General features: G+C 38.4%; 2 long non-coding RNA genes across 6 annotated transcripts; one reads left to right on the top strand and one right to left on the bottom strand.

Annotated features, from left to right (window-relative positions):
* Positions 1-25,483: 25,483 nt before the first annotated feature.
* LOC105466524 (uncharacterized) lies at positions 25,484-92,527 on the bottom strand. Of its 4 annotated transcripts, none has more exons than XR_011620700.1 (3): positions 92,263-92,527; positions 90,019-90,252; positions 25,484-26,106 (listed from the first exon to the last, which is right to left on the bottom strand). It is a non-coding gene; the product is annotated as an uncharacterized lncRNA (long non-coding RNA). The 4 variants fall into 4 exon arrangements; XR_978230.2 differs by lacking the exon at positions 25,484-26,106 and adding an exon at positions 74,239-74,939; XR_011620699.1 differs by lacking the exon at positions 25,484-26,106 and adding an exon at positions 78,975-79,307.
* Positions 92,528-92,625: 98 nt separating this feature from the next.
* On the top strand, positions 92,626-125,835 carry LOC105466523 (uncharacterized). Of its 2 annotated transcripts, XR_011620702.1 has the most exons (6): positions 92,630-93,125; positions 93,604-94,179; positions 94,833-94,963; positions 99,563-99,653; positions 113,160-113,280; positions 125,400-125,835. It is a non-coding gene; the product is annotated as an uncharacterized lncRNA (long non-coding RNA). The 2 variants fall into 2 exon arrangements; XR_011620701.1 differs by having other exon boundaries at positions 92,626-94,179.
* Positions 125,836-144,179: the final 18,344 nt, after the last annotated feature.

Raw genomic sequence — 144,179 nt, 5'->3', positions numbered from 1 at the left:
TGGACCCAGATCCATCAAAGGATAAGATCCATCAACATCCTACTCTTATTTCCATGATTTGAGGAGGCTGAAAATTCCATTCACTTCTATTGGGCACAATGGTGAGTGCAGCTGTGAAGCAGAGTCAGTGGCACTTCCCCTTTTGGACGTTAGCTGTGAATTCCTCTGAATTGTGTGGGCTGTTCCTGATATAACTCAGCCACTGCATGGGGGTAAGCACAGGGTCACCTGCTGGAGCTCTGGTCATTCCTGAGGCCGCATGTCTGTCATCCCTCCTTGGCTCTGTTCCCACAGATGACATCTCAGTAAAGAAAGAATTTAGTGAGCAATTAATAATTGAAGTTTGAAATTCCTTAGAGAAAAATCTATTAACCAAAGAAATTTTTATAATTAATGAGAGGAGCAGGGACCCTTCTTGGAAATACGGATGGAAATAAAGTATGGAAATAAAATAAAATCTTGAGTTCCTTCGAAGGAAAGTCCAGGCACCTAGGTAGCCCTAGAAGTAAATGAGCAACTTGATTGGCAAGGTTATTTTATTTAACAGTAAAATTATTTGTTTTATTATTTAACAGTTTGTTTAACGATACTTAACATTAACATTTAACAATATTCAACAATAAAATTGGCTTAAAGCAATAGCCAGGAAGGTAAAGTCAAAGGATATCTGGTTCACTATAGGAGCTAAAGAGAACATCTGAACATACATTTGAGTTATTTTTAAGAAACCCAAATCCCCACCAAATGGATCTGCTGGCACAGACACGCCACATAAGGGGGAACTGAGGAGTGAACTCTCACCACTGTTCTTCATTCTAAATTTCTTCCTGAGTGGCCTGCAGGAAGTCACACCTGTGAGCCAGCGCTAACATTCTTTTCTATGGATCACAAATATTTAGACAAAGCTTTGCCTTCTTAACCAACTGCAAATCAGAAAAGATTTGAATCTGCCGATGACCCATGGGCCTCCACTTTGAGATGTCCGGCCTGTTTAGGTGACATCAATGTATATCCTTCATGTACTGAGCGATGACGTTGCTTGTAACCTCTGCCTCCCTGCCTTTAAAGCCCTTAGCTGCAAGCAACTGGGGAGTTGGAGTCAGGAATGAGCGGCCCACATCTCCCTGCCTGGAACCCTGTAATAAACACCTCACTTTCTCTCGCTGCAATCTCCATGTCAGTGTTTGCTTTTGCTGGGTCTAGTGGGCAGACTCACGATCGGTTCAGTAACATTAACAGTAGATATTTTTATGTACTTTATTTTTGGAAATGAGTCTCAAAGTTGGCCACCAATATCAAAGTCCTCAACATCAAGACTAAATGTCAGGGTTGATCGTATATTTATGCTTACCTTAATATGCAGTCTTTTAGGCGTGTAAACTTCCAAAACACAAAGAAAATGCATAACGACTATGACAATCCTAACATCATGAGCTAACATTTTGATGAATTACCGTGCTCCCCACATTTCATATGTATAACATAATTCACAAATTACATTTGTAAATTAATCCTATGAATAGTCTTATGAGGGAGATACTATTTATTCCTTTTTTACAAATGAGGAACTAAGGCACGGAGAGATTAAATAACAGAAATTATCTCTTCAATCTCCATAATTTTTTAAAAATTAACTTTTTTCTCTGTCCACATAGAGCATCTTCTCTCAGCAATTTACAGGACTGATATTTAGGTTCTCAAAAGATGGCTGCATCTGGAATTCTTAAACACATGTGAAATATTTTAATATCAACCTGGACTGCATTCTCATATGTATTATCTCATATGTATGTTTCTTCCCCTAATTGTAAGACATGTGGAAGCCATCCCTATTATGGGAGATGTCAGTATCACAGAAATAAATCTGATGTCTACTTTCCTGACCAGGTTGTGACTTTCAAAACACAGGGTTTGATTTGTACATCTTTTTATTCCCAATGACTACCAAGGTACTTTGTATACAGTGGGTGCTTAATAGATATTAAGTAAATACAAAACATCAGTGACACTGAGAAGGATATTAGTCTCTCTGATTCAATTTCTTGATATACAAGAGGGAAGAAGGATAATATGACATCAGAAAATACACAAAAATAGCAGTGAAGAACAAACAGATTAAAAATACAAAATATGCTCAGGGAACTCTCTATCTCTCTCTATATATGTATATAATTTTACATTTGCATATAGATGAATGTAGAATTCTACATAAATTTGATTTCTATAAATACTGCAGTAAGTACTTATTTCTTTACCTAAAATGGCCACTCAGTACAAGTCCTCTTAATTCCAGGTGTGGCTGAACCATACTACACCCAATAGATACCTTGGTTTTAACACATAAAGTCAAATATGACTTCTTCCATGCTAGTCAGGCGTAAGTCGACTTTATCAACAACGTAGACACGTGATGAATCAATTTGCCCTACTCACTGGCTTCGACTGCAAAACCAGTATGAGGGTGTGGATTATCTCAAGCTGAACAAGCCTGCCAAATGTGGGCCATGCCAATGGTCCGATTCACTAATGAGTGCTGTGCTACAACTTCCTGGCTAGTGATTTTAATAACTATACAAATACACAGAAGCAACCAATCTTCCTATGTGAAAGTAGTTCTTAAAATTGCAATGACCACAACGAAAGGCTCCAACCTAAAAAGGTGAAATTTAGTGGCTCCAAACAAACACAACTCAGGTCTGTCAAACCATTTTCCAGTCACTGTTTCTCTTGCATTCTACTCACTTTAAATTAGCACAAGTGAGTTTCTTTTCTCCCAGAGCTTCGTTTCATAAAGGAACACCTCTTCCTCCTTATAAATAACCTCTAACCATCTGAACTGTCACGGGCCGTTTGACTCTTAGTCTCTGGACTCGTAAACCCCTGGAAAGTATGTGCTCTACTGCAAACCCTGAGAGGCACATTGGCCCTGATTATAATGTAGACACGTCAATGGTGTCTTCGACCTGTACACACTCTGCTCTGCCTTTGGTATCACAGTTTCCCAGTCACTCAGATTCCTGATGTTGAAACTGTGATCCCTTTGTTTTCCATCCATAGCACCGATCTCTTCAAAGCAAAGGATCCCGATATCCAAAAGAACATGATCCTCCCCAGACACTCTGCTGAACTTCTGAAACTTATGTCTACCCTTCCACTCCTCTGTTGCAATTGGAGTCTTGCTGGTCACTTTATGCAGCTGCTTCTGTGTAACAGATTCTGGAAATTAACCTCAATGTGAATATTAATTAAATGTCCACTAATTTACCTGTCTGTCCTTCCATGAAAAGGTTACTTTGTTTCAGCCATACCTGACAATACGTGTTTACACGTTGCCAATACTAGAACATTTGTTGCTTGACCTGATTTTTAAATTCAAATGTTTAAGGTTCTTGTAAAAATTAAATGAGATAACTTGTAAATTAATGCAAGCTTGGGAGATAGCTGCTATTCATTATATTGGTTTTCCGTCTTTCATTTTTTTTTTTCTGGATTCTAGGTGTCTTCTTAGAATACTGAGATTAGATATTCTGTCTGCTTGAAATAATCAGAATGGTGAAGTCCCTATCATTACACGTTTTAAAAACACATATATTGAATAGCAATTTTTGTGGTAGGACTGTAGGAATATAAACAGATTTATGATATGTGTTTTTCTCCCTGCATGATGAAAAGTCATTAAGCGAGGAACAGAACCACAATATAAAGTCATATCTTCTCAGTGCTCTGTGGGTTCCTCTGAGTTCCTCCAACATGCTAGCTACACTTCACTTGCTGCCTATAAAGCTTTTCTCCCAGAGAGTCATATGAATAATTTTGTCATCTCCTTCCTATACTTGCACAGATGTTGCATCCTTAGACATTTTCTGACCATGTCTTGGCATCCCACATCCTGATACCCTATGCCCTAGTCACCTACTCTAGCAGTTCCCATTGCTCCCTTCCCCTCCACTTTTCTCCACTGCACTTATTAGCTTCCAATATACAGTATTCCTCCAGTGTACTAAATGTTTGTTTCTCCCTACCATAGTGGAAGGGTCTTGAAGGCAGAATTTTTATTTATTTGTTTATTTTTTTGCCATATTTCCAGGGTCTAAAACAGCCCTGGCACTAAGAGATACTCAGCCAAGATTTACCGAATGAATTAAAGAATGAAGTGCCAGAAACTAGAAACAATAAGAGATCATGACAAAGACCTCATTTCCAGTTGAGGAGATCAGAAAGTCCTCCGCTGTCAATTGCATTTGAGTTGATCATTTTTAAACATGAATAATTATAATAGTAGAAAATTTCTGAGGGAGTCTCAGACACCTATTTAGATGCAGATGACGTTATCACACACTCAACCTCTTGCCATCAGAACAGACTCCCGCCCTATGCAGGTCTAGAGAATGGTGAGTAAGGCCCAAGCCGGTGGTTTGCATAGGGAGAGTTATCAAAAACTCGAAGCTTCTTGTGGAAGACCTAAAACCCCTCCAATAGGCATATAGACTGGACCCTAAAGGCTATGAGGAGTCACACCCTTGAGATTGTGAAAAAAATATTGTGCAAAAATTTAGATCTTGTAAAACGACTAAGCACACCCTTAAAAAATGTTAAAGGGTCACTGAAAACTTAGAGCTCAGTTGCAGACTTGGTCGTAGATGCTGTTAAAACAAAAGCTAAATATGGCCTAAGAAGGACTCCTTTTTTTTTTTTTTTTTTTTTTTTTTGAGATGGAGTCTCGCTCTGTCACCCAGGCTGGAGTGCAGTGGCCGGATCTTGGCTCACTGCAAGCTCCTCCTCCCAGGTTTACGCCATTCTCAGAAGGACTCCGTATTTCTATATTGAGTCCTTGTGGATGAACGGTAACCTAGCTTAAACGTCAGACAAGATTAAAAGCTAACTTAGGAATATGTGCCTGTAACATTAACTAAGTGTTGGCCAATCCCAGAGGCCATATTTCAACCACTCATAGACAGCTAAGTGTTCAAACTGTGTTCAAATAAGGCCAACCTGTAACCAATCCAGCTGTTTCTGTACCTCACTGCCAATTTCTATACATCGTTTCCCTTTTTTGTCTATAAATCTTCTTTTATCACATGGCTGTGCTTGAGTCTCTCCGAATGTTCTATGATTCTGGGGGTTCCCCAATTCGTGAATTATTCATTGCTCAATTAAACACCTTTAAATTTAATTCTGCTGAAGTTTTTCTTTTATCACATGGTGTCAGAAGCGGGATCCGAAGTAGAGCTTCTAGCCACCCTCAGAGCACTGAGTGAACACGCAAGGTCCCTGCAGAGCCCACTTGTGTCCATTGATCTCTAGGAGTAGCTGGGGATCACGGGTAACTTCCCTCTCAGATATCAGAGCTCCACTGATTGGAGTAGCTGGGGATCGTGGGTAAGCTCCCTCTCAGATATCAGAGCTCCACTGATTGGTGTTTTGAGCTCTCTGAGTTTCTTTGAGCAAATTTTTGATCCAAACTAAGTTTGGAGGTCATGACAGAAACTGGACTGGGTCCAGGATGGGATTTAATCCGTGAATTAACTGGCTTGGATCCACTTAGAGGCCTCTTACATCTGACCGGGTCAGAAAAGAACTGGTAGTAAGCAACAATATTGCAGGAGTTATAAAATTTGGCTTTCGAAACTTCACAGGGATTTTTGTGTTTTACCCCTTTGTTTCATTTTTCTTGTGCACCTAGATAGGAAAACAACATTGTCTAAGTTAATCAAGAGTATGGCCTGAGAGTAAAGGCCATAATTTCAGGTAAAAATGGAATTCTTAATTTCTGGAAAACTGAGTTCCTTCCAGCTTATACATTAGGCCCAGGAGGCAGCAAAGTCTTACAGAAATGGCAAAGTCTTACTAAAAATAACTTACAGTGGAATGTTCCAAATGAACAACAACACACTGAAGGGCATTACAAAATATATGTATATATTTTCTTCTGTGTCATGGCTTGGCCTCCAGGGTTATGGAACAGTGAGCTGGGTCACTAGGGCCAATCAGGGAAGGGGAAGCCAGAAGCCTGGCATGCTGGCAAAAGGGTAGGAATTTCTTACCAGTCAGACCTCTGGCCCCTTTCTCCCTCTCTATCTGTGCAAACCAGTTCAATGAATGGTAAAAATCATTATTTATCTCCTCTGTACAGTTTTGCTTAATGCAAAATAAAATTCTGAGACTAGTCTTAAGCTGTAGTGAATCTGGTATATTTTGTGCTACGAATTCATTTTTCTGTGTCAAGGGGTACTTTGAGATAAAACATGGGCTTAGGACCCCATAAGCTCCTGCTCAAGACAGCCCAGGAAGCTGTTCAGTAATACAATTTGCTGCAGGTCCCTGAAATATACAAATAACTGGATGAGGTCTCCATCTTGTTTTATGTCCTTGGGAGCTTGACCTTGTAGCCAAGTGGCAGTACTTTCTCTTGGTCTCCACCTTCCAGGGAAAAGGAATTTAAAGTTCATGTCACAGCTAGCTCTAAAAATTATCCTGAATAGTTAAAAGCCTTTATAAGGTCAAAATTAACTACTCTAGACTGCTTCTGGCAAGGGCAGTGGAGGCTCAGTAACTCTTTCATTTTGGCAGTCTGGGTTAGATTCCCAACTTAGAAAATGAATGCTTTCTGGTTTGACATCTATGTGACTTGTCAATTTTCTTCTCCTCCATGGACTGTCTTAAATTTTCCTTTCTCTAAGCCTTTGGGAGGTTACCTTTGGTAAAGTTCAAAAGCCAGAAATATCAGACATTAGGCCTGACTAAAGTCAGGTAATAAAAAATGTTTAAAGGACTTTATTAAAAGTGCTATGGTTGGCTGGGCATGGTGGCTCAAGCCTGTAATCCCAGCACTTTGGGAGGCCGAGACGGGCGAATCACGAGGTCAGGAGATCAAGACCATCCTGGCTAACACGGTGAAACCCAGTCTCTACTAAAAATGCAAAAAATTAGCCGGGTGAGGTGGCGGCGCCTGTAGTCCCAGCTACTCGGGAGGCTGAGGCAGGAGAATGGTGTAAACCCGGGAGGCGGAGCTTGCAGTGAGCTGAGATCTGGCCACTGCACTCCAGCCTGGACGACAGAGCCAGACTCCGTCTCAAAAAAAAAAAAAAAAAAAGGTGCTATGGTTAAAAGTCAGTTTAATTAAAAGAGAATATTCAAGCTCTAACAGCCTGGACTCTTTGGGATAAACAGGAGGCACTAGAGACCCATTCCTGGGCCTGTTCTTCCAAGGACTCCACCCTAAAGCCAATAACCAACTAAGAAACTTAACTGGCAAATAAAAATATCATATAACAGCTGTAGTAGTCTTCTTCTGTCTGTCTGTATAGTTATATATATATGTTGTGTGTGTAATGTTTATATAAAAAGCTCAAATTAATTGGCTTAAACAAAAATAAGTGCTTAAATAAAATATTTTCAAAGAAAAATAAAAACTGTAATGCCTTTTAGTTCACATAACTTTAGTAATCTTTGGGAAATAAAAACAGCTTTAAAAATTATTGGCAAAATAAAAACATTTGGTCTAAATTATGCATATCAGATATTAGGTTTGCTAAATGCTTTAAGCTCATAAACTGCTTTGACTTTTGAAAATTGTTCAATTTATTTTGGAGACATTAAATTCCAAATAAGGCCTGGGGATATGTGGAATTAGCCATGCTTCCTAGCTATGCAAAGAAGGCATTAAAGAAAAGAGATTTTATATAAGAAAGGATCATGCATGATAAATTCTTCTCCTAATGTAAAATGACTGGTTGTTTAAAAAGAAGGATGTTTAGGGCAAGTCAAAAAGTCCAAGCATGTTGTAAGTGGTATGTATAAGTCATAAAAGGATTCATAAAAAGGGAATTTGTACAAAAAATGTAGAACAATTCAAAGGTTGTTATGCCTCCTAAATTCTTCATAAAATATCACTAGGACTCTTAACTGCACAACTTGTCTACTTTACAGTTAGGTAGGCTTTGAACAGTGGAGTGAGGTGCTGGAAAGAGTCAGACCTTATTTGTATCTCTGTCTGGGTCCTAGACTCCACATCTAGTACATAATTAAAATGCTGGTTTTTCACCAAAAGTAAAAGTTGCTAAGGGTTAACAGCACAACATGTATTTAAAACTACTGAAAAAACAGTTTTCCCTGCAAGGTGTGTAAAGAGGTAAAATGTGTTTTTGGTAAAACATTATTAAAAGTCATAGGAATGTAATTTTTTTTTTTTGCCTAAGTTTAGATGGTTAAATAATTGTTTTAAGTAAGATACAAAAAAAACTAAAGGTTTAAACGAGTTGTGGAAGGTTTGTAAAAGTTAACTTTGTTAAAAATTCTATGTGTAAAACTACTGACTAAGTTTAAAGGGGAATTATTCAGTTTTTCCATGAATTGTATATCAAAATAAGAGCACAACATGCCTTTTTGAGAGCACTAATCTTCTCTTTAACAAAAACTGTAAAGGGTTATAAAAGGTTTATAAAATTCTTACCTTTTTATAATTTAATTCGTACAAACTAAATATATTTGTCTATAAGGTTGTATTAAGAATTGGGTTTGACATCAATAATACACTAATGCAACTGTGACATTTGGGTTCTTTGGTATAAAAATCATGGGAAGCATTGTCAAAAATAATGCTTAATCTTCAGGTTACATTTTAGTAAATAATATTAATATATGTTCCAAAATTATAGGGAATTTCTAAAATACTAATATGTCTGAGTATATGCTATCAATCATAATTAAAGTTGTTAAGTTTTTGTAGACCACTGAGATAACCAAATTTCCTTGTCAATTGTGTTTTCAAGTATCACTGTCTAAAGTCATTTCTGCAGTTAATTGCTTAATGCTGACGCAGTTTCTGAAAACTTCACAAACAGGCAAAATCCTAGAATATGGTGTCTTTTAAGAGGTTCAAAAAAGGATGGAAAGGACCCTGAAAGGCACTCTTAAACACAGGTTTCTAATAACTTTAAAATCATATCATGAGTAGGAATTCTCCATGAATTCCCCATTTCTTCAAGAATTAGACTGGGTAAAAATTCCTGAAACTTTAATAAAAAGACTGAGTGGTTTATAAAACTGCTAACCCAAGTAGAACAAAAATTAATTAAACACCAATAAAATACTTTGCCAGATTATCATGCCAAACTAGCCAATACTAATAGTGTTTAGATGTACAATTTGAATGAACTCCTGTTCTAAGTCAAATTACCTATGATAATCCCTTAGTTATCAGTGCTATGCACCTAAATTGGAGAAACAACTGGTATTCAAAAGGAGCTAAGTTCATTGTTAAGGATAGACTCATGGAGAACCAGGATGGCTGCCTTGTCCTTGCCAAGTCCTTAAAGCTTTTGTTACTAAAGGTTCTGCATCCCATGACTCACCATGGAAAAGGAAAAATTATCCAAATTAAGTATACTGATGTGGTGACTTTTCTATGGTTTAGAATAAAAGAGGCAATAATTAAAAATTAATATATCCCTTATAATAAATTCTATAGCAGATTCTACTTTAAAGACTATCATTACACAACAGGCTTTAAATTCTCTTGTAAAAGTTGTGCTAAATAATAGAATTAGCTAAACAGAAAAGTACCTGTGCAGCTGCCGACACTTGTGGCCTATGAAGAAATACATCAAATGTAAATTATAAAAATTTAAGTGTAGGGGATTAATAAAAAACAACAACAACAAAAAACACTTGGCCGGGTGCAGTAGCTCATGCTTGTAATCCCAGCACTTTGGGAGGCCGACACAGGTGGATCACCTGAAGTCAGGAGTTCAAGATCAGCCTGACCAATATGGTGAAACCCTGCCTTTACTTTAAAAAAAAAAAAAAAAAATTAGCCAGGCATGGTGGCAGGTGCCTGTAGTCCCAGCTACTCGGGAGGCTGAGACAGGAGAATGGCTTGAACCTGGAAGATGGAGGTTGCTGTGAGCCGAGATCACACCACTGCACTCCAGCCTAGGCAACAGAGCAAGACTCGGTCTCAAAAAAAATAAAAATAAAAAAGACAAAAAACAAAAAAAAACCCCACTTAGTCAAGCAAGTAGACTCTTCATCTAGCTCATTCTTTAATCTATTTAATTTTAGGTGGCTTGGTTTTGGGGGACCCTGGGTAAGGAGCATATTTCAAACTCTTGATATTATCCTCCCAGTAGTCATAATAATAGTCTCTCTGGTGCTCTGTATTCTCTCAAAAGTTTTCAATGTTTGCATGCAGCCATCTCTGGAACGCCAAGTGGTCTGTCTTCAACTGGAATGACAAGAGCTGAAAGAGATGTGAGACCATGAGGACACTGCAACCTGTGAATGACGTGCTGAGACCAGAAACCCAAAATGATGGTAGCTGAGAATGACGCTGAGGCCCTAAGTTTTGGTCTCACTCTCACCTACGTGAGAACCTGGCCAAAGAGGGGGAATTTTTTTTAAACAAAATTATGGGAGGCCTTTATTTTGAACTGAGCTCATGCACTAGGCCTTTATTTTGAACTGAGCTCATTCACAAACCAAACCAAACTAAAATGGAGTCACTTGTGCTAAATGTGACGTAATCACACTAAGACTTTAAGGAAACACCTAGATCCTCGAACAGACTAGGTTTTGTTTTTCTCCTGTAAACAGAACATTCCAGTATAAATAGCTACTCTCCACTCAGTCCTTGTTCCCTCCTTGCAAAACCCACTGTTCCACTGTTGCCCAGTGGGTTTTAAGACCACATAAGTACATTTACAATGGTAATAGTGACATCAACGACTAAGGTTTTGGTCAGTCTCTCAAAATTGACAGAATGACCAAAAGGAGGGGAATTGATAAAGCAAACTAAATATGGCCTAAGAAAGACATCGTACTTCGATATTTGAGTCCTTGTGGATGAACTGTAACCTAGCTTAACAGTCAGACAAGATTGAAAATCTAACTTAGGAGTATGTGCCTGTAACATTAGCTGAGTCTTGGCCAATCACAGCTGCCATACTTCAACCACTCATAGACTGCTAAGTGTTCAAACTGTGTTCAAATAAGGCAGGTGCCTATGTGTAACCAATCCGGCTGTTTCTGTACCTCACTGCCAATTTCTATGCGTCATTTCCCTTTTGTTTGTCTATAAATCTTCTTCCACCATGTGGCTGTGCTGGAGTCTCCATGAATCACAGAGGCTGCCTGATTTGCAAATTCCTCATTGCTCAATTAAACTCCTTGACATTTAATTTGGCTGAAGTTTTTCTTTTATCAATGTGAATGAAATATATCAAAAGAAACAAAACTAGATTTATAACAAGTAACATTCTTAGGGTGAGAAAAAGTCTTGGTGCCTAGAAAACCTAATTATTATTATTACTAAACGTATTATATACATATATGTTTAATATATATTATATACATTATACACATATATGTTTAATGGTATGTTTATATATGCTATACTTTATAAAATATATTATATATGTTAATATATGTTTAATATATGTATATATTTACATCAGCCTATATGTGTACATGTGTATATATGTATATAATCAGCATATATGTGTATATATGTATATATGTATATACACCAGCCTATATGTGTATATATGTACATATGTATATACACCAGCCTATATGTGTATATATATGTATATACACCAGCCTATATGTGTATATATATGTGTATACACCAGCCTATATGTGTATATATATGTGTATACACCAGCCTAAATGTGTATATATGTATATATGTATATACATCAGCCTATATGTATATATGCATATAGGCTGGTATAGTGATTTTTCCCAGGGTGCTTCTTAATAAACAACATGAAATCACATTCAACCTTTTTTTCCCAACCTTTTGCGTCATGACAAGTATTGATGTGGCTTCTGTTCCATTTGTTTCTCCTATTGATGGTAGGGGGGAAACACATTAGCTACAAATTGTGGTTAATAATAAACAGGACATTTTCAGAAAAACATCAGTACATTTCAGTTCTAATGAAAAATTATATTTATGTATAGTCAATAGTAAGGAAACATGATCTAATAAATCAAAACCAGGATCCAGGAAAAGAAAAGGGAGCTTCAGTAAGGATCCTTAAACTGTGAGTTATCCTTGCCAGAGTTAAGTAGGTCAGACCTTGTTCCATAATCCATCAGTACGTACATCGCAATTGTTTCTAAAACCCAAGGGGGAACCTTCAAAAATTGTATGGCCTTGGTGAAAAATCTCCACACGATGGCTCAGATGATCCACATATCTGGCTCTTCCCCAGGGGACAGCCTTCATTTTAGCATCTGTAATGGATTTTCAAGGACACATTTTATACATTGAAACTGAGTTTCTGAGAATCTGGGAATTCCTTTCAGTGATTAAAGGACATGTCACTTTACCAGATTGTAAAATATTTGCATTTGGATATCAATGGTAGAAGAAATGAACTGTGAGTTTTTTGGTTAAAAAAATGTATAGTAATATTTTTGGAAAAGTCCACTATCAGCCTCTTGGGAAAAACTGTTACAGTAATAAAACAAATGGGGGAGAAAAAGCTAAGTTGTGCAAAGCTCAAAGAAACTTCCAGATCCCAGGTATTTCTGAATCAGTTCCATTGCGCTTTGTATGATTCTGAATAGAATGACAACTACAGGAGGTCAATGTGAACTAAAGCCCTACAGGAAAGTTCGGACTGCCTTCAGCATTGCCTGTGTTCACAATTCCAGTGATGCATTGATAATAACAATGAGTGTGATGCAAAGTACCTGATATCTGCTATCAGCTAATGACAGAAAAGAGATAGAAAGTGAGACATAATAAAAACAAGAGCTTACCTACTCAAATAAAATCCTAGGAGTTCCTCTGTTATAGACCATACACAAGGAAGCCCTGGTTTTGACATTTGGGAGAAAGACATGATAAAATATTCAAAACATTATTAATACTGTTGACAGAAGCATTTGGCTCATATTTACTTGAATCTTATTTACTTTCAAACTGGGTCTTAAGAGTGACTTTGTCTAAAGTGCTTTCTGTGCAAGGGTAATGCCATTTGCACCTCTTGCTCAGAGCACATTCCCCTAAGATAAACTTTTTAGGACAGTTGAAACTCTTGGAAAGAGTATCAAGTCTTCACAATCTTCCAGGAAAACTCAGTAATAAGAAAAGTTAATGTTTGGTATTGTAAAAGTGTTGATTATCAATATTATTATATGACACTGTCTTCTTAATCAGATCCACAGGTTCTCCAGATATACCCTGAAGCACAATGCAAAGTACTAAATAATGATGAGTTATAGAACTCTGGCCCTTGGGCCACTAGATAATTAATGTCCCCTTTTTTATCAGCAAAGGAAGGAACAGAAACCATCCATACATATCCTCCTCATTATTTAGTAAAAATGCAAATTCTTTTTCATATGTGGACATACATCTCTAGTAAGATAATGAAACCATTGCTAGAAGTGCAAACATGTCAACCTGTCAAGTTTGGATCCAAATTTATTAGAGGAGGGATAAGATTGAGAAACCAGAACTGGATATCCATCCTGAAAACCACAGAAGCATTTATTGGAACAAAATGCAAACAGACATTTAAAGTCCCTACAGAGTAGCAGAAGCCAAATATTTTATCACACTCTCTATCTGAGCCAGATATTTTACAAACCACCTAATGATCAACATACCACATCCATCCTAAGTGAGCAAGTCACAAGGCTGTGATGTAAATGTATGCTCTTAAGAGTTTCGCTCTTCCATCAGATCCCTGGATACAAGGAGAGGTTACTGAAGGCAGGATCCTGGTTAAACCCCACACTGTGTCATCTGTATGATGGACCAACAATTATGAGAACATGTAATGATGCCAATTTTCCTTTACAGACCCCAAGGTGGTTCTGCACTATTGAAACGTCACACCCTTTCATGATAAACTTGCTGTACATCTTTGATGAATAGAGTCAGGCTTTTTTAGGAGTAAATAAATCACATTTTCCTTATGTGCCATTTCAGTTACATTGCAAAATTTGTGTAATATTTTTAAAAAGATAGTTTTAGAAATAGCAATTAAGATGGCTGTTTTCCTCTCACAAATATGAATATTGATCGAGCAACTATCACATTTAATTTTTATCAAGTGTTCCTATCTTTGTGGCCCTTTAAGAAAGATCCTGACTTATTGTTAATAGTTCACTTGTTTTTAATGGTTTCTAGACCTCATCAAATGTATACATTGCCTGGCAGAAGTTTTCCACTTATTCACTCGTGCAGTTTTTTTCTTTAGTTGTATTTCTCAAATGATGCTCTGTGTTTAATATTTACTTTTGTATAGGTATGTGAAGTGTTTTCCGAGATTAAAACAGAATGAAAATGAACAAAGACTGCATTGGAACTATTTCATCCCGAAATTTATTTTTAAAATAATGGAATAAAATTTTCTCTTAGTATGAATTATGCATCTGTTTTTAATAAATGGCATTTAATAAATGACATATAATTAATAGTAATAACATATTATTTGCTATTAATAAACTGTGAGCCATACCTGAGAATAATGGAGCCATGTAAGGGGCCACCTGCGTGAACCACAGGACTCCCTGTGCCAGGCCAAAGGCCCTGTTGCCAGCTCCCAGCTGCACCGATGCGCGTCATTCAGTTGACCTTCTCACACATGTGTACCCTTTCCCTCAATTTCAGCCAGTAGCTGTGACAGCATTGTTTATCGCACAGTAAGCATTTCTACAAAACTTGTTACCCCATAGTTCTTAGGCTGAATAAAAATCATTTTAAAACAAGGAAACCAGAATATCGCGTTACCCAAATTGTTTTTGAAAGATAAAAGAGAAAGGTGATACCCAAAAGTGAAAAACACCAATTATAGGCATCTTTTTCTAAAATTTAGGTGTAAGGTCATTTCCCAAAAAGAAAATTGTTGGGATTTAGATTATTCTAATCCAATGTACTTGGCAAGTGTAAAATATGTAATTTCTATGCTTCTTTTTTCAAACCATATACCTGTGCAAAATCACATTTTTGTATTATATTGAAGTGAAAAACATTGTATAGCTACAAACTTGATTTTATTCTGCTTTTGAAGATCCAAAAAAGTGGCATGAATTTTGATATTCAACATATATATGCTATAAAGATCTCAAAACACAGTTTTAATTTCATCATGGTTTCTGTAAGTCCTATTTCATAAGAATAATATAACATGAAAGATGTTTCATTGTTCTCCTCATGCAAATTTTTAATGAACGTACAATGAAATCTATTTGTTCTTCTGGCATAGACTTAGAAAGGTAAATATGTTGGGAGATGACGGAATTAATTCTTCATCCACATTCCGCTGTGGATTCTGAACTGACTAAAAATAGATAGGAGAGTAGAACCGATTAAAACAGACACAACCTGTGCAGTCACACACGGAGTGTCTGCACAGGAGCCAGAGAGGATTAAAACACAGCATCCGTTTGAGTAATAAAAGTTCTGGATATGAGGACGACTCGGTCCTGAAGCAAAAATGGGCTGTCTTCATCTTCTGTTCTAACCTGCACCTTCTGACTGAACTTACTTCAGAGAGCTTGAAGAAGAAAATGAACTGGGAAAGTGTGGAGAAAAGAAAGACTTTTTTTTTCTTTTTTCTTTTTCTTTTTCTTTTTTTTTTTTTTTTTTTTTTTTTTTTAGATAAAGTCTGGCTCTGTTGCCCAGGCTGGAGTGCAGTGGCATAATCTTGGCTCACTGCAACCTCTACCTCCCAGGTTCAAGTGATTCTCCTGCCTCAGCCTCCATAGTGGCTGGGATTACAGGCACGTGCCACCGCGCCTGGCTAATTTTTTGTATTTTTAGTAGAGATGGGGTTTCACCATGTTGGCCAGGCTGGTCTTGAACTCCTGACCTCCGGTAATCTCCCACTTCGGCCTCCCAAACTGCTAGGATTACAGGCGTGAGCCACTGCGCTAGGCCAGACTTTATTTTCTTAGCCTCTTTTATGGAGGCAGATGTACCTAGTGTAGTCTGAGGTAGGAACTCAGGAAAGGGAGGAATGGAATTTTGAAAATTTCTGGTAGTAACTTTATTACAAATGACATAATAAAAACTGTTATAGCTCTTTTTGTAATCAGTTCATCAGAGGAACGGTAGAGTATAAAGATACCACATTCTAGATGCAGACTGAACCTACATCCTGGTCCTGCTACTTATTGTGACAAAACTTCCTCATCCATAAAACAGGGATAAAGATACTGTTGCTGTCACATCTAGAAAGCTCTCAATTGTAAGACACAGTTTTAAATACCACTGAAAAGGAAAACCACAGACAATCACAATATGACACACAAAGCTCTCTTGAGAGTATGAATTTCTATTCTGTGTGCCTATTGAAAAAATTAATTATACATAGATCTTTTTAATCATATACCACTCCCATGTGAATATAAAAAAATTAAGCAAGATGAATTGGTTTAGATATTTCTAAGACTTCTTTATATGCAGATTTCAACTCTTCTAAATCAGCTCTTGATTCAGGTTTGGCAGTGTCTAGCCTCTTCCTTACAGAATTACCCATCGTGCTATGAACAGTGTTGGGAGAACAGCATTTCTTAGTAGAAACACACGAACCCACTGAAAGGCACTGGTGCTGGGCTGCCACGCTGGCTGCATAGACCCAGCCCACATTTGACACTGCGCTAGGGATGCTGCTGAGCAGGCCTGCCTCTCCACTGCTCCTGCTACCAACAGCTCTGCCACTCCTAGGGGTGAAAACTAACTTCAAGAGTGTCCCTGGGATGTCCTTCCTAGTTCACCACATCTGTTCTGCCCATTTGGAGGCTGACGATTTTTATATCTTCACACGTGCAGGTGATAAATACGTCTCAAGGCCAAGCACCGTGGCTCATGCCTATAATCCCAACACTTTGGGAGTCTGAGGCCGGAGGGTTGCTTGAGGTCAGGAGTTCAAAGCAAGAATGGGCAACATAGTAAGTTTCTGAGTCTATAAAGACAGACTTAGCTAGGCAAGGTGATATGCACTTGCAGTTCCAGCTATTCTAGAGGCTGGAGTGAGAGGGTTGCTTGAGCTCGGGAATTCAACACTGCGGTGAGCTATGATGGCATCATTGCACTCCGGCCTGGACGACACAGCAAGACCCTGTCTCTAAACAAAACTATAAATGAAAATAAGTACTATCTCAGTTTGAGGAAAATGGTGGGTAGGAGGCAGGGTTAACTTGCAGCTCCCGCTTGGATGGACAGAGCAGCATGTGGAGACTCACATCGAAAACGTTTGCTCCAAGAACTACCACACAAACATGTCAGGAAAGCCGAGAGAATCTGCAGAGCCTCTGAAGGAAGCAGCTTGCCTTCGCGGGCTCTGTGAGGCCACCACAAAACTGTGAGCGCCCCAAGTGTGAGCGGGGAACGTCCACCCTGAACACACATCCTCACTGAGGAACCTGAAGGTCCAGATCACGAAAAAAAGGATCAGACCTTACCTGGAGCTGAGATGAATTTAGAGACCCAAGCAAAATATAGGGGTAGAGGAAGCAGCGGGCAGAGCCCGTGGACACTCTCGGTCCCCAGGAAAGCCATTCTGACTTTGTCTCACAGGGATCTTTGGGGAGGGCTGCTAGTGGAGTTGGGGAAAGACCACAGGGAGAAGGAAGCTCCCAGCTAAACTTTGTGACAATTTTGAGCAACTTGAAGTTTCCTGGACAGAATCTGGGGATGAGGGAGCTAGGAGTGCAGATCCCAGCACAGAAGCTGTGGCAGGCGGGGAGGCTGGAAACACGGAAGCCCTGCTTGCTTTCTCAGGGAAGGGATGGCAGCCTGGGACAAGCTCTTAGTCCTGCTCACCAGCTGCCTGGAAACAAACTCAGTGCTGTTGGCGGGGCATGGTGGGAATGAGACTGGCCTCGCAGGCTTCATGGAAGCTAGGTGAGGTTTGTCACTGGCAGCTTACCCCACTTCCCTGGTGACCTGTACAAAGCAGCAGAGGCAACCATGATCCCCCTAGGAACATAACTCCACTGGCCTGAGAACCATACCCCCAACTCCCACAGCAGGCACAACAAGCACTGCCAAGGGAGAGTCTGACTCAGACATGTCTACCCGTACCCCCCAGCTGATGGTCTTTCTCTTCCCACCCTGGTAGCTGGAGACAAGAGAAACAACATAATCTCTTGGGAGCTGTATGGCCCTGCCCACCACCTGAAAAACCTGAATACGTATCCAGACAAGCCTAGGGCAAGCTGGTATCCTCCCCCTACTACTGCGGCTGATGCTCTCTTGAAAGTGCGTGTTCCTAGTCAGAGGCCAGCCAACAAAAAACCAGCACACTAGATAAAACTACAACCAACGGCCCTCACAGAGTCCGCTTAGCTTCCTTGCTACCTCTACTGGAGCAGGTGCTGGTATCCACGGCTGAGAGACCTGAAGACAGTTCACATCACAGAAGTCTTTGCAGACAACCTCCAGAACCAGCCTGGAGCCTGGCAGCTCTGTTGGGTAGTTAAACCCGGAAGATAAATAATCACTGCAGTTGGGCTCTCAGGAAGCCCCATCCCTAGGGCTCCGTATCAAGAGCACACCCTGGGGGACAAAAGAATCTGATCAGCTGCCCTTGAGCCCCAGATATTCCCTCTGACACAGTCTACCCAAATAAGACGAAACCAGAAAAACAATTCTGGTAACATGACAAAACAAGATTCTTGAACTCCTCCATTACATCACACCAGCAATGGATCCAAACTAAGATAAAATCTCTGAATTGCAAGGAAAAGAATTCAGAAGGTCGATTATTAAACTAATCAAGGAGGCACCAGAGAAAGGTAAAGTCCAGCTTCAAGAAATGAAAAAAAATGAGACAAGATATGAATGGAAATATCTCCAGTGAAATAGATAGCATAAATAAAAAAAAAAATCCCAACTTCTATAAATGAAGAACACACTTAGAGAAATGCAAAATGCATTGTAAATTCTTGAACAAGTAGAAGAAAGAACTTCAGAGCTTGAAGACAAGGTTTTCGAGTTAACCCAATCTGAAAAAGATAAATAAAAAAAAAATGAACAAAAAATATTTTTAAAAATAAATAAATAAAAATCCAAGAAGTTTGGGATTATGTTAAACAACTAAACTTAAAAATAATTGGTGTTCCCAAGGAAGAAGAGAAATCTACAGGTTTGGAAAACACATTTGAGGGAATAATTGAGGAAAACCTCTCAGCCTTGCTAGAGATGTAGACATCCAAATCCAAGAAACTCAAAGAACACCTAGGAAATTCATCACAAAAAGATCATCATCTAGGTACATCGTCATCAGGTTATCTGAAGTCAAGATGAAGGAAAGAATCTTAAGAGCTGTGAGGCAAAAGCATCAGGTATCTTATAAAGGAAAACCTATCAGATTAACAGCAGATTTCTCAGGAGAAACCCTACAAGCTAGTAGGATTTGGGGCCTATCTTCAGCCTCCTTAAACAAAACAATTACCAGCCAAGAGTTTTGTATCTAGTGAAACTAAACTTTGTGAATAAAAAAAAGATAGTCTTTTTCAGACAAACAAATGCTGAGAGAATTTGCCACTAATAAGCCAGCACTACAAGAACTGCTAAAAGGAGCTCTAAATCTTGAAACAAATTCTCACAATACATCAAAATAGAACCTCCCTAAAGCATAAATCTAAAAGGACCTATAAAACAGCAATACAATGAAAAATAAGCATGATATTGAGACAACAACTAGCACAATTAATAGAACAGTATGTCACATCTCAATACTAATGTTTAAAGTAAATGGCCTAAATGCTCCACTTAAAAATGCTCCACTTAAAAAAAAAAAAAAAAAGAATTGCAGAATGGATAAGAATTCACCAACCAAATATCTGCTGTATTCAAGAGAGTCAACTAACACATAAGGACTCACATAAACTTAAGGTATATGGGTAGAAAAAGATATTCCATGTAAACAGACACCAAAAGCAAGCAGGAATAGCTATTCTTTTATCAGACAAAACACACTTTAAAGCAACAGCACTTCAAAAGACAAAAAGGGACATTATATAATGATAAAAAGCCTTGTCCAACAGGAAAATATCACAATCCTAAATATATACGCACCTTACACTGGAGTTTCCAAATTTATAAAACAATTACCACTACACCTAAGAAATGGGACAAACAGCAACACAGTAATAGTTGGGGACTTCAGTACTCCACTGACAGCACTAGACAGGTCATCAAGACAGAAAGTCAACAAAGAAACAATGGACTTAAACTATACTCTAGAACAAATGGACTTAACAGATGTTTAGAGAACATTCTACTCAACAACTGCAGAATATACACTGTATTCATCCATTTTCCAAGACAAACCACATAATAGGCCACAAAACAAGTCTCAGTAAATTTAAGAAAATCAAAATTACTCTCTCAGACCACAGTGGAATAAAATTGGAAATCAACTCCAAAAGGAACCATCAAAACCATGTAAATACATAGAAATTAAGTAATCTGCTCCCAAAAGGTCATTGAGTCAACAATGAAATCAAGATGAAAATTAAACATTTCTTTCGACTGAATGATAATAATGATAACAACCTATCAAAACCTCTGGGATACAGAAAAAGGAGTGCTAAGAGGAAAGTTCATAACATTAAAAGCCTTCATCAAAGAGCCCAAAAGAGCACAAATAGACAATCATAGGTCACACCTCAAGAAACTAGAGAAATAAGAATGAACCAAATCAGAACCCAGCAGAAGAAAAAAATAACAAAGATCAGAGCAGAACTAAAGAAAATTAAAACAAACAAACAAAAAATACAAAAGATAAATGAAATGAAAGGCTGATTCTTTGAAAAGATGAACAAAATTGATAGACCATTGGTGAGATTAACCAAGAAAAAAAGAAAGAAGATCCACATAAGCTCAATTAGAAAGAAAATGGGAGATATTACAAACAATGCTGCAGAAATCATTTAAGGCTGTATGATAATTTAAGTCTACTATGAACACTTTTATGCATACAAATGAGAAAACCTAGAGAAGAAGGAAAAATTCCTGGAAATATACAACTCTCCTAGATTAATCAGCAAGGAATAGAAACTCTGAACAGACCAATAACAAGCAGTGAGATTAAAATGGTAATAAAAAAAATTACGAAGGAAAAGAAAGTCCAGGACCAGATGGATTTACAGTTGAATTCTCTCAGGCATTCATAGAAGAGTTTGTACCAATCCTATTGACACTATTCCAAAAGATTGAAAAGGAGGGAATCCTCCCTAAATCATTCTATGAAACCAGTATCACCCTAATACCAAAACCATGAAGGACATAACAAAAAAGAGAACTAGAGACAAATATCCCTAATGAACAGAGATGCAAAAACCCTCAACCAAATGCTAGCTAAGTGAATCCAACAGCATATCAAAAAGATTATCCACCATGATCATGTGGGTTTCATATGAGGGATTCTGGGATGGTTTAATATACAAAAGTCAATAAATGTGATACATCATATAAACAGAATTAAAAATAAAAATCAAATTATCATCTCAATGGATAAAAAAAAGCATTTGACAAAATCCAGCATCCTTTATGATTAAAACCCTCAGCAAAATTGGCATAGAAAGGACATACCTTAAGAAAATAAAATCCATCTATGACAAACACACAGGCAATATTATACTGAATGGTGAAAAGTTGAATGCATTCCCCTGAGAACTGGAACAAGACAAGGATGCCCACTTTCACAACTTCTATTCAACACAGTACTGAAAGTCCTAGCCAGAGCAATCAGACAAGAGAAGGAAATAAAGGGCATCCAAATTAGTAAAGACAAAGTCAAACTGTTACTGGGTTGCTGTTCACTGATAAAATGATTGTATATCTAGAAAACCCCAAACATTCCTCTTAAAAGCTCCTAGAACTGACAAATGAATTCAGAAAAGTTTTGAGATATAAAATTAAGGTACACAAATCAGAAGCACTGTTATATACCAACAGTAATCAAGCTGAAAATCAAATCAAGAACACAACTCCTTTTACAATAGCTGCAAAAAATAAAAATAAAAATGGAGAAATATACTTAACCAAGAAGGTGATAGACCTCTACAAGAAAAACTACAAAACACTAGTGAAAGAAATCACAGATGACACAAACAAATGGAAACACATCCCACGCTCATGGATGGGTAGAATCAATGTTGTGAAAATGACCATACTGCCAAAAGCAATCTACAAATTCAATGCAATTTCCATCAAAATACAACCATCATTCTTCACAGAACTAGAAAAACAATCCTAAAATTAATGTGGAAGGAAGAAAGAGCCTGCATAGTGAAAGCAAGACTAAGCAAAAAGAGCAAATCTGGAGGCATCACACTACCTGACTTCAAACAGTACTATAAAGCCATAATCAGCAAAAAGCATGGTACTGGTATAAAAGTAGACACATAGACCAATGTAACAGAACAGAAAAACCTGAAATAAAGCCAAATACAACAACTGATCTTTGACAAAGCAAACAAAAACATAGAGTAGGAAAAGGACATGTTTGTCAACAAATGGTACTGGGAAAATTGGCAGCCACATGTAGAATGAAACTGGATCCTCATCTCTCACCTTATACAAATATCAACTCAACATGGATTAAAGACCTAAATCTAAGATGTGAAACCATAAAAATTTGAGAAGCTAACATTGGAAAACCTGTCTAAACATTGGCATGGGCAAAGACTTCATGACCAAAACCCCAAAAGCAAATGCAACAAAAACAAGGAAGAATAAATGGCACTTAAACTAAAAAGCTTCTGCACAGCAAAATAAATAATCAACAGAGTAAACAACCCACAAAGTGGGAGAAAATATTTGCCAACTGTACTTCTGATAAAGGACTAATATCCCATCAAAAAGTGGGCTAAGGACATGAACAGGCAATTCTCAAAAGAGGCTGTACAATTGGCTAGCAAACATATACAAAATGCTCGACATCTCGGCCAGGCACGGTGGCTCATACCTGTAATCCTAGCACTTTGGGAGGCTGAGGCGGGCAGATCATGAGGTCAGGAGATCAAAACCAGCCTGGCCAATACGGTGAAATCCCATCTCTAATAAAAATACAAAAAATTAGCCAGGCATGGTCGTGGGCACCTGTAGTCCCAGCTACTCAGGAGGCTGAGGCAGGAGAACGGCATGAACCTGGGAGACAGAGCTTGCAGTGAGCTGAGATCACACCACTGCCCTCCAGGCTGGGCGACAGAGCAAGACCCCATCAAAAACAAAAACAAAAACAAACAAACAAAAAAGCTCAACATCTCTAATTATCAGGGAAATACAAATCAAAACCACAATGAGATACCACCTGTCTTCTGCAAGAATGGCCTTAATCAAAAAATAAAAAAGTAATAAATGTTGGTGTGGACGTGGTGAAAGGGGAACACTTCTACACTGCTGCTGGGACTGTAAACTAGTACAACCACTATGGAAAACAGTATGGAGATTCCTTCAAGAACTAATTGTAGATCTGCCATTTGTTCCAGCAATCCCACTATTGGGTATGTACCCAGAGGAAATAAGTCATTATACAAAGAAGGTACTTGTACACAGAAGTTTATAGCAGCGGAATTCACAATTGCAAAAATACAGAACCAGTCCAAATGCCCTTCAGTCAACAACTGGATAAAGAAAATGTGATATATATATATATATATATATATATATATATATAAAAAATGGAATACTACTCAGCCATAAAAAGAAACAAAATAATGGCATTCGCAGCAACCTTAATGGAACTGGAGACCATTATTCTGAGTGAAGTAACTCAGGAATGGGAATCGAAACATCAAATGTTCTCACTCATAAGTGGGAGCTAAGCTATGAGGACACAAAGGCATAATAATAATACAATGGACTTTGAGGACTTGAGGGAAATGGTCAGGGGTGGTGAGGGATAAAGAACTACACACTGGGTGCAGTGTACACTGCTCGGGTGATGGATGCACCAAAATCTCAGAAATCACCACTAAAGAACTTATCCGTGTAACCAAACAGCACCTGTTCCCCCAATACCTATTGAAATAACATAATAATAATAATAATAAAAAACAAAAGCAAACAAACAAATACTATCTCAGTTTCTGCCTTATGGATAGGGATTGTCAGAAGTCATCTATTTTAGAACATATTCTAATTTTAGAACTGTGAAAATATGAAAAACTAAGCATCATAGAACTGAAAGAAAATGGTAGGGTTGCTATATAGATTTACGTGAGTTAAACCATCCAAATACCTCAGCACAGTGGCTGGCCCAGTGTCATCACACACCAACTGTGATCAGTTACTCTTACTTACAGCTAGTCTAGCACAGGCTCATGAGCTCCAGTTGGTTATTTAATTTACAGAAATTCTACTCCACAACCCTTTTGTATTTTTGACTCCTTAACATGAAGTTAAATGCCTTTAAAAAAAAAAAGTTAAATGCTTAATAAATCTCTCCAGTGATTTCTATTTTGTTGATTAAACCAGCAGTTCTTTGAAAAATAAGTCTAGGGAGCATCAGCATCAGTGTTCTAACAAGCCCCACTGAAGGTGCCCATAGAATTATTATGGTACTCACAAGAGTGTGGATTTTATAAAGACAGACTTACCCAGTCTTGCCCTAATGCAATCTACAGACAAACCTGTGGAAAAATGAAACAGATTTACTCTACAGTAATGCTTAGCCATTCATAATTTTCTGGAACTGAGGTCTGAGAACCTGTTTCTCAGTAGTTCAGTCACTTCGTTTTTCTTTTTTATTTTATTTTATTTTTTTTTTTTTAAGACAGAATCTTGCTCTGTCACCCAGGCTGGACTGCAGTGGTGTGGTCTCCACTCACTGCAACCTCCACCTCCCGGGTCCAAGTGATTCTCCTGCCTCAGCGTCCTGAATAGCTGGGACTACAAGTGCCCACCACCACGCCCGGCTAATTTTTCTTTTTTTAGTAGAAACGGGGTTTCACCATGTTGGCCAGGCTGGTCTCAAACTCCTGACCTCATGATCCACCCGCCTCGGCCTCCCTAAGTGCTGGAATTACAAGTGTGAGCCACCGCGCCTAGCCACTTTGTTTTCCACATACTGAGAAGAGACGATGCATTCCCATCAGACATCGTCCACACCCAACAGCAGAAAGGACAGCCTTCAGGCTGGTGGCTGAAGTTCACTTCTACTTATAACAGCATTTTAAACAACATAAGCTTATGCTTTCATAAAACTAGAAGAATATACCTGAAGATAGATTTCTGAAGTTTGATTTCACTTCCTAAATTCACCTTCCATTGACAATCCAATGCATTGAAATCCACATCGCTGCAACCATGAAGGAGCACTGCCACCTGTAGGCACAGACTGGACTACAGCAACAGCTCCAAGCCTAAAGCAGACGAGTGTCCAGAATTTAAATTAGAAATATTTTGTTAAAACAGTGTCTTAGCAAAGGGAAATAGCTTATAACGGAACAATCTTTTAGAGGCAAACCTTTTATCTGTTGCTTTACTCTCTTATTAAATCATTTATTCAAAAGATGCGAGATGAATGAGGTATGTTTATTTATATGTAATATGCTGAAGTTTCGAAACACTGATTTCCCACAGGGGTGGAAACATGTAGAAATAATCCGTGTGGCTTCCTGGTTTGTTTTCTAAGAGCAGTGCATTAAAATGTAAAAGTAACTGTGTTCGTACAATAAACATGAGTCTTCTTTCTCTCCTAACATAGCAAAGAAAGGAAAAAGGTGTTGTTGCTAAAAGAAAATACACAAAGTAAGAATTCAATACTAACCCTCTACTAAAGTATTTCCTTATTTATCAAAAAGAAATTGTTCCCATGTATTTCTCACAGATGCATGTTTTCAGCAGATCAGCCAGATGTCCAAACAAGAAATACCATCCTGTGAAAAAGCCTGTGCCTGTGGTATTTCTGATGCCCCAATATCAAAAAGTGGCTTTGGCCTGATTCCTCTTTCCTATGAACTCAAGTCATATTTCCAGATAAAAGAAATTCAGTTACGTTTGGAAGCAAGAAGAAATGCCTGGAATTTATCCCCCCAGTCCACACTGCAGCATTCTTTGGTCTTACTCCAGGTATTCAGTTCCACTTTCCTGCTCTTGGACCCTGTTGATCCGGGAAGAGGGTGGGCCTAGAACGAAAAAAAAAAAAGGTTTGGTAAAAACTGAGTGGCTGGAAGAGCCGAGGCATACGTGACCTCTTAGAACAATAGAAATGATTTCTTCAATAATTGTTTTGATAACAGGGTGGCATGTCCATGCATTCAGCTCAGTGAAGTTTTCCCTGATAGCCTGTTTTCAATTGATTAGAATTTTTCTTCATGATACACATTCTGCCCTTTCCTTTCTCAGTATCACTCACAGAGCTAAAGGATATCCATGTCTCGAATTTTAAAAGCATGAACCAAGAGTTCTAAAATGATAAACTATGTGTTGGTGCAGCAAATGTATGGCTAGGCTCAAAAAACCCTATGAATGAATTAAATTTCTAACAATGCCTGCTGTTTATTAGAAGCTTTACACCAAGGATAATTAGTGTTTCTGTAAATAAATGATAGAAAGGAAGGTTACTAATTATATTTTTCAGAAAGAGAATCAAGGTTGCACGATCAAGGCTATTTGTGGCATTTGACTCCACGTCGGCTTTGAGGGCAGATACGAGGTAAATCTAGGCATGATCGCTGTTCATGATCAGTGAGTCCCTGGGAGAAAAGACGATCTGGGAGGGAAAGCAACCAAGAGATGGTTAAGATAGCATGAGCTTCTTTTTTTTTTTTTTTTTTTTTACTTTTTTTGAGACGGAGTCTCGCTCTGTGGCCCAGGCTGGAGTGAGCGGCGCCATCTTGGCTCCCTGCAAGCTCCGCCCCCGGGTTCCCGCCATTCTCCTGCCTCCGCCTCCCGAGGAGCTGGGACCACAGGCGCCGCCACCTCGCCCGGCTCATTTTTTGTATTTTTAGTAGAGACGGGGTTTCACCGTGTTAGCCAGGATGGTCTGATCTCCTGATCTCCTGATCCGCCCGCCTCGGCCTCCCGAAGTGCTGGGATTACAGGCGTGAGCCCCCGCGCCCTGCCAATAGCGTGAGTTTCTTAACTACATTTAGACACTGATGTTTCCAATTCATATTTCTTCTGGAAATCCTATGGTTGTGAACCCATGGATCATATTATGTTTTCTTTCCAATTTGTATTTTTTAAATTTAACTTTTATTTTAAGGTCAGGAGTACATGCAGAGGTTGGTTTCATAGGCAAACTTGTGTCGTGGGGTTTGTTGTACAGGTTATTTCAGCACTCAGGTATTAAGCCTCGTACCCATTAGTTATTTTTCCTGATCCTCTCCCTCCCCACCCTCCACCCTCTGACAGGCTCCAGTATGCCTTGTTTGTCTCCTTGGGTCCATGAGTTCTCACCATTGAGTTTCCACTTATAATTGAGAATATGCAGTATTTAGTTTTCTGTTCCTTCGTTAGTTTGCTGAGGACAATGGCCTCCAGCTCCATCCATGTTCCTGCAAAGGAGATGATCTCATTTTTTTTTTTATGGCTTTGTAGTATTCCAAGGTGTATATGTACCACATTTATTTTATCGATTCTACCATTGATGAATATTTAGGTTGATTCCATGTCCTTGCTATTGTGAATAGTGTTACAATGAACATATGTGTGCATGTGTCTTTATGATAGAATGATGTGTATTCCTTTGGGTATTTACCCAGTAATGGGATTGCTAGGTCAAATGTTAGTTCTCTTTTTAAGTCTTTGAGGAATCACCTTTATCTTCCACAATGGTTAAACTAATTTATACTCCTATCAACAGTGTATAAGCATTCCTTTTTCTCCACAACCTCACCAGCATCTGTTATATTTGACTTTTTAATAATAGTGTATTAGTCTGTTCTTTCACTGCTATGAAGATCTAGGTAAGACTGGGTAATTTATGAGGAAAAGACATTTAATTGGCTTATGGTTCCACCAGCTGCACAGGAAGCCTGGCTGGGGAGGCCTCAGGAAACTTACCATCATGGTGGAAGTTGAAGGGGAAGCAGGCACACCTTTACCTGGTGGAGCTGGAGAGAGAAAGAGTGAAGGGGGAAGTGATACAAACAACCAGATCTCATGAGAACTCACTCACTGTGGTGAGAACATCGAGGGGGAAGTCTACTCCCATGATCCAATCTGCTCCCGCCAGGCCCCTCCCCCAACACTGAGGGTTACAACTTGACATGAGATTTAGGTGGGGACACAGAGCCAAACCATATCAAATAGCCATTCTGATTGGTGTTAAATGGTGTCTCATTGTGGTTTTCATTTGCATGACTCTCATGATTGGTAAAGTTGAGCTTCTTTTCATATGTTTTTTGGCCATATATATGCCTCCTTTTGAAAAGTGTCAGTTCCTGTCCTTTGCTCACTTTTTAATGGGGTTCCGGAGGGTATTTTTTTTGTAAATTTGTGTAAGTTCCTTATAGATGCTGGATATTAGGCTTTTATCAGAGGCATACTTTATGAAAATTTTCTTCCATTCCGTAGGGTGTCTGCTCACTATGTTTATAGTCTCCTTTGTTGTGCAGAAGCTCTCAAGTTTAAATAAATCTCACTTGTCAATTTCTGCTTTTGTTGCAATTGCTTTTAGTGTCTTCATCATGAAATCTTTGCCCATTCCTAGTCCAAAATGGTATTGCCTAGGTTGTCTCCCAGTGTTTTTATACTTTTGGGTTTTATTTTTAAATCTTTCATCCATCTTATTTTTTGCATATGGTATAAGGCAGGGATCCAGTTTCATTCTTTTGCATATGGATACCCAGTTATCCCAGCATGATTTATTGAATAGGGAATTTTTCTTCCATTGCTGGTTTCTGTCGGCTTTGTTGAAGATCATAGTTGTAGGTGTACAGCCTTCTTTCTGGGTTCTCTATCATATTATTTCAAAACATTCTTGATTCTCTCTTTTCTACCCACAGCAGGACACAAGAAATAGAAACTTCCTGATAAGAAGAAGGAAATAATTATCCTTTATGTCATTTTTCATATTTCCTCCTTGAATCAAAATTTGCTCCCCAAGTACTCAAGATTGCTTAAGACAGAGAATTTGTACTAATTTATTGATAAAGTACTGTACAAACTATCAGAAGAGAAACATTTTTGAGTATCTATTATGTGCAACTATTTTATGAGAACTGTCACTCCTTCTTAATGAATTAGGACACAGATTATTATGCAGACTCGGTAGCTTGATCATGATCAGTCACCTGGTATGTGAAAAGCAGGGATCTGAGTCCAAGTTTGGCATGCCCTTTGCATTCATTATATTTCACTTACAAGTGGAGAGCCAGAGTTGGGCTGCAGAAACTGTAAACCTATAAGATCCACTGATTTAATCAACTGCTAGTTTCTGTTCTACCATTACTTAAACTTCATTGGACAATCTACAGTCAGACTTGCACTTGGATATGGAAAGATTTTATCTACCTTAGGGAGATACACAATATATACCTACTGCATAAAATTATAAAAATAAAATTATTTTCAAGGCCTTTGAACTTGAAAATAAATCAAAGGCATCAGGGGTAAGAGTTATCTCTAGTACACTGATAGTTCAAATCAGTGCACAGTCTATATGGTAAAATTAAAAATATAGAGGGTATAATTGCCTAAAGATTAGTACATATCCCTTTCATTTAAATATTGCTAAACAAGTCAAATTGCCTTTTATTTAATCAATGAACCAAAATGATTTGAAATAGCAATATCATAAAGCTTTGCTGAGCTAGTGTTAAATCCGTTTTTTTCCAAAGCAATGAAGCATACACACTTGGCTTTTGGTAATACATAATAAGCAGCCAAATTTGAGCATCATGCCTGGACTTGTATGAGCAACCTCAAACCACACTTGCATAGAATGTCATAGTTAGAAGAAGTGGTGCAGGCAACACATGTTTCAAAATACACAAGACATTAAAAGGAGCTGCGATCCCCACACACGAGCCAGCCTGACCCATAACATTGGCTTTGATTTTGTAGGTGGGAGAGAGAAAGTAAGTGGGGCAGGATTTTGGTGGTGTTGTTTACCAAAACAATTAGACTTCGCAAGACTAGTATATTTAAATTGATTTTAGAATATTAGAAAAAGCAGAAGAAAGCAAACAATTTCTGAAAGTATAATCATCATAAATGTAGTTTTCATAATAACACAAATGTGATGGTATTGGACAAAGTATTAAATATTAACATGCAACCACCTCATTGTTAGCAATTTAATTCAGTTCATTTGGCAACAAAACTACCTTGAGTATATGTTCAATAATGGTGCAGAAATGAAGTGACTGCCATTTTTAGAAATGAAAATGTTTGTGCAACCCTAATCTTTGCTCTGAACTGTAAACTATAATAATGGAAACACCAAACTTCCAGAGTCCCAGCATGTGCAACACTTCCAGCCTCAGCATAAAGCAGGTCTATAGTGGAGGCTGATATACATTTGCTGACCTATTACATAAGGAGCAACAGGTAACAGAATGTATGCTGTGCTTTTCAAAAGCATGGTGTAAAATCCCAAATATGAATCATTTATAAAGAGTATCAAAACGAGAACTGCAAAGGAGCAGTTGATGCTTGAATCATATTTGAACAACCGTATTTCTAAGTAACATGTAATTCAACTCCTGTCATTCTCAGAATTAATAGCCCAGATTCTTAATTCTTAGTGAGGTTGACAAATTATTCTTTCTTATGGCACCAGTCACACTTGATCATAAGTAGCATCTCTACCCATAACTCTCCTTCCATCAAATTGAGCCTAAGTTTATTTGTCTAACACAAAACGCCAAAAGGTCTACAATGTGCAATGAATCAATGTTCTTCATTAATAAGCAAAATGTTTCATGGGTGGAAAATGATTCTCCAGCTTCCAAATGGCTTTAAACAAATACAAAGCCATGGTTGCTAAGCTACTATTTTACTTCCAGGGTAAATGTCTGCTGTCTAATCTTTTAGAAGTAGCAGTAAGTTGTTTTCAAGTCATTGAGCCCAAAGGCATTGAAATGTCAAAGATTATATATATATACACACACACACATATATATGTATATATATAATATTTCCTGGCATCATCACACCTATTTTTTTAAACCTTCTTAACTTAAGGACCTACAAAGAAAGTAATATCATACTACCATTGAATTCATAAGCAGTCTTTGGGGGAACAGGGTCTCTGAATATTCTGTCTGTAGGTTCTGCTAAGTATACTAAGCAACATAAATTAAAGTCGATTCTATTATTTAGAATGTGCTATTAAGAGGGGAATGGAAGTCTCAAAAGATGTCACAGTAAGACCACAGAGGACAGGGTTCATTAACTGCTTCATCTTGGACTGGTCACTTCACCTTTTATATTGTAAGGTGACCATCTACCAAATTGACATAATGGTACTAATTTCACTGTAAAGACGAAGTAAGATTATTTGTGTAAAATGCAAGGCTTAGTGCCCAGCACATGGGAGATGCTCAGTAGACACTATTTATTATGTCCTGTCCCCACTGGACACATCCACAGTCAAGTAGGAATTGATAAGGGAAGAAGGAAAAGGGCCTTAAAACTCCTTTTCTGTCTAAATGTACAGTGGACAGTTCAAGACAAAGAAATGACTAATTTGTTTATAAGCCTAAAGGAGAGAATCAAGCAATGGTGGATTTCACATCTGATACTATAGTAAGTAGATAAATATGATATAAATCCTTATGTTCTTTATGAGGTCAAGTTTTCAATATGGTGTGACTACCTCAAATTCTTAGCCCTAGCCCTAGCCCTAGCCCAATTCACTGCTTCTTTCATGACTCAGATGCCTCAGCACAGGCAGAGAGGACATAAAATGCTAAATTTTACCTCTTTGATTTAAAGCACCTCTTATTTTAATCATGGCAGAGGTCAGTCTTCATTGATGGAATTTCAATGGTGCAGACTAAGTAGACAGGCTAGGTCACTGCACAATCTGCAAAGCTTGAGGTATTCATGTCCCTGTGGAACCAGAGCCTGAGGCCTCATCAGCTAGACTTCCTGAAAATAAAAAGCAAAAAAAAAAAAAAGGACTTTGATGGGTCCTCAGGGTAGCTTGAAAATCAAGGTATTTCTGGAATAACTGCCTAATCCATAGCCTGCCTCAAGGTGAGCAGCTCTCAGTCTTCCCTTCTTTCAGTTTGATGTCCTAGGAATATTGAATTCTCTGACCCTACAGAAGGCTTCATGAAAATCAAAGATTAAACAATGATCAGAATAGTATCATTTATAAATGTTCATTATTGCAACTTTATTTGAAAATTGATGATTCATTTATGTACATTATTAACACTAACTTTCTACTAATACACTTAAAATAAGTAGAAAAAAAAATCTCTTGACTTCCAGATAACAGAGTTCCCTATACCCAACTATTATAGTACTAACATAAAAGAAACAAAAATGAAAAAAATTTTAAAAACCAATCCTTTAAGAACAAGAAACACTGTGGCCCAAGTCATTTATTTATATTTTGTTGGACAAGAGTGATCACTCAATTCTTTATATTTATAGTCCCACGTGAGAATATGGTCAATTTATTTTACATAAAATATTTTTCAGATAGTAGCTCTTACCAATGAAATAAAACATCTCAAAGCATGATGTAAGCAAAGTCTAAAGATCCTTTATGAAGGAGGATCAGTCTCTGCAAAGTAAATCCATGCTCTGTCTTCCTTCACTGGAACGAACTACACTCCCCCAAATACTACATGTGGCTTCATAAGGATGCAGGATTATGTTAAAAGATATTTTTTTTTGGTCTATGCAATAAACAGCTTCTCTTTTGAAACTACTAAAGAATAAAATTCGGTAATATCACCAGCTTAAAATTATATAAATATCTATCTACTATCTATCTATCTACTATCTATCTATCTATCTATCTATCTATCTATCATCTAGCTAGCTAGCTACACACACACACACATACACACACACACAATGCCATTTATTTTGACAGTATATTTGGAAAAAAAAAGTTGAAAACAAGACAATTACAGGGTTGTATAGGTAATTGTGGAAATGTGTTTTGAAGTCCTTACTGAATATCTCTCTTAAAACGTCGGACTTCCCACTTGGATTGAAATGCTATCAAGATTTGTGTTAATGGTTGTATCTCTCAATTAATTCCCAAGATTTACCTCACAATAGTAGTGCATAACCCTGGCACAGTTCTGTGGCTGCTGACTTTATGAAGGGTGGTAAAACATTCTCAGCCCTCCAATCTGTCGGGCACAGCACAAAGCTGGAGACGATTGTGGAAAATGGAGTCTTGACAGTATCTTCCTCTTGCAGGCCTCAGATTGCTCAGGGCCTGCAATCATCCTACACTTGATTCAACTGGACCAACTCTCAACATGCACAGAATGTAATTTCAGTTCTTAAGTGCTTTCCTGTGACAACAATAAGATCAAGAAGAAAACTAATGAGACCTTTCTTTTTTCTTTTTTGACTGAATTTAAAGGCATTACATGGATACCTTTGAGGAATGGAAATGGAAATGAGATCAGCTCCAGCCCTTAAGACATCATCTGGGCTGTATTTCTATATCAGTGTCTCAACTCTGCCTTGGAGAAAAGTGCATCAATTTCAATGCCTGGCCCACTTAGGCCGTTTCTGACAAGACCACAAATATTACAGTCATGGCTTCAGCTTTAATGTTATTTGTGCTGTGGATCACTGAACTCAGACAGGTGCCCAGCTACTCATTTTATAGGCTAGTGAACATGGCATAGGCAGCTCTAACTTCAGCACTCTAAGAACTGGGACAGAGCTCCAGATAGCATCACTAATCACTGCATCACCCAAACCAATGTTAGAGTCTGAATTTTTAATGGAACATTCAGCTACAGCTTCTAGTTGAATGCCAACACATTTCAAACATTTTCTAGAAGACTAAAGTTACCACTATGCTATATAATATAAAAATTAAATATAAAAAATAATATATTTATTTTCTTTGCTATCTGCATTACACATATGCAAACATATATATGCAAGTTCAATAATTCAAGGGCAGGCAAGAACCATTAACAATGCAACAGAAGGGCTGATGGTCACTGAATTAGTCCGTGAAGTCCATGCAGGAGACTCAACCATGTCGTCAGGATTCCCTCCTTCAAGCTGCATTAGTGTGCTTCTCAGTAGCAATAAAGCACTGGTAATTTCACAGAGTATACAGTTTTAAAGGTTGTGATCAATCACCCTGCTAAGAAAACTTTGCAATTATATGTCCAATAAATGATCAGATGTGTGTATTATAAATGGAAAGATTTCACCTATTCTTTTCTATTCTATTCTATCCTATTCATAAGCTGACTACTGTGTTCGTGATGTTTACGTGTAAAGGCAGGTGGGTACCCACAGCTTACAGGTGTATTTCTCAACACTGTTAGAATGTACAAACTCCAGGCTGGGCGTGGTGGCTCACGCCTGTAATTCCCAGCACTTTGGGAGGCCGAGGTGTGTGGATCATGAGGTCAGGAGTTCGAGACCATCCTGGCCAATATGGTGAAACCCTGTCTCTACTAAAAATACAAAAATTAGCCGGGCGTGCTGTTGTGCGCCTGTAATCCCAGCTACTCGGGAGGCTGCAGCAGCAGAATTGCTTGAACCGGGAGGCAGAGGTTGCAGTGAGCCAAGATCACACCACTGCACTCCAGCCTAAGCAACAGAGCGAGTCTTTGAAAAAAAAATGTACAAACTGCAGTACTCCAGCTATCTGTTATTTTGACTACAAAATGTAACCCTATATAGCAGAGTCCATCACACACATTGCTTTACTGAACTTCCTCAAGATTTATAAGATAAGCAGAGGTCGACGTCTTTATTTTACAATAAGGAAAATGGTAAGAATCTAAATTATTCCCTCTTATTTAATACTCGTAAGTAATGTCAACACTTGAAATTCCTCCTTCTCTTCCAGTTCTAGAGCTTTCTCTATGACATTATTCTGCATCGCAGCCCAAGATGTTAATCCAATGGTCTTTTGATTGTGTATGACAGAAATTTAACGCTGAAAAACATGGGGGAAAATATACTGGTTTATTGATTCACAAAATTGCATAGTCCCGGAGTATATCTGGCTTCTGGCACAGTCAGATCCAGGTGCTCAAACAATCTATTGAGTTTTTTCTCTCACTCCATTTTGGGAACTATCGATATTTCAGCATTATATTTAAGCATGATATTTAAGTGTTATATTTAAGTGTTATAGTTAAGCGTTATATTTCAGTGTGATATTTCAGCGCTATATTTCAGCATTATGTTTCAACATTATATTTAAGCCTTATATTTAAGCGTGATATTTCAGTGTGCTATTTCAGCATTAGGTTTAAGCGTTACATTTAAGCACTATATTTAAGCATGATATTTCAGCGTGATATTTCAGCGTGATATTTCAGTGTTATATTTCAGCATTATATTTCAGCATTATAATTAAATATTATATTTCAGTGTGATATTTAAGCATTATATTTCAGTGTTATATTTCAGCGTTATATTTCAATGTTATATTTAAGCATGATATTTCAGTGTGATATTTAACCATTATATTTCAGCGTTATATTTCAGCATTATATTTCAGCATTATATTTAAGTGTGATATTTAGCCATTATATTTCAGTGTTATAATTCAACATTATATTTCAGCGTTATATTTAAGCATGATATTTCAGTGATATTTCAGTGTGATATTTCAGCATTATATTTCAGTGTGATATTTCAGCATTATATTTAAGCATTATGTTTAAGCATGATATTTAAGCATTATATTTCAGCGTTATATTCAAGTGTTATATTTAAGCATGATATTTCAGCATTATATTTAAGCGTGATATTTCAGCATGATATTTCAGCGTGATATTTCAGCGTTATATTTAAGAATGATATTTAAGCGTTATATTTCAGTGTTATATTACAGTGTTATATTTAAGTTTTATATGTAAGCATTATATTTGAGCAGCCCCACATTTGGTGAAAAAGTTGGCTGCCAACCTGTCCTTCAGGTTTGTGATACCAAAGGAAAAGGCTACCTCTTATATATTTTGGATGTGTGTTCCTTCCAAATCCCCAATGTTAGAGATGGGGCTGCTGGGAAGTGTTTGGGTTATGGGGGTGGATTCTTCATAAATGGTTTGTTGTCATCCCCTTGGTGATGAGTGAGTTTTCACACTATTTGTTTACACAAGAGCTGCCCCCCCACACCCCCTGTCTTGCCATGTGACACGCCTGCTCCCTCTTTGCCTTCCGCCATGATTGGAAGCTCCCTGTGGTCTCACAAGAAGTAGATGGCAGAACCACACTTCCTGTACAGTGTGCAGCACCATGAACCAAGTAAACCTCTTTTCATTATAAATTACCCAGTCTCAGATATCCCTTTATAGCAATACAAAACAAACTAGTACAGCCTCTGATACCCCAAATCTAAATATCTCATCTTTGAGAACTATCACCTGCATTTGAACCATAGGCTCTTTTCTGATGTAAACACAGTGGTGAGAAAGTCAGGGCTCTGTTTCACCCACCTGAGTTTTATGTCAACTCCCCAGTGTATGGGAAGAGATGGCATGCAGTGTCACCTTACCTAAGCCATATGAGGTATATTTCCCTTGAAAAAAAATGTTCTGCTATTTTAAGAAGTGGAGACGTTATACCCACCAGCACCTCTCCACACACAATTGTGCACCACAGTCTCTCCAAATCCACCATTTTACTGCTGATTCCTCCTTTCTTTTAAACACTTAACATTTTTACTTTTAAAATGTATGCTTTACCCCAAACCTCAGTGTCATGCAATATACCATGGAAGAAACCTGCATATGTACCTCCCGAATCTAAAATACAAGTTGAAATTGAAAAATAAAAAGTATACTTAAGTCAATATGTAGATATTTTCTAGTCATTTCCTGAAGTAATAATAGCTACCACTTATTGAGTATTTGCTGTGTTCCAGTCACTGCCCTGATACGTTCGTTACATTGATTGACCATTTTAATATGAAAATAATGTAATGTGGCAGGTGTTTTCAGACTCATTTTACAATTTTAAAATCTATATTTAGAGATTAAGAAATTATCTCGAGGCCAGTCTGCCAGCGAATAGCAGAGCCAGGATTCTGGCAGTCCTACTCCAGAATTCACACTCTTCACACCACACAACACATCCAGTGGGAGACCCTGGGGAAGGTCTTACACATGGTAGGCGATTACTCTCTCTCTCGCTGCGTGTGCGTGTTTTACTCCTGGTAGTAAATGAGAAGTGTGAAGCCACCAGGTTCCGCTCCTTTGCTGCTGGGCTTGAAGTAACTCTGAATGAAGACGGTATCACAGACATCAACATTTTAAAGTGCTCAACTTTTTTTAAATTCCTGGTGGCAGCAGGGAAATGGGCAAGCAGGTTTTAGGAGACATTAGCCCCATTCCAAGGTAAATACACCTTAAAATATAGAAAAGTCCAAATCTGAATAGGTCAGCCTGCTAACAATAGCCGTTTTCTCTTTTACTGTGAAATAGTTTGAGGATTTTTTGCTTTGTATACAAGTCAAAAAATGTCATGTAAAAAATACTTTAAAAAATTTTTGCTGCTATCATAATGAATTTGTAATCCAGAAACTAAAAGGAGAGCAAATGGCATTTATCATAAATAAAACATATGCAGGGCTAATTAGAAATAATTATGGAGGGAAAATTCTATGTTAGGGACTTCAATTTCTTGACATAAAAATTTAAGATAGAAAATTAAATAGACATTGTATAATTATAATGCTAAACCATAACCAAAACAGCTTAGTATTTTTAACATGAATGCTTGTTGAATCTGATCAGCTTATTTTCATCTTATTCAAAATCCTGGAATTGCTTTTGTTAACAATAGTTTATAAAGATGTATTTGTATGCACTACTTCTCATTAAATATCTGTCAAAAAGGAAGAATGTGAATGTCTGGGAGATAGGGGAACGGATCAGCCCAGCCTTGTGCTACTAATTTGGCCACAAGCCCTGAGCTGTGATTTGGTATGCCAGACAGTCAGCAATCTTCTGGGCATCTATTATTTTGTCGTTAAAAAAATTCCGATTATTTTACTTGGCAATCTTTTGTTTGCCTGCTTCCAACCCCTGGTACAAATAAAACTTGAGTTTCTAGTGTCCCCTTGGGAGACTAAGAATGAGACACATTATCTTGTTCCAGTGGTGGCACGAGGCACACTCTTCCCTGCACTGACAAAATCCACAATAGTGACTGTAATTTTATAATTTTTTCTTGGGATGCATATAAAATACAGGTAGCAAGGTCATTTTACCTTGAAATGCATTCTGAATGTGTTTATTGAATGTTTTCTAGTTTCCTTATTCTTGTCACCATTTTTAAACATCTTATTAATTCCAAAGTTATTTTTTCTTTCTTTTTTTAATTATCAAAATATTTTAAGGTACTCCTGCCCACTTTGGCAGGACCCAGGGAAACAGCCTCCTAAGCAGTGTTTCTGTTTCTGGCACATATCCTGGAAGTAATTTTATTGGTTCTTTTTTTTAATTGAGCTAATCTAGCCCCAGTACCTGCATTATCAGCAAGTGTTTATAAGCATATATTATGTACGAAGAATCACATAGTGCTAAAACTTGGCAGAGTTCCTGGTATGAACATGTATTTTCCAGGTACATGTATTACCATCCCCTGGCTGAGTGTCTACCAGTTTAAAGGTAAGAGCTCTATCTCCCCAAACCCCTTTCTTCTCTGAAGAGCCCTGAATTATTATACATGTTCTCTGCAGGATCATAATGGTTTTCCTCTTCCCATATTTATGTTGTTCTTCCTGGGACTTACCCATAACCTGATGGGATTCCCTTCCATCAAGCTAATACACACTTCAGGTGGTAGTTGTAGTTCCTGTTGTGGCGTGGTTACAACACCCTTTCACTTACCATACACATTATCTCCATCCCTGAAATTGACACACAATAGCTACTAGTTTTATTCTAGCTTCTTCTACACACACACGCACACACATACACACACACACACACACATTTGCATTGGTGAGAAGGCAAAAACAACTTCACGCCATTGACACCCCACCAGTATTACCCAAACAAACCTGCATATCCTGATTTATTGTCTCCATAAAGATTTTCTCCTCTCTGAAAGTTACTGGAGATGAAGAGGTAAGCAGCACTTATCCACTGCCTCTGGATGTGGTAAAGGGTTTAATGCTAAGTATTGGTTATCATCTCTGATATATTTCATCAGTGTGGCTCACATAAGGTGTACCAGGATATCATGAAAATAGACTGTCTAATACCCTATCCTAAACAAAACTTCAATTGAACCTTCTAAAATTCCCTCTACATACAAATAATTAAATATACAGCCCCTTTCTTCAAAGAGTTTTATGGTTAAGAGGGAGCAGGACAGGCAATTTTTCTCAAGGAATGGCGTCTTCATACGAACAAGTCCTATAATTCAATACTGTGCACAAAAGGATTGCAGGAACTACTGAGTCAGTGGTTAAGTTTAAATATTCATTATTATGTCTACTCTGTCATTATAAAGGAAAATCTACCAATAACCAGAAAGCCTGAAGAATATGAGAGCTTTGAATCCCATGTCTGTCTAAGAGCATAGGAGAAACATTTAAGTGGACATTGGTACATGGATGAAGGAATACAATATTATGATTCAGTCACTTTAAAAATTACTGTGTGATATGGTTTGGCTGTGTCCCCACCCAAATCTCATCTTGAATTGTAGCTTCCATAATTCCCACATGTTTTGGGAGGGGCACAGTGGGAGACAATTGAATCATGGGGGCAGTTCCCCCACACTATTCTCGTGGTAGTGAGTAAGTCTCATGAGATCTGATGGTTGTATAAGGGGAAACCCCTTTAGCTTGCTTCTCATTCTTTCTTACATGCCGCCATGTAAGATGCCCCTTGCCCTTCCACCATGATTGTGAGGCCTCGCCAGCCATGTGGAACTGTGAGTCCATTAAACCTCTTTCCTTCCTAAATTTCCCAGACTCAGATATGTCTTTATTAGCAGCATGAGGACAGACTAATACACTGGTTTTTTAAATGTTTTATTACAATGAACTTTCATTCATTGAATCTATGATTTTCCTCACTTTTATGCCGATAATACCGAGTTTATAAGTTTTAATGATTTTTTTTACATCTGATATTTAGCCTGCCTGGGCATAGTGAACACACTTCCCGGTTGGCCTGGGAAAGTCCTTGTTTACTAGATGAATCACATGCATCACATTGTCACCCTATTCATAGATATCTCAGCTTGGATTCATTCCATCTTACCCTGAGGCAGAACCTGAGATAAGGGTTTGCTGGCGTGTAGTTTATTGTGGGAAGTAAGCCACAGGAGCAAGTGATAGTGAAATAGGAAGAGTGAACTGGACAAGGAGAAAAGGCAATTTAAGGATGACTGCTAAGCTGGATAATTCTAGTTACCTGGGGCAACTAGAGTCCTTCCCTCTGGCAGAACTCCAAAGAGACCATATAACCTGTGTTTCATTATTGTTTGTCTGAGACATAGAAGAATGGCATTGTTTAACCACTAATTTAGTTTCCCATTAGACAAGGATTTCCAGAAAGGTTTTTAATTCCCCCTCCTCTGAGGTCTGTGCATGCATGAGAAGGTCTGAGCAGTCCTACAAGAGTCCTGTACAGTGGCATTAGCAAGCATTAGCTTCCTAGTGCAGTTGAGACAAGGTGCTGTGAGGCTAATGTGTGCATGTGGTTGGTGCAGCAGATCTGGAACAAAACTTTAGACCAAGCGTGTGTGAGACAAAAGATAGAAGATGTCTAAGCACAATTCCTCTCTGGCGCCACTTAGATATACTAATATCCTAGATTAATTACAATCTCTCAGAGATGGTCAGCCCCAAACTCCACAAATTATTCAAAATCAGAGGCTTGTAGTAAGATAGTCTCTGCCGCTGCTGGTGGTCTCAAGATCGTGACTGATATTCACTCCCTCCATCTTTGAACGCGCCTTCTGATGCTGCTCCACACTCAGCAGTGGGTCTAGATTACTTGCCTGATAGGTGACTCTGACCATCATCCACAAAGTAGCAAAGCTCTTATTTGCTTTATCCTTGCTGAGCCAAAGTGGCGCCAGTTGCCCGCGTATGGTTATTAGTGGAAATAGTTCACTAAGTACCAAGAAATAGTCCCGTGAATCCCCTGATATTAGACCTATTCTTGTTACTCTCCTTGCATAGTAGCAAAACTTGGTTTTCAGGGTAATCAGAGTTTAATAACGCCTCCAATATGGCAACTCATTTCTTCTCCCACTGGCCACTACCACAGGAAGACTGAAATGACAAGGTGGTAGTTCAGTTTCGGGATCAGTGACACATTTATTCTGTCCCCTGATTCAAGGTGCATGCTCTGGAAACCAGACCCCTTATTCCAGCAGCACTTACGTTTGCTGGAAGAAAAGCACGCATTCCACAAGTGGGTCATTGCAATGATGGTGAATGGGGCCAAACCTCCATGCATGGCTTGGTTTCCAGACCCAAGCATTTCCGTAGGGACACTGCTTCAGATAATGAATATTGATTCACTGCATAGACCTCATTTCTAAGGTAGCACCCCAGCCCACAGGGTGTTGTCTGTGAGCGGTCACTGTAGGCGAGGGTTCCATAGGCCAGGTGAGTGTTCTATTAGACCGGCTGCTCAGAGTGGTGTGGTCAATGGAAAGACCAACAGACCATGGTCATGCCACACCTGCTTAATTATAAAGGAGGTTCCTTCTTTGAGGAGATTTATGTAGGACTCTACTTCAAGCAGCCTTTCTGTAAGCCCTCGGAGGGTGGTGCTGACCAGCAGGCAGTGAGGACAGTCAGTGCTGGAGAGGATGAGCTGTCGTCACCCTCGGAGGGCTGGAGGGCTCTGAGGGAGTCACCTGCATGATTAGTCTCCATCTCTGACGCAGTGGCGTCTCTGTTCGTGTCCCTTCTACCAAACGAGACAGTTATGGAAAGCATCAGGCTCTCCTACACCATGCAGGCCACGCTCTCTCTCCCGTCTCCCTGCAGGGTGGATGCTTTCTGATGGGCAATTTAACGACACTTAACAATGCCCTTTCTGAATGGATTTTTGTCGGAAAAGAAAAGATGCTCGTTATTTTTGTTCTGTCCTCTAAGTCCATTTGCACGCCTCTACCTTAGACCCCCTGACCCCAGTCTTTCTGGATGGCTCCTTCCTGACCAACCCACTCACCGCTGACCAGCTCTCCACCTGCTCACTCCAGCCTCTCCTCCTGCTGCACCACGTCCGTGCCGGGGTGCTCTGTGAGGCCCGGCTCCCAGGGATGATTCCCACTCACCACTGCCTTCAGGGCTGCTGCGGACAGAGCTGGAGCACACAGCTGTCTGTTTTTTTGGTAACATGCATCTGTTGGCCCCATGTGTAAGCAAAGCTCAAGTGTCTTCCTTTCTGTTAACTGGTCGTAAGACCCATCCACCAAGGCATAGATAGGTGCCTGGAGGAATCCCTCAGCGAAATGAATGGAAGAATCCCCACAGTGAAATGAATGGAGGAATCCCTTCAGCGAAATGAATGGAGGAATCCCCACAGTGAAATGAATGGAGGAATCCCTTCAGCGAAATGAATGGAGGAATCCCCACAGTGAAATGAATGGAGGAATCCCCTCAGTGAAATGAATGGAGGAATCTCCTCAGTGAAATGAATGGAGGAATCGCCTCAGAGAAATGAATGGAGGAATCTCCTCAACGAAATGAATGGAAGAATCCCCTCAGCGAAATGAATGGAGGAATCCCCACAGCGAAATGAATGGAGGAATTCCCTCAGTGAAATGAATGGAGGAATCTCCTCAGTGAAATGAATGGAGGAATCCCCACAGCGAAATGAATGGAGGAATTCCCACAGCGAAATGAATGGAGGAATCTCCTCAGCGAAATTAATGGAGGAATCTCCTCAGCGAAATAAAGAATGGAGGAATCTCCTCAGCAAAATGAATGGAGGAATCGCCTCAGCGAAATGAATGGAAGAATCCCCTCAGCGAAATGAATGGAGGAATCTCCTCAGCGAAATGAATGGAGGAATCTCCTCAGCGAAATGAAGAATGGAGGAATCTCCTCAGCAAAATGAATGGAGAATCACCACAGCGAAATGAATGGAGGAATCCCCTCAGTGAAATGAATGGAGGCATCTCCTCAGCGAAATGAATGGAGGAATCTCCTCAGCGAAATGAATGGAGGAATCTCCTCAGCGAAATGAATGGAGGAATCTCCTCAGCGAAATGAATGGAGGAATCCCCTCAACGAAATGAATGGAAGAATCCCCTCAGCGAAATGAATGGAGGAATTCCCTCAGTGAAATGAATGGAGGAATCTTCTCAGCGAAATTAATGGAGGAATCTCCTCAGCGAAATGAATGGAGGAATCTCCTCAGCGAAATGAATGGAGGAATCCCCTCAGCGAAATGAATGGACGAATCCCCACAGCGAAATGAATGGAGGAATTCCCTCAGTGAAATGAATGGAGGAATCTTCTCAGCGAAATTAATGGAGGAATCTCCTCAGCGAAATAAAGAATGGAGGAATCTCCTCAGCAAAATGAATGAAGGAATCGCCTCAGCGAAATGAATGGAAGAATCCCCTCAGCGAAATGAATGGAGGAATCCCCTCAGATAAATGAATGGAGGAATCCCCTCAGTGAAATGAATGGAGGAATCCCCTCAGCGAAATGAATGGAGGAATCTCCTCAGCTAAATGAATGGAGGAATCTCCTCAGCGAAATAAAGAATGGAGGAATCTCCTCAGCAAAATGAATGGAGGAATCCCCTCAGCGAAATGAATGGAAGAATCCCCTCAGCGAAATGAATGCAGGAATCCCCTCAGAGAAATGAATGGAGGAATCCCCTCAGCGAAATGAATGGAGGAATCTCCTCAGCTAAATGAATGGAGGAATCTCCTCAGCGAAATAAAGAATGGAGGAATCTCCTCAGCAAAATGAATGGAGGAATCCCCTCAGCGAAATGAATGGAAGAATCCCCTCAGCGAAATGAATGCAGGAATCCCCTCAGAGAAATGAATGGAGGAATCCCCTCAGAGAAATGAATGGAGGAATCTCCTCAGCGAAATGAATGGAGGAATCCTCTCAGCGAAATGAATGGAGGAATCTCCTCAGCGAAATGAATGGAGGAATCTCCTCAGCGAAATGAAGAATGGAGGAATCTCCTCAGCAAAATGAATGGAGGAATCTCCTCAGCAAAATGAATGGAGGAATCGCCTCAGAGAAATGAATGGAGGAATCGCCTCAGAGAAATGAATGGAGGAATCTCCTCAGCGAAATGAATGGAGGAATCTCCTCAGTGAAATGAATGGAGGAATCTCCTCAGTGAAATGAATGGAGGAATCCCCTCAGCGAAATGAAATGAGACACTAGAAAAAAATAATATTCTTGCCAGAAAAGGGAAATAATGGGGGAATTTGAGGATCACAGCCTCTGCTCTTCTGGGAAGAAAGAAATGCCCTCTGCTGAAATGTTTCTCACCCGTCTTACTGTAAGTGTTTATTGTCAATATTGTCACAGGCTGTGAGAAAGCAATTAACATGCAGGATCCCTGAGTGGACCCGGATGAGGAGAAAAACGTATGAAAGATAATCTGAGGTCAATTGGGTCAACTTAAATGTGGACAATATTATTATAGTAATGTTAACTTCTGGAGTGTAGGCTGTTAATGTGGTAAGAACGGATATTGTACAGGCTCTTCAGAGATACACGCTGATGTAAGGGGAAACATCTCTGTCCGCAACTTTAAAATGGTTCAGCAAAACAAAGTTTACACACCTGCACGTGTGTGTGTTTGTGTGTAGGGAGAGGGAGAGCAAAAATTTAAAAAACATTACCAACTGGTGAATCCTCATGAAGGTTTTATATTTATATACCTTTCAGATTATTATTCTTTCCATTTTTCTCTTGATTTAAATTTTTTTAAATAGCAAACTGAAAAACAATGTAGAAAATATAAAAAACTTGGATAAAGATATCAAAAGCGTCTCATTAAATATTAAATTCCACACAACAAAAAGAGAATTCATGAATTATAAAATGCATTTGAAGAAATTGTCCAAAATTCACCAGAGATAAGTAATATGAACAAGAGATTATAAGGTATATCTCTTTCACTTATCATATTAATTGGTTTTATATTGCTATGGTTTTATTGTCATATCTTAACTGCATTCATATATATCTATTGTGGAAGTAAAAGACAAATAAAATGCAATATCTTTACATGTATAAGATTTTTATCTACTTCCCCCTAAGTACTACAGAATTGTGTATCAAGTAGCATTCTAAACAAATAAGGTATAATTAATTAATTACATTTATTAAGGATAACATTAGTTAAATAATTTCTTATGGCACATTAATCCTGAGATATTTTGAATCAGTCACTGCCGCACTTTGGAAAGAAAGTCTATACCGTAGTAATTGTTAACACTTTGGAGGCTGACAAATGCTGGCTTAGAGTAATTATGATTTCTGAAAGCAGACAAGGAGAAAGGAGGAAAACAAGATTTATCCTAATAGTGATTAGAATTATTTTAAGTAAAATGTTTTGAAAATTCTTACAATACCTTGCTAGTCTAAGTAAGAAATGTCAGTTAATAGATGTGATATATTTTACCCACAGCTCTGCCTTTAAACAGCATACCCTTAGTTCATAGATTCCATGTACCAATAGCTAAACGAAAAACGGTTTGGCCTCAATTGAATGAGCTAGCTACTTAAATAATCCTGGAATATTCTGATTTCTATTCTCATTTTAAAATGAGTGTGCTGAAGCCTAAAAAAAAATAGGTGAAATATCTTAAAGTTTCCTCCCTTATGCGCTAACATTTCTGGTTAAATGTTTTATTTAAGAATTAAGTTTTTGTTTATTTTCATTGTTGTCAATCTTCTCAGTTGCATAACAGAAAGGTTTGCACATTGCTCGTGGCTATGACACATTTCTAAATGTCAATCAGACGATATCAAATGAGCATTGCACATCTATTTCTGTCCAAAATGCTCTCGTCATTGGGAAGATACAGTATGAAGCTGTTAGTTTTGTTATTCTTCTCAAAAAATGCCAAAATCAGAGGAAAAACCCTCGAGAATGCATTAGAGTTATTTTATGTGATGTGATTTTTGTTGTTGCCTTAACAATTTCCCTGATCTTCGCTGTAACTTTCTCCCTTTCCCCAGCTGTGGATGCTGGACTAACTGGCTGAGAAGCCGGGTCAGTGTGGGCCTGGGCTTGGTGGCTCCATGTGCAGACTCTAGTCAGCAACAGGACGGCTGCCACATGGGCTGTTTCACAAACATTTATTCTAAGTCCAAAACCAACAATGTGAAGTAATTATTAGTATCACCAGTTCATAGAGAAAGAAACTGAAGTTCGGAAAGTTTAAATAGATTTCCCAAGTTCAGATGGCTGTAAGCAGCTACACCGAGGTTCAAGTTCAAGACTGTGAATCTGAGCCTGGGAAGCATCCAGCACGCTGTGCTCTCACTATCCAAAATGTTCTGGATAGGCCGGGCGCGGTGGCTCACGCCTGCAATCAGCACTTTGGGAGGCCAAGGCGGGCGGATCACGAGGTCAGGAGATCGAGACCATCCTGGCTAACACGGTGAAACCCCGTCTCTACTAAAAATGCAAAAAATGAGCTGGCTGTGGTGGTGGGCACCTGTAGTCCCAGCTACTCGGGAGGCTGAGGCAGGAGAATGGCATGAACCTGGGAGGCAGAGCTTGCAGTGAGCCAAGATCACACCACTGCACTCCAGCCTGGGTGACAGAGCGAGACTCCGTCTCAAAAAAAAAAAAAAAAAAAAAAAAAAATTGTTCTGGGCAGATACTTAATGCGTTAACGAAATGGGAAAAGGTCCACGAATCTGCTGGCGTGGCAGTGTCATAGGTTAGAATCACGTATTAAACCTTATCAGGATGATTTCTATGACTCTGAAATTTCAGTGTTTAACACTAGAAAATAAATCATCTAAGGTATGCTTCTTAGAACAATAGGCAGAAGCGTCTGGAATATATTGCCTGTTGTTTGAACTTCATTTTCCATTAAAACAAAATGATGTGTGTATGTTCATTGCTTTATTGATGTGGTTTCTTTATTTTTCTGTAACTATTCAACATTTATCACAGTCATTTTTTTGGCCACTGAAAGTCATACCTCTCCTTTAGTCCTGCCTTCCAGTTGTACAGATTTATTTGTTTTAACTTCTGGTTCAAGATAATATATTCAGCACCTATATATACCTCCCTTCCCATGAAACACTCTAAGGAAATGATGTACAAGAACAATATTTTTTAAAATCAATAAAAGTTTAAAAGACTGATCAAGGGTAGCATCGGGGAATCTGAAATGTTGTGAAATGTATGGAGTATAGAAGAAAGTGGATTTGGATTAATGGAGAATGAAACAATATAACATACGCACATGGATCCATACTGGTAGATTCTGCTTAAAGGAGACATAGAGGTGAAGAAGTGAAACACTCTGGATTCTTATGCTGATGGCATAAAGGGAGATGCTGTCTATAAATTTCCCCACCTATTCTAAATTGAAAACAGCATGCTAGAAGACAGACCAACTAATTCCTTGCCACAATGCTTGAGTCAAAGATGGCCACATGCCCCAGGCAGAGCCTGTGATGAGGTCCTGACGTGATGCCAGGAAAATGTGGAGGACTCTTTCTCTCTGTGATCTAATTTGGGAGGATGGGGGATGGAGCTGCCAACCTGTCCTGCACCCCCATGGGGCATCAGAATAAAACCAATACCTGGAGGAAGGAGGAGCCACACCCAAGCATGGAGAGTCAACAGATGGTTTTCCTTTGTTTGTTTTTGAGGTCTCACTCCTTACACCCAGGCATGGAGAGTGATCAGATGGTGTTTTGCTTGTTTGTTTGTTTGTTTTTGAGGTCTCATTCCTTAGCCAGTTAAATTCATTTTAAAAAAGAATTTTGGTAGGGGTGCAGTGGCTCACACCTGTAATCCCAGCACTTTGGGAGGCTGAGGTGGGTGGATCACCTGAGTCAGGAGTTCAAGATCAGCCTGGCCAACATGGTGAAACCCTGTCTCTACTAAAAACACAAAAATTAGCAGGTTATGGTGGTGCACACCTATAATTCCAGCTACTTGGGAGGCTGAGATAGGAGAATCACTTGAGCTCAGAAGGCAGAGGCTGCAGTGAGCCTAGATCACACTCCACGGCACTCCTCCAGTCTGAGCGACAACGTGAGGCTTCATCTCAAAAAAAGAAAAAAAATGATGTTTTCTTTGAGTTGCATTTAATGATTTCTACCCTAAATAATCTTTCCCTACAACATCATAAGCGTGTTGTTTTAATCATTTCTGTTCTAAATGACAGAGAAAATGCTGAACAGACGTTTGTTGTTAATAAACTAAACTATCTGATAATTTTTGCTTAAACTTGACAAGATCCACACTATATGTATGCAATTTCTATTTCAAAGTAAATGGAATAAAAGGTAGAGTATCAGGTCTGATCAAATCAAATTTTGTTGTAATTACTGCATAAATATAGTTTAATAGCAAAGGATGATAAGAACACAGTTAAATTTAAAATCTATATTCGATATATCATGGTTAATTTTTTAAATCCATTTATAACTAAGATAGAAAAGCTCGCACTGCATTGGAATTATCAATTAACTGTGGAGTTTAGATATGGTTTGTTGCTGTGCATCATTAGAAGGGTGTGTGTGTACATGTCTGTGTCATTCTTTGTTCACATAAAAAATACCCACAGTATCATCATGGAAAAATGTCAAAGTTATTGATCTGAGAAGTCTCAACATTTTATTACACTCACCCATTCTCTCTTTCTCTCTGTGTCTATTTTACAAGAAATAACAGGCTATTTTCATATTTATTTCTGTGTAGCCTAATATCATCACCAGTAGCCACATGTTGTTCAGGACTTGAAATACGGCTAGGTCAAATTAAGGTGTGTTGTAAATGTAAACTACATGCCAGATTTCAGAGTTAGTATTATCAAATGCAATATATCTTCATCATTCTCTCACTTACCTGTTAACATAGTATTTTGAATATATATAGTAAAAAATATTATTAAAATTAATTTTGTTCATTTCTCTAACTTTTCCAGTGTGGCTAGGATAAAAACTTAAATTACATGTGTGACTTGCCTTATATTTATATTGAATAGTGCTGATTGGGATGATAAAATTTTAGGTTTGAGAACGACCATGGTGATTTCACCCCTAAAGAATTAACGATCGCAGGGTTAAGTCATTTATCAAGGGAGCTAGTTAGCAGCATTTCCACAAGTCATTTCCAGAATCCCTGATGTCCTGTCCAATCATCTTTGCAGCACATCCTCATGCAAGTGAAGCACCTGCTTTCATTGTAACTCTTTGAAATCAGTGATCTATAAATACATCATGCATTGCTCATGAGTAGAAGTATTCTTCAAATTACTTTTGGTAACACAATTATAAAATACCATTTTGGGCTCATTTTTGCTACTCTTAGCAATAGGATGCATTTTTTAAGGAAAATATTTGTGTCAATATGTTAATGTCATGTAAATATATACATAGAAAGCACAAAGTTTCCTCTTCAAGTTTTCCTTTCTTCTTAAAGAATAAATCATAAGTGTTTGAAATAATAGTTTCTTTTAAAGACTAACTTCCTTCAAGCTTCCTTGCTTTGTGCTAATAACTCTTTGTTAAGCCCTATCCTATGTAGCTGTTGGACATGCTCACAGGCACGTTCCAGCTCACAGCCTATGCCCCTTCCTTATTTGGAAATGTTATTGCTTCCTTAAATCTTTCATAAGCAGCTTCCTCCTTTCCTTTGTTCTCTCTTGCCTTTACCTATTTAAAGAAGTTTCAGATACTTAGCAAATCGGGCATCAGTTTAGATTGTGAGGTTCGGCTCCAGCCAATGGATGCAGGACACAGCAGTACAGACGACCCAAATGCGTAAGGTATAAATATCCCTGCTTTTCCTATGCTTGGTGTACTGTCATGGCAAGACTGCTGGTGAGCGTACCTTTCTGCAGAAAGTAAAAATTGCCTTGCTGACAGAATTAAATTTATGTTCAAGTGCTATTTCTTTGTGGCACCCGGGAACCAACATTTTGCATTCCTAAGATATAAGATGTATTTAATATAGGTTTTTTCAACTCAGTTGAAAAAGCTATATGACTTAGAAACTTACACACTGTAATTTGGTTGTTCAAATATGTAATAATTTATTATAGGACTTTCGTATTTGAAAAATAGTTTTATTAGCACTGATGAAAATAAAGAATGACTGCTGTCATTTACCTATGATACTGTCGCAAAGGTTCACTGTCTGAGACTTTTAATATATTTCCAATGTTGAAATTTTACAAATTAACAAACTTCTTAATGCATGCTTTTATCAGACTAATAATACCCTTATAAATTGTTATATGCTTATATTTTATTACAATTAATAACAAAACATTATGTTGGTTGATTTTGTTTTATATGAATATAAAACAGAAACTAATAATTAACAGGAGAATGTATACAGCATGGGGTAATTAACTTAGCATAAATGTGGATGTTTCTACGTATCTACTGACAGTTTACATTTCTGAAAAGAAATACTGGCATTACAGAGTTGCAACCTTACTTTTGATGTATATTGTGATAATGTTTAAAAATAAAAATTTGAGATAATACAAAACAGTGTGTTCCTCTATTATTAACAAACCCAGAAATGAGAACGTTTTAAATTTAATCGAAGGCACTTAATTTTTCAAACCACAAAACATTCCAATGCTTTGAAGAACTCATTTACAAATAAATGTCAGTACATATACATGAAATCTGTTCCTGTCAACAATACTGCGTTAGAAGGTATTGATTATAAAGGTTAAGCCCCAAGGTAGAAACAACCTACCCACTGTTTCTCATTCTGGACTCTTCTATTTCCAGTCCACTCTCAAAGAAAACTGATGGACTGACCACCTTTGTATATCATCTTCAAGTCGTTTATCTTCATTCAACAAGTAATTTTGGAGCACCTATTTTGTGCCAGTTACCCTTGTAAGCACAAAAGAGAAAAATGTCCCTCTCTGCTTTTGAGGAATTTAATGTCTAATGTGGGAGAAAGAAGGAAACCTAACGATAAGTAAATACTACAGTATTTGGAAAGATGGAAATGTTATGAAAAATGACAAATCTGGAGTAGGACGTAGGAGATTCTGAGGGCTGGTGTTGGAATTTTAAATAGGGTGACTTGAGCAGGTGATAGTCGATTAGAGACCGGAAAGAGATGAAGGTATCAGCCATTCAACTATTTGGGAAGAGCATCTCAGGCAGAGGGAAGAGCTTGTGCAAAAAACTTTAAGTGGGTAAGGGGCCTGCAGTGTCTAAGAAATATCAACGGGGCCAATATGGCTGGAGAAGAGTGAACAGGGGGAAAATGCTGGGAGACGCAATCAGAGAGGTCACGGAGCCAAATCATGTAGTGTTGCCCAGGCCATGGTGAAGGCTTCGGCTTTCGCTTTAGTGAGCTTGGGAGCCATGATGGAATTTGGAGCAGAGGTTTGTCTTAAAGGGATAACACTGTCTGCTACAAGACCACAGGGAGCCAAGAGCAGAGGCAAGAAGATCATCAACCCAGGTAAGAGCAGATCAGCAGGCTGGGATCAGCATGGCGGCAACGGAGGGAGCAGGAAGTGACTGGCTTCTGCGGACGCTGTGAAGGTGGAGCACACAGGATGCCCTGACTGCCTCAATACTAGTATGAGAAAAGGAAAGGTCAAAGGGAACTGCAATCTTTGGGTCAAAGGTTGGAAGGATGGAGTTATTATCAACTCAGATGGGAAAGTCTGACAGGGGTTGGGGTGGGAACAGATTTTAAGACTGAAGTCAAACATTCAGTGAAGATTGAGATGTGGGTAATGCATTCAACTAGGCCTGTCGGGTGGTAGGCAGCTCGACACAGCAGTCTAGAGTTAGGGAGAAAGGACAGAGCTAGAGACATACATTTGGGAGTTATCTGCATATACAGGATGATTTGAAGCAATGGGAGTGGCATTGGTTCAAGAAATACTAGGTTTTATAGCAAAACAAAACTAAATTAACAAGCAAACAAACCCTAAAAAACATGGCTAAAGCCTGATACACTTTTCTTATTTATATAAAAGCAAAAATAGATGTTTTCATAAGTAGTCAATTCCTCTTCAGGTTTTTCCGTGAAGCCTACTCTAGTCATTTTATTCCAAGGGTCAGCACACTATGGCCCGAGGACCAAACCTGGCCCACCACCTGCTTTTGTAAATAAACATATTGCAACACAGTCACACCCACTCATTTCATCAGTGGCTACTTTCACACCACATGACGAAGCCGTGTAGTGGCTATATCAAGCCCATACAGCCTACGTGGCCTGAAACAAAGATATTCACTACCCAGCGCATCACAGAAAAGCTTGTCAACCCTGCTCTGCAACACAGCGACCGCCTCACGTTTGTTCTGTTTTTATTTCACCGCAGCATGATCACCTTCTAAAGCTTTATTACATTTGAAAATTTTAAAGGCAACTGATTCTAAGTCTAAAGCTTGTTAAAATAACTCCTCTTCTAGTCTTCTGCTCTTACCCTTGGGTTTTTATTCAAATTTAAGCCTAGACTTATGCTGTGTAGGAGAAGTGAAAGGCAAAATTAATGGAGGGTTAAACAGGCTACTGTTAATATCCCTTCATCCTCTCTGTCCATTTCACAAGTCTTTGTTACTCCATTAAATTAAAAAAAAAAAAAAGTCAAATTTTTGAGATTACATGTTTTGATCCAGAAAAATATGCCACATCAGGACTTTTGCTACTGAACATATTTATTTTATACGTGTGTGAGTACTTTATAATTCAAAAGACTCAGGTAGTATTGAATAATCCTGAAAAGATTCCATTAGTTTTTAGATACTGAATATTTAGGTTTTAACACCTATGTAATTAGAGGTTTTAAATTCAACAGTCTAGCAATATTAGAAACATCCAGTATACAAATGTTGTTAGCAGTATTATACCCCTTAAGACTTGTTATTTAATAGTGAGAGCATAATTTTATCTTCAGAAAAAAAAAAAGATGCAAAAGAGCTGGCTACAGTGTAATTTCCCCTCGAAAGTCAAATGTGTTATAAAGTAATTTTTACAATACTTACATTGAAATCTCTAAGGTTTCTGAGAGTGGGTAGTGCACGCTTCTCCACGAAGGAAAAGGGCCATGCTCTGTGCCACTGTTTGTTGTGTCTGCGAATCTTCTGCAGGGTCTTATGATTCTACCATAAACAGGGATCTGAGGAACTGAATATTCTAAACCCTGGGAGTCCATGGTAGCCCCCGGAGAAAGATCCTCTGTCTTCCGAAGAGAGTGGAAAGCACCGGCAGAAGCTCTTTCTTGTTCTTACTGAACAACGACCCGGTGACCTCCAGGAAATCAGTAAACACATTCAGAGGAAGGAGACCCCTGCCTTTCACAGGTGTTATCTAGCAGAAGTGTAAGTGACCATTTCAAGTGATAAGGAAGGAAGACGAGGCTGTGGCTGTTACTAAAACTGTCCGTCTTTAGCCTGTTGAGACAGTTGTTTCTAAGTCTCCTCTTTATACAGTATTAAATTACATCAAAAAAAAAACTGTTGAAAGTCATCACGTGGGAAAAGATACTAGATGACTAAAGAGCAGAAAACAGCACAGAACTTTCCAGAGGGACAGGAATACAGCCTCGCCCATAGTTGAGATCAACCCCACAAGCAGCCACATAGAAAGAGACCCGCAGAATTCCAGAGACCCCTCAGAATATCCAGACCTTACAGAGCCACAGGATAGAAAGGCCCATCCTGGGGAGTTAAAAATCCCTGAGGCGCAGATCTAAACGTCATTCGGTGAGGCACTGAAGGACAGCAGAGCATGGGAGGGCTGTGAGCGTCCCCCACCAGGTGCTGGCTACAGGGAGGGGGGAGGTGCACCCACCAGGTGCTGGCTACAGGGAGGGGGGAGGTGCACCCACCAGGTGCAGGCAAGGCTGCAGGGAGGGGGAGGCACACCCATCCGGTGCAGGCAAGGTTGCCGGCTGTGGGAGAGCACACTAGAAAACACTCTGACAGCTTCTGACAAACTTAAACATACATTTGTCATGTGTGCCAGGCAGTCCTTTCTTAGACACCTATCTGTGAGATATTAGCATTTACGCACATCCTAACATTCGTGTGTAAATGGGTGTAACAACTTTAGTAATAATTGTCGAAAGCTGGAAATACTGTTTTTTTAACTGCTAAAAGGAGAAACGTACTTTACTGTGAACTCCAGGTTGTTCGTAGATGCACTTTATACGGTTGAAGTTTCCTTATATTCTTAGCTTGTTGATAGCTTTTGTAATGAATGGGGGTGGAATTTTGATAATTTTTTGGCATCTATTGAGATGATCCTGTGTGTTACTTCTTCAGCGTATTCATATAGCAAATTACATTGTTTTAATTTTAAACCTTAAATGAACCTTGCTTGGCCAGGATAAGACACGCTTTGTGATCTATTACCCATATTATGTGTCACTATTTTCTACTTACAAAAATTGTTTTGAGAGGTGTTGTGCACATGTTCAAGATAGATAATATAAGGTCCTATAGTTGGCTTATCCTTAAGTGTCTTTCTCTGGTTTTAGTAGCAGGATAATTATGATCTCGTAAAGCGAGTCGGGAAGTATCCGCCTCTACTTGTACTATCAGGAAGAGTTTATGTAGAGTTTCTAATATTTTTCCTTAAGTTTTTTTTTTTTTTTTTTTTTTAAGAATTCACCAATTTATTCACTTGTGGATAGAGATTTCTTTTTTGGAAGGTATTTAACTATAGCTCGGTTTCTTTAATATACATAGACTATTTGAGTTATGTATTCCTTCCTCACGAGCTTTAGTACTTTGTAGCTTTCAAGGAATTTGTCCATTTCATCTAAGTTATAAAACATAAGGCATAAAATAGTTCCTACTATTTATTTTTCATTCTTTAAATGACCTCAAGGTGTGTAGAATTGTCCCGTAATTTATTCCTGGTTTTGACAGTTTCTTTCTTTTCTCTTTTTGTTTCTTGGTTGATCTGACTCATTGATTAATTATATTGATCTTTTCGAGCAAACAATTTTGGGTTTCACTCTATATTTTTTCAATTTCATTAACTTCTACTCTCATATTTACTATTTCTTTTTTTCCATTTGTTTTGGGTTCAATTTACTTCCTTTTACTAGTTTTTTAAGGTGCAATCTAATCAATGATATCTGAATTTTCTTATAGAAGTATTTGACACTACAAATTTCCCTCTAAGCACTGTTTTATCAGCACCTCATACATTTTGAAACATTTTATTTTATTTGTATTCAACACAAAATATTTCTTCATGTCCTTTTGACTTCCTCTTTCACCCACGTGTTATTCATAAAAGGGTGGCTTAATTTTTAAATATTTTCAGATATGCCTCCTCTATGTCAACTATTGACTTCTAGCTTAATTCTGCTGTGTCCAGAGAACATAGTTTGTTTAATTTTAATTTTAGAAAAAATTATTATGGTTTGTTTTATGCCAGAATATGGTCTACCTTGGTGAAAAATCCATACACAGTTTGAAAGAATGTGTATTATTCTGCTGTAGTGTTGAGTGTTCTATAAATGCATTTTCTATAAATGCTCAATCTGTGGGTAGTTTTTTTCAGATTGTCAATACCCTGACTAATTTTCTACTTGTTCTGTCAATTGATACAGAAAACTTGAAGTTCTCTACTAAAATTATGAATGTGACTATTTTCTTTTTTATTTCTAATAGGCTTTGCTTTATATATTTTGAAGGTCTTTTATCAGGTAAACACACATTTAGGATTATTATGGCTTCCTAGTGGCTTGTCTCTTTTACATGCCCTGCTTGCTTCATAGTACTATGTGATTAATCAAACTGCCTGGAGTTTTGCATTTAAATAATCTAGTTTCTTGTTGAGTATATTATTATTTGATTAGAAAATAAATCCAAATACCTTTTTTAAAATGCAAGAATATTTAAAAATTAGTAATCAGAACCTTGGATAATGTTATATCACCAGAGTTTGGGGGAAATATTCTGAAATAAAAACTTTAACAGTTAGTGTCATCAAAATTAAAGGTAATAGTGTAGAAAAAAATTCAAACATTGCAATGATTATGATTATGTACAACTCTTTCTTGCCAATTTTCTGTCCTTTAAATCCTTCATCACTTAAATTCACATAAATGCATAAAATTGATGAAATTTGTTTCCTCCTATCTTGCTGTGCTTTTTATTTTACTATTATAGACATTTAAAAAGTAAAATGGTCTATGTTTTCTATCACACTACACTAAGAAGACTATCCCACAGGAAAAAAAAAAAATTATGTACTTGACACAATTTTAGATGAAAAATGACCAAATCATCAAGAAAAGCTTGAAAATATAATTTACCTACCATAAAATTCAACTTCTAAAGTGAAAAATTCAGTGCTTTTTTTGTGTACTCATGAACGTGTGGCGCCATCACAACTCTCTAGTGCCAGAACATTCCATCCCAAAGAGAAACCCACATCAGTCAATAGTCACTTGCTGTTTGCTCCTCACCTGGCCCAGGAAACAACTAACTTTTCTGTGTCTTTCAGTCTCTGGATTTGCCTCTTCTCGATATTCCATGTTAGTATAATGATTATACAATACGTGGCCTTTTGTCTTGGACTTCATTGACATAGGTTAGTTGTCAAGTTTCATTCATGTTGTCGTATGAATCAATGCCACATTTTTTATGACTGATTAATATATTTGTATGAATATACCACATTTTGTAGGAATATACCACATTTTACTTATCCATTCATCTGCTGAACGTTTCAGTTGCTTCCTTTTTTTTTAGCTACTATGATTAAAGCTGCTGAAACATGCATGCAAAACTTTTTGTGTCAACATATTGTCTGAGTCCATTTTATGTTGCTATAAAGGAATTCGTGAAGCTGGGTTATTTATGAAGGAAAAATTATTATTATTATTATTATTTTGCTCAAGCTCTGCAGGCTCTACAGAAATCATGGCACCCACTGTGCTCAACTTCTGGTGAGGGCTTTGGAGCTGCTGCAAAGCATGATGGAGAAGGTCAAAGGGGAAGTGGGCATGGGTGAAGAGGGAGCAAACCCAGGGTCATCCTGGCTTTATAACAAGCCACCGTCATAGAAACAAAGTCATTTGCCGGAGAACCAATACAGCCTTGTGAGAGCAAGAACTCACCACCACTAAAGGCACCAAGCTAGTCATGAGAGATCTCCCATGACCCTAACACCTTCCACCAGGTCCCCCCTCCCAGCAGGCGACATTGGGTATTGAGATTTGGTGGGGACAAGAAAACCATGTCCAAACCAATGCACGAGTGTTTTGAATTATTTTGGATATATACTGAGGCATGGAGCTTCTGGGTCATATCAGAACTCTTAAGTTTAATCATGTGGGGAGATGTCACATTTTATGTTGTTACTCGTAAGGTAAAAGTGTTCCAGTTCCTCTACATCTTCTCTAACATGTCAAATTGTCTTTTTTATGGCTGTCCTAGTGGGAGTCCAGTGTGTCTCAATGTGGCTTTGATGTACACTTCCCTCTGGCTAATGATGTGGGGTGTCTCCTCATCTGTTGTTGGCAACTTTAATATTTTCTTTAAAGAAATGGCTGCTCAAATCCTTTGTCCATTTTTGAGTGGCTAAAATGTTGTCTTTTTATTAAGTTGTAAGGCTAATTTTGTCTTTTTATAAAGTTGTAAGTGTTCTTTTTATACATTCTGGTCTCTAGCCCCTTATCAGATAAATGATTTGCAAATATTTTCCCCCCATCTCAGTTGTCTTTTTGCTTCTTTGACGGTGTCTTTGAAACCCAAAAGTTCTAGTTTGATGAAGTTCAATTTATCTATTTTGTTTCATTTTCTTGTGTTTTTATTATCTAACAAAACAATACCTAACCCAAGATAATGAAGACTTACACTTATGTATTCTTATAAGAATTGTGTAGTTTCAGCACTTACATTCGCATCTTTGATCCATTTCAAGTTAATTTTTCTGTATGATGTTAAGTAGGGACCTAGCTGCATTTTCTTTTTTCTTTTGCAGGTGGGAACTGTCATGACGGCACCTCCTGTAGAGAAGACTATTCTTTCAGCACTAGAATTTCTTGACATTTGTTGAAAATCAATTGACCATTAATGTGTGGGTTTATTCCTGGATCCCTGATTCTATTCCATTGAGCTATGCCTATCCTATCTGCTAGTACCACACAGTCTTCATTTCTATAGCTTTGTGCTAAGTTTTAAAATTGGGAACTATAAGTCCTCCAACATGTTTCTTCCTCAAGATTGCATTGGCTGTTTGGGGCCTCTTGCATTTACATAAATTTTAGGATTAATATCATATCTGAAAAAAAAAAACAGCTAGAGTTTTTGTAGAGATTGTTTGACTCTGTAGATAAATTTGGGTAGAATTTCCATATTAACAATGCTAAGTTTTCTAATTCTTAAACACAGATATATTTTTTCCTATCTAGGTCATCTTTAAATTCTTTAAAGTATGTTTTGTAGTGTTCAATGTGCAAGACTTGAACTTCTCTTAGTAAATTATCCTTATATATTTTATTTTTTAATGCTATTGAAATTCAAACTGCTTCTCTAATTTTACTTTTGGATTGTTCATTGATACTGTATAGAATATAATTAACTTTTATATATTAATAATTTATTCTATAACCTGTGATGCAGTTATAGATTTGTTTGTTAGCTCTAACAATGTTTTGAGAGTGACCTTAGAACTTTCTATATATAAGATCATGTCATCTGCAAATAGACATAGATTTTTAAATTCATTTTCATCTGAGTGTTTTTTTTTTTCTTTTACTTGACAATTTTTCTGCCTAAATTTACAGCACAACATTACAGAAATGGTGGGCGTAGACATCCTTCTTTCTTCCTAATATTACGAAGAAAGCACTACTATTTTACCATTAAGTATCATGTTAGGAATTTTTTATATTTTTTATTAATTTAAGGAATTTCTTCCTATCCCTAGTTTAGGTTTTTTCTAATGAAAATGTATTGGATCTTGTCAAATGCTTTCTCTGCATCTGTTGAAATGATCTTTTTTTCTTTGTGTTATTCATGTTGTATATTATAATAATTGAATTTCATATTTTGAACCATTCTAGCATTCTAGGGATAAATTCCATTTGGTCGTGTCACAGAAATCTTTTTATATGTTGCCTTATCAGTTGCTAGTATTCTACTGAGGGTTTTTCAATCCTCATAAGGGGCATTTCGCTCCTGCTCCTGTGGCCCCACCTAGCCATGATTCAGCCCACAGGAGGACAGCTTCCACCCCCTGTGATTTCATCTCCACCCCAACCAAACAGCAGTCAGCACCTATTACCTGGCCTTTTCCGCCCCTTCCCCTAAACTGCCTTTGAAAAAATCTGTGAGCTCTGAAAGAGATGATTTGAGTACAAACTCCATCTCCGAAGTGGCGTGGCCAGCCTTGTGTCTGTCACCCTCTTTTTCTACTACAATCCTGTGGTCTGTCTTTATGCAGCAGGCAGGAAGAGCCCCTTGGGCAGTTACAAGACCAGAGCTTCAAAACACAGGAAGCAATCCTGACAGAATTAAAGGAAGAAATATAGAACTTAACAAAAGGAAATATTTGAAGTCTTCAATATCCCACTTTTAATAATGAATGGAGGAATGAAGGAGAAAAGCAACATGAAAATGGAAGACTTGAAAGGCAGTGGTTTTCTTGTGGTATCTTCATCTGGCTTTGTTATCAGGATAATACTAGCCTCATAGAATAAGTTGGAATGTATTCTTTCCCTTTCTATTCTTTAGAAGGGTTTGTGAAGAATTGGTACTCACATTTCTTTAAACATTGGGAGAATTCACCAGTTAAAACATCTGTCTGGTGGAGGGCTTTTCTTCATAAGAAATTTTTGATAATTAACTCAATCTCTTTACTTGTTATAGGTCTATGCATCGTTTCTATGAAAACTATCAGTTTTGAAAGTTTGTGGGGCTTTTAAAAAATCTGGCCCTTTTGTCCATGTTTTCTAACTCATTAGTATACAATTATCAATGACAATCATTATAACCCTTTTTATTTTTGAAACCCCCCCCTCTCTCTTTTCTGATTTAATAATGTGAGCCTTCTCTTCCCCACTCTCTTCAGTCTAACTAAATATCTGTTAATTCTGTTCATCTTTTCAAAGAATCAGGTTTGATTTTGTTAATTTTTAAAATTAGTTTTCTATTATTTATTTATTTCTTCTTACATTCTTTACTATTTCCTTCCTTCTACTTGCTTTGGGGTTAGTTTTTTCTTATTTTATATTCTGTGCAAATGGAAGATTTGGTTACTGATTTTTGGTCTTTCTTTTTTAAATACAGATGTTTAGAGTCATAAATTCCCTTCTAAGCACTGATGTAGCAGCATTCTGTAAGTTTAGTTATAACATGTTTTTGTTTTGCTTCATCTCAAAGTTGTCAGACCTCTGAGCCCAAGCTAAGCCATCATATCCCCTGTGACCTGCACCCAGGTATATATCCAGATGGCCTGAAGCAACTGAAGAATCACAAAAGAAGTGAAAATGGCCTATTCCTGCCTTAACTGATGAAGTTCCAGCATTGTGATTTGTTCCTGTCCCACCTTAACTGATCCATTAACCTTGTGAAATTCCTTTTCCTGGCTCAGAAGCTCCCCCACTGAGCACCTTGTGACCCCCGCCCCTGCCCCCCGCAAGAGAAAAACCCCCTTTGACTGTAATTCTCCACTACCCACCCAAATCCTGTAAAACTGACCCACCCCTATCTTCCTTGCTGACTCTCTTTTTGGACTCAGCCCACCTGCACCCAGGTGAGTAAAAAGCTTTATTGCTCACACAAATCCTGTTTGGTGGTGTCTTCACACGGACGCGTGTGACAAAAGTATTTTATAATTTCTGTTGTGAATTCTCTTTTGACTCACTTAGCATTTAAAAGTGTGTTATTTAATTTCCACGTATTTGTAAGTATTCCAGACTCCTTCTGTTAGTGATTGACGCTGCCTTTCAAGTCTTTCATTTTCATGTTGTTTTTCTCCTTCATTCCTCCATTCATTATTAAAAGTGGGATATTGAAGACTTCAAATATTTCCTTTTGTTAAGTTCTATATTTCTTCCTTTAATTCTGTCAGGATTGCTTCCTGTGTTTTGAAGCTCTGGTCTTGTAACTGCCCAAGGGGCTCTTCCTGCCTGCTGCATAAAGACAGACCACAGGATTGTAGTAGAAAAAGAGGGTGACAGACACAAGGCTGGCCACGCCACTTCGGAGATGGAGTTTGTACTCAAATCATCTCTTTCAGAGCTCACAGATTTTTTCAAAGGCAGTTTAGGGGAAGGGGCGGAAAAGGCCAGGTAATAGGTGCTGACTGCTGTTTGGTTGGGGTGGAGATGAAATCACAGGGGGTGGAAGCTGTCCTCCTGTGGGCTGAATCATGGCTAGGTGGGGCCACAGGAGCAGGAGCGAGGTTGGTCGGTCTAGGTAGGACCATGGCTGTGATACATGCAAAAAATCTGAAAATATGTCTCAAAAGTCCATTCTTTCGTACCTTATATCTTGTGGAATAATGGCTGGCAATCATCTATCCCTGCCTTAGCAGCCCTGAGGCTCCTCTCCTTCACCTAATGCCTCTTATAGGCTTACAAAAGAGTTTCCCACCATGGCCTATTATCATTTAAACTATAGTTTAAATGACTTCCAAAGGCATCCTGGCCCAATAGCCCGGGAATAATTAAGGGAAAGGCAAGGTGGGGGGTGGATTAGCACAGATCTCTTTCACTGTCATAATGTTCTTACTGATATAATTTTTGCAAAGGTGGTTTCAGTGTTAGGTATTTTTGGCAGACGTCTTCCTGTTCAGTGGATCAAGAGTAAAACAAATGTTTATTGTTAAACTCTGGCCAGAAAAATTATCATACCAGAAAATACTCCTTTTTTGTAAACATGTTATTCAAGGACTAAAAAACCATGTAGCACTATTTCTGGAAATGATGTTATGAACAAGTAAAACTCTAGTTGGAGAGAAAAATGTAGTCACAGATGTAAGTAAGACCATAAGAAAAACAAAACAAAACTGAATACACATTAAAGCAGTCACTCAGGCATATATAAAGATTCCCTGTGGTTTAGGGCTACAGTGATTACAGTTTGTGGTAATTTTGTTTATAATACAAATTCCAAAGGAACTAAAAATGTTTCAGCTGGAATCCCCGGGTACATTAGATTTGTTAAATTTTAGAATCTATCTATCTATCTATCTATCTATCTATCTATCTATCTATCATCTATCTATCATTATCTATCTATCTATGTATTTCTATTTAGAGCAAGGTAAAGAAAAAAGAATGTTTGGCTAATGGAAAATTCTCATAAAATATCTATTCATGTCACACGTGTAAGATTTTGATAGAAAAACAAAACAAACATATTTGATCATTCAGTGTGAAATCCCTTTGCTCAGTTGGAATTTTTTTTCAACTTATCTGGGTTTTCTCATAAGCCTCTAGTTGAAACAGTGAAATTTTGTATTGTGATTTAGTAGAGGAAAGACGGTAAATCAGGGATAAGACCCTGAATGTCAGAACACTGTGAAGGATCACAATGTCAAAAGTTTTATTCTCTTACTAAACATGTATGATCACCTACAACCCTGCATTATGGAATAGTTATGAATTGTGAGATTATTTAATAATAAAGAAGTGTCTTCTCATTTCAGCCTCCAAGCATTGTGGAGAGCTGCTAATACCAAATAAAATGAATTTTCACATCACACAACTGTCTGTAGCAGTTGTAACAATCTCCACTTGACCAGCTGGCTGTTTTTAACATTAACAAGAACTCTGCAGTAACTTCAGAATTTAACCTTGGGAGCTAATTTCCACTTACCTTGTAGTGGTAATTGTCATGCGCGTCCGTGTGAAGAGACCACCAAACAGGCTTTGTGTGAGCAACATGGCTGTTTATTTCACCTGGGTGCAGGCGGGCAGAGTCCGAAAAGAGTCAGCCAAAGGAGATAAGGGTGGGGCCGTTTTATAGGATTTGGGTAGGTAAAGGCAAATTGCAGTCAAAGAGGGGTTGTTCGCTGGCAGGCCGGAGTAAGGGTCACAAGGTGCTCAGTGGGGGAGTTTTTTGAACCAGGATGAGCCAGGAAAAGGAATTTCACAAGATAATATCATCGCTTAAGGCAAGGACCTATTTTCATTTCTTTTGTGGTGGGATGTCATCCATTAAGGCAGGCAGGGCATTTGCACTTCTTTTGTGATTCTTCAGTTACTTCAGGCCATCTGGGCCTATACGTGCAAGTCACAGGGGATGCGATGGCTTGGCTTGGGCTCTGAGGCCTGACAGTAATCGTTTTATAAAACATTCAGTATGGAGTTAACGATTCTTTGGAATGTATTTGAATTTGGTCTCCAGTGAAAGGAGTTTGGCACTTAGTCTGAGGAATTACCTGTTTCACCTTTAAAGATTACATTTCTCCATCTTTCTTAAAAGTTGCAATGTTGGTCAGGAGCGGTGACTCCTGCCTGTAATCCCAGCACTTGGGGAGGCTGAGACGGGCGGATCACGAGGTCAGGAGATTGAGACCAGCCTGGCTAACACGGTGAAACCCCGTCTCTACTAAAAATACAAAAATTAGCCGGGCGCGGTGGCGGCGCCTGTGGTCCCAGCTCCTCGGGAGGCTGAGGCAGGAGAACGGCGGGAACCCGGGGGGCGGAGCTTGCAGTGAGCCAAGATGGCGCCGCTCACTCCAGCCTGGGCGGCAGAGCGAGACTCCGTCTCAAAAAAAAAAAAAAAAAAAAGTTGCAATCTTATCTTTGGCACTACCTGAATGAATTTTTGTTTGAAAAGATGCTAAACTTCAGTTTTTAAATGTAGGTAATTCTTTTTTTTTTTTTTGGTCAAGCAAAATATGAACAGAAACCTAAGAAAATGACATGAGCTAAAGCAGTGGCCAAAATTGCCTGAGCTAATAAAATGTCTTTAATTAATTGGCCTCAGAGTGTAAGAAACAAAATAATGTTTCCTGTTTTATACATGCCCATTTTTAGTAGTTTATTAATGTTAAACTTAAAAAATCGCAGTAATTGAATATGATTTCTATGGGAAAAAACTTGTGTAAAGCAGGAGTAATAAATGTGTTTTTATTTTACTTATACCTAAGAGAAGAATTTCTCAGTTAACTAGGTTGAGATAATATGTATTTGCATTGGTTTGTCTCTGCTACATTTTGATATGGAGCATGTTCAGTCGTATTTTGGTAGATATTTTGAAATAAAATTTTCAGCCATATTGGAATAAAAATAAATCTAGAAAATTGACAGATATATTTCCAGAGCAAAAATATCCTTACTAATCCTAGATTTGCAGTGCAGCTCATTATTGCATGTCCTCTGAATTGATTTTACTCTCCAGAGTTTCAGAGACCTGATTTCAGTATATTGTTTACTGTTATTCCTATGCAGATTTGCAATATCAAAAAGCTACCTGCGTGATTTACTGTTGTTTATCTGGAATCCTTTTAAGAGAAAGGCACTGCAATTGATCTTAATAGAAACATGTTCACAGAAAATTTAGTATGAAGAATACATCCAAGACTCCTTAGATTGCTTTAATATTGAAAGAAGAAACACAAAGAAATATGCTTGTGTATCAATAACTACCTTTTGTAATATATAAAAAGTTAATTACCAGAAGGCAATTTTACAAAAGTAATGTACCGCCTTGCTAAAGCTGCCTTTTTTGTTTTCCAAAGAAAAACAATGCAAAACAGATATGTACTGTCAAGTTAGCAACAAGTTGGAGGATTAAAGAACCAACAGAACTATGTCAAGAATGTTGCAGATTATGATACAAACCATTGTGAGGTTTCTTTTTCTGAAAATATGTGTGAGGAGTCCCATGTGAGTCACGCAACATATTGCTTCATCGCAGTTAGATAAGAAATCCTTTTGTTTAGTTATAAGTAGAATGAGACATAAAATATAATAAAAGTGGAAGATCTTTTCTGTTATGCTACTGCAGAGCTCCTAAGCTTGTAAAATCTGAAATAACTTAGTTTTTTAAACTTTTTTTCCAATACTTAATACTAGTTAAGTGAGCATGGTTTCTGCATGAAGCATCATGACGTATGTTCCAACATCTCCTATTCTCCTCTCCTAGAACTGGAACATTCTATTTGGAACCTTGCTCTGCTGATGAACGTAGAACATGAACAACATGAGTAAAATGATAGAAGATAAGGCTGATAGATCAACCAGGTGAAAGCAAAGTAATGATCCATTTAGTCAATAAGATTCCAATTTAATATCTTCTCTCTTTTTTAGTACTATGCTACAATTTAGAAATATAAACAAGACCCCATGCTCTTTGCTCAAAGGAGTTAATTTTGACAGGTCAGGGGTTCTTGAAATACCAGAAATATTAAAATACTGAAAATGTATGTGTGTGTGTGTGTGTGTATATATACATATACATATATATATGACACTGTGGATTGTGGCCGCTCACTGGTTTGTAGCTTGAGTTCAGGCAAGCAAATCAAAACAAAACAAAATTCTAACAACCCTCAGGATTAAAAAACGTAATTCAGAGCCTCTACATGTTTAAAGCAGGCATGAGTTGTAGAGATACCTAATGGAAGGAAGGGAAAGCTCCTTAGGAGTGGTCATCGGTCATTTTTGTGGCTTTGAGTGAATGAATATGGTCAAAGCACTCAAAAGGAGCTCTTTAGAGAACAGTCAGCACTGCAAAGGACCGTTTAAGTAGGCAAGTAAAATTTAGAATAATAATGATATCTTGCATGTATTTTCATATTTGCAGTGTAATCAGTTTACCATTTTTGCTAGTCATAATAATTAAAAGTTTTAGTTCAACCATTAGGGAATTGTGAGTGGTAAGAGAGGAAAGTGGGAAATCCACTTCTGCTTCTTAGAAAGCATTTTCGATAAAGTTGAAGACTATTTTTTTTTTAAATGGATTCTACTTTTTTAAGAGCAGCATAAAGAATGCAGGCGATTCCAATCTATAGAGTGTTAATATGAAAACAGAACAAAAATAGTAGAAACAATCCTTTGAGGGCGTTGGAAAGTGACCAAAGTCCAGCAACAATGAGACAAATGTTTGTTATGAAAAACTGCTTTATCACATCAAGTAAAAAGGTCAGCTTTGGGGGTTTTTGCCTAGGGATATTCCCAACTTCCCCCAATTTAGGCAGTGTAATCCATGCCTTTATCAGCTAGAGGTGGTAGATGAGGTTTGAGGTAAACAATAAAGCAGCCAAACATTTAAGGATGATATTTTTGAAATAAGAAAGGCTCAGTCACATGGAGAAGCCCCATAAAAGGGATGAGACCCTAAACAGATCATCGCACAACTACCGAACTATCCATGTATGTGGAGACGATAGAAAGCACAGCAAAAGTGAATCCTTGGAAAGAACTGTGAATTCGCTGATCTTTGACTGTGTTCCTGAACCTGAGCCATGCCCGAGTGACAAAGAGTGGAAATCTTTCTGGCTTGGGGTGTTTAGGCATAGCCTCTGCATAAATAACTGCATCATCACTAAGCAATAGAGCTGAAAGAAAGCCCCAGAAAGTTAGCCATGAACAAACACCCAAACAAAAATCCTGGTATGAGTGAGGCATTAGTGGTTGCACGCTTGTATATAGTTTGTGTCCAGGCAAGTTAATTTAGTATTGAAGCAAATCAAAACAAAATTTAAAACTAACAACACTCAGAGAAAAAATTATATAATACAGTGTGTTATCTACAATGTTCAATGTTTAATGAAAGATACTAGATAGAAAATATGCCAGCAAAGTACCAGGCATATTCAGAAAAAATAAAGAGTCAATGGAAACTGACACTGGGTGGGCAAATATGTTAAATTTGGTACAAAGGACTTCAAAACAAACATCCTGAAAAGATTCAATGACCCAAATGAGTTATTTTCATATAAAAGATAATAATTGCTAAATATGAGAAAATAGGTACTCTCAATGGGAAAATGGAAATATTGAAAAAGAAGTGGAAGTTCTAGAGATTTAAAAAGGACAATGTATGGAATGAAAAAAATTAACTCCAGGCTACAACAGCAGATTTGAGATGGCAAGAGAAAGAATAAATGAACCCAGAGTTAGATGAATAGAATTAATCTAATATGAATAAATTGTTTTTAAGATGAAGGAAAACAAGAGCTTCAGTAATCTGAGGGCTAATTTCAAGAAAGCAATAACTAAAATTCCCAAAAGACATTAGGGAACAGAAAACAAAATTTAAGTTATGGCCAAAAGCTTCTTGACTTATAAAATTTTAAATATGTAGGTCAAAGAAGCTCACCAAACCCTAAATAAGATAAATGCAAAGAAAATTATGACTAGACACACAGACACACTCTCTCTTGTAAACAATAGATAATGAAAAGAAAAATTAAATAATATATCACATATAAAGGAAAGAACAATAAAGAATGGTTAACTTCAGAAAAAAAGTAGACAGAAAACATTAGATAGACATAAAATCCACCAAGAATTCCATATTCAAGAATACTACCTAGCAGAAATGAAAATGAAATAAAACGCTTCTATCTTATCAGAAACTTAGGAGAATTAGTTGCCAACAGGTATGCCCTACATACAAGAAATCATTCAGTTAAGTCCTTCAGGTCTGAGGGAGAGTGAACCAGATGAGACCTTTCATGAAGAAAAATGGATTAGAAGCACTGAAAAGGAAAATGTCTGGGCAACATGAAATATTAGACACACGTGCACACACATATTCACACATAAATGTCTGTATGTACATTCTTTTATCTCTTCATTTTTTAACAACATATGATTGTGTAAAGCAAATGTTACAACAGTGTTTCTTTTTCAGTTTATTTTATGTGTTTGCATACAACATTTGAATATAATAAAACGGAGGCAGATTGAATGAAGCAAATTTTCTATATTCTATAAGAAATAAGTCAACATTAAAGTCGATTTTGATAAGTTAAAATAATATTGTCGTCACTATAGCAACTCTGAAAAAACATCAAAGATCTATAGCTAACTACTCAGTAGTGGGGTTAAAAAGATACACTACAAATGCCTGTTCAATACAGAAAAGGACAGTAAAAGAGGAAGAGAAAAAAAAGAGAAATAAGACTAATAGAAAACAAATAACAAAATGTCAGTCTCACCACCCTACTGACAATCATTTTAAATGTAAATGGACTCAATATTCCAAACAAACTTCAAACATTATTAGATCTTTTAAAAAGCAATGAAAATACACTTAAAAGTAAGAAATATTTACAGTGACAAAGAGATATTTTGTAATGGTAAAAGAGTCTCAGGGAAAGAAGATGCAATATTTATAAATTTTCTTCCATCAAAAAACAGATGTCCAAAATAATTACAACAAAACATGACATAATTAAAATAAGGGAAAAAATTAAAAATTTTAGTACTTTTCTCTAGGAATCTATAAAAGTAGTACAAAAATATTATAAGAATACAGAAGACTTCAACAAGAATATAAATTTCTTTAACTTAATTGATACTTAGAAAAAATTCTCTGGAATAACTCAAGATTTTGCCTATTTTTCCAACCACACATACAAGATTGACATAAAGTAGACAACATGGTGGGCTGTAAAACACATCTCAAAAATTTTAAAGGATTAATATAATAAAGAATATATCCACTAACAACAGAGAAAAACAGTATATATTAATAACAAATTAATTGAACTGAAAACCAAATAACATACTTTTATCCACTGGTCAAAGAAGAAATCTCAAGGAAATTAAAATGTATTTAACTGAAGGAAAATAAAAATATGAGAAAAATTGTCATATAGATAAAGCAGCACTTAGAGGTAAATTTATAGCTTTTTATCAATTTCATAGAAATTTATTTCATTGTTGCTTCTTATAGAAATAATAGAAACGTCTATACAAACTTTTCCAGAAAATAAATAGTAATACCTTCCAATTTATTTTTTGAGTCCAATATTACCATAATACCAACACCAAACAAATAAATTTTTAAAAACCATGTAGATCAATATTCTTAAAGATATCTGCAAGACCTCTTAATCAAATGTGAACAAGATAAATTCAACAATACATATCATTTAATGTATTCTGAATAACTAAGCATTATCTCTGCAGTATAAAATTGGTTTAATATCTAAATCTATCAACGCAATTTGACATATTAAGTAAATAAAGGAGATTATATGATCATTTCCATTGATACGGAGAAAAAAGACACTGGAGATATTCAACCCTCATTAAAAATATGTCCTCAGCATTCCAGAAAAAGAACTGAATAAAAGTAATCTACAAAATTCCTGTGGACACCTTCACAGTTAATAGCTGAATACTGATTGCTTGGTACAACATCAGAAACATGGCAAGGATTTTCATTCTCACCACTTTTGTTTAATATTTCACTGGGTGTTCTGGTCAGGACAGTAAGGCAAGAAAAAGAAACAAAACTCACAAGAAAGTGGGGAGAGAAAAAGTAAAGTGTCATCAATGACATAGAATCTTGTTTGCAGAATATTAAGAAACCTAAAAATAAGCTAGCAGAACTTACAAGTCACAAAAATCAGTATAGAAATTTAATAATATTTATGTATACTAGAAACAAACAATCTGCAAATAAAATGTTTAAAATACATTCTTATTTTTTATTTATTTTTTTTTTGAGACTGAGTCTTGCTCTGTCACCCAGGCTGGAGTGCAGTGGCGCGATCTTGGCTCACTGTGATCCCCGTCTCCCAGGTTCAAGAGATTCTTCTGCCTCAGTCTCCTGAGTAGCTAGGAATACAGGTGCCTGCCACCACGCCCGGCTAATTTTTGTATTTTAGTAGAGACGGGGTTTCACCGTGTTCGTCAGGCTGGTCTCGAACTCCTGACCTCAGGTGTTCCTCAGGCTCCTAAAGTGCTGATTAGAGGTGTGAGCCACTGTGCCCAGCCTAGTATTATGGTTTTCTCCTCTTTCTTCCAAGCTACCATTTCTCTTCATTATCTCCCTATTTTCTAGTGTGTGTGTGTATATATATATATATGTATTTGAGATGGAGTCTCACTCTGTAGCCCAGGCTGGAGTGCAGTGGCTCAATCCTGGCCCACTGAAAGCTCCACCTTACAGGTTCACACCATTCTCCTGCCTCAGCCTCCCGAGTAGCTGGGACTATAGGTGCCCGCCACCACGCCCAGATAATTTTTGTATTTTTAGTAGAGACAGGGTTTCACCGTGTAAGGCAGGATGGTCTCGGTCTTGATCTCCTGACCTAGTGATCCACCTGCCTCAGTCTCCCAAAGTGCTAGGATTAAAGGCGTGAGCCACCCCGTCTGACAAAAATACATTCATTCTTAATAGCACCACACCGGCTTCAGAAAGCTTTGCTCTTGGAAATTCAGAACTTTCTTTTGTTTCAGTTAACCTACTTCTTATGGATGCATCCCAGACCACGTCATCATTCGAAAGTATTCTGTCTCTCCAAGTGTAAATCCTGAGATTCTCCTCCTATGTGTTTCTCTTTCCCTATCCTGACATTCTACACCTAAATGAGACCCAATACCTTTTCTTATGAATTCACCATCTAGAATGGAACATGGGTATTACCCATGAGCGAAGTCAATACCCCACCATCACCCAAACACTGGTGCTGTGACCAATTACCAGCCTTCCAAGGATGGCTGGGGAGAGGGGAGGAAAGGCTTGGCCCTAGAAACTATGTTGAACCTGGGCACTGGAGGATGTACAGGATGTAGATATATCACTTTTTTGAAGAGAAGAGCATGGGCAAAGGCGCAGTGCGTTAGTCTGCCAGTGTTGACATAATAAAAAAAACCAACAGGCAGGTTAAACAACAGAAATTTATTTTCTCACAGTTCTGAAGGCTGGAATCCAAAATCAAGGTGCTGGCAGGGCTAGTGTCTCCTGAGGCCTCTCTTCTCAGCTTGTAGACAGGTGCCTTCTTGCTATGTCCCCACATGGCCTTTCCTCTCTGTGTGAACATTGCTAGGGTCTCTGCCTCTTCTTGTAAGAAAGCTAGTTCTAAGAGATGAGAGCCCCATACTTATGGTCTCATTTAACCTTATTTATCTTATTAAAAGTCCCCATCTCCAAATAAACATGAAGGTTTCAACATATAAATTGTGAGGGAACAATTTGGCGCATAACACACAGATGTACGTGTGTGGGAAACAGGAAGAAACTAAGGTTAGCTAGAATATTGGTCAGGGAAGTTTGAAAAGTAAGTTGAAAGCTAGTCTTTTGAAGGTTATGTTTGAAGGGTTTGTGCGTGTGTGTGTGTGGGTGTGTGTGTGGGTGTGTGTGCGTGTGTGTGCACGTGTGTGTGTGTGTGGGTGTGTGTGTGGGTGTGTGTGGGTCTGGGTGTGTGTGGCTGGGTGTGTGTGGGTGTGTGTGGACGTGTGTGTGGGCGGGTGTGTGTGTGGGGGTGTGTGGGCGGGTGTGTGTGTGTGTGTGTGTGGGTGTGGATGTGGGTGTGTGTGGGTGTGTGCGCGCACGTGTGTGTGGGTGTGGGTGTGTGGGGGTGTGTGTGTGGGTGTGGGTGTGTGTGGGTGTGTGTGCACGCATGTGTGGGTGTGTGTGGGGGTGTGTGTGTGTGTAATGGAAAGGTTTGAAAGGTTTGCTCCACAGTGCATAATTATAATTCTGAGTTTTAGAAATGGAAACAATGGCAGGAGAGATGATGTATTAATACAGAAAGTAGCTAAAGTATCAGAAGGTGTAAGAGGGCCTCAGTGAAAGTGGTGGGGCCGAAAGGCAGGTGAAGTGGCTAAGTTAACCAACATTTGAGAAGGAGGGGAGAGGAGCAAAGGAACCGTGGCGAGGTGTGGGTGTGCTCCTGCAGCAGGGCCGTTGTGGGTGCTGGCGTCGGGGCTGGCAGCGTGCCCGGAGCTGTAGCCTCGGACGCCATAGGCCCGGAAGTGAGGGAAGGACACACGGGGTAGGCCGAGAGCACACCTTTCAGGAACACCCACCTTTAAGGGACAGACGAAGACAGGACTGCCACGCGAGGAGACCAGAAAGTAATGTCCTGAGGGAAACGAAGTCTGAGAAAGTGTGTCACGGAAACCAAAAAAGAGAAAGTGCCAAGGAAAGAAGAGGATTTGCAGGGTAAATATTCCCAATGTGTCAGACAGAATGCTATGGAAAGGGAAGCCTGTGAGTTACTAGTTGGGAGTGCACAGGTGGTTATGCTAAAACTGTTTCTTCAGAAAAGGACGAGCTGAGCCATGTTGTTGTGAGTTGAAATTAAATGTCAAGTCTTAACCTTGCCTTTGAAAGATCAACTCATCTGACTAACTCTTCTAAGGAGGCTGAAAATAAAAAGACAGTGCTGAAGTTAATAGTACTTTTCGGACAAGGAGAAACATGAGCGGTATACAGACAGGTGGGTGGTTAGATTTTGCGGCCCAGAGGAGGAGGGAGGGAGCGCTTAACAAAAGCCCAGAGCAAGAGTGAGCCTTCCACAGAGTGTGCACAGCTGTGTTTGGAAGAGGGTCTTTCTCTGTAACGGGAGGAAAACTTCACCGGAGCTGACACCCATCCAGTGCCCACTGGTTCAGCCATGCCTGTGTGTGAAATACTGCAGTGCTCTCACAGTGGTGGTGGTGTGGCTGTGGCTCTGAGGGCTCACACGCCAGCTCTCTCCACATCGCATCTGCCATTCCAGCCCACATCCTTCCCAGCAGAAGGCCTCTGAAACGTGCATTCTAGTTCTCATCACTCAGTGCCTGTTCTTCCCTGATCGCTGAGTATTTTCAGTATCACCCCTGATGTCAAAGTTGTGAATACAGATTTGGGGCTTGACGTAAGAGAAGCTAGGGAAGCCCATGTCTCTGATTTTCAGGGATTCGCATGTTAAAAGTCATCTGCTGGAAAGGACAAAGCAAACATGATGAGGGAACATGAGAAGAAAGAAAAATCAGGGAGTTGGAGTTTCCCAAAGTGTTTGGAGAACCGGGCTGAGATTGGAGCTTGCACAAGTGTCTTGGTGCCATCACCACTGCTATGCGATATTTTCTAAGAGGAAACAAGAACCCGGATACCCAGGAGTTGACCCCATTTTTAAACAGATTAAGTCTTGGCAGTGGAAAGACAGAGACACAGGAAAATGGCGGGCACTGGTGAGAGCACTCTTACCAGATTGCGAGGTCCAGGCTAGGCGGGAAGGGACTTTAAGTCGTGGGAGGGCCCAGGACTATGAGAACAGGTCAGAATGAAGTGAAGAAACGCCATGGTAACAGAAGCCTAAGGCACAGGAGGGGAGAAGGGCTGAGGGACAGGAAAGAGATAAGGTAAGAGAGGGATAGGAAAATAATGTCAGCATTTCCAGTTTCAGAGACGGAGCAGTTTTGAGAGATGCTGTGGTCTGGGAATCTGGAGAGAAGGTGAACTGAAGCAGAATTTTCCCTGAGTCAGGAAGAGCAAAGCCAAGTGAGGCAGGGGTGATGGTGGTTGGGGTGGACACTGTAAGTCAGCCTGGAAGGCAGAAGGAGGTGAAAGGAGAAAAACAGAGAAGTGAGCCAAGTGATAGAGAAACATGACCAATAACAACATGAAGGAAGTCGGTGCCATATCCCGAGAAACCTGAAAGGCAGAGGAAACGTGAGGCCAGTTCTCACACTGATTGTTATGTTTCCAATGTGATTCAAACGGAGATTTGCAAGGACCAGTGCTTATTACTAATGTGTGTCGCAGCAGATGTAAAATAAAACTGGTTCTTACTTCAAAACTTTTTTCCAGCAGCACTGCCCACATGGGTCTATTTGCCAGAGAAAAGGTGAGCGGTGCCCCTCTGGACATATTCACACAAACTATGATCTGAAATTGCACTGTTTGAAACACATTGCTAAAATCTGGTTGCTCAAGAAATGCATCACGCTGCCTTCCTATTCAGAGTTCCAGCATAACTCTTTACAGTGAAGTGAGCAGTGCATTGTCATCCTGGAAAGCCTGGCTCCTTGGTTGAACCTCTAATGATTTCTTGGCCTTTTATTGCTTGAGAGAGTAAGGGGAGTGGGACCGCAGAGTTATTGCAGTAAGAATGCTTGCCCTGGGATTTCTGCAGCCACCGACCTGGCTGACGGGTTCTATTCTCTAGTCAGCATTTGCCTTTTTTATTGTGATTTTCTTTCATGCATAGTGACAATAAATAATACATCTCTCAGCACACGGCCCATCACCATGGAATCCAAAAGCCATTCAGTATCGAACCTTCCCTTTGGAACTTTAAGTGCAGAGCTGCTGGTTGAGAAAGCCACATCCCCAATATGCAGAGATAATAGAAATTCAGAAGTTTAACGCACCTGTGCTATGTTATAAAGCAAAGGATATACAGCAATGCAAGACCAGCATAACTCAAACAAGGTATCTTTCTCAAGCAGTAAAAATCTCCAACCCATTAAAATGACTGATACTATTGCTCTGTATTTATATAGTGTCTTCCTACAAAGGAGCTTAAAATGTTTTACTAACATTTTCTCATTAACTCTCCCTTCATCTCCATGAAATATGTGGTGAGGGTTGGGACTGCTGTTTCTTCTTGCATTACCTGTGGTTAATGTGATGCCTGGTGAGGCCGTAAACCCAAGGTCATTCTGTGGGTTGATGACAATAAGAGCTCCTTGTACTCGTTTCTCTCCTTTCCTCCAAGTCAGTGATGATGACTCAGTCCAGCTTCTCTCTGTCTTCTCAAATCAGTGAGAGTAGATCTGGTTGGGGATAACTGCCCTAAGATGATACATTGAATTGATGATAATATCAGCAAGTTTTCATTTATCTAAATTATTTGCCATTAAATACTTTCATAATAATTATCTGTAATTTTTCTGATAGGCAATGGGGAAGAGATTAGTGTAAATAATAAAAGAAGAAAAATCATTAATCAGCTCTGCATATTTCTGCTTTTGAAAAATATGAACTCAAAAGAGGAGAGAAACACTAAAAAAAAAAAAAGAGATCTATCTGAAAAACTAGTATGGTTTACATGCGTGGAATCACCTTGTCTTCTGTGACTGTGATAATAGTTCAAACAAACGTCTTCACATTACTATAAGAGGGGAAATGGCTCACAGCACACTGAAAATTTTAATTAAGACCAAAATATTTCCTTTAAAAAATAACATCATAAAGCAACAAAATTGCCTCATTTTGATTAACATATTCAATTGCCTGAAATTAGTTTTTTTAAAGGATCTTCCACTGTGACAATGTTTTCTTGTGCCTCTGTGGTTTTATCATACTGTCTCTTCACCCCAAGCCCTTCGTAGTGGTATCATTTCCTGAAGTCTTTCTAGAGCCCACAAAAATGTAGGTCTCTCCATCTACTGGGCTCCCCCTGTTCTCTGCAGGAGCGTTTCTTGTGTAGCTCTCATCCCAAGATTCCCCATGTGTGTCCATGTGTCAGCCTCCTCTCTTAGATCTCAGCCAGCTAGTTATCAACTGTCCTTCCAGAGCCTGGTATATGAGACACATTCTCATTGAGAAGAATGAATGATTTAACCAGTCCCTGCTGGTTGCACTGCATCTTACTGCCTTACTCCATTTATTTACTGCGTGATTCTATAGCTAGAGAAATATAAACGAAGTAATGAATGAAGGCATCCAGCTGATCGATAAATGTATTGTGGTGAACATGAGGTTCCCTCCAGCAGTCTTAGAACAGTATGTCCACAGCAGGCTTGACTTTCAGCATCAACGAGTCCATAGGTCATGTGCAAAGTCAGCTATTACCTTGGGCCTTCCAAGGAGCCTCTCAGTCTGCACAGTTTATTCACAGTGAGGAAAGGTGTAGCTACTAGACAGCATTTTATCATCGTTCACTGATGTGTCCACTTATGTTGGTTTATTTTCTAAAATAAATTGGTTGCCGTCTTGAGTATCTTCCATTAATTAAGTTAACAGCACAGGATTTAAAAACATTTTCTTTAACAGCTCTCAGTCTTACTCCCAGACACGAGTAGAGCCATGACCGTTCTAATATTTAAAATTATTTGATGCTTTCACTTTAATTGGACAGTTTGGATTCTCATGATAGGTTAATCCCATGCTTTGCCAAAGATTGTCGTATCTTCACTCACATTCCCTTCCTCATGAATCCTTTCTACTTTTTATCATTCTTTGGGTTTTCTGTCACCTTACCCCTGCCATACATGCACACACACACACACACGCAACATGTGTATATACAATAAGTTTCTATTAGGGTAGCATTGTACAAATGGCAGGCATTCAGTAAATGTTTAGTATGCATTTTAAAACAGTGTATGCAAGACAGAGTGATCATCAAAAGTCATATGACTCTTCTCCTTTCACGCAGCATCCTTCAAAACTGTATTATAGAAGGGAGATAGCTTAAATACTCAGGCTAAAATAATGTACATACATTTGTGATAACAATATTATATCTCACTTCATAAATTGACAATTTGAATATTTTGGTGTAAAAATTTAGAAGTATAACTTAATCCTATTAAGAGACATCATCAGTGAGATACATTTGATGTCAAATCATGTGATTAATAACTCAAATTCGCCGTGACAAGGCACTGCAATAAGAACTTTCCCAGATAATAAACTTGACCACGAGTATGCACTGCCGATCAAAGATGAGGATCGGTATTCTCATAGGTTAAGAAAAGTACCTTTGCCGGGCGCGGTGGCTCAAGCCTGTAATCCCAGCACTTTGGGAGGCCGAGACGGGCGGATCACGAGGTCAGGAGATCGAGACCATCCTGGCTAACACTGTGAAACCCCGTCTCTACTAAAAAAATACAAAAAAACTAGCCGGGCGAGGTGGCGGCGCCTGTAGTCCCAGCTACTCGAGAGGCTGAGGCAGGAGAATGGCGTAAACCCGGGAGGCGGAGCTTGCAGTGAGCTGAGATCCGGCCACTGCACTCCAGCCTGGGTGACAGAGCAAGACTCCGTCTCAAAAAAAAAAAAAAAAAAAAAAAAAAAAAAGAAAAGTACCTTTGATGGTATTTTAAAAAAGTTCTATAATTCAGTATTTCCTTCAGCTCAGTGGGCACGATGGTGTCGGTTAAGACTTTAAAGATGTTATTATCAAAATCACGTTACTTCTCATAAAGAAGCATTTTGCCTCATCAACTTCAGAGTATAGGTTCACTGCTTTGAAACGTTGTTGAAATGTAAGAGACTACAAGCAATTCTAGTAATCAGTATGCAATTGTTACACCAAAATGCATGAGTTTTTCCATGATTCCTCTTTCTAGTAATAATTAATTACCTAGTGGGTTTATTTATTTAGAGTTTTGAGGATTGCAAGTATGTTTCTTTTTGTAAATAGATACTAATTCTTTTATTCAAGTGGACATAGAGAATGAACATTCCCTTAGTTTTTAAATTTTATTGTAAATGGATTCCAGATTAGCATTTGCCTTATCCATGTATATGTGGCTGTCATCAGGAGGTCATCAGGAGGTCATCAGGAGGCCATCAGGAGGTCATCAGGAGGAGGTGAACAGCTGTTTACCATAGTAGTAACAGTGCCAATGGTAATAATATTAACTCTTTAATTTAATATCCACTATGTGCTTTTTTCTATGCTAGACATTTTCTATTTATATGATCATATTTAACATTTTATGTGTAATTTTACACTAGCTTTCTACTTTTTCTGAGTCTGATCTTCCCAAAGGTATCTTACCACAACAAGTACTGGAGTAAGAACTATTTTAAATGCCAGTTTTATACATGTCTCAAATTCCTCTGGCTTAAACATTCTGTTATTCTATCTCTTTAGAATAAATATATTTTTATTAAAGAACTCTCTTTTTAATAAATGATTTTTTTTTTCTAATTTCCTCTTCCTCTTTTTTCTCCCTCTGGTGGTGTGTGGGTCTACCAGGTGCCTACCCTCCCCCGTAACTATGCCCAAGGGAGCCTATTCCAGTCATTAATGCTGCATAACAAGTCACTCTAAAATGTGGTGAGTAAAGGAACAGCGACTGTGTTGTGTCTCATAGCTTCTGTGCTTTGAAGTTGGAGGAGCTCCTCTGGCTTGTGGTTTCCCAATGAATTGCCCACAGGTTGTGGCTGAAGCTGAGACCACAGGAAAGGCAAGGCTACGTCCTGGCCAGGTACCCAGGCACCTCTATGTGATCCCTGGGTTAGTTAGGGCTTCCTCCCCAGCTAATGGGGAGGCTGCGTGAAGGCAGAAATCTGTTTCCGTGAAAACCAAGCTCTTCAAAAGCAAGTATCCCCATGGTCATCACCTTTCTGGACCCAGCCTAGGGAAGCACACAAGTTACTTCTGCTGCACTGCCCAGATTGCAGGCAAGTTACAAGCTCACTCATATTCCAAGGAAGGGAACATAATTCAGAATGCTCAGGGCAAATATTGTCAAGATCCCTTTGCAAGGGCGTGTGGAATGGGAAATATCCCTGCGGCCACTTTTGGATAATACAATCTGCCTTAGGGTCTGTGGTCGTTGGTGACCTGAGCCGCAGAGGCTGCTCTTCTCGGTAGACTGGGCTGTGGTGATGTGCCACTGATCCTGTCTGGCCTCTGCCTCTGGCTCCCATGTTCCTCTATTCCACAGGCTCCTGGTCCTACCCTGAGGGCTCACTGTCCTCTCAGCACCCCTGCTTTGATCACCAGGGCACATGGAACCCCACACATTCTACCCACACTATGGACAACTAGGAGTGTTATCTCAGGCTAACAGGTGTGTCATCTCAGGCTAACAGGTGTGTCCTGCCAATCCAAAGGAGGGGTTTCTGTTATTTTGAGGGAAAGAGGTTTAACCGCCCAATGGGTTTTTCCTGCTTGCTGCACAAATACAGACCACGTTATTACAGTGAAGAAAGAGTTTAATTGATGCCAGGCCATGTGGGACATGGAGTTATTAAATCAATCTCTTTGAAGGCTCTCATAGGTTCAGGGTTTTTCAAGGGCAGTTTAGGAGAAGGTGCAGCAGTGGCTAGGAAATGGGTGTTTGCTGCTGATTGGTTGGGATGGAGATGAACTCATAAGTGGCTGAAGCTGTCTCGTGAGCAGAATTGCTCCTGAGTGGTGGGTGCTATACAGGTGGTTTGGCAGGTCCAGGTGCAGCCATCAGTGTCAGAGATGCAAAAAACCTAAAAAGCGATTTCAAAAGTCCAGTCTACTATAGAGATATTATCTGCAGGAATAATTGGGGGAGTTGTTTATCTTGTGACCAGTCTATACCTTAGCAGAATTTAAGCTCTTTTTCTCCCCCTAGCCCAGCGGTCTCTCGTTAGCTTTACAAAGGTGGTTGAGTTCTGAGGAAGGGCTGTTATCACTTAAACTATAACCTAAATGTCTTCCAAATGTACCTAGGCCCAAGCCCAGGAATAATTAAGGCAACTTGAAAGCTAGAGGCAAAAAGAGGCACTGGCAAGATCAGACCTCCCCTACTGCCTTAATTTTCTCATGGACATAATTTTTTCGAAGGCCATTTCAGAGGCCGTCTAGCCTTGGATGGCTCAGAAACCTTCATGACTCTGTGGAGGGTTCCATATCCTCTGTCATTAGAGAGACCCTGTGATGGGAGGAACAGGGAAATAAATTTTGCTTTTTTTCTTCTCACTCTTCCTTACATATGTCCGCATTTGCAAACAAGATTAAACCTATGGTTATTAACACATAATAAAACATCATATGTATTCATTCATCCAATGGATAGAATTCATTGAGCACTGGTCAGTGGCAGGCTCTGTCCCCAAGAAGCCTGCATGTGAATGAAAAAGACTGATGTGGGAAGGATGGACATAGTAAACAAGTAATTAAAGGCCATGGGAAGGGATGAGGAGACAGAGCACAACAGAGGGTGACATTTTGGAGACAGTGGTGAGTAGAACCTCTTCAAAAAGGTGATTGTGAGCAGAGATCTCAGAAAGTTCCAAAGCAAATTGTGTGTAGACCTGGAGGAAGAGCACTTGAGGCAGAGTGCAAGGCCCTGCTCTGAAAACACAGGGGCAGGTTGCTAGAAGAAAGTCAGTTCCTGCTCTGAAAACACAGGGGCAGGCTGCTAGAAGAAAGTCAGTTGGAAACAGCTCAGACTGATTGAGGGGGAGATGGGCAAGAGAAGATGTTTGCAGAGTTGGAGACAGCAGAGAATCCCTGATGCAGGCCACACAGGCTGCTTTCGGGAGTCGGGATTTTATTCACCGAGGAGGCATGTCATGTGTGCCATTCTCATCTCACCTTTTTCTCTAACTTGCTTCCAGGGCCTGTCTATGTGGATGTCACAGACCCAGGCCGTCCTGTTGTCGAGGCCAGGGGAAAGCTGCTCTTTACCCTCTGAAGGTTTGCTGAAAAATCAACTCATGAAAGGAGACTAACAGGAGAAAAACATTTATTTGATCATAGCGGAGCCTTCAGACTGAAGACCCAGAGATGCAGGGGAAATTCCCCTTTTTTATGCTCAGGTTCAACAACATATGGACAGCTGTGTGGAAATATGATTAAACAAAACGGGTGTGATCTAATGCTGAGACACTGAGTGGGGACACCCAGCAAGGCCTGCCACTCACGTTCCGTTTGGCCTCTGAGCAGCATCCTTCCCTCCCGGTGTGGGGCGGGGCCCTCTCTGCACCGGGTCTCATGACCTACAGTCAAACAAGGTAGGTCAGAGGGTGTCTTTGCTGCCAGTGTTGCATGGACTTGAGGGGGCAAAGCTGGAACAATATTTTAGGTTTTATGGCTGGCTTAGGGCAAAAGGGGTTCTGGTTTCTATAACCTGCTTTGGGGAAGAGGGATTCTAGTTTCTATGGCTGGCCTCAGGAGAGAATGAGACTGAGATAGGTGGGCAGGAGACAGTCAGGGAAAAACATTTGCTTCGGGGGCCTTCATTTTGGGTTATTGTTTTCTGAGTCCCAATACCATATACTACTTTTTCTTACAAATAATGAACTACAATTTTTTATACTGTCCTCTTATTGATAAAATATAGGTTCCTCATACTGTTCACGAAGCTGGTTTATTGTTATTTATGCTGAAAGTTTCTGTCTTAAAATAAGACATTGATTTATTTTCTTTTTTACTACTATTGTAAAATAATGTAGTTTCTATGACCTGGTTTTGTGGGTTCTAATTTGTCATATTTTTACTTTGTTTTCTATTTCTCCTTCCTCTGCCCACTGTTGTATAGATTTCATTTCCTTAATTCTTAATTCCCATATTGGCTTTCTCCGGTTTGAAATTAAAGCAGTATACTTTTATATTTACCCTGAAATGGTCAACATGCATGCTTATCTTTGGAAAGATTAAAGTGGCTCAATATCTTTGTCATCTTCCCAAACAATACAACTCTATACTCTTCTCATCTTCCATATTTTTTAGATGTAGAATTTAATATTCATTTTTCTAAAAGTTTCCCCAAAATTATCTTAAGGTTTCTTTTCAGTTCCAATCAATACCAATCTAAATGTAACAACTTTTACCAACCTCTATGTATACAATTACTTTGTATTTATTTCTTCTTCTGGGTTTTTCATTGTTGAAGCACATCTTTGGGGAGAATTTTCAGCAAGCCTCTGTCAGCAGTAAACTCAGTCTTTTATATCTGAAGTTGCCTTTGTTTTTCCTTACAATGATTGCACTGACATTTACCAATGCCAAAGAAAAATCTGTTGTCTTGTTCCTTTGCAAGTCATCTGCAGTGTTTCTTTGTTTTGGATGGTTCAACTCTGTACCGCAGTGTATGTGGGAATTTGTTTTTATTCATGCTGCTTGAAACTTAGTATAAATCTTCGGCCTGAACACTCACATCTTCCTTTAATTCCAGGAGACTCTCAACAAATTTATTTAGAAGATTGCATCTTAACCATTGTCTCAATTCCCTGCTTTGAGCTTCGAATAGATAATGACTGGAGCTTTGGCTTCTCTCCTCCACTTTTCAAATTCTCTTTCATATTTTCTATCTGTTTTCCTCACTGGTCTCTATATTCAGTCATTTCCTCTTGTTTACATCTCAGTTCACTAAGCCCGCTAATTTACTAAACCTACTAATACTTCATTCAATTTATATAATGTGTAAAATATCTGATTTTTTTAAAGCAGGACATCGTATTTTTTAAGAAAGTCTTGTTCTTATTTTATATTTTCTCCCTTCTCTTTGATATTTCAAATCGCTTCAGAAGTTCACTTTTGGAGTACAGGCCTCTTGTTTTTATGCTGATGACCTCCTGTTAGGAATTCTCTCCCGTCCATATCGTATGAAATTGGACTGCATCACTTCTTGGTGTGTGCTTGGAATCCCAGTTCTGTGTGGATTACTTGGAATTCCAGTTTTATGTGGATTCTGTTGTGTCTTTGGATCACTTCTTGGCATGTGCTTAGAATCTCAGTATTGCATGGATTCCATTGGAATCCCAGTTCTGTGTGGATTCCATTGTGTCTTTGGGACAATGGGCAGTTTTTCTAGTTTCCACTTCACAGAGGAAGTACAATGGTTCAAACATTTGCCCTTTTACCAACTCTCAGGGTGGTTCTGGGCAAATTACTGAAACTCTCTAATTCTGATTTCTAATTCTCATTTCTGGTTGATTATCTAAAGGCTTCCCTGCTTGGTCATGCTTTTCTTGGTAATTTGTCTCCTTCTTTTATTCTTTTTCCAAAGAAACCACATAAACCACTCAAAAATGGGATTGTTCTGCCTACCCTCATTTCTTTTCTACTCATTATTACATTAACTGTGAGTAAATTGAGTTCTTTAATTAAAAATCTCTAAGTCCTCACACCTGTAATCCCAGCACTTTGGGAGGCCTAGGCGGGCAGATCACGAGGTCAGGAGATCGAGACCATCCTGGCTAACACAGTGAAACGCCGTCTCTACTAAATATACAAAAAATTAGCCGGGCGAGGTGGCGGCGCCTGTGGTCCCAGCTCCTCCAGAGGCTGAGGCAGGAGAATGGCGGGAACCCGGGGGGCGGAGCTTGCAGGGAGCCAAGATGGCGCCGCTCACTCCAGCCTGGGCCACAGAGCGAGACTCCGTCTCAAAAAATAAATAAATAAATAATAAAAAATCTCTAAGTCTAGGAAATTGCAACACTGAGACTCGTTTTCCCATTAGAAACACATGGACATGGCTTCAGTGGTCTTCCCTGGCCTTTGTGAAGTTGACAGAAAATGATGTTTGGGGAAGTCTTGGCAGTTAAGTGCCTTCGTGTTTCCCGATAAGTCTCTGACTTTTCCATCACAGGTCCCAATAGCAAACCTGAGTAAGAGCTACCGATGGGCCAAGTCCAGCAGCGCGTCTTAGCTGGGAACATGCGGGAAGTCTCGCCGTGAAAACCGGAAGAAGCCTCTGGGTTGATGTGGCGTCACTTCCGCAGAGCTTGAGATGAAACCGAAATGGCTCAGCCCTGGCTTTAGGTTTGGCCCTAAATGGCTTGACCCTGTTTCTAAAATATTAACCTGACCTCAGTATTTGGCATCACATCCAGCTCTACACTCAGAAATACTGAGGTCAGATGAATAAGAAATAGATGTTGTCAGTTTTCTTATCTTATTCTTAGCTATAAACAATAGAATAGTATTTCATCCTTTAACTGAAGTATTTCAGTTATTTATATGTTCTAAATGGATGACTAATAATTCCATTTATTGGTCCCATGGCTAGAAGATTTATACCACCTAATTTGGCATATAGTGTGCACAATTTCCCTGAGATGGATAATACAAGGGAGATTGTGGAAAGCAATGAAAATACAATGCAATAAATATTAAAATGCTGCATTGTTCTATTAGTATATTAAATAATATAATTACTTGATGTCTTTCTTTCCAAGTATCACTGGTACTGTAACTTGTTTTAGAATATAACTTAAATATGTTATATATATTTTTATTAAAAATAGCAATTTATGACTCAATACTCTAAGAAATATGAATTGCATCAATAGGCATTTGATTCTACATCATCTTATTACTCATTTGTGTATTGCTCTAGGAATTGTGGCATGTTTTAGTCCTATCATGTGTGGAAACAAATAATAGTTTTGAACATTTAAAGGTGTTAAAGCCAGCTCAACAAAAAAGTTGCTATCAAGAAGCATATTCTTTTCACAGTTTGAATGGGTAGCACCCAAAGAACTAGTTGCCAAAATAAAATAAAAACTGTAGGAATAATCCTGTGTAGCAAACAAGTAGCAAGAACACTTTGCTGGAAAAAAATATAACCAAGCATTGACTTTCATGTTCTACAAAACTAAAAAGGTTACTTTCAACATATTTTCCCATAGCATGAAAAAATTATTCCTTTTCTTTTATTATTTATAACTACCCTTTAGAAACTTGAAACTGGTTTTGTGAGGGTCATTCAAGAACTGCAAGAATACAAATGAATTTCTTTGCCCTTTAAAAGAAAGAGATTTGTAAAACATATTGTGGCATTGTTTGGAATCATTGGAGAAATCAAATACATTATGCATATAGATACAAAAATGGAAAAAGTTTGTTAACTATTTCCCTTAAAAATACCTAGATGAAACTTATCTACCTTTGTGTTTGACCTGTTAACACAATCACATGTAAGCCGTAAGAGAAATAAAGTCTCTTTTAAAATAAAATACAAAAAGTTCCTATGATGCTATAGTATTTTTATAAATGTTTCCCCATTTCCTATTAAACAGTTTGCTGCAAATGCCTGAAAAATAACAAATTTCCTTATCAAACAAATAAAGGCATAAACAACTTGAGTGCAATGTCTACACTGTTGTACAGAAGGGGTGGAATACGTGTGGATGAAGATTGCAAACCACAGTCTTGTGTTACTAATGGCTGGCAAAACTGAGAGCCGAACGATTTCAAATACCTCACACAGCTTCAAGTTAACTTCAGGCTGATCAGTCAGCCCTGAGGTTAATTATGGAATGAAAGTATTGGTAGAGGTTTAAAATGTACACATACCTTCATGTTGAAAGAGATACTCAAAGTTAAGAATGTTTACAATGTACAAGTAAATACACAGAGACATTTGGGGAAAAAACTGTCTCACCGTTGCTTTAATGCAGTAACAAAAGACACTGTCATACAAAGCAAAGAGGAGTGTCAATATTGTGCATGTACATCCTGTGTTTACAGCTTCTTTTTTAGAATTCTGCATTTGGTGTTGCATGTAACAGCAATGCTATTAGGAAGGAAGCTTTTTCTGGGTCTATCCCACAATTTGAATTCTCATAGTTTAAGGTCTGTACTTGTCAGTAATGAACACAGCAAAATGTTGATCTAAGGCACTGCAATGCAGAAGCAGCCAGTCATAATTACTTTGATTTCTGTAAGGATGGATCTTCTTTTGTGTCTGTGTCGGCTGACATGGAGATGCCCTGGGAAAAATTCAAGATGAAGACCTTGTCACTCTGGACGAATGCGAGCTCAGAAGCCCACCTGCTAGCACAGGAGTTCCCCCTCAGGACAGAGGGCCTCTAATAGTCTAGACTGGACCTTTTGAATCAATGCCGGGAGTGCTTTGCTGACTACATAATTGCAGTTAGGAAAGAGTTTCCATAATTCACCAAAGTTATCAGGTTTCATATCTACTTTTACTTATGTCGACAGCTCGCAACTGTGATACCAGGCAACTTCCAGGACTCTGCAGTGCCATTAAGTGGCAAGAGAAAAATGCAAAAGCTCAATGAACCCACCCATGGCAAATGAGCCACAGTTTTTGGATTAAAAGTGTATTTTAGAATGCTGCATTCTGCCCAGGTTATCTATGAATTCTATTTTCTATTAATGAGAATTGATATCAAGGTCATAAAGTTGGGACTCCTGAAATCAATTCATAATCATATTGCTTTCCACAATTTCTAATGCTATACTTTCTTGAGTTAATTTTAATTTTAAGAAAGGTTTCCTTACCATTTACCCAAATTTCATACACGCACACTCCAAAACAAAAACAAAACAAAACAAAAAAACTGAATGAATATTTTTGTGCTGATACAAACTGTCACAAAGGAAGTAATGATGGGACTTGTCTACATTAACCTGACATACCAGTGAAAATAACCCCATTGTTGATTATTTGAATTAGGCGAGAATTTGGAGAAATTCTTGAAGAGGATGCGAAGGAAACCACAGACATGTGTGGGCTGCCTGTGAAATGCATGCTGCCTTGTAAATTTTCACACCCAACTTTCAAACACAGGAGTGGTACTACCCTAGCAAAACCTAAGTTTCTCCTGAGAGGCACGTGGCTAGTTCTACTTTTTCCCTTTCCCTAATGTTACAATTGAGGGTTCCTTTGATTACCCATCTCTCAAGGAAGAGAAAGAAAGGAAACTTCGTATCTGCAGAAATGATGAGGTGCAGAGAAACAGGGAGTAAGACTGGGGTCCCATCCCCCTTCTTTCTTTGCGCTAGGGAATCAGCTCTTGAAACTGCTTGCTGTTTCACAAGTAGTTACAATTAACCTAACAATGCCACACACCTGGTGCCTAATCCCTACAACAAAGAGCCAGGCACCAACCATTGCTATTTCTGTAAACCAATGGGAATTCCTGACAAGCAACTTCGTGTCAGCCCATTCCTTGCCCGCCTTTTTGTTTTTAAAAGCCTGCCTGTAACAGAGGCCACACAGAGCTCATATCCAAGGTGACCTGGGTCTGAGTCTTCTGGGAAGCTGTGCTCACTTTGGCTCAAGTCAACTCTTGAAATTATATTTTGTGCCTCAGCTGTTATGCCTAGACCGTTTGTTCCCCCAAGAAGACCACGAGAGTCCAGAGTCAAAGCCAAGCAGCAAGGATCTTTACTACAAGTTCGAACTTGGTCCCTCCATTCCACAGCATACAAGAGAGCCCCGAACAATGCGAGTGCTTGCTCTTTATAGCCCGATGTAAACAGGATATGTAAAGTTACAGGGGAACAAGGTAATTCTCTCAGTTACAGCATTACAACTGGTTAATATTATACATTTAGCATTTTTTATTGGTTCCCGCTGCGTCCTTATCGGAGATTTCCCAGGTGGTGTTTTTCTGAAGTTTGAAAGAAATATGGAGGAATGTGTTTGTGCTGGGCTCAGGAAGTTGGGAGATATATGGGGGATGTGTCTCATTCCTTTCACAGCTTTGCCTTGGAGTAGACCGGGAATATTAAAATATAATTATACCATAAAGTACTAATTAGTCTTAGTCTTAATTTGTTTGTTTTGCCAAAATAAATTTATTGATAAAGCGGAAGGGTGGTGGTTGTAGAGGTTTTATTATCTATATTTAACTTACTGCTAAGGTCTCAGTTTGCCCATGTGGGTCCCCTGTTTAATCTTTTACCTTCTATCCAGAGTCTGACTAGAATGAAACCCAGGTGGTGGATACAGGGGCTGCTTTGGGCACCATATACGCTGTTCATCACCCAGAGTTTTGCTAGCAATTGCAGTCCAGAACCCTTTTCTTTACTATGTGCACCAAAAAGTCAGGCTTGTATAGATGTTTATTGAATTCAATCACTTGTAAAGCATAGTGCTGACGTGCGATTCTTAGGCTGTTGGAGAGTTAATATTACTGCTGATGTGCGATTCTTAGGCTATTAGAGAGTTTATAATTTAGTTGATTCTAAAATTGTCACCAAAGTCTAAAATTTACCTTCACAAAGCCCCTAATTAAGATACATTTAAGTATCTATTCAGATCATTTGGCTTTGAATTACAAAAGCAATCCCTGTTATATACAAGAAGATACATTTCTGAAAAAAATCATTAATTTTATATATATATATATATATTTTTTTTTTTTTTTTTTTTTTTGAGACAGAGTCTTGCTCTGCTGCCCAGGCTGGAGTGCAGTGCATGGTCTTGGCTCCCTCCAACCTCTGCTTCCTGGATTCGAGTAATTCTTGTGCCTCAGCCAGTTGAGTAGCTGGGATTATAGGTGCATGCCACCATGCCCAGCTAATTTTTGTATTTTTGGTAGAGATGGGGTCTCCCTGTGTTGTCCAGGCTGGTCTGAAACTCCTGAGCTCAAGTGATCCACCTGCCTGAGCCTCCCAAAGTGCTAGGATTACAGGCTTGAACCATTGTGCCCAGCCTAACAATGTAAATTTTTAATATTCAGATGCTAGTCTTTAACTATACCTGCAGAATGAATTCTAAAAGATTAAAAACCTTAAATAACTCCCCCAAATAGGATATCGGGAGATATTTAAAAAATTCCATCATTATATTCTGATAAATTTATTATTTGTAAATTTGTGAAAGTGAAAAAGCTATACTATTCAGTGAATTTTATTATATTTACTATTCTCTATTCATAAGAGAAAACAAGAACAGTATCCCTTTTCCTAAAGTTTCTTCCTAAAAAAGGAAGGCAGTCACAGAGAATTTGGAACAGATTAGTGTCATTTGGTATTAGAGGTCTTGAATTTAGCTTCTGATTGTATGGAGTAAGGTAATCTGGCATTGAGTCAAGTTATTATTCATCTCCTTTCAATACAAGGTGTATTAAATAGTATATAAATAAGTATGTCAAGCAAAACCTATTTATTGTCACAGGAAAGTCATTTGGCCAACAGCTTGTCAGAGACCAGGAAATTAACATCTTTCCCAAACACTTTTTTCTTCCTACCCGGTAGATACATTTAAGACAAATGTATAACATTATAACATAGCCTGATGTTATTAAAGGTAAAACTCTGCCTGCTGCATCTGAGGCTTAATAGAAAGTATGAAAATGAATTTCAAATTGTCATATAGCTTTGACAAAATGTAAGGCCATCTTTTAACTTTAATTGAATTTTAATCATTTCATGAGGTATATTCATGCCTGTATCTTCATTCCTATACAACAGAGAAATTTAGTCCTCATTGAACTTGTCAAAACCATAGCAAGAAATAAAGGTATCTGGAGAAGTGATTCTTGTCTTCATTTTTCATGTGTTTGGTGGAAAGTGTCCAACTTTCCTGCCCTGTCCTGGGAAGGTGGCAGAAGGAAAGGACTCATCTCAGGCGAACACTGCCAGATCTCTCCTGGAGCAGAACTTTTGGGAAAGTCTCCAAGGTTTTTAGAAAAAAACTAACAAGTTAACTGCTGTCCAATGCTCTTGCCCTACAATTAAATGTACTTGGAGCAGCACAGACACCAACACCAAAGCAGAAAGCAACAGGGATGGTGCAAGAACATCCAAAGATTTTGTCATTCCAACAGTTTGAAAAATTATGGCTTAAAATCACCTAAATGTTAAAGCCTGACACAAACACACACAAACGCCAATCAACATTTAGTTGCGAAATACTGATTGCACGCTGGCAACCGTATCAAAGTAAAAACCCAGTGGTAACACGTAAGATACTAGTATGAGATTTGCTTATTATGATTTTTCTTAGCAGTAGCAGAAATGGTTGAGGATTTGGGATAATCTATCAATACCAATTTATAGAGTCTGGATTTACATAGACATACAGAAAAGCTCATTTACTTATACATACACATACATACATAAAAGAAAAACCTTCAGTTTAGCAGGAATTGAAGCTAATTTCCTATCAGAGAAGAATTCTTTTTGTTGGCTCAAAAGCATCATGTACTAACCACTGGCCACTCAAGAACATCAATGATTTCCCTTTTCCTAACCAATTAAATATCAAGTTATTAACCTATGCTGTGGGCTGACCTAAGTCACTTTGGCTTTTCACATTTATTAGTGTTTTGGGGGGTAGAAAATCAGTTTCCAATAGACATCTACCATGACAAGGTGGAATAAAATCAAGTCTCAGACCTAATTGTGCCAAGCACACGTGCACGCACACACAACCTGTCACACACAATATCTGGCATTATTTGATCAATGATATCACAAATCTTTCTTTTCTTTTAGCCCTCCAACCCTTACCTTGAATTTGAGCTTATGTGGAAGAATATTCCAGTTCCAGAAAGGTGGAACACGGCCAGGCGGTCTCAGGTGACTTCCTCAGTGGACTCAGGTGACAGAAAGGCAGAGTGGAATGGAGCCCTAAGCCACGGTTGCACTCAGAGGAGCAGAGGTTTCCGAGCTTGCCAACCACGCTTGCCTTGTCTGTGCAAGGAGGGCGGTGTTTTACATTTTCCCAAGTCCATTCACATATCTCTAAGGAGACACATTCCACCAATGATAAAATATTTCTAGCTTTCTTTATGTCACATAAGAAGAAATGAGTAGCTCTGATCAAGACGAAAGATAACAGTACTATTTGTAATTACTCTCTTTGGAGGGAGGAATCCTCATTAGCGTCCTTTACCTGCAAAGTAACCACCTGGTATTCCTGGATGTTTCCTCATACTTCAAATAGTATATAATGCCTCTTGGGGGTAGAATACAGCTAAGATCTTTCTATAACACACAGTCTATGCTGAAGTTTTGTTTTGTTTTGTTTCTAATCAAAGAAAATACAACATATTCAAGGCCCTCCACAATATGGTTTTCTTCACGTTTACTTCCCCCAGCTTCTCCCCTAAATTCTCCCATCAAATAACTCACTCAATTTGAACATCCCCTGTGCCAGTGCTGGTGCTACTTTCTCTATCTGAAAAAACTTTATTTCTCCACATCTCTGTTCAAAATACAAAAGTCATCCTTGAAAGCTCATTTTTGAAGCAAATTTTTTAATACCTTTTTTAGTGTACATGTAATAACATTTATGAACATACTTCTATACATTTAATAGCAAATTTGCTGTATATTTGATAATGCATTTCATTAATTATTACATTTGCTACATATCTATTAAACCAAGACTAGGTGCTAAGTAGCAGGACCAATGATGAGATTTTCCCTGGGTCCAGGTAGCCTATGAGTGTGCCAGCAAACCAGGGAGCACGGCGTGACAAGCACTGTGTGGGAAACGTAAGGTACATCTGCAGCTAACACAGCCTGTGGAAGGGGTCTGCTAAGTGTGCCTGGTAGAATCCTTTTCTAAAAAATACAGCTTGAGGTGAGATTAAAGAATAAATAGAAGTTCTATTTTAAAAGGGAAAAGCAAAGAAACATGAGACAGCAAAATCTGACCTTTCAAGAACAGATGGCATGATTTTTTTTTTCATGGTTGCTGCTACATATGTGCGCCGTAGTATGAAATTCAAATCATGTATTGTAGACTGTGGCAGTCACTGAAATTGGAAATGCAGGGAATAATTTCAAATAACTGTTTTGGAAAGATCACTCTACTGCCCTGTGGAAGGCGGATGGAGAAGGCACGGCTGGAGAGACTGCAATGAGAATGACTAATGGTTCACATGAGGAGCGAGGGTGGCTGGAGTAAAGCACTGTCCATGTGGACAGAGAGAGCAGAAATGGGAATGGGTATCAGATCTACTTAAAAGCCTTAGCAGTATGACTGGGAGCAAACATACAAAAGAGTGAAAGAGGTGGCAGGTAAGATGGCCGTCAGGCCTGCTCTGCAGGTGACCGGGCCAAAAATCAGAGAAGAAAAGCAGAAGCAGCGTCTCAGAAAGCAGGAGAAGCATCTCGCTGTAGAGAGGGGAACACCCTGACCCCACGGGAGAAGCACTGAGTCTGAAGAACAGATGTGACGTCTAAGAGGGTGGGTTTGTATGTAATCCTAGAGTGCAGGAGAGAACACCAGATACAAACATCAGTTTCAGTCATCATTATAAAGCAGTAGGTGAAAGAATGGACAGGAACAAGGGTGCCTGAGTTAGAAAGAAAAGAAGGTCTGGTCCTCAAATCTAGGAAATGCAGCTATTTAAGAGGTGGTTAGGGAAAATAAATCTATGGACGAGGCAGGAAGGAGCAGTCAGCAAGAGAAACCAAGGGAATGAGAAGGGAGAAAAGAATCTCAAGACAAAAAGCGGCCACATTGTCAACTTCTCCAAGAGAGTAAGTAAAACAGGAAGAAGGAGGAAAAAGAAAAATATTCCATTGGAATGGTTCCTGGAAACTCAGAGGTGACCGAGTGGAATTACGAAGCAGTGGAACAGAACGTAGATATCGTCTCTTGCCCAGTGTTGCCTTTATTCTCTCTCTTATCAAGTCATTTTGTTCTTTTCTAATCCCCCCCTCTCTTGCTCCATTTGTGTTGCTTTAAAGGAATACCCAAGGCTGGATAATTTAGAAAGAAAAGAGGTGTGTTTGACTCACAGTTCTGCAGGCTGTACAAGAAGCAAGCACCAGCATGTGCTTCAGGTGAGGCCCTCAGAGAGCTTCCAATCATGAAGGGAGGCAAATGGGAAGCAGGCCTGTCACATGGGCAAAGAGGGAGGAAGAGAAAGAGAAGAGGGAGGCCAGACCCTTTAAATGGCCAGCTCCAGTGTGAACTAATAGAGCAAGGACTCATTTCCAAGGGGAGGGCCCCAAGCCATTCATGAGGCATTCACCACCCCCCCAGCCAACACCGCCCATCAGACCCCACCTCCAGCACTGAGGATCACATGAGATTTGGAGGGAACAAACACACAAATACTATGATCCCCTCTATGATGTCATAATGTGGCTAAATTGTGCCACCCTCCACTTCCTATGCTGAGACCCTAACCCTCAGGACAACTGTATTTGGAGACAGGGCCTTTAGTAAATAATGAGGCTAAATGAGGTCATAATGACAGGACACTAATCCATACAACTAGTACCTTTTTTTTTTTTTTTAGACGGAATCTCGCTCTGTCACCCAGAATGGAGTGCAGTGGTGTGATCTCAGCTCACTGCAGCCTCCGCGTCCGGGGTTTAAGCGATTCTCCTGCCTCAGCCTCGCAAGTAGCTGGAACTACATATGCTCACCACCACGCCTGGCTAATTTTTTAATTTTTAGTAGAGACGGGGTTTCACCATGTTGGTCAGGCTGGTCTTGAAGGCTGGTCTTGAACTCCTGACCTTGTCCACCCGCCTCATCCTCCCAAAGTGCTGGGATTACATGTGTGAGCCACCGAGACCAGCCCTGGTGCCCTTTTAAGAACAGGAAGAGGGAGAGAGCGATCTTGCTCTAGCAACACACGAGAAGAGGCAACGTGAGTACACAATGAAATGGTGGCTTCCTACAAGGTAGGAGAAGACGCGGAATGCACTGTCCCTCGCTGGCTGGACTCCAGAACTGTGAGAAGTCAACTTCTGTTGTGTAGCTGTCCAGTCTATAGTAGCTGTTATGGCAGCCCAAGGTGACTGGTACACATGGTATCCCCTAAGGCAGCTAGAGCTACCCGTTTTAAAAAAGGCTTTGACTTATTTTGATCTTGTATATAATATTCGAAATAACAAATCTGTAAAAGTCCAGATGGAAAATTCTTCTCTAAAAAGTGTCTTCCTATATATAAAACCCATGAATTTATTTTCTAGGGAAAAAGTGAAGGAAAGTTTCATATCCATGATAGTGCTGCTTGTATATTTTGCATTTCTGTAGAGGAAGAGGAGACTAATATACCGGGAGTGCTGTGATCCCAGGTGTTTCTTGTTTATGAGAACAAGACATTTTACATTCTTCCATTGTAGGTTTCATAACCTCAAGGATACACAGGAATCTGAAATGTCAGTGGCTCGGCTGGAAGAGACAGCGATAGCAATAGGAAGAGACAGCAATGGCTCCATGGACAATTTTGGCAGAGAGAAGAAAACAAGGGTGCCAGTCCAATCTTGATTGTTGCCTGTTATAGTCAATAAACTGTCTTTTTGACTCCTTGATGGCTTTGGCTCCTAGAAGCAAACAGAATAAAAACAAAAACAAACAACCTTTTCATGAGCAAATTCCAATGCATGAACAGTACTCTGGCACCCAGACAGCTTATAATTTAGGACCAGGAAATAATCCACTGTGTACAGTTTGCAGCGATTCTCCCAAGAGTCATTTTGAGTCTTTGTACCACTTTCTACATGATGCCGCTCTTGTGATGTGATGCCTCTGGGCCAAAATGAGAATATACTACAGTGGTTCTGGACCTGCAGGAGATAAATAGTTAATTCCAAACTCAGCCAGCAGCCAGTCCTGCTGACTTTAGTTGACAAAAAGCGACTATTACCCAGACTCCGACGCTGAATACACAGACTGGGAAAAAGCCCTGGAGTGTCATGGTATTTGCAATATCTGTGAATGACGATCTCCTTTTAATACAGTTTCTTACCTCCGGTTTTCCCCAGTAATATCCTAGTAAATAGGAGCAGCCTGAGAGAATCGGCCATTCTCTTTACTTTATTTTTCATTCTTACTATACTATAGCATGATTTATTCTGTTGGTATTATATATTCTTCACTATTCTTAAAATCAGGGGACCTATTTTAGGTATACTAAATGTTCAAATTTGGCAGAAATTTAGAAGCTTCTTCCTTAAAAGCAATTTATATTATAGATATCTGTACTTGGCCTCAGAAATCCCATTGCATTCATGATACAGTTTGGCTCTGTGTCCCCACCCAAATCTCACCTTGAATTGCAGTTCCCATAATCCACCTGTGTCATCGGAGGGACCCAGTGGGATGTAATTGAATCATGGGGGTCGTTATCCGCATGCTGTTCTCATGATAGTGAGTGAGTTCTCATGAGGTCTGATGGTTTTATAAAGGACTTTTTCTCCTTTTGTTTGACACTTCTCCTTGCTGCCACCTTGTGAAGAAGAAGGTGTTTACTTCCCTTTCTGCCATGATTGTAAGTTTCCTGAGGCCTTCCCAGCCCTGCGGAACTTTGAGTCAATTAAACCTTTTTTCTTTATAAATTACTCCATCTCAGGTATTGCTTCATAGCAGCATGAGAACAATGGACTAATGCAAATTATAAAACTGATAAAACAAGCAAGTCAATGCAAAAGGCCTAGTCCAAGAAGACAAATGAGAATTTCTACTTTAAAACTTCAAAATCAGGTACTTTGATTATTCATTTACAATTTTGTTTTCCTATTTCATAATAAACATGGTAATTTGTATTAAGAAAATATTCCAAAACTAATCTCTCTGTTGAGATGAACTATCTGTCCCTCATAGATTAGACTACATCTATATATATCAAGAGCATACAGAAATATGTATACTTACATTTTCTCTTTTTTCCAAATTTATAAATTGTGACTGTTCTTTCGTTTTGTTTTTTAGCTTTTATTTTAGACAGAGTGAATACATGTGTAGATTTATTACATAGGAATATTGTGTGATGCTGAAGTTTGTTGTATGGATTCCATCACCTGATAGTGAGCATAGTACCTGAGAGGTAGTTTTTTAACCCACCTCTCCCAAACCTTCTATGAGTCCACAGTGTCTACTGCTTCCAGATTCATGTTCATGTGTGCTCAATGTTTAGCTACCACTTTTAAGTTAAACATATAGTATTTGGTTTTCTGTTTCTGTGTTAGTTTACTTAGAATTATGGCTTCCAGCTTCATGCACGCTGCTACAAGGACATGACTTAATTTTTTTTATGGCCATGCAGTATTTGTTAGTGTATATGTACTATAGTTTCTTTATCTGATCTACCATTGATGGACAACTGGGTTGATTCCATTGGCTATTGTGAATAGCTTGACAATGAACATATGAGTGCACGTGTCTTTTTTTGAATTATTTTCCTTTGGATAATGGAATTACTGGCTCAAATGGTAGTTCTAAGTTATTTGAGAAACCTCCACACTGAGAAATCTCCACATGATGGCTTTCCACAGTGGCTGAGCTGATCTGAATTCCTATCAACAATGTGTAAGCATTCCCTTTTTCACAGCCTGACCATCTTTTTTCATCGTTGTTGTTTTTTGGACTTTTTAACAATAATCATTCTGGCTGGTATGAGATGGTATCTCACTGTGGCTTTGATTTAAGGAATTTAAATTATTTTCCTGTTACTTGCTATTGTTGGCCTTGTTGAAGATTAGATGGTTGTTGGAGTGTGGTTTGATTTCTGAAATTTTATTCTACTCCATTGGTCATAATGTGTCTGTTTTTGCACGCATTCCAAGCTCTTTTGCTTAATGTGGCTTTATAATACAGTTTGAAGTTGGGTAGTGTGATTCCTCCAGCCTTATTCTTTTTGCTTAGGATGGCTTTGGCTATTCAGGTTTGTTTTGGAATCCGTATGAATTTTAGAATAGTATTTTTTATTTCTGTGAAGAATGCCATTGGTGGATTGATAAAAATAGTGTTGAATCTAAATTGCTTTGGGCAGTATGACCATTTTTATGATATTGATTCTTCCAGTCCATGCACATGAACCATTTTTTCATTTATTTGTCTCTGATTTCTTTCTGCCGTGTTTTGTAATTCTCTTTGTAGAGATTTTTCACCTCCTTTATTAGCTGTATGCCTGGGTATTTCATTTTCCTTGTGGCTACTGTAAGTGGGATTATGCACTTGATTTCATTCTCAGCATGGACCTTGTTGGTGTATAGAAATGCTACTGAGTTTCATATATTGATTTTGTATCCTGAAACTTGGCTAGAGTCATTTATCCTAGGAGCCTTTTGGGAGAGTCTTACGGATTTTCATTGTATAGAATCATATCAGTGAAAAGAGATAGTTTATGTTTTTTCTTATTTGGAGGCCTTTTCCTTTTTTCTCTTGCCTGAATGCTGTGCCTGGGACTTGCACTACTATGCTGAATAGGAGTGGTGAGAGTGGGCATCCTTTTCTTATTTCAGTTCTCAAAGGGAATAGTTCAAACTTTTGCTCATTCCACATGATGTTGGCTGTGGGACTGTCACAAATGGCTCTTAATATTTTGAGATGTGTTCCTTTGATGCCTAGTCTGTTGAAGATTTTTATCGTAAAGGGATGTTGGCTTTTATCAAAAGATTTTTCTGCATCTATTGAGATGATCCTATGGTTTTTGCTTTTGATTCTGTTTAAGTTGTGAATCACACGTATTTATTTGCTTATGTTGAACCAGCCTTGCATCTCACAGCCTGAGATAAAGCCTACTTGATTGTGGTGAATTAACTTTTCAACGTGCTGCTGGATTCGATTTGCTATTATTTTGTTGGGGATTTTGGCAATGTTCATAAGGGATATTGGTCTGAAGTTTTCTTTTTTCATTGTGTCCCTGCCAGATTTGGGTATCAGGCTGATGCTGGCTTGATAGAATAAGTTAGGGAGAAGCCTCTCCTCCTCAATTTTTTGGAATAGTTTCAGTAGGCTTGGCACCAGTTCCTCTTTGTGTGTCTAGTAGAATTTGGTTGTAAATCCATCTTGTCTAGGGCTTTTTCGGCTGATAGGTTATCACTAATTCAGTTTCAGAAGTTGATACTGGGGTCTATTCAGGGTTTCAAACGCTTCCTGAGTCAATCTTGGGAGATGATGTGTTTCCAGGCAGTTATGCGATTCCTCTAGATTTTCTAATTGTGTGCATAGAGTTGTTCATAGTAGTCTCGGAGACTTTTATACGTCCCCTTTTTAACCTCCGTTTTATTCAAAGCAATGATCTTCAATAAACTAAAGACAAAGAATCGGAAAAACTGATTCAAATAATCTAGATGTTTAATGCCTGGAGAATGAATGTAATTCATTTAATATTTACCCAATTATGGTCACTGGTGATATCCTCATTGGCCAGTGACATTGAGGTCCCATGAAGCCCCCTGGCTCTCTGTTCCTTTTTACCCCAGGGATCTGTGCAAAGGCTGTGAATGTCAGGGCTGTGAATGTCATGGGTCCAGCAACCTTTGTTTCACCCATTGCCATCCCCATTGACAGACCCTTACAATGTGGAGACGGGTCCTTCTAAAGTGTGGGAACTTCATGGGACCTCAGTGTCAGTGTTGTGTGGGAACTTCATGGGACCTCAGTGTCAGTGTTGTGTGGGAACTTCATGGGACCTCAGTGTCAGTGTTGTGTGGGAACTACACTTTATAAGGACCCATCTCCACATCCTAAAGGTCATCATCCCTTGTCATCCCTTCATCAGTATAGGGGAAAATCTCTACTTTTCTGCCGCATTCAGAGACACTGTTTTCTATCTTCCTTCTCTATAGTGAGATACAAGCCATAGGATCATCTCAGTAGATGCAGAGAAAAGCTTTTGATAAAATCCAACACCCCTTAATGATAAAATCTTCAACAGAAGAGGCATCAAAGGAACACACCCCAAAATATTAAGAGCCATTTATGACAGTCTCACAGCCAACATCATGCTGAATGTTCTATAGAAGGGAGATTTTCTGTCTCTCTTCTCATCGATGGCTTTACACTTTTACATAAAGGGGAAAATAGCATAAACAGCTGTTGTTTCCTGAAGTTTTGATTCAGGGGAGCAAAGATCCCTGAAGCAGGAAAATAGTCAGGGTCTTGCTGCCTAGAAGGCAGAATGGGAAAGACCTGGGAGAGAAAATTCAAAGAGCAGAAAAAAAAAACCGGCACCTCAAGAAAGCATTCTACCACCATGGTAATTAAGAACCTAGACAAGCCTGGTTCAAATCCTGGCCTTGCCGTTTACATGTTGTCTGACCTTGAACAAGACATTTGACCTTTTTTTCTTTCCAACATCGTATTAAAAATAATATGCATATATAAATACATATGCTAATACACTTGGAGAAAAGTACCCCGGCCTTAAGTGTACAGCTCAGCATATTTTGAGCACAGACATTCAGATAAAAAGGGGGCAAGCACCCAGAGGCCCCTCCCCTTGTTCTTTCTGGCCATTGCTGCCCCTGCTGAGATGACCCCCTCCTGACTCCCAGTAGCTCAGAATAGTTATTCTTCACTCTGGTGGGCCCCATTACTTAAGTCCTTTTTGCTTCCTTTATGAAACAGGGATTATCAAAGTACCTTCATCCTGGTGTTGTTATGACAAGTAAACAAATTAATATTTTAAAAATGTTTAGAATAGCCTATGCATAGTAGGCACTGTGTATTTGTTAAATAAAACACATATTTTAGAAAAATTAATGGTTTAATATAAGTTGTGTGACCCTAAACCTATGAATTATGCTTAAAAAAACAGATCGACACATGAAGAAGTAAATGACCTACCCCAGATAAATAAAAATTCAGCTTCGCAAATGTTTCATTCACTCCTACGTAGTGACCTTAGAATAGCATTACACACATTTCTTAGGTTCGTTTGATTGAAATAAAATGTAAACGTATATATATGTCTCCATAGGGGTTGAATATGGTTTCTTTCTGAAACTTATCACTTCGTCCTATTGTGAAAAAGTTACGCATTATATCGTGTGTCACTTTAAAGCATCTCTAGATATTGCTCAGATTCATTTATTGAATAAGAAATTTGTATATTGCTCGTACACAGGCATTTTAAATTTATAGAATGTCATCTTAATAGGGCTGCAAGTGTTTGGATTACATAAGTGTGGTTATTGGAATTAAGGAAAACACCTGTATTAAAGAGAATGTACCTGGAATTGCTGAGGCTGCCATCAGATTAAAGCGGTTTGCTACATTCTAAAAAGGGCATGGGATCAACATTAAGAATCCTGTTTCATTTGTCACCATTTCATGGAACTGATTTTCTGTCCTTAGGAATGAGGACATTTTGTGACTGAGCTGCCAGAAGACGACGTGGCTGGACTCTAAATACTTCTTTTAAAAAAGTGAGGGAAAAGGAGAGCAGGTTTGTTTTGTTTTGTTTTGTTTTGTTTTTTTCCAAGCTTAAAGAACAATGTATACATTAGGACATCATTTCATGTAAACCATATGATCTTTTACTCTCCGTTTTTGCTTATTATTGAATATCTATTATATGATTGCTTTAGTTTTCTGAAAATCTATCTCACAAGAACATTATGTTTCTAGATAATCAGTGACATGGCACAACCAAACACCTCAGAAGATTCAACATCCAACGTTCCATTTAGAAATGATGCCACAGTGACCGACAATGCTGAACTTCAAAAGTGAGACAGGGAAAGTCATTAATAATCAAACTAAAAACACATTATGTCAAGTTTAGAAGTAGCCATTATAGAAGGTGATTCTCTGAAGTTTCATTTCTACAAATGAACGGGCAATATTTGTGGACTCTATTGAGAGCCCAAAAAGCAAAGAAAAGTAGTAACATATTTGGCAAACCTCCTGTTGTTTTAGTAGATTTGTTTTTATGTTGCTGAGAAGAAATACTTGAAATTTTTCAGGGAGGAGAGCTTTGCTGCAAACACTTTGAGGTTATTAGAAGTAGTGAGGATCGCGAGTATGCAGCCTGTGCAGTTGCATGGACCCCTGCTCTCAGAAGAGCCTCACACATGTGTTCTGTTGAATTTTCTGCAATTAATTCATCGAGATTTAAATTAAACAAAGACTGATTCATACCTTCGATGGGCCAGGCACTGTACTAGGTATCACCACGGATACAACAGTAAGCACACTAAATATGGTCCCTGCCCTTAGGCACTAATTCAATAGAAAGCAATATAGAAAATTTGACAAAGAAGTAAGCACAATGAGTGTGACAAAGTGTTATGACTATGTGTAGTCTACTATAAGCGACATATCGTGGTTATAAGACTAATGACAGCCATGAGGCCACCTGGACGTCTCACAGTGCCTGCACTATGTATCACTTAGCAATTTAATGTCACCTGGCTTGGGGATTTCCACTTCTGGCCCAGGGATTACCAGAACTCTAGGACAAGGGGACCTAAAACCCTGGTTGTTCTAGAGACAAGGCCACCTCAGCACAGATGCCAATTTCATAAGCCTTGAAACAAAGTTTACCCTTAAAGAATGGCTTAAACTCTCTTTACAAAAGAAACGCCTGGTAGCTGACCTGAATTGAATACAGGTAGAAGAAGAAGGAGGATTGAATACGGGTAGAAGAAGGAGGAGAAGTCCCCCAAATACTGAAAATGGTCTCTGGCTGGAAGTCCCCCTGGCCAGTCAATCATCTGACCCTGACTGTCTGGCCCATGCCACAGCAGGCTCCCACTAACCCTCTTGTAAGAAAAGTGCTTAAGCATCAGACAGAGTCTAAGGCTCATCTACGACAAGAATCAAGCTGCAGGGGAGAAGTCGCCCCTGGGGGAAGGCTGATTAACTAGAACCACCCAAGATCCTTGAATGTGACACTAAATATGATTGTATAATAAGAAAAAACACAATGCACAAACAGCCTATAGGCATTGGCTAGCAGGGGAGAACAGTAGAGAACAGTTTATGTAAGGCAATAGCTGATGAAAAAGTGAGTGGACATTTAAGCAATGGAGAAGGCAAATATTCACTTCCTAAACCTGCTGTATTAGGAGACGTGGAACTTTGAAAATAGAAAAGTAGAACATTACCCGGAAGGCAACACAGAATTTTGGAGAACATCATCTTACATAGATTGTGTGAGAACTTGTTAGTGACTGAATAAGAGAGAGAAAAACCAAGAAAGGAAGAAACTGAGAGAAACCAAGAGAGAAAACATGATGAAGCAGGTGAACACCCAGTAGCATCAGTGCTCAGACATCCTGGGTTTTCTATAATCACCTGAATTTCCTGATTTAGGTCTATCTCACAGAAACTATTCCTTGGTTCAATTTCTTGGGTCCATTTTTAATGCCATTTTAACTCATCAGCAATCTGTCCTTAGGGATTTGCCATTTGGGTCACAGAATGTGTTTGCCTCTTTCCCTGGTTCTGTTGAACAGCTAGTGGCCCTCGTTATGGCACACACTTTACCTGTGACAATTACACCTGAACACAGCAGAGATACTTGACTTTAAATGAAATAGCCAATCTCTTCTTTAGTTACAATGTCAGTGTAAAATGCAAACATGTTTTGAATCAAATGTATGTTCTTAAATCACTGAATGGTGGAAAAAAGAGAAAAGGGAAAATAATATGTGGATATTTCAAGATTTTTTAAAAAATAAATGGAGTTGGGGAAAAAACTAAGTCATTCAAAAGCTAGTTTTTGTGATACTTCTAGCTTCTTACCAAAGATATTGGATTTGAGAGCTCAAAGAAATGTCTAAGAAGTTTCCAAACCTAAAATTTAAAACGCTAAGTGGATTCCTTTTCCTTTATGATTACAAAGTTAGAACAACATTCTGTGTGAGGGTTCATTGTCTGGTGATCTGTAATGATAGGGTTTCTGGCCAGATTCTTGACAATATCAATAAACACATTTCCTATCAACCACAGCCTCACTCCCCTGGACATTGTGACATAAACACTAGTTGGTTAAATCCAGTCTCAGCTATTCTCTTAGAATGCCAAACTTAAACCACGATTCAGCGCACACATGCAGCATGCCCCAGGGGAGCCGCGGCCTGGCAATGCACGCATCGTGTGGTAGCTCAGGAGCGCCACCAGTAGTAGAGAAGGAGAAAAGCAGGGCAGGGAAAATATTCCACATTTGTTATATTTTGGGGATATATATTTAAATAAAGGAGATATTTTATTCTACAACTGTATTTTGCTCATTTGCTGTTTGATGATGTTTTACTAAAATGTTAAAACGTGTTTATTGACTATAAATAGATAATAAGTATATTTTACAGAAAGAAAGAGAAAGAAAGAAAGAAAGAAAGAAAGAAAGAAAGAAAGAAAGAAAGAAAGAAAGAAAGAAAGAAAGAAAGAAAAAAGGGAAAGAAAAAAAGAGGAAGGCAGGGAGGAAGGAGAACAAACATCAAAACTTGTCTTACCTTTATAGAAACTCTTGTGTTCAAACACTGTTCATTATATATTTTTTCTTTAAATAATACCCTTAAGAAATGTACAATTCTAAAGCCCTAGAACAGTTTGTGTTTTTGTGGTTAAAGAAACCAGTGTGCACTATTTAAATAAACCATGAGGGCTTCATAACAGAAATTCAAGTGTCTGGGTTGTGCTTGATCATTGCACAGGGTTTCAGCTGTGGTTTGCAGATTCTTGTAAACTAAACCTCATGGAAAGAGCCCACATTGACAGCTCACTTGTGACCCTTGAGGACAGAAGGCATTGAACTGCCGCCTGAAAACACTCTTCTGGTTCTTAAATGTCTCTTCTATCCATTCCGTGTTCACAAAGGCATTCAACATAGCAAATGCTCTGGAAGCTATTTCTGAGTCATAAACCCGGTGACATGAGCCAAGGTCTTCAATGGAGACGCTCCTGGCCTAAAAGCCTCTGTTCAGTGAGTGCTCCTACCTTCTGTGGCACGCAGCCTTCTTTCTCTCTGTGCTCCTCTGCATTTACCATCTCGCAGGCCAGTCCCCACCCCTTTCTGTCATCAACACCTCTCCACCTCCGGCTTCTTCCCCTGAAGGCAGCCTGTCTGGCTGCTTCTCATCCATCAGCTCTCTGCTCACATGTCCACACTGCAAAGAGGCTGTCTGTGACCGACAGACAGAAAACAGGCCTACCTATCTATTTGATTCCAACAACTCACTGCAATTCGCAACTATTCTATTTATTTTCTTCTGTTTTTTTCCTCTTGTGGTGCATATCTCCCTCTCCAAAATAGAAACTTGACCAATACAGCCTCTTAACTACCTTATTTACCGTTTTGTTAGCAGCATATAGTAACATGCCCTGGGGTGATGTGTGCACAATAATAATTTTGGAATGCTGAGATTAAGACTTTTCTATCTATCAAACTGAACAAGATATCTGAGGCTCTTTTGATAGGCCTAGGCAGATGTAAATAACTCTATATCATTGTAGCACGGTTTGCTGAAAGCTAACTCAAGTGCTACAAAGGCAGAGAAGTAAGTATAGAAGTTTATAGTATTAGTTTGGTGAATAATATTATGATAAACATTTAAACTTTTCCTGGAATTCTGCAGCTTTGAAGAATAGATAAAAGTGTTGATGTTTCTCCAGCACAGGTAATCTCAGTGCAACTGGAGAAAGTTTGAAGTTACTGAATATTTGGCCAACTGAATTTGCTAGTCTGCTTAAATAACAACTCCCCAAATCTTGATACCCTGGTCTTTTTAAACATGGACTAACAAAAATTCGACTGACTAAAACTTTCATTTATATTCATCTGAATATAGAGCATATTCTGAATATATAGACAATGACATTGCAATCTCCCAAAATGCATATTCCTGGAACATTGCATTCTACCAGTCTTCTGTGTTACCTACTTTATGTTAATTTTGGCTATGTTATATGTTCCAAAAGTACCAAGATTTTCTCACTTAAACAGTAACAAGTGAGTTTCAGTTGGGGTTGTTTATTTATGAAAGCTGTTTAACTGCAGCTATGAGAGGCACCATGGGAGGGAGTCTGCAAACTGGTAAGACAGGAAAAGTTTCTCATGGAAGGGTAAAAACAAGGCATTGTTTGGTAGAAAAAGGATAAACAAGAAAAAACTAGTGTGAAAGAAAACAAAAATAACAAATGTAAAAGGGAGCCAATATGTTCCCCTCTCCCTGGAAAAAACAATTGTCTTTTGGTCAATAGTAAAATTAGATAAATAAAGATAGATAATAGATATTTTGTGATATTAAGTGAGAGGTATTTAATGTAAATTTTAGTATTCTGACTTTAAAAATTAAAAATCGGAAAACCTGTTTGACATCCTAATTTTTGTTTTGAATGTTTACTGAAGTATTAAATCAAAAAATCTAGGAACTGGTTGATGCTGAAATGGATAGAAGTAGCATGAGTGAAAAGTGAAGCAGAGGCATCAGGTCAATGCATCCTCAGAAGCTATAAGACAATGTGGCATGGGAGATGACCCCTCTGTTTAGTCTCCTCAAGTTCCGTGACAGGCTAGTAAGACTGAGTTTGACACCTTGGGAGAGACACTTCTGCCAAGTTTGTCATCCATTAAATTCACATTAAACAACAAGAGTTGACCAGAGTAATGTTGAGAGTTGAATAATGTTATGCTAGAAAGAAGATAAGAATTGTTTTCATTTATTCGAAGAATTTTTACAAGGTAGATATCCCAAACCAGAAATGTTATATAAACTAATAGCTAGGTAACTTCACATAAAGTTGAAATAACTTGGATACAGCACAGTTTAAATGGTGATCTTTCACATTAGTCAAGAATTTTTATCAGATTCATGAATTTATGACTTTTATAATAAAAATTATTAAATGGGGTTATTTATAGTTTGGACTAATTGAGTTCATAAATCAAGGGAAAAAGCAGAAAAATAGGTTTGCACTGTGTTCTTAAAATCTTGAGTTTTTATGTTCTTAAAGGACACATTTTAGTGGAAAAAAAAAGTTTAAAAAATTATCTGGAAATTATAATGTTTAAGGCCTAAATTCCCAAATTAGTCATGTTCAGATGACTTGATCAAAATGCCACTTAAATCAATAATTTAAAATGACTAGTTATGTAAACAGATCTGAGCAAATTCTAGGTTTATTGACAAGGGAAAGAAAGAAAAAAGAAAACAAGAAAGGGGAGGAGGAAAGACAAGAAAGAAACTTGCTGAGGGTAACACATTGTAGAGCAACAGTAAATTTTGGTAACAGTGGACTATTTGTTCTGGTGGGTAAAAGTGTGTGTCTGCATCCATTTGTTTGTGTGAATAATATATGTTTGCTAAAACCTGAAACTGTTTGATATCACCCTTAAAAATAAAAATTTCTTATTTTATTTAAATAATAAATTGAAATTTTGGCTGGGCATTGTGACTCATGCCTGTAATCCTAGCACCTTGGGAGGCCGAGGAGGGTGGATCACCTGAGACCAGGAGTTTGAGAATAGCCTGGCCAACATGGTGAAACCCTGTCTGCATTAAAAACACAAAAATTAACCAGAGTAGTGGTGCATGCCTGTAATCCCACTGAGAGGTGACAGCACGCTGGCAGCCCTTGCTGGCTGTCCAGGCCTCCTCGGCCTGGGCATCCACTCTGGGGCGCTTGAGGAGCCTTTCACCCACCACTGCACTGTGGGAGCCCCTCTCTGGACTGGCCGAAGCTGGAGTTGGCTCCCTCTCCTTGCTGGGAGGTGTGGAGGGAGAGGTGCTGGCGGGAACCGGGGCTGCTGGCGGGGCTCACAGTCCAGCTCGAGTTCCGGGTGGGCTGGGCTCGGTGGCTCTGCACTCAGAGTGGCTGGCTTGCGCAGCTGGCCCCAGGCAGTGAGGGGCTTAGCACCCAGGCCAGCAGCTGCTGAGATTGCAAGCAGGGTCCCCCAGCACTGCCAGCCCCCCTGCCCCATGCTCGAACTCTCACTGGGCCTCAGCTGCCTCCCCATGCGGCAGGGCTCTGGACCTGCAGCCTGCCATACCCAAGTAACCCTGCAGTGGGCTCCCACATGGCCCGAGCCTCCCTGATGGGCGCCCTCAGGGCAGGATCCCACCCAAGGGCTGAGAAGTATGGGGCGGGGCAGGGCTGAGAAATGCAGGCATGGGGGAGGGACTAGCAAGCAACTCTGCCCACTACCCTGGGCCCTGGCGTGGGATCCACTAGGTGAAGTCAGCTGGGCTCCTCAGTGTGGTGGCGACTTGGAGAACTTTTGTGTCTAGCTAGAGGATTGTAAATGCACCAATCAGCACTGTGTTGGCTCAGGGATTGCAACCACACCAATCAGCACTCTGTCAAAATGGACCAATCGGCTCTCTGTAAAATGGACCAATCAGCAGGATGTGGGTGGGGCCACATAAGAATAAAAGCAGGCTGCTCGAGTCCACAGAGGCAACACGCTGGGATATGCCTTAGGTCGGTGGAAGCTTTGCTCTTTTGCTCTTTAGGATAAATCTTGTTGGCGCTCACTCCTTATGAGCTGTAATCCTCCCCAGGAAGGTCTGCAGCTTGCCTTCTGAAGCCAGCTAGACCACAAACCTACCAGGAAGAACGAACAAGTCCAGAAGCGCTGCCTTTAAGAATTGTAATACTGAGGTCTGCAGCTTCGCTCCTGAAGTCGGCAGACCACCAACCCACCAGAAGAAAGAAAGTGCAAACACATCTGAAGGAGCAAACTCAGGACACACCGTCTTTAAGAACTGTAACACTCACCCTGAGAGTCCTCTGCTTCATTCTTGGAAGTCAGCGAGATCAAGAACCCATCAAGAACCCACCAGTTCCGGACACACCACTACTTCAGAGGCTGAGGCAGTAGAATTGTTGGAACCCTGGAGGGGGAGGTTGCAGTGAGCTGAGATCGCACCACTGCACTCCAGCCTGGGCAACAGAGAGAGACTCCATCTCGAAATAATAATAAATTGAAATTTTATTAAAAGTGAGAAGAATGTTTTATCATCAAACCATTTCTGTAGCTCACTCATTTGTAGAAACCGTGTCTTTTTATTTGAGCATGGCAGCTATTAACTTATTTTTTAAGCTGCAAAGTGTTGTAAACAAATGTAGCTATTGATAAGTTCGCAAACTAGGCATTGTTAGGGCTGTGGTAGGGTAGGCAGGACTGCTAGACAGTCTCTTCATTCATATAAACCTTGAAGTTTAGAGAACTGATCTCATGCAAAAATGAGCTTATTGTATTTGAGATTATAAGAAAAACTAATAGAACAGGCAGTTGATTTTGCAGAATAAATGATGAATACTAAAGTGTAGAAAAATGTATAGAAGACAAGGTTGAAACTCAGGGCAGAAGACATAGATGTGAATCCAACTCCAGAGGTGATTTGAAGATGTGCAAATCAAAAAAAAAAAAAAAAAAAAAAAGCTGTGCTCTTCACTAGTAAGAGGAAGAGCAAACCAAGAAAAAGAACAGGGCGACTACTGAATCCCAGGTACGGTCAACATTTAGGTGGCAAAAAGAAGAGAAGACGCAAATGGATACTGAGGCAAGAGACTGAACAGAGTAAAGCCTCACAGAGACCAACACTAAACTGTAAGTAGGATGAACTGCCTTTGGCCAGTAGAAAATATAGACTGCCGACTCATATCTAGCCTCAGTCCTTTTCCAAACTTCAGCTGTTCTTTCTAACTGGACATTCTGGTCAGTTATCAAACTGAAATGGGCTATCATTAATTATTTTCTAATGCTTTATGAGGAATATTTGCTATATCGGATATTAGGATTATCTTTCTGAGCCTTATGAGGAAATATTAAAATTCTATGTGAACTAAGCAATTGTGATTTTTCTCTATTTTGTGTCTAAACATAAGTACTTGTGTAGATCAATGGTCCAAAAAGAGCAGAGACAGTCGTCACTGACTGAAGACCCAAGAGATGGTAATATCCACAGAAAATAAAGATGAGAAAACCCAACTGGCCAGTAGAATCTGACAGCACGTTGAGCCTCTGCAAGAGGACTTTCTGCACTGAGTGTCCTGGAACCCCCTTCCCTCTCCGGTTGTCTGTCTTGGCACAGATTGCTCAAGAAGAGCCCCCCAACTGACCCCTTTTCTCCATGACCAGTATCCTGAAAGCTGAATTGGTTCCTGTTGCTGTCTGCTCCTTGGATGGATGCCAGGGGAGCTGTTCACTGCAGGTGGTTATCAGTCAATGCTGGCAACCATGGTCCAGACCAGCTTTCCAACAGACACACATTGCATTATTAAAGGCAATGCATGAAATATTTTTAAAAGACTCGGGGATGCCAAAGAATGTCTCAAAAGAATTCTGAAAGGGTTTCAGAAGATGGATGAATCTTTACAGTTCTAATTTTCAACAGTTAGCTTGAATCATTTCAACAGTTTCCATTTTTTCCTCCTCAAGAAAAGCATTTAGAAGAAATGTTTTTTGTTTTTTATTTTTTTCATCAACGTGTTTTAAGTACACACCTACTCTGGGACTAGACCCTGTTTTAGACTTAGGAGACCCAGCAATGCATAGGACAGACACAGTCGCTTCTCTTGTGAAATTTACATTCTAGTGAAGGAACAAAGAAATTAGATAAATAAATAGATAAGGTAATTACAGGCAGTGTTAGGTGCTATGAAGAAATAAAACAAGGTCAAGAGATGGGGAGTGATTGACAGGAGGCACAGGGAGTGATTCTGAGGCATGAGGAGCTGTTGGAGGAACTGGCATCAGAAGTGAAATGTAAAACATGGAACTGAACCACCCGTCTAAGTATCTGGGAGGACAATCTCAGTCGTAGAAAAAGCAAGGGTAAGCCTGATGTGACCTGGAGCAACAGCAACAGTGACAAAATAGTCTGGATGGCATGAAGTGGGTAATGTCAGAATGGCAAAAAACTACAAAGGAGGCAAGCAAGCATGGAATCATTTAGAGCCCTGTGGACTATAGAAAACTCTGGAATTTACTCTATGGGCATTGAACTCATAAAGACATTGAAGTGTCCTTAAGAGAGGAATGATGTAAGTTGATTGATAGGTTGAACCTCCCTAGTTTTTACATGGCGGATTCATTGCAGGAGAGCAGAGCTCTTCTATTCTTTCCCTGAATGACTGCAGGAAATAGTGGTGCTGCTTTCCCTGGCAAACAAGGAGTGAAAAATCCCTCTGTGTTCAGCAGGTCAAGGTAAATCCTAGGACACAGCTTTTCCGTAAAAAGCAATCACTGGTGTTCACTAGAGTCTTGATGAAGTCTTTGTTAAGTGTAGCATATTTCTTCAATTCTTCTACCTAAGCATATCTCCTCTTCCTATTATTTGAGCTAGAAGCAATAACAATGTCCTAAGATGTGCAGTTTTAGCAGGAGTAATAATGAACATGTTCTCAAGTAGAGGCCTTTTGGAATGATTCAGAAATTCCAGCCAATTCTGTAGCAATGAGAAATGGATATGTCAACCTTTTGTAAATTATAATGCATAGTGCAAATAAACATCATTACTAGGAATGGAATACCAAACATGCTTAAACTAGGGCAAGCATCTGCACTAAACTACTGTTCCTCATTTGGCCCATGGAGCTTCTTTTTGTAAGCAAGTATTAGACAGAGATATTTGGTATTACAATGATGACCATTCTGTCACAGTTGGAAGCTTTGAACTCTGAATTACTTCCCAAAATAAAAACCTTATGCTGGAGAGAGTTGTATTCACCTGTGACATTTCTGTAAAAATTAAATATTAAATAAAAGGAGCAAGGGACATAATCACTGTCAAGACTGGCACATTCTTTTCCACTGACTCTCAGAAGGAAGCACTTATGCAAAAATGCACTTTTACCTTGTTTATATTTCTTTCACTGAAATTTACTGAACAGGACCTTGGATGTAAATATCAAATCAGCCATTTACTCTTTAGCACAGTAGTCCAAGGTCGTTTCACCAAAGGGAGGAAAAATTAAAACTACATGAGAGAAACAGTAGCTCTGGAATGAGGCTTTAGGGTTGTTAGTTAGTTAAAATATCAGTTTCAAAGACTATGGAAAAAAACGAAAAACATTTTTTCCACTTAAAATTGTCAAATTGCTAATGCCGAAGTAGGAACACCGTTTTCCCCTCTGCTGTGATTAGTACAGTGTGTAGAAAATGTATGGGCAGGTTTTCAAGGTTATCAGGCTGACAGCCGTAATGACTCCATTGTACGGCAGGGGTGCAGACCCTGGGATTTAAACAGACCCTGCAGAGGCCTCTCAGCTACATGAATGTGTGGTGGATGGTTTCGTTGACTAGCTGAGTACATAGATCAAAAAGGTGGCATGCCTTTATGAAGTCAAAATTCGACTCTGTTTCTCATCCTAAAGATGGCTCAGATGTTACAATGACAAATATTCTATGATCTAAGTGTACCAGTTCCAGAAGTGCACATTCTTCCTGATTTGCCAAGTTGAATATGTCTTTGCTGTTTCTCAACACAAGAGTAGAACCAGCTTTGGAAAGATATAGAAATTACTTGTTCCATATAATACCCAGGTAGTGCTAGCTTTTTAGGTTCTCTGTATGAAATGCTTAAATGAGATATCAATTAAAACTTCTATAATTAATGCAGTGATTTTCCTTATTGTAGTACACATAATTATGAATTGACCTTGAAAGAAAATGGTTGAAATGAGACCTGGTCAAAGTATGTATGCATAAACAGTCACTAAAATGAGAGAAATATTACTAAATTACAAAATAAGCACAATTTCAAGACAATACTAAAAACTTGAATATGGTGATTTTAAAACAAAGAAAAAAGTTGATTTTTATTTATTTCTTTAAATAAAAATTTAAATATAGATAGATATAATTAAATATAAATAAATAGATATAAATATAGATAGATATAATTAAATATAGATAGATATAAATATAGATAGATATATTTAAATATAAATATAGATAATTTAAAAATAGATATAAAAATTTGAACAACTAGTGCTACATAAGTAAGTGAATATAGATAGTTACTGAATAACTTATTGAATAACTATCTATATTCACTTACTTATGTAGCACTAGTTGTTTAAAATCATTTAAAAATATGTGTGTATGTATAAGGCTGGTAAGGACTCATCCGGGCTCCCTTACTTTCTGTACTACCCATCAGTACAGAACCCGGTGGGTCTTCTCCCCAAATGCCTCTTTCTATGACGTTTAACCACTTGGGTTCCAGGTGACCTATGTGAACGCATAGGGAGTTTGACACTGCGGCCCATTAGCACAGAATGTGTAACTGAGATCAGGATTTGGCTGTTGGGTTCCAGGTGACCTGTGTGAACGCAAGAGGAGTTTGACACTGCAGCCCATTAGTACAGAACGTGTAGCTGAGATCAGGATTCGGCTGTTGGGTTGTCTGGGGAGAATCCTAGATCTACCTCTCACTTTCTGTGTGACCTTTGGTCAATTATTTGAACTCTCTGTTTTGGATTCCTTAACTATAAAATGGAAATATTAATATGACCTACCTTTGAGTATAGCCAGGATGGTTAAAAGGCATATAATACTGTATACATAAAATGCCTGGAGCAGTGGCTAATAAACCCTACTGCTAAAAGGATGTTTAGTGGAGGTGGTAGACTTGTGGTGGTGGTGGTGGTGGGTGTGAGAATTTGTGGTCCATCACTGGATGCATATCTAAGAAATTACATACTAGGTAGGTGCGGTGACTCAGCCTGTAATCCCAGCACTCTGGGAGGCCGAGGCAGGTGGATCACCAGAGGTCAGGAGTTTGAGACCAGCCTGGCCAACATGGTGAAACCCTATCTCTACTAAAAACACAAATATTAGCTGGGCGTGGTGACATGCACCTATGGTCCCAGCTACTTGGGGAGGCTGAGGCAGGAGAATCACTTGAACTCAGGAAGTGGAGCTTGCCATGAGCCGAAATTGCACCACTGCACTCCAGCCTGGATGAAAGAGCAAGACTCCAGCTCAAAAGAAAAGGAAAATGACATACTATTTGAAACTTGGATATAGGTTGATATCCTCTCTCTGATATTATCAAGTAACCTCCAATGTTAACTGCTACATTAATAAAAATGTACGCACTCATTTAATTTCTCTGGAGGAGACAGATCAACAATTCATGTCCCTGTTTTTTAAATGAGAATATTGAAATGGAAGACAATATGATAATTTGCCAATTCAAGTAATTTCGTGGTTCCTTGCCTCCTACTTCTTAGAAAAATACTTAAATACTATCAGAGCAGAACCCCTTCTGATGTCCTATCATGAATTGTAAAAGCCCGAGTTTGCACCTTCCTCCTCCATCTTCCATCAGTATTCATTAGAAGTGTTTCTTCTCCACATGGCTAATTCCTCCTTCTTGACTCTGGTCCCTGTTTCTTCCCGCCTTCTGTGTTACTCAGTTTTATTGCATTGATAGCTTCTACTATATTTACACCCACTCTCCACTGGCTCCTTCCCATCACTGTTTTAATTTTTTAAACCAAAAATGAAACAAAATTATTTTGTTAAGAGACCTGCTCTTCTAGTTATTCCTCTGGCTCTCCCCCAAACTTCAATAATAAACTAATTTCACCAAATTATCTGTGTGTGTCGGCTACCTGTTCTCACCTCCAACTAAAAAGTCCTTATCACATTGCAATTGAGCTTTTACTCCAATTATCTTCTGCCAGTGACCTTGTACATAACAAATGACCTTCATGTGCTAAATCCTTTTAACATATTTTATATCATACAGTGCTTGATTTCTCAGGATCATTTTTTGTTGTTTGGCACTCTTAACCTTCACAAAATGCTTTCTTCCCATGACACCACTTCAACCATTTTCTTCCTTTACCACCTGCCAGCCCTTCTTAATATCTTCATTAGGACACATTCACATTGTTTTAAAATTAGACCTTTGTATATCTTTTCTTTCTGGTTGAGCCTCAGTCATTTGAGAGTAGAAATCACATCTTGTTCTTCTTTGTATCTCCAAAGACATTATGATGTTAAATTGATGATGAAGCAGTGAAGAAATGAATGCCTGAATGATGTCCTGGAAAGAAGTTTATGCATTCCAGGCTGTCAAAAATAACGCCATCAGGATAAACATTTTAAGGTATGGATTAACTCTACATGTCATTTTATGTAGTAAGGTTTGTCTTATTCCATTTTGTGTTGCTGTACCTGAGACAAGGTAATATATAAAGAAAAGAGGTTTATTTGGCTCACTGTTCTGGAGGCTTGGAGGTCCACAGAGCATAGAGCTGATGTCTGGTGAGCTTCTGGTGAGGACCTCACAATGCACCACAACATGATGGAGAGGTGGAAGCAGACACAGAAGCAGGTGCGCAATAGGGGCAAGACACCAGAGGCAACCTAGCTCAATAACAACCTACCCTCTCATGAATGGATCCATTTCTGCAAGAGCTAATCTAGTCTTCAAGAGTGAGAACTCATTACACTACCATAGCATTAAACTGCTCGTGAGGGTGGAGCCCCCGACATGACCTTACTCACACACCTCCCTTAGTCCCCACCTGCTGGAAGTTTCACCTTCCAACATTTCTGCACTGAGAATTAAGGTTCCAACATGAATTTTGGCAGGGCCACTCAAACTGCATCCAGAGGATTAAGTAACAGGAGTAAAATTAGCTAATTTTATAGGTAAAATAATGTGAGACAGATTAATTTAATAAATATAAGGATATGATATCATTCAAATGAATAAGTTAATCAAATATTTTATGTTTATCCCTTTGTTTCCATTTTTTTAATGCACCCTTAGCTGGTAAAATCCATTACTCCCATCCACCTTCATTTTACTTAGAAGCAAACATTTAGCTCCTATCATAATTTATACATTAAATCCGTTACTAGGAAACCCATGGAAAACCATTCGATGAATACAGGTTGAAACTGTGAAGTTCTGAGCCAGCTGTTGTGAAGGAATTTAAAACAATGAGAGATCAGTGTTGTCTGTCCTCAGAGCATCATATAGTTATAAGGGGACTTCAAAAAGTTTGTGGAAAAATAAAAGTAAAAGATAAAAAACAAAACTTTTTGTTTATCAACATAAGCTTCATGAAGTTCAAGACACTTTTGTAAGCAATGCTACCAGCCATTTAGTTCATCCGTAAAGAACTGAGGGTCTTTGGAATTTAAGAATGTTGATGTGGTCTTTTACACATCCTTAACTGAAGAAAAATGAGTGTCCTTTAAAGATGTTTTATGATTAGGAAACAAAAAGAAGCCAGAAGCAACCAAATCAGGACTGCAAGGAGAATGCCTAATTATTTTGCATTGAAACTCTCACAAAACGGCCCTTGTTTGATGAGAGTAATTGAGCAGCAGCATTGTGGTGGAGAAGCACTCTGTGGGGAAGGCTTTCTGGGCATTCTTCTGCTAGAGCTTTGGCTAACTTTCTCAATACTCTCTCGCAACAAGCAGATGTTACTGTTCTTTGCCTCTGCAGGAAGTCAACAAGCAAGATGCCTTGTCTACTTTTGCTCTACTTCCGCTTCTTGATAGCCATTGCTTTGATTGTGCTTTGTCTTCAGGATTGTAGCAGTAGGGTCATGCTTCCTCTCTTGTTACGATTCTTTGAAGAAATGCTTCAGGCTCTTCATCCCACTTGTTCAAAATTTCCATTGCAAGCTCCGCTGTCATCTTCAGCTGGTCTGTTCACATCTGCTCTCATCTTCAGCTGATCTGTTCACATCTGCTCTCATCTTCAGTTGGTCTGTTCACATTGGTTTTGGTATGCAGCAAGTGGAAAGATTCTTCAACTGTAAATGTTTTAGTCAGAACTGTCTAAGCTGAACCAGTGGAGGAGTCTATTTTGTTGGCTATTGTTTTTGCTGTTGATCATCAATCTTCTTCAATTAGAGAACAAACAGGATGGATTTTTTTCTCACAAATTGATGTGGATGGTTTGCTGCTGCAGACTTCATCTTCAACACCATCTCATCCTTTCTTAAAATAACTTTTCTATTTGTACATTGTTGATTTCTTTGGGGCATTGTCTCCATAAACTTTTATAAATCATTGATGCTTTTACTATTATTTCACCCTAGCATCACTATAAATTTGATGCTTGTTCTTGCTTAAATTTTAGCAGAATTTGTGTTGCTCTGATATGGACTCTATTCAAACTCATATCTTATCCTTCGTAGTTCCTCATACAAGGTCCTGTTCAGACACATTATAAGAAGTTAGTGTGAGTTCATTTTGGTGCAAAACATTTTTGAAATCTATGCATAGTTTGATTCATAAGGTACATAAACATTTGAAGACTCCTAACATGTTCAAAGGATTATGAAACCAGATAGATGTGATAAATACCACTCCAGAGTTTAAAGGTAAAATGGTAGAAGGTTGGTAGTGATAAGAAGTCTCCGTAAAGTAGATGGTATTACTTAAATGTAGTTTAAATAATCATAAACTAAATTATGTATTAAAAACTAAATTGAATACAGCACAGATATACAAGGGAAAAATTAGGATCCAAACTTTAAAGTGAAAATGGATTTAGAAATTTTTAGTTCAATTCTTGCTCACTTAAAAATGGCCCTAAAACACCCTTTAGAACAGGCACAAAATGGTCCACAATGACTTTAATTTTTACTTTAGACAAGTAAACATAATCTTAGTTTTCAAGGGCTAAAATATTTCATTTTAAAAATTACTAAGTTGACATGTTATCTATGAACTATAATTTTCTACAAATAAAATGTTTTTTGCAAATTAAAATTAGTATTCCTATACTCAAGTATCACATTGTTTATATTGTCCACTTGAACACGTTTGGCCATCAACCTTATACTGAAATGATTTCTCTATATGTCGGTCCCCTCCACCAGTTGCTGAGCTCTTGGTGTCTGCAACCTGGATTTTCATGTTTAGAATTTATATAACTATTTTAAATGCTCTGCACATACTATACACTCACTAAATATTTACTGAACTGAACTATTAAAATGCACAGGAACATACAGTGATGAAATGCAGTGGTTAAAATGTGCTGGTGAAAAAAATTCATTCAAATTTAAAAACTAATACATGCTGTTGTAGTAAAACTTATTTATAAATTTGTCATTTTCTGGATCACAAGAAGTACAGAATGCAGCTGTTATTTCAAGTTTCATGTAGTATCAGAACTGGAGAACTCAATATTCACTTAAGTCAATTTTATATGAAAAAGTAGTTTCTGAAAATATCTTCTAAACAAACTTTAGGCAATATTTTAAAGTATCCTCTAAATAGACTCAGAATATTCGTGCCTCTGTTCTAAGAGTCTGCTTCAAATCAATACACATTTTATTGTGTATTTATGTACCAGGTATTGAGGTAGACCCTGGGGATACATTGATGAATGGTATACAGAACCTAACCTCATAAGAGGTGGAGATACCGTCTTTTGACTGCACTCATGTGTTAGCCATTATTTCCATGAGGACATTCAGCCCTTGAGCTGAAGAACAGAAGCCAGGTCACCCCTTTGACTGGGAAGAATTTTGTGCCCAAACTCCTGTGTTGTTCTGTCTCCATAAACCTCTTCCCTTCCCCTGAAATTGCTTCTCTAGAATGATTCATGAAGATTTGGTAAATGCTTTATCAAGATTACAAAAATAAATTATGTAAGGACAGTTGAGGAATGCTATTTGAAGAGTGATTTATCACTTTTATTTATTCCCATATAATTTACATTATGTACTGCAAATATCTGAATGTGATTTTCTTGTTCTGGATTTTTGTAATTATTTACTGTAAGTAAATAGATAATTTCATTTCTTCTGAATTCTTATATTCTTAGATTTCCATCAATCTTCTTCTCTCGTTTTTCTTGCCAACAGAAGTATTTGGCAGTATCTGAAGTTAGGATATGAAACAGTATTTAAGAGAGATGTGTGAAACTCACTTCCTGTTCTTGGTTAGAAGCACCTGCACACCTTGGTCAACCCAGTTATCACAGCTCTACGGATGCCATGAAATGTGTTTTAAATTTGTCACACACTCGAGACCCAGCCCAAACTACTACGTGTACTGCTAGATGCTTAACAATAGCATATGATACAATGTAGTATCTCATAGTTTCCATCAAACGTTGCAGATCTTTGTTCAAGCAGAAATAACCCAAATTTGTTAAATGAACAAAGTTTACCTGGTTAATATTGGTCTGAGGGCTGCATTGTACTAAAGCAGAAACGTAAAAGTTTAAAGACCAGTTGCCTTTTTTCTTCATAAATATAAATAAACGTGTTGGTCTAATTAGATTCATCTTTAGACTCTGAATTGAGCCTACTACTGCACTCTTGGTTTTAAGACTTCCTCTGGAAAGGGCGTGTAGTGTCACCGCAGATCACCCCAGCTCCCTCCCTATCCTTTACTCCAGCCTTGGTGCTGATTGTCGGCGGAAGGAAAATTCTTTTCCTGTGAAATTGAGTTTCACATCCACCACTGCCCCATTTTTTTTCCATCCTCGGAAGCTACTCTACAGCAAGGTTTGGTCATGTCACGTTTTCCCAATGCTGTTGGTGACTCTTGCTCTGTTTCCACACAGCGTTTTCCATCCTCCCCACCGTCCCCAAACTGGTGACCTCTCTTTTCCCATTTACTTATTCAGACACAATGAGCACCTCCTCGAATCAGGCATTGTGCTGGGCGGTGGAATGGATTTGTGAATATGGTCACACAACCTGCTCCATGGAGCCTTCATTGAGCTGGGTCCCCCCATGAGCAGTGCAAACAGTCATGGGGAATGCAGTGGCAAGAAGGGATCCCATCGTGGAACGGAGAAATTCAGAAAGGATGCTAACAAGAGGAAATATCTGAGCTCAAAAGACTTCAAGGAGGAGTTCTCATATTTGAATGTGCTTCACATGGGCCTTATTAAAAATACAGATCCCTGGGTTCTGCCATCAGATTTATAAAGTGTGATTCTGATTTGTAAAGTGTGGTGCAGGGTTTATAAATCTTCATCTGTAACCACTGGTCCAAGTTTTTTTGATGCTAGAATTTTGTGGACCGAACAGTGATCACTACTGTCTTACTGGTGGTCGAAGTATAAAAGGACAAAAAGGAGTCGGCACCCTTACAACCGCCAGGATGAGGGTGGGTGAGCAGCAGGAGTGAGGATCAGAAAGGGAACAAGGTAGAATTTCTGATAGAAAAGACGGCAGTTGGTAGTTAGGGGCTGCTGCTTCTTTCTGTAACTGAAATTTTTCTTTTGTTCTGGACTTGTCTAAATAACGACAACAAATATTAAACTTAAAATTTAAAAAACAAGTGCAAATGAATTTTATTCTTATGTCCTTGCTTTCAAGCTGCTACTTAAGACAAAACGCTCTTGATTTCATTATTGTACACAATATGAAATGAAATTCTAGAAATGACTTTTTTTAATAGATCCTATAAGACTTAAAGTGCACAGGACCTTGGTTTTACTCTTCTCTTTGTATCTACTAAATATGATGGAAAAGCTATAGCATTACAACATAATCTACAGTCTCAAATTCAGATTTCCACCGGAATTGACCACACCATGATTATGTGCAACTAAACGAATGAATCTGTTAGGAGATTTTCAGCTGTAACAGAAACCCCAAGTCAGACTCTGATAAACAGTATGGAAAAGCATTCTCTCAGTTGAAGGTAGAACAAGATCCAGGCCTGAGTGTCTCAACAGCTCACTGTAGTCACTGGAGACCCAGGTCCTGGCTTCTGCTCTGCCAGTCTCAGAGCGTCACCTTTACCCTCAGCCTCAAGCCCTCATGGCTACAGGACGGCTGTGCAATTGTACGAATCACCTGGCCCTGTCCAGAGGAAGTGTTTCTTTTTCAAGAAGGAGAAACGTTTCTCAGAAGCCCTACAGTAGAATTTCTTCATGCTTCATCGACCAGAACTGGGTCATAATACCATCCATAAATCAGGATTGGCAAGGAGGATAATACCGGTTTTGTGAATTGGCTTCTGTCCTCTGTCACAGAATGGTTATTTGGAAGTCAATCACACTGGCCATCCTAATGAGTGTCTCTCTGTGATGAAAAGGAAGTTTCTATTATTTTTAAAAAGCATTAAATAAAGCATTCAAAAAAACACTCATTGAAAAGCATCCAACACTATCCCAAGTTCCAAAAGCATGCATGATATATTCTTCAGTTAGTATTAGAAAATAATTTTGTATGTTATAATCTTTAACACTGTAAACTTAGTAAGCAACTTCCTGTAGCTGATGCTGACATTCAAAATGCAAGTTAGCTTAAATGGTTTGCATACTGTATTAATCTCAAAAAAATAAATAGAAGAGTTAAAATTAAACACAATGATTGCCCCTTTAGACAGATTTTGGTAATGTCAAGTGTTAGTTCATGGGCATATCATTAAATTAAATTACACTGAATTCAACAGAATGAAAATGTTAACATCTTTTTCTTTACTGTAATGAATCATTTGTATATGTTGTTTTAGTACAGCCACAAAAGAAATCATGTATTAATAGGAAGAAAGAAGCAGGTTATTACCTGCCACTGGAACAAAGTTATCACTTCTGGTTGCCATAGTAAGTCATATTGTGACTTTTTAAAATACTTTCCAACTGAATATTGTCCCCAGAAGCCTTTCGACATATATTGTTAAGATACAGGGTGCTTAATAATGGCTTAGATTTATGGAATGTTGCTTTTAATAAACTTTTGCTGACTTTTTGTACTTCAAATATTTTGAAGTACAAAATAAACCATTGCTAAACCATTGCTGACTTTTTGTACTTCAAATATTTCTGACATTTCAATGTATTTTTCAAAATAAAAGTTTTAAGATCCTTCATGCTTTTTATTTCCTAAATGCTTCTTTGCCTGCCTTAGTTTACTGTGCTTTGATTGTAGAATCTGACCAGCCTGGCTTTGAACCCCAATACAAGGAAGTTAAATAAAACTCTGAAGACATTTGACTCCTTTAAGTCATATTTTTCTGCCCTAAAAATACAGCATAGAATCTTTGTGATTAGGGATAATATATATGCCTAGCATACAGTAGCTTGATAAATCATAGTGATGGCTATTGATATACATTGTATTTTCAGTGTCTTGAAAAATGGCTAATACAAATTTGTCACTCAACAAGTACTTGTTAAATGAATAAACACAACATCTACTTTGTGTGTGTACGTGTTTGTGTGTGTGTGTTTGTGAGTGTATATGTTTGTGTGTGTATGTGTTTGTGTGTGTGTTAAGGAGAGAGCAAGATGGAGTTTAAAAATTTGCTATCTAGATGGATCATTTATTTATATACTAAGAAGCTAACAACTTCTAAAATTTGTCCCCAATCTGATCTTTCCCTTGTTTAGGGCCAGGATAGCTTCCCGCCTAACGGGTCAAAGATTGTTGAGTGTTACAAAATATTCAACTGAACAATGGCAATATAAAGACAATCAATTAATTAGTGGTACTGCAAAACTTCTAAAATATCAGGATTTTGCATATTTAAGAAAATGATTTTGAGAAACGTATAAACCAAATAGAAATAAGCACATAACAGAGAAAATGAATGATGTTCAAATATAGTTATTTGAATAGATGAGAAAAGTGATAAAGCCCTAGCTTACTAGATCAAGAAAGAAAGGAGAAAACACAAATTACCAATATCAGAAATATGAGAGGCATTATCCCTGCACCATCTCACAAACATTAAAACAATAATATGAGGATATAATAAGGAGCTGCATGCTGAAGGAAGAAAGGAAGGAAGGAAAAAAGGAAGGAAGAAAAGACATAAAGACCAGAAAGAAGTAAGCTGTTCTGATTTGTGGATGACATGATTGTTCACACAGAAATCCTAAGAAATCTACAAAACAACTAGTAAATACAATAAGCGAATTGAGCATAGTTCGAGTTAGGCTTATCTTTAAGCAATCAATGATACTTCTATATAAAGCAATAAAAAATTGGAAAATTAAAGCGTTAAAATATCATTCACAATAGCACCAAAAAACATAATTCTTAAAAGTTATTTCAGCAAAAAGTGGGCAATATCTTTACAGAAAACTACAAGGCATTGCCAAAAAAAACCAAAAAATATCTAAATAAACTGAGACATAAAGTGTTCTTGGATCATAACACACAATAGTAATATGTTAATTATCTCCAATTAATTTTAAATTTGATGCAATCCTAAATATAATTCTAGTAGACATTTTTATAGAAATCTACAATTTTACTCTTAAATTTAAGGTAATGCAAATGACCAAAAACAATAAAGCCAAAAAAAGAAAAAAACGAAACAAAACAAAACAAAAACCAGAGTCAGAGGACTCACACCGTGTGATTCCTAGACTTACAGAAATACTATCATCAAGTCACTTGGTACCAGCCTTCAATCAACAAATGACACACAATTGTAAGAACAAATTAGACTCCAATCATCTTATTTTACACAAAGGTAATTGGGAAATAAATTTTTTTTTCAACAGAGGGTGCTAAAATAAATATCCACACAGAAAAAATAAAATGTAACCCCTATTTAACACTATACTCAAAAATTAGTTTAAATTGGTTGATACAAATAAATGAGGAAACTAAAAACTATACAACTTTAAGAGAAAAAATAAAAATAAGTTTTTGTGTCTATGACAATTTTTTCTCATGGTACAGAATTAGATAATCATGACAATAGATGGAGTCCATTAAAATAAAAGAATTTCTGTTCCTAAAAACTCCATTATTGAAAAAAATGGACAAGTAACACACTGGAAAAAATATTGACAAAACAATCCTTATCAAAGAGCTGAAATCTTGATAAATTCAGTATTTATAAAGAATTTCTATAATAGTAAAAGGTAAAATAACCTCATATGAAAAATCTTAGCAGTCATTTCAAAGAAAGATTATAAATGACCAATATCTACATGCAATGTGCTCAATATCACTTGTACCCAGGGAAATGTAAATTAAAACATCTGGCAGATATAGAAGAAATAGAAAAAAAAATGATAAAATCTGACATTGGCGAGGGTGGAATGCAACGGGAATGTTCATGTGTCATTGGGGAAACTGGAAAATCGTAGAACTAGTTTGCAAAAAAAAGTTGTATTAAACAGCTAAAATTGTACATATAACCCCACAATTCTAATTCTAGGTATTCCCCTAATAGAAATAAAATCATGTCTACAACTACTTACATAGGAATATTCATAATTGCCAAATTTTTCAATTAGTGTTTTACGGCAGATATTATTTTTTTATTCATTGCATAACTATAATTATTTGGTGAGCAAAACAAAAAAATTATATCATGACTACATAGTAGTGTGTTGCTAATTAGTAGGTAAGTAACCAAATCTTAAAAATATAAAATTTTAGGGCCAGGCGTGGTGGCTCACGCCGGTAATCCCAACACTTTGGGCGACCGAGGCGGGTGGATCACGAGGTCAGGAGATCGAGACCATCCTGGCTAACATGGTGAAACCCCGTCTCTACTAAAAATACAAAAAAAAAAAAAAAAAAATTAGCCAGGTGTGGTGGCGGGCGCCTGTAGTCCCAGCTACTTGGGAGACTGAGGCAGGAGAATGGCGGGAACCCAGGAGGTGGTGGTTGTAGTGAGCCAAGATTGCGCCACTCACTCCAGCCTGGGGGACAGAGCCAGACTCTGTCTCAGAAAAAAAAAAAAATACATATATATATATTTATTTATTTATAATTTTAGTAGTTTATGTCATTATTTGTTTTTTATATAAAAGAAATATGTATGCCATTTCCCACCATTTCTTTTCTTGATTTCACCAAAACTCCAAGTAGGAAAGACTTCTGGTTTTAAAAACTATATAAATTAACCTTTATATTTGGATCTAAAGTTATTTTAAAGACCATCTAACCCAGCCCCCTCAATTTACCAAAAAAAGAAAAAAGAAGATATTCAAAAAAGTCAAGTGGCTGTTTATACTATCATGGAAGAAAAGAAACAGAACACAGCATATGACAAGATGTAGAAATCCATAGAACTTCTAAAACTGAGACTATTTTATTTATTTCTATAGGTATAGCAATAGTGCTATTTATATTTAATTTTATTTTCATTTTCTGTTGATCTTATAGAAAGTCAATGGACACTGACCTCGAGTGAGTACTAAAGAAGGCCATTTTATAATGGGATTATAAAACTAGCACTGAATTATTAATTTATCACAACTTGCTATTTCAAATTCTACTATTCTTCCTTACATTTCTATTGAAAGTAAAATAAATCATTAATAGTTTGCAGTTTTCTGATTTTTTTCACTAGAGGTTATATTAGGTTCTTTCATTAAATTAGATAACCTCTCATACTGTCAGGATAGAAAAATCCATTTGTCAGTACAAAGCGGAGATCTGACGAGGCGAATATTGATTTGCTTTTTCCAGTAGCATGTGTATCGATCATCAACATCCAGTCGGATTTAGCTTTTCCTGACCATGTGATGTTTTATTGCAAGATCTCTAGTGTGTGGTGCCAGCCACTCAGAGCAGCTGGTGTCAAAGGGCAGTTTGATAGGGGTTGTAAAACTAACGAGACTGAAATCAAAAAGGCTATAAGGCAGCCACTGCAACGAGAAGGGAGTTAAACCGAGAAGTCACGTCTACTCACACACGTTCTGTGTCCTTCAGAATTTACAGAAAACAATTTGACTGTCATTCCATATCCAGGTATTTAAAAATCAGCAGCAAAATGTCAACATGTTTTTAAATTTAGTGCCAGATAAATATTTAAAGCACAACTCTCTGGATCTCTTCATTCATAATTATCTTAGAAATATATTTTCTTTAGAAATATATGTTCTCTCCACCAGGCAACACATGAGTAATTTACGATTCGTCTTGGCATAGTGGAGCCCTTCGCCTTTTGTGCATTTCTTCTGCTCATCTGGGTTGTACACTTCCTCCTAGCCACTAAGTGACCACATACTCCCTCCAACTCAAACTTTCTCTTCAGGGATTGAGTTGATTTACATAATCTTTCACTAGCTAATTAGGTTTTTCAAGTTCATACATTATTTTATGGAATTCTTAGCACATTTAAATGTTTATTATATAAATTTTAATATAAAAAGAATTTTGTCAAATTAATACACTTCTAATTGTAGAATCTCAGACATCAGTAGGGGCTGTCTTCCATCAATATAGGGGAAGGATGAGTGGAAACCTCCAAATTCACGCATCCTGCAAACCCAGCAACTCCATTATCAAGTACTGGACCTAGTGCTTTGGAAAAAATAAAATATTACTTCAAATAAGAACATTCTTTACAAATATTTAGGTAATAAAATTCATATTTTGGGGTTTTTTAAGTTTGTAATTTATCTGGATACTGAATAATTAGATAGATATCAAGGGTTTCCCCCACTGTGGGGAAATTATATTAATTTAAATAACCTTATATGTACTTATAAAATACACACGCTTAAAAAGTCTAATAAAGATCTAAATAGTATAAGGTATTTTATATTAGTAGGTTTTTTCATCTGGATGTGTTGAAATAACTATTCTGGTGCTTCATTAGGCCAATAACATCTAATTCTCTGATTCTGGAAGGTGTTAGAAAATAGAAAAAGACAGATTTTTAGAAATTTTATAATTGTCTATGGAAATTACTTTTAAATATCTATTTATCTGAAGAAAATATAGAGATGTTCTAACATCATATAGTGAATGTATAACCAAAAAGGTTAATGTGAAGGGAAAAATAAATTGTTAGAAGCCATCATTATGAAATCAAGAACAGGTGGTCTTATTAAGACAGAAAGAAAGAAGAAAGGATAGATCTTTACTGATAGAAGGAAAAGAATGGAAAAGCATAGGAAAAACCGGTCATGGCATTTAGAAGAGAGAAACTATTACAGGCTAGATATATACACATAAAGAATGGAATCATCTCATCAAGCTGGAGAGGAAAGTGGAATGAGAACACCAAGAACCTGGCATGTCAAGCCAGAAATCTCTGAATCTGATCTGAGAGAGGTGTAGGTTTCAAGGTCTGAAAGAGGCATGATGGAAGCATCCATTGGCCACGCATCTGCTGGGTGACCCCACCAGTGCAAGAGGGTCACCACTGACCCTGCTTCGGGCATGACTGAGGGTTGCTGAACTGCCTGTGAAAGATGGATGACATGATACCGAATCACAGTTCTAGGATGTCAAAATGAGATTATGATGTTTATTTGCACACTTGATTTGTGCTGTAATCAGTTTCTATTTATCTTCTTTTCAGTGACCCCTTTGACCAGCTCTGTGCATTATGGATAAAGCAATCAGAACATAAATTGTCAGTTTGGCTCATCACAGTCCCTGAAGAGCTCAGTGAACACAGTGACCTGTTTTCCCAGTCATCTCACAATAAAAACTAAACTGTGCCAGCTTTTTTTAGGAACATTCTAGAAAAAGTCATGGTATAACCTGCCAGCTCAGTTCCAGGAAAAAGTATTGAGTGAAATGTTATGTGAAGACCGAATGTCTATTGCATGATTCAATACTGTGATGGTAGGGATGACCTTCTAAATATGGATGATGACTACAGCTCCACATGTGCCCCTAGCAATTCTCTAGCTGGATTCTTGCCTCGGATGTCTAATACCGTCATGCTTAGACTGTGAGCATATTCTACTGTTTTTCTTGTTAATGTTTTCAATCTTAGCATTGGCTTTTTTTTTTTTTCGCCCTTAATGTATTTTTGTATATGTAAAATATTTGTATGATTAAAGATCAAAACTATTGTTTTAAACATACACATACAAGTCTTGCAAACTTGTCTATCCTGTTCTTATCCATAATTTTTGTTAGTTCCTAGTTTGATATTCAGATATGTGTCTAGTGTTTGGATATATTCTTATTTCTACTTTTTTATACAATGTACACAGTATCATGCACCCCCTGCTTTGATCACTTACAAATATATCCTAGTGGTCTTTCATTCTCTCTGTCTTTCAGTTTGTGTGTGTTTACAGTTAACAACATTTCACTTGGTGATGCATTCTAGGTTGGTGGGCATTAATTTTATTTGTTAATTTTTTGTTTTTACCAATAATGGCATACTGAATAAACTTGTGCATTTCCCCTGTTTGTGGAGGTGAATCTTACAGCTATATTTATAGAGTTGGTATTGCTCAGTCAAGTAATACAAGGAGTAACAAGTTTCTTAGATATTATCAAATTAGTTTTCCCCATAGGAATTCTATCAATTTGCACCCCCAACAAGAAATCAGAGCAACTGGTTCTCCGAATCTTGCCGAAAGAGCACATTTTCAACGTTTTCTGGTTTTGCTAAGCTGATGTGTGAGAAATAATACTCGGTTCTAAAATTTTTCTAACTATATAGCAAGTTAGCAAGCATTACAGAGGAGTGGCAACCTGTTCTCATTTTATAATTTTATAAAACTGTAAGTAGAAATGTCCTACTATTTAGAAATAGCTCTTTAGTGTCCTCAGATTTGTAGAACAACTTTTAAAATACCAACAGCAGGCATTACAACATTGGTTCATTTGCCAGCCAGGGGAAGAGCTGAATCTTTCTTTTTATAAAGCCAATTTTACATTTCATTTGGAAGTGAAGAAGACTGTCATCTGGACTCTAGTATTGCACATAACACGGTTGAATATGCTGCATTATAATATTGCACATAATATGGTTGAATATGCTGCATTACAGTCACACTGTTCCAACTTAAATGTATAAATGTTTCTTTCATTTGAATAAATAAAATGACTTACAGATTCTCTCCTAAATTAATTGTCAGTTTCCTAAGATTTGACATTCAGTATATCATCCATTGCAATTAACCAAGAAATAAAAATAATAATAATGATTTTTTATTTTCATGTAACAATGGGATTTCATCTAGATTTTCTGATTAATTTGGTATTTTACTTTGCCATTATAATTCAATTTATGCAGCTTTTATGTTTATTCCTCAAAGGCATTTTTATCATCCATGAAAATCTGAAATAAACAGGAAAAATATTTCAATATTCATTTTCCCCCACAGGGATCCTTGTGCTGCTCCACTGCAAATCACTATGTAGAACAGGCATTTTCAATGTTTTTTGTGCCAGAAAGCAAGTTTCATCTTTTTCATATGGTTATTTTTTATTGCTCACAAAACAAATGAAAAAAACTGAAATTACTTATTAATATCAGCAATATTGATTATTCAATTATCCAGCAACAAAATAAAGGTAGCTAACAACCCCTTTTTGGTATATTATGTCATGCTAGAAAATAAATTGTTATTAATATGTTTGTATATAAGAGGCTATTACATTCTAGATCATATTTAAAGCAACAGTACTTGGTTATCAGATTACTTTCTTAGTTGTGCAGCTTCATTCTCACTATACTCATACATTTTTTCCAAAGAGAACCAAGACTACATAAAAATGTAGCATCATGTTCATTGACTTTTTAATAGAGAAAACATACAAATAGCAATAAATGCTTCATACTTAAAGTGGTAACTGGATTGTCATAAGTCCTTCAATGTATACTTTTGATAGGTTCCAGTGATGGGTTAGCTCATAGAGAAACCCAACACATTTTGATTATAATCAAACATTTTGAAACTAAATGTTTGTGTTTCAGTCTAGAGGCAAAATATATCCTGAGAAAAAACTTTTGAAATAGACATGTGTTGGTCAACAGGTTAATTATTCATCATAGGTAAAAATGGAGGGAGAAAAGCTGTGTGAATGAAGTGAAAATTTTATTTCCAAAGATCGTATATATACGCATGCATTTTCCAAGGATCTAGAGAGGGTTCTGATGATGAAACCTCCAGGTTTAGCTGTCACAGTGCATTTTCTTTTCTAGATCTTGATTCTTCGGGCTGAGAGTCTTGATGCCACACACGTCGGCACTCGGCACGTGGAGAACCTAAGTGTCTTCCTCCCGCTTCCAGCATTGAATAAACATGAAGGCAACTACTGTGCCCAGTGATGAGCTTCTATTCAAAGCCTCTGCAGTTCCCTCAGCCTCATCTCAGCGTTTATCATTCCAATCTGCCATGGAGCTAGAAATAAACAATGTATTCTGAAATACCGAGCTGAGCTAGGTGACATGCGTGCAGCACTTTCATAGGCTGAGGTAGGCAGGGTGCCTTGAGTCCTGTAGTTCAAGACCAGCCTGGGGAACGTAAGGAGACCTCATGTTAATAAATAAAACAAAATTAAAATTAAAAATTTAGCTGGGTGTGGCTGTGCAGACTGGAGTCCCAGCTCCTCAGGAGGCTGAGGCAGGAGATTCACTTGATCCCAGGAGGTTGAGGCTTTAGTGAACCATGATCGTACCACTATACTCCAGCCTGGGCAACAGAGTGAGACCCCATCTCCATAAAAAATGTTTAAAATTAACCAGGCATAGTGGCATGAACTTGCAGTCCCCACTATTCAAGAAACTGAGGAGGGAGGATTACTGGAGTCCCGGAGGTTGAGGCTACAGTGAGCTATGATTGTCCCACTGCACTCCAGCCTAGGCCACTGAACAAGACCCTGCCATAAAAAAAATACAGACTCCAAAATATCCCTCCACCCAGTTTTCAAGTTCCTTCACACTTTAGTTTTACGTTCTTTTGGCTCCAGCCCCTGTCACTCACTCTCTACACATAATTCCGGAGACCAGCAGACAATGGTATATTCCATTCCTGTAATATACGAGGCACTTTAATGCCTCCTTGCTTTGATTTTCATCGCTTCTGCCTAAAATCCTCCTTTCCCCCAGCTGCCCGCCCTTGGCATCCGTGTCTGGCCATGTAATTAGTTCCAGCCAATGTAACTAGTGAATAATGATGATGAGTGTCCACTCGGACTTCAAGAAGTGGTTGTGTCTCTCCCATTCTCGATAGTCTTCTGTTAGGTGAATGCAGAGGCTGAGGAGACCCTAGAAAGAAGCAAAGCTACGGGAAGGAAGGAACTCAGGTTCCAGAATCATGGCCTAACTGTACACTCAGTAACAAGGCTCTACTCACGCAGTAACAAGGCTCTATGAGTGCCACTGGCATTTGGGAGTCGATTTGTTACAATTTGAAACACTAAGTATTGCAGACCCTAGGAAAGGAGGAGGATTCCACAATTTAAACTGGGCCATTTGTCTCTCATGTTTTGTCTATTTATGTTAAGTTTAGGAAAAAAAAAATGTATTGAAAACTTATTTTCATTAGAATACTACATTAGATTCCCTTGGGAATGTGACTGTGATCAAAATATGGTCTTTATTTTTGAAAAACTTAAAATTTAATATTGTTATAGTTTTCACTAAACTATAAGGAGATCTCCTTTGTTTACCTGTCGGCTTGGAAAATATGATGTGTTCATAAAAGAAGCAACTCGAGGTGAGGTTTTTAATTCCGTATTTTGTGCAAATGAGGAAAAAAATCCCGGTCAAATGCTAACTGAGAAATATTTCTGTAGGCTGTTTAAAGACCCTCCTATACGCAATGTACTGCACAAGTCACCACAGAGACTTTTGAAGGACATAGTCCCTGAATTAGTTTAAAATTGTAATGAAAAGCTGAAAAGTTACATCATTTTCTTCTGCCATTTTGGAGGAGTGTCTTGTTCATATAAAAAGAAACTGGTTTCTCTCAGTTTCAAATAGTTTTAAACTAATAGAGAAATCGACTGGATAAAAGCAAAACGAAGTTAATCGAAACTCTATAACGAGATCTTAACTTTCTACGAGGAAAACAAAGTTTCATAGAAACGAAAATAATTCTTTTTTAAGAGGCAAAAGTAGAGTCTAAAAAATTAGATTAAAAAAGCAATTTATGCCCCAGGCACGGTGGCTCACTCCTGTAATCCCAACCTTTTGGAAGGCCAAGGTGGGTGGATACTTGAGGTCAGGAGTTCGAGAGCAGCCCGACCAACATGGTGAAACCCTGTCTCTAGTAAAAATACAAAATTAGCCGGGCATGGTGGCGCACGCCTGTAATCCCAGCTGCTCAGGAGGCTGAGGCAGGAGAATAACTTGAACCCAGGAGGCGGAGTTTACGGTGAGCCGAGATTGCACCACTGCACTCCAGCCTGGGCAACAAGTGAAACTCTGTCTCAAAAAACAAAAAAAGCATCTTATTCTCAGCACCAGTATCCTCCTGGAGTAATATATCATCAATAAACAATTCACAAAACTCTATGTGAAATTTTAATTTTATTTATACTCTTTTGGGCCAACAGCTTTACTCAGTCCTGGCTCTGTACCATGCTAAACATACTACAGTGCAAAAGAAATCCCTTTAAATAAAGGACATTCCTTAGAGGCAATCGCCTGATGTACTTCATATTAGCCTAGGGGGTACCAGCACGTGCTTTGATAAGACAGTAAATGTCTTCCTGGTTTTTTAAATAATTCTATCATGCAAATTGCTTGTATGATGTTATGTAACAGCAAGATTTTTTTCTGTTGTTTTCACTTACGAGGTCTGTAGTACTTTTACAGGGAAACCTGTTTAGCAGTTAAGTAAAATACTCAATTAGATCTGAGAACAAACACATGCACCAATTCCTTAAAGAATCACATACAAAGTAACAACAATTTAATTGTTACTCAATTTTTTTCCACTCTATTTTCACCTTAAATATATAACATAACACATAAAACATAACACATTGTTTAACATATAAAACATATAAAACATAACATATAAAACATAACACATTGTTTAACTTGAACACTTAAGGAAAACATACACTAAGGGAAAATGTTTTTATGATGTTTTAAAATGGAACAGGTGTTTCATTCAGAATGGCACTTCCACAGTAAATAATCAATCTTATATTTGCTCCTAAGATTTATTTTTATCTAAATATTTTTCAAAAAGAGAAAGGGGAACCCTTGTACACTGTTGTTGGGAATGTAAACTAGTACAACTGCTATGGAGAACAGTTTGGCAGTTCCTCAAAAAACTAAAAACAGAACTACCATATGATTCAGGAATTCCACTGCTGGGTAAATACTCAAAATAAAGAAATTAGCATATTAAACAGATATCTGCACTCCCACATTCATGGCAGCACGACTCACAACAGCCGAGACATGGAATCAACCTAAGTGTTCATCCTCAGATGACTGGATAAAGGAAATGTGTTGTATATGCACAATGGAATATTGTTTAGTCATCGAAAAGAATTAAACTCTGTCATTCACAGCATTGCGGATAGAACTGGAGGACATTATGTGAAGTAAAATAAGCCAGGCACAGAAAGACAAATATCGCATATTCTTAGTCATATGTGGGAGCTAAAAAAAAAATGAAACTCATGGAGATAGAGTAGAATGGTGGTTACCAGAAGTTGGGAAGTGTGGTGGGGAGGGGGTACAAAGAACAGGTGGTTAATGGGTACAAAAGTGTACTTAGATAGAAGGAATCAGATCTAGTGTTTGGTAGCACAATAGAACAACCATAGTTAGCAATAATTTATTCCTTATTTCAGAATAACCAAAAGAGTAGAATTGGAATGTTCCTAACACAAAGAAATTATGAGTGTTGAGGTGATAGGTATCCCAGTTACCCGGACTTAATCATTACACGTTGTATCCTTGTATAATAACATCACACGGACCTCATAAATATGTACACCTATTTTGTATCCATAATAATTTTAGAAAATAGAAGAAGGTAAATCTTATAAAATCTTCCTCAAAATATTGGTTTAATTTTGAGTTAAATAAAAATATAGAGTTTGTTGCGACAGTGATTGTCCTAGTATAAGAATGTATTCTGATTTTGATTGGAGATGAGCCTTATCGAATTCAACTATGTCATCTCCAGCTCTGACTGCCCGCACTTGCAGGCAGTGCAGGAAATAGACAATGCAGACAAACAGACAATGGCCTCTCACTAATATGAAGAGCTGCACCACTAAATGACTTCCTGTATTATATCATCATATAAAGTTTATCAAAGCAACCAATCCCATTTTTTGTTGTTAGTGGCTGTTATATGTGTGTCTTTTTTTGTTTTGTTTTGTTTGTGTAAAATATTTCTAACTATTGCCCTTATTTCTCTGTTGTTATTTGTATTGAGATTGCTATTATTGACTCATGCAAACTTTAAAACTGTATAAACATACACAAATTACATACACACATAAACACAAAAAGAATAACTCTAGATAAAATTATTTTCTCTCACATTTTAATTAGTAGCTTTAAAACCATATAAAATTTAAAGATCAACTTTAGCATTTCTAGCAGATTTATAGCAAACTGACATTTATAGCTCATTAAGACACTATGATTAGAAAAAGTTTAATGAAAACAGACAAGGATTAAAGATTTTATTACTCTCCTACATTTTAATATTTTTCAAAATTTTGTTGTAATTGATTTGTTTTAAAATATAATATTCAATATGAAGTACAAACAATTCCTTAAACAACTTTATCAAGTAAAATTGTGTTTTTGGTAAAACATATTGTATTAGTTCATTTTGTGTTTCTATAGAGCAATAGCTAAGTCTGGGCAATTTACAAAGAAAAAGTGATTATTTGGCGCACAGTTCTGCATGCTGTACAAGCATGGTGCCAGCATCTGCTTCTGGTGAGGCCTCAGGGCACTTACAGTTGTAGCAGAAGGTAAAGGGGGAGCAGGTGTGTTACATGGTGAGAGAAAGAGAAAGCGGGAGAGGAGGTGCTGCCAGGCTCTTTGTAACAATCAGCTCTCAGGTGACTAATAGAATAAGAACTTACTCATTACCACAGGGACACACCAAGCCATTCATGAGGGATCCACCGCCATGACACAAACAGTGCCCTCCAGCCCCCACCTCCAACACTGGGGATCACGTTTCCCCACAAGATTTGGATGGCATGAACATTCAAACCATATCACCTATTAATCTTTCTTTTGACATTTAAAGATCCAACTTTATAACCAAACAGTACTTTACCAAGTGATAAGATATTCCGGGGAATAACCCTAGAAAGGAATAGAGCACTGTTTTATTAATTAATCCATAATTGTTTGCTAAGCTGATTCATATAGACATATGCATTTAATATTTGCTATATTCAAATTTGCATTATTGGATATTGGCGTTATTCATAGAGGACAACTCTGTAACTTTACAGTGAGGGAATTCCCAGATGATAGTACTGGTAACATTTCTTTGTATTCAGAGCATCTCAGTGACAAATTCTCTACTATGGTTGGCTCTTAGAACTTTATACCACTTAAGCTACCCCGATATTGTAGAGCTATATTCAATAAAAATAGAGACAAGTTGCTTGTAAATCTATCTACCATTCTCTCCCTTATTGCATTTATATACCCTCCCCTTACAATTTGATAATAGTGATTCTATCAGAGTGATAGTTGTTCACCAACATGTATGCTACTGCTCTTACTGAGCACACATATAGACCACATTTCTCATGCACCCTTAAAGTCAGGGGAAACAAGGTGACTAATTTAGGCATCAGAATGTGAATGAAAATGGTATGTACTACTTGAGGCTGAGTTCTTCCAGGTGGCAGCATGGGTCCTCCATATTCAAGTCCCTGTTTCTCTTAGCTGGGAAGGAAATGAGCAGAGTGACCTTGGAAGTGACCTTGGAAGCCATGTGCTAGAGATTGTAGAGCTTCTTTCAGGTATGCCAATGAGTCACAGACTTGGTCTCTTTCCATAATCCTATATTTCTTGGAGGTTTTGTTCATTTTCTAAAATTACGTTTTCTTTATTTTTGTCTCACTGAGTTGCTTTGAAGAACCAGACTTCAAGCTATGAGGTTCTTTCCTCAACTTGATCTATTCTGATGTTAATGCTTTTGGTTTTACTATAAAATTCTTGAAGTGAATTATTTAGTTCCAGAGGTTCAGTTTTTTGACTGATTGGTTCTTTCTTAATATGGTCATTTTGTCTTTCAGTTCCTGGATCACCTTACTCAATACCTTTGAGCCCTTGCATTGTGTTTCAACTTTCACCTGAATCTCAATGACCTTCCTTGCCATTCAGATTCTGCATTCTATGACCTTCATTTTTGTCATCCCACTATGGCTGAGAGTCATTTTGGGGGAACTAGTATGTGTGTTTGGAGGCAAGAGAACACATTGCTTTTGAGATTCCAGAGTTCTTACATTGATTCTTTCTCATGTGTGAGGCCTGATGTTCCTTTCACTGTGGTGTAAGTTGAGTATAGTCAGCTGGCTTCATTTCTGAGTGTTTTCAGAGGGCCAAGACTCTGTTTAGAATCTTTACTTGTAGCTGGATTTCTGCCTTAGTTTTCGAAGGTACTGTGTACTTGCAAAATATTTTGATGTTGTATCTTGGGCTGTGATCCAGTAGGTGAGGTTTAAGAATGTTGACCGGTGGATAGGCTCTTACTCACAGGGTTCTTTTCTATTTTGGTGCAGTTGACAGTAGTGCTCTGTGGTGGTGTTTGCTGCACTTGGCAGTAGTGCTCTGTGGTGGTGTTTGCTGCGTCACAGTAGTGCTCTGTGGTGGTGTTTGCTGCGTCACAGTAGTGCTCTGTGGTGGTGTTTGCTGCAGTTGCAGTAGTGCTCTCTGGTGATGTTTGCTGTAGTTGGCAGCAGTGCTCTGTGGTGATGTTTGCTGTAGTTGGCAGCAGTGCTCTGTGGTGATGTTTGCTGTAGTTGGCAGCAGTGCTCTGTGGTGGTGTTTGCCACAGTTGGCAGTAGTGTTCTGTGGTGGTGGTGGATAGGCTCTTACTTACCAGAGGGGTCTTTTCTATTTTGGTGTAGTTGACAGTAGTGCTCTGTGGTGGTCTTTGGTGCAGCTGCAGTTGTGCTCTGTGGTGGTCTTTGGTGCAGCTGCAGTTGTACTCTGTGGTGGTGTTTGCCACAGTTGGCAGTAGTGTTCTGTGGTGGTGGTGGATAGGCTCTTACTTGCCAGAGGGTTCTTTTCTATTTTGGTATAGTTGGCAGTAGTGCTCTGTGGTGGTCTTTGGTGCAGCTGCAGTAGTGCTCTGTGGTGGTGTTTGATGCAGCTGGCAGTAGTGCTCTGTGGTGGCGGTTGGAGGAGAGAGATGACTCCTAACCTGGTCCACTCCTGAGCATTGGAGAAGCTTCCTCTGATCACTGGCTTTGTTCCTGCCTTTCCTTTGTTAGGTGTTGTGGTCCATGGGGCTCTCTCAGGGAGGGGTTATACCCTTCCCAGCAGGTCCTTTGGAGGCAGGTATGCCTTGTCACTCCACTCACTCTGCAGTCACAGGCACCTCACTTTTCTCAGTGTTGAGAATGACGACTTCCCCGCTTCTTGGGCATTGCAGAAGACGGCAAGTCCCAACTGACTCTCAGCAGTGGGGGTGGGTGAAGTGACCCAATCCAGTGACCGGGTGCTTCCCAGGGGAACTGGAGCTTTGCCCACCCACAGAGTTCAGGCAGAGGTGGCTCTGTGGTGTTGGAATCCCCAACTGGCATGTCCCACCTGGCTGGGAGAAGCCTGGGCGAGTGTGGTTGCCTGCTGTGTCATCCAGGTGCTTCCTGGAGGGACCTGGAGCTGCACCTGCCTCCAGAATTCAGGCAGACGTGGGTCCACTGTGCTGGGGGCTCTTGCACGCGTGGCCTGCCTGGCTATGAGCAGCAACACCACCTCCCACCATCCAGGTGCTTCCTGGGGGGACCCGGAGCTGCGTCTGCCTACAGAGTTCACGCAGAAGCAGGGCTGCTGTGCTGGAAGCTGGCTCCTCACCGGGCCCTGTATGTTGAGGAGTGGTGTAGCAATCTTATTGCTTTCGGGCACTGCGGCTGACGGTGGCCTCTGTGAAGCTGTGGCACTGGCACCAGGCTGCACTGGGGTCCACGGCCTGCTGGAGGAGTCCCTGTGGACCTGAGTGTTGCCTCTGCAAAGACTCCAGGCAGTTATGTGTATCAGCCTAGTGGATTGGGGGGCAGGTGGAATCTCCCGTTCCCAGGCTGGCACAGGTCCCTTGCTCAGCTTTGCTCCCCTCTGTTCTCTGTGTCCCCTCGCTGCCTTGGTGGATCCTAACACAGTTTCTTAGACAATCATATTGCAGGGTCAGTGTTTACTCCCTGTCTCCTCTCCCTGAGAGCAGCCCACACTGGCTGCTTCTATTCCACCATCTTGACCCTTCCCCTTGTTTAGTTTTAATTTTTTTATTTAAAACTGTCCAGTTTTCAAGTGTTTGGAGACTTTCCTGTTATTTTTCTTTTGATCTCTATTTGTATTCACTTGTGGTCAAATAACATACTCTGAATTATTCAATTTTTAAAAATTTTATTGAGTTTTTTTATGGCTAAGGTCGTAGTCTATTTTGATAACTATTCTATGTGCACTTGGAAGAGGTGGTGTGTTATAAATGTTTATTAGGTCCTGTAGGTTTTTGAGGTCCTTCTATATCCTTGCTGATGTCCTATGTAGTTTCTATCCGTTGCGAGGGGTTGTTGAGCTCTCCAATTACAGTCTCTTTTGCAACATGCTCCGACACAGCCATTTTGATTCCTCATCCGTGAGGAGATATGTTATGACTTAAAAAAACTGTTACTCTTTAAAAAACTTTATTTGACTAAACATACCAATACAATAATTCAACCAATCTAATTTCCTCTCAGTAATTCATTTTTATTCTTTTATTCCTGTTCCCTATAGATAGCACTTATTATTTACCTCTAAAAATGCTAGCTACAACAAAACTATTTTTGGCTTTTTCTTTTTTTCCAAATACATTTTCAATACTCATTGTAGAGACATTATGTATGGGAGGCAATGATTTTCAAGCCCTTTTGAGAACCAAATACTAGAACCCTGAGGGATTTGAGAAATAAAGTTCACTTATAAATAATAGATTAGGAAGAATGTATGACAAAATAAAAGTCAGTTTCCTTGCCCTGAAGGAAATGAAGATCCCTGTACTGCGAATGGAGAAAAAGCCATTTAAGTACATAGAGTTAGCAAAAGTTCTCACATCCCTAGTGTGAGGTGACCTGCTAGAATATGCCACACTAGGTAGGGAGAGAAATCAAGGACCAGACAGGAAAAAGGTATGTCTTGTCCTGTGCCAACATGGAGAGTTGACAGATAAGCCAGCTTGTCTTCCTTTCCCTAAACTTGACAATTTTTTTTCAACTTACATTTTAGATTCAGGGGTACATGCTCAGGTTTGTTACATGGATGTATTGTGTAACTCTGAGGTTTGGGGTACAATTCATCCTGTCATCCAGGCATTGAGCTTAGTACCCGAAGGTCGTGTTTCAGTCCTTGACACTGTCTATCCCTCCCGACTCTAGTAGTCTCCAGTGTCTGTTGCTGATATCTTTATGTTCATGTGTGCCCAATGTTTAGCTCCCATTTTTAAGTGAGAACACTCTGTATTTGGTTCTCTGTTGCTCTGTTAACTGGCTTCAGATAATGGCCTCCAGCTCCATCCATGTTTCTGCAAAGGACATTACTTCATTATTTTTTATGACTGTGTAGTAATCCACAGTGTATATGTACTGCATTTTATTTATCCAATCCACTGTTGATAAGCACCTAGATGGATTCCACGTCTTTGCTATTGTGAATAGTGCTGCGATGAACATGCAAGTGCATGCATCTTCATGCTACAATGACTTACTTTCTTTTGGGTATATATCCAGTAATAAGATTGCTGGGTTGAATGGTAGTTCAACTCTCAATTCTTTGAGAAATTGCCCAACTTCCCTCCACAGTGGCTAAACTAATTTACATTTCCATTAACAGTGTATAAATGTCCTTTTTCTCTGAATCCTCATGAACATCTGTTACTTTTGGCTTTTTAACGAATGCCATTCTGACTGGTATGAGATGACAACTCGTTGTGGTTTTGATTTGCATTTCTTGGATGATGAGTGATGTTGAAGATTTTCTAATACATCTGTTGCTCTACCATCTGACCCAGCCGTCCCATTACTGGGTATATACCCAGAAGAATAGAAATCATTTTACCATAAAGACACATGCGCATGAATGTTCATTGCAGCACTATTCATAATAGCAAGGCATGGAATCAACCTAAATGTCCATCAATGACAGGTTGGATAAAGAAAATGTGGCCCATATACACCATGGAGTACTATGCAGCCATACAAAGAATGAGGCCACGTCTTTTGCAGGAGCATGGATGGAGCTGGAAGCTATTATCGTTAGCAAATTACTGCAAGAACAGAAAATAAAATACCACATGCTCTCACTTGTAAGTGAGAACACTGTTGTGTAAATGATAAGTGTGTAAATGATAAGAATCTATGAGCACGAAGGAAACAACAGACAATGGGGCCTACATAAGTGAGGACGGTGGGAGGAGGGAAAGGAGCAGAAAAGATAACTGTTGGGTACTGGGCTTAATACTTTGGTAATGAAATAGTATGTACAACAAACCCATGTGACATGTGTCTACTTATGTAATAAACCTTCACACGTACCTCCAGACCCAAAATAAGAGTTAAGAAAGGAAAGTTGGAAAGGTTGCATGCCAACGTGTTGACAATAATTATACAGGGGCAATGAAATTATGATTACTCTTTTTTCTTTAGTTATTTTCCGTATGTTTTCAAAATTTCCACAAAAGAACTTGTACCATTTTTTGAAATCAGAAATAAATAAATAAATAAATAAATAATAGAATAGAGAATAATTAAAATCCAGTTTTGAAAGCAGGACTTTGCCGAGCATCTTCCTTGACTAGTCTCTGCTACCTGTTTTAAGTGACAATTTCGAATTGTTTCTATGCTACCATCTCTTGGTGCTGGATCTGTCACACTATCTCAAATAGTTTCATATTTAGACCAGAATGATGCATGAGATGTTTCAAACTTGGCACCCATTTTCTTCCAGAAGCAATAGAATTGCTGTGGTACAAATGATGGCCAAACACTATACACTATTCTATGGAAAGAGGCCAAATTGTAAAGAGTAATGGTTCCATGTAATGGCTTTCGGAGGAACTATGATTTCTCTTGTCTACAAAGAATAAGAGAAAGGCAAATTACATGCTAAAATGATAGGTCTTAAAATAATTACAGATAACTCTCAATTATCCATGCAATGTTGCACCCATTGCCAGAAGGAAGGTTAAGACCTGCTGGGCCCCTAAGCTCTAGGCAGTGCAATCTCTCTGCAGACAGCGCTGCACTGTTCCCTCAACCAGTACCTCTGCCCACTTTGCTATTCATAAAATGTAACTAGACATGCTGGAGATGAGGCTTGAAGTGGCCCCATTTCATGTCTCTGCGTAGAACTGTTCCTTCCGTCGTCAATCAGGATCTAGACTTGGTTTTATATGTTCATTTTAAAAGTATTTACTGATATGTGCTATACCATGTTCTAGGTATTGCAGCTATGGCAGTTTTTTTTTTTTAATGAAAATTATTGCCCACCATGGAGCTTGCATTCTAGATTCCTTTAATAAGGAGCTAGCAAGATTTTCTACACTCACTACCTCGCTCCTCAGTCCATTCTCTTCCCAAATGCTCAATCTTTTCTTTTAAAACTTCTCCAAGGCTAAAAAAACTCATTATAAAACACATTCTTGAAGTATAGATGACTGAGTATGATAGGTCTTTAAAAATGAGGCTTCTGATTCTTCTCTTCTTTGTGAGAGAAGCAAAGCTTTCCTAGTGATGGAACAAAGGAACCAATGTCCTCTTTCATTAAGCCAAGTTTGAGATGCTGACGAAACGCACATAATCCCTGCTCTTCCTAGGTGAAGGGCTAAAGGGAATTTAAAAGCTCTTCGCTTCAACAGAAACAGCCACAAAAGAAACCCAGTTCGTTTGGGATGTTTCTGGGACAGAGAGATGCATAGAGACTTTTTGCCTGAGCACTATAGAAAACAGTTTAGAAAGGCAGCAAGGCAGGGTGAGCTCTCATGGCCTCCGCCACACGTGCCAGCTTTGACTTCCATCCATAGCAAGTTTGTAGGAGAAAATGAGTGGCTATTTTCTGGTCCTTCAGAAAATGACTTCAGAAGCCATTCTTGCCCTTTGCTGAAAAGAACCTTCTCCAGGTGTAGGGGAAAGTACGTTTCTTCCCAGGTGGAAGCAGAATACATTTTCGTTCTCCAGCTCCTACTATCTTGTGTGAGATGAGGATGAAGACCTGGAATGTTTTTTTCCTCCAAAGCCTGCTCTACGTGACTGCCGCTGGGTCACTAAGAGGCATTCAGGTAAATGTCACAGAAACTCCCCAAATGCTGCTGGTTATACATCAACTGTTTCAAAATAAAACTGACCCGAGCTTTCTTTTATTAAAAATAAATATTTGAATGAGTTTTGTCGGTGCTTGATTTTTTATACAAGTTTTTCTAAGTAAGTAATCAAATTGCACATACCTTAAATATTTTAAGAATAAACTTACACAATTCAGTATGTTATAGATGTGAATTTACTCATTTTAGATATTAGATTTTGCATATCAGTAAAACCAAACAATATGAGTGAAAGGGATACCATTGCATACGATAACTGTTAAAACTTCAGTGAATAATACACAAAGTTTTACTACAAAACAGCCAAGTTTCCTGGAGTACAATGTTGTACGATTCTATCACTGAGGACTGTAAGATATATTACAATCATTACACTCTTAATACAATAGTTATTATTACTTGGTAAAACATGTCCTTAAGATCTATGTTTTGTTATGGCAGTTTTATTTTCATTTATTTAGTAAATATTTTTGATCCCTTTCTATGCACCATTTGAGCAGCTGGTGCAGAGGTGACCATGAAATAGTGTGTTCAATGAGTCCATAGACTAGTCAAGGAAAAATATGATGTACCTGCAATCACACCATTTACTTGCAATATTTCAGTTTGTCCTAGAATGAGTTACAAAAGGAAACACACACCAATAAAATTTAACTGAGCCTGTGGAATCTGAGAATGCTCCCTTGAGGAAAAAATGGCTAAGAAAAAAATATAGAAAATGAGAAGTTAACCAGGTAAAAAAGAAGGAACACTTATTTGTTCCAGGCAGAAAGAAGGGTCTGTGAAAAAGACCAAAATCCAGCACATTTGAGAAACTGAGGGAAACACAGTGTGTCGTGAAATTGAGTAAAAGGGATAGAGGTGTAAATTTGGTAAGAAATGAGGTTGGGGGCAAGCAGACCACAAATCACAAAGGATGAGGAACTGGACCCTCTTGTGAGAGTAAGAAGTCTTTGAAAAGTTACAGACACAGAACCAACATGACGAGACTTCTGTCTTTTTAAAGATGATTCTGGCTGCAGTGTGAAACCAAAGTTGGAGAACAAGATTAAAAGTGAAAAGAAAAACAAAGAAAAGAAAAGAAAAATCTCATAATGTTGTATTCCCCAGGAAAGACAATGGTGGCAAGGACTCAAGAATTTGCAATTTCACAAAATTGGTAAAAATGATGACCCTCAATGCCTTTGAAATATCTCAAGAATGAGCTTGCAGGCATTCACTTTCAACTAGACCGTGCTCATATCTTTTAATGACATGGTGTCTTTTCGAAGTTGGGTTGTCAGAGGTTTCTGTGATAAGAAGAAAGTATTATACTAAAATCAGTGTGAAACAGAACATGATGGTCAGTGATGTTCCACCAGATCGCAAGCATGACCAGTTGTACAATGTCTAGCAGACACGCACATCCCATTCATCCTTAATTCTGGCTAAAAATGAAGGAAAAATATTACTTTTTTCCAATTTACATTTTTTCATGTGGCTCCTGAGTTGTTATGGTATGAATACTTATTAAGTTGTGTAGACACAACTACCTAAGAAATGAAACTGTCAGATATTTCTTCGTATCTGGGTATGCTATGGAAAAACAAGAAATTAATGGCACTGTGAAAAGAGATTTGGGAACCTCTGACTTAGGGTTTTGTCAGTACTGTGTGAAATAAGGAAACATAGCTTTTGAATTTTTATTTTTAATTTCTGTGGATACATAATAGGTATATAATTTTAACATAAGCTCTCTAGGGAAGGAAGGGAAGGCCTGAGGAGCTTATGGAAAAAATTAAAGGAAGCTATAGACTTAAGTTTCTAAGGAGATCAAAGTGCAGTTGCAGTGGAATATTGGAGCAAGAAAGTGAAAATATAAAGATTGTGCTCGGAGTAAGAGCTGGCTGAATTTAGATTTTAAAAGTGGAGCAGTTAGAAATGACACCATGAGAGTGATTGATTCCTTTAAGCTCGACATACGTCAAAACTAACCCATAATTCCTCTACTCCAAACCTACTCACACCCCAGTGATCTTTCAGGAATTGCTAATATCAACCACTCAGTTGGATAAACCAGACACTAGAAAGTCAGCCTTGTCACCTTCCTCTCTTTTACTTGTCATGCCTTAGCAATGACCACATTGCAGTTACTCAGCCTCCTTGAGTTATCTTGAACTAACTCACATTCATTTTCTTCCATTTCCAGTGCCCCTGGTCAAAGCTATGGAGAAGAGAAGAATCTTAAGACAAACTGAAATGAGAAAAGGTTGTGAATTAAAAAGAAAACTAAGAGAGCTCTCTAGGCATGTAAAAAAGAGAAAACGTCAAGGAGGAAGGCCAGCCCAGTATTGGTTACTGACCAAGACAGGGACACAAAGTACCTATTGGGCTCAGGTATAAGGAGACTGCTGAGGGTGGATGGACAAGGAGTTTTCACAGGAATTGTGAGGGGAAGGAGATTCTCCTGAGCTGAGGAGTGAATTCAAAGACAAAATCAAGCACAGTGAATCACTGGAGACATCAAGAGTAAAAATAATTCTTACAACAAGCTTGATAGAGATAGTAGAGTATATCTTCTCTGACAGAAGATATACCATCAGGGAAAATTTTGACTTTTGTTTGTGTGTTTTTTTGTTTGTTAATTTTTGTGTATCTGAACAGGAAGGTCTTGAGTATATTTCGATCAATAAGAAAGTTAAAAAAATGACCAGGTGTAATTTAGAAAGATAAATTCAAGAGGAGGTAGAATTGGCCAACAAGAGAAATATATCACTTGGATTTTGACAGGAAGGAAAAAAAATAAATGGGCATGTGTTTAAGCTGTAAATATCACGTGTTTGTCTGAAGTTTACACAGAAGTTATAAGTAACGTTCTTCAGAATGCTTATCTTTCTCTTATAACTAAATTAGTTAATGGGGATGTTTGTGTAATATTAAACATGATACTGACTTTTGAACTGATGTTGTTCATGTTGTTGAGACGGAGTCTCACTCTGTCACCCAGGCTGGAGTATAGTGGCGCAATCTCAACTCACTGCAACCTCTGCCTCCCGGGTTCAAGGGATTCTCATGCCTCAGGCTCCCAAGTAGCTGGGACTACAAGCACCTGCCACCACGCCTGGCTAATTTTGTATTTTTAGCAGAGACAGTGTTTTGCCATGTTAGCCAGGCTACTCTTGAACTCCTGACCTCAAGTGATCCACCTGCCTCAGCCTCCTAAAGTGCTGGGAAAACAGGTGTGAGCCACCATGCCCAATATATCTTGAACCAGTTAGATATATTGATACAGATATGACATGTTTGTTTATAGTTCTGTTATAGTATATTGTTCTTATTGTCGATAATGTTTTCTCTTACTAAACAGTCTTTCATTGTATCATTTATCTTTTCTTTAACTGTATTTTTTTTTGGAGAAGGGGAAATTTTATCATTTAGATTTTTAACTACCCTAGTGATATGTATAACTTTATATAATAAAATTATGCCTTTGTATCTTGAGCTATCAACTACGCATTGTATCTATTGAGTCGTCACAATGAAACACGAGACAATTAGAGCACAGAGACATGCGCCCAAACTCAGCCTTCACATTGCCTGTCAACTTGTTTTGGTCATAGCATTGTTCCTTTTCCTTCCAGATTCTAATCTTATATATTTCAATGATAAGCGTAATGTATGTGGACTCATTTTTTTATTAATAGACTTTATTTTTAGATCAGTTTTAGGTTTACCAAAAAAAAAAAAAAAAAAAAAACTGTGAAGAAATTACAAGGCGTCTCCATAGACCAAATTTACCCCATCCCAACCCACATATAGTTTCACCTATTATTAATGTCTTGCAATAGTATCGTGCATGTGCTGTATTTATTTACATAAGAATT

The sequence above is a fragment of the Macaca nemestrina genome, chromosome 3 (assembly GCF_043159975.1).
Source record: "Macaca nemestrina isolate mMacNem1 chromosome 3, mMacNem.hap1, whole genome shotgun sequence".
Taxonomy (NCBI): domain Eukaryota; kingdom Metazoa; phylum Chordata; class Mammalia; order Primates; family Cercopithecidae; genus Macaca; species Macaca nemestrina.
This window is presented reverse-complemented; position numbering and strand designations above follow the sequence as displayed.